This window comes from Chenopodium quinoa, unplaced genomic scaffold (assembly GCF_001683475.1).
Source record: "Chenopodium quinoa cultivar QQ74 unplaced genomic scaffold, ASM168347v1, whole genome shotgun sequence".
In the NCBI taxonomy this organism is placed as follows: Eukaryota; Viridiplantae; Streptophyta; class Magnoliopsida; order Caryophyllales; family Amaranthaceae; genus Chenopodium; species Chenopodium quinoa.
The window spans coordinates 251,328-395,506 of record NW_018744348.1 but is presented as its reverse complement, the minus strand read 5'-3'; the positions used below and the strand labels follow the sequence as shown (position 1 = coordinate 395,506).

At 34.3% G+C, this 144,179-nt stretch overlaps 14 protein-coding genes and 1 pseudogene across 19 annotated transcripts; 6 read left to right on the top strand and 9 right to left on the bottom strand.

Moving 5' to 3' along the window:
• Positions 1–681: 681 nt before the first annotated feature.
• Positions 682–5,594, bottom strand: LOC110696286. Its single transcript, XM_021873570.1, has 2 exons — positions 5,070–5,594; positions 682–1,372 (listed from the first exon to the last, which is right to left on the bottom strand). The coding sequence occupies exons 1-2, from the start codon at positions 5,235–5,237 to the stop codon at positions 821–823; spliced, it is 720 nt and encodes a 239-aa protein (XP_021729262.1). The 5' UTR covers positions 5,238–5,594; the 3' UTR covers positions 682–820.
• Positions 5,595–32,977: 27,383 nt separating this feature from the next.
• Positions 32,978–33,926, top strand: LOC110696343 (probable cyclin-dependent serine/threonine-protein kinase DDB_G0292550). The gene has a single exon (XM_021873634.1). It carries the CDS (start codon positions 32,978–32,980, stop codon positions 33,737–33,739), a length of 762 nt encoding a protein of 253 aa, XP_021729326.1. The 3' UTR covers positions 33,740–33,926.
• LOC110696285 (protein EMBRYO SAC DEVELOPMENT ARREST 3, chloroplastic-like) lies at positions 33,838–43,093 on the bottom strand. Of its 3 annotated transcripts, none has more exons than XM_021873568.1 (6): positions 42,925–43,093; positions 39,065–39,199; positions 35,884–35,962; positions 35,225–35,470; positions 34,590–34,660; positions 33,838–34,054 (listed from the first exon to the last, which is right to left on the bottom strand). In XM_021873568.1, the coding sequence occupies exons 1-4, from the start codon at positions 43,066–43,068 to the stop codon at positions 35,442–35,444; spliced, it is 387 nt and encodes a 128-aa protein (XP_021729260.1). In that variant the 5' UTR covers positions 43,069–43,093; the 3' UTR covers positions 33,838–34,054; positions 34,590–34,660; positions 35,225–35,441. The 3 variants fall into 3 exon arrangements, with proteins under 3 accessions (XP_021729260.1, XP_021729259.1, XP_021729261.1); XM_021873567.1 differs by having other exon boundaries at positions 35,225–35,313; XM_021873569.1 differs by lacking the exons at positions 33,838–34,054; positions 34,590–34,660; positions 35,225–35,470; positions 35,884–35,962 and adding an exon at positions 37,408–37,892.
• Positions 43,094–43,345: 252 nt separating this feature from the next.
• On the top strand, positions 43,346–44,731 carry LOC110696284 (glycosyltransferase family protein 64 C3-like). The gene has a single exon (XM_021873566.1). The coding sequence runs from the start codon at positions 43,550–43,552 to the stop codon at positions 44,591–44,593; it is 1,044 nt and encodes a 347-aa protein (XP_021729258.1). The 5' UTR covers positions 43,346–43,549; the 3' UTR covers positions 44,594–44,731.
• Positions 44,732–45,194: 463 nt separating this feature from the next.
• LOC110696342 (pre-mRNA-splicing factor CWC21-like) lies at positions 45,195–45,560 on the bottom strand. Its single transcript, XM_021873633.1, has one exon. It carries the CDS (start codon positions 45,558–45,560, stop codon positions 45,195–45,197), a length of 366 nt encoding a protein of 121 aa, XP_021729325.1.
• Positions 45,561–62,030: 16,470 nt separating this feature from the next.
• Positions 62,031–64,835, bottom strand: LOC110696325 (F-box protein At4g22280-like). 2 transcript variants are annotated; one of them, XM_021873619.1, is made up of 4 exons: positions 64,559–64,835; positions 63,083–64,076; positions 62,640–62,669; positions 62,031–62,555 (listed from the first exon to the last, which is right to left on the bottom strand). In XM_021873619.1, the coding sequence occupies exons 2-4, from the start codon at positions 64,037–64,039 to the stop codon at positions 62,295–62,297; spliced, it is 1,248 nt and encodes a 415-aa protein (XP_021729311.1). In that variant the 5' UTR covers positions 64,040–64,076; positions 64,559–64,835; the 3' UTR covers positions 62,031–62,294. The 2 variants fall into 2 exon arrangements, with proteins under 2 accessions (XP_021729311.1, XP_021729312.1); XM_021873620.1 differs by lacking the exon at positions 64,559–64,835 and having other exon boundaries at positions 63,083–64,309.
• Positions 64,836–65,232: 397 nt separating this feature from the next.
• LOC110696283 (pheromone-processing carboxypeptidase KEX1-like) lies at positions 65,233–73,454 on the top strand. 2 transcript variants are annotated; one of them, XR_002506265.1, is made up of 4 exons: positions 65,233–65,427; positions 65,560–65,708; positions 71,051–72,519; positions 73,226–73,454. XR_002506265.1 is itself a non-coding variant. In XM_021873565.1 (3 exons), exons 1-3 carry the CDS (start codon positions 65,330–65,332, stop codon positions 71,158–71,160), a joined length of 357 nt encoding a protein of 118 aa, XP_021729257.1. In that variant the 5' UTR covers positions 65,233–65,329; the 3' UTR covers positions 71,161–72,747. The 2 variants fall into 2 exon arrangements, 1 of the variants encoding a protein (XP_021729257.1); XM_021873565.1 differs by lacking the exon at positions 73,226–73,454 and having other exon boundaries at positions 71,051–72,747.
• A 7,195-nt stretch (positions 73,455–80,649) lies between these two features.
• LOC110696282 (L-arabinokinase-like) lies at positions 80,650–99,379 on the top strand. Its single transcript, XM_021873564.1, has 29 exons — positions 80,650–81,150; positions 81,586–81,693; positions 82,912–82,980; positions 83,618–83,701; positions 83,864–83,940; positions 84,389–84,455; positions 85,363–85,420; positions 85,508–85,575; positions 85,658–85,720; positions 87,366–87,419; positions 87,568–87,670; positions 87,758–87,867; positions 87,963–88,082; positions 89,583–89,639; positions 89,821–90,002; positions 90,115–90,274; positions 90,671–90,754; positions 91,626–91,751; positions 92,183–92,313; positions 92,393–92,474; positions 93,751–93,838; positions 94,538–94,581; positions 94,685–94,780; positions 94,866–94,942; positions 95,825–96,022; positions 96,553–96,718; positions 98,041–98,112; positions 98,541–98,744; positions 99,040–99,379. Exons 1-29 carry the CDS (start codon positions 81,043–81,045, stop codon positions 99,154–99,156), a joined length of 2,973 nt encoding a protein of 990 aa, XP_021729256.1. The 5' UTR covers positions 80,650–81,042; the 3' UTR covers positions 99,157–99,379.
• An 889-nt stretch (positions 99,380–100,268) lies between these two features.
• LOC110696341 (pectinesterase inhibitor 11-like) lies at positions 100,269–100,853 on the top strand. The gene has a single exon (XM_021873632.1). It carries the CDS (start codon positions 100,269–100,271, stop codon positions 100,851–100,853), a length of 585 nt encoding a protein of 194 aa, XP_021729324.1.
• A 470-nt stretch (positions 100,854–101,323) lies between these two features.
• On the bottom strand, positions 101,324–105,420 carry LOC110696324 (GDSL esterase/lipase At1g33811-like). Its single transcript, XM_021873618.1, has 5 exons — positions 104,934–105,420; positions 104,499–104,629; positions 103,341–103,589; positions 102,311–102,572; positions 101,324–101,779 (listed from the first exon to the last, which is right to left on the bottom strand). Exons 1-5 carry the CDS (start codon positions 105,202–105,204, stop codon positions 101,550–101,552), a joined length of 1,143 nt encoding a protein of 380 aa, XP_021729310.1. The 5' UTR covers positions 105,205–105,420; the 3' UTR covers positions 101,324–101,549.
• Positions 105,421–107,437: 2,017 nt separating this feature from the next.
• On the bottom strand, positions 107,438–111,727 carry LOC110696281 (AIG2-like protein D). Its single transcript, XM_021873563.1, has 5 exons — positions 111,466–111,727; positions 110,982–111,054; positions 110,796–110,888; positions 110,226–110,309; positions 107,438–107,955 (listed from the first exon to the last, which is right to left on the bottom strand). The coding sequence occupies exons 1-5, from the start codon at positions 111,603–111,605 to the stop codon at positions 107,809–107,811; spliced, it is 537 nt and encodes a 178-aa protein (XP_021729255.1). The 5' UTR covers positions 111,606–111,727; the 3' UTR covers positions 107,438–107,808.
• A 3,799-nt stretch (positions 111,728–115,526) lies between these two features.
• LOC110696280 (F-box/kelch-repeat protein At3g23880-like) lies at positions 115,527–118,290 on the bottom strand. Of its 2 annotated transcripts, none has more exons than XM_021873562.1 (2): positions 116,670–118,290; positions 115,527–115,920 (listed from the first exon to the last, which is right to left on the bottom strand). In XM_021873562.1, exon 1 carries the CDS (start codon positions 117,880–117,882, stop codon positions 116,677–116,679), a length of 1,206 nt encoding a protein of 401 aa, XP_021729254.1. In that variant the 5' UTR covers positions 117,883–118,290; the 3' UTR covers positions 115,527–115,920; positions 116,670–116,676. The 2 variants fall into 2 exon arrangements, with proteins under 2 accessions (XP_021729254.1, XP_021729253.1); XM_021873561.1 differs by having other exon boundaries at positions 115,527–115,869.
• Positions 118,291–119,454: 1,164 nt separating this feature from the next.
• Positions 119,455–121,756, bottom strand: LOC110696340 (annotated as a pseudogene).
• A 10,098-nt stretch (positions 121,757–131,854) lies between these two features.
• On the bottom strand, positions 131,855–138,927 carry LOC110696279 (proteasome subunit beta type-6-like). The gene is made up of 8 exons (XM_021873560.1): positions 138,638–138,927; positions 138,377–138,453; positions 136,509–136,564; positions 135,032–135,104; positions 133,964–134,075; positions 133,209–133,282; positions 132,336–132,410; positions 131,855–132,209 (listed from the first exon to the last, which is right to left on the bottom strand). Exons 1-8 carry the CDS (start codon positions 138,741–138,743, stop codon positions 132,072–132,074), a joined length of 711 nt encoding a protein of 236 aa, XP_021729252.1. The 5' UTR covers positions 138,744–138,927; the 3' UTR covers positions 131,855–132,071.
• Positions 138,928–141,249: 2,322 nt separating this feature from the next.
• LOC110696339 (ethylene-responsive transcription factor CRF4-like) lies at positions 141,250–141,684 on the top strand. The gene has a single exon (XM_021873631.1). The coding sequence runs from the start codon at positions 141,250–141,252 to the stop codon at positions 141,682–141,684; it is 435 nt and encodes a 144-aa protein (XP_021729323.1).
• The last annotated feature ends 2,495 nt before the right edge of the window (positions 141,685–144,179 follow it).

The following is a 144,179-nucleotide window of genomic DNA, read 5'->3' as shown; positions in this document are numbered from 1 at the left end:
CTCTCTTAGCCAAACCATTAAAATTTAAAAAAAAGATGTTTTCAAAATTTCCGTCAAACTTAAAACTTTTACATTAACCAATTATTTCCACATCTATTACTTTTCATTGTTCAAGCTTTTCCTAAATAAAGAATTTCATTGTACTATTTCCTTTTGTTCATGTTTCATTATCATTGTAATTTGTAAATATATACCATGTTGTATGATTGAATCTATTTTAAAGTGTAAGAATATTCATTTTATTTGGAAAGAACACAAATGGCCTTCAATAATATGATTGCTAGATACTCTATTATATTCAATAATTCACTCATTAATAATTGTAATTTATTAGACATAATATTACATGCATTATGGATGATTATTAACAGATTTAAATCTAATAATTATGTAGCTAAGTAGTGTTATTAGAAAATTTATCGTCATGACATATATATTATGTACACTACTCATGATAATTAATGTGCTACAAAGTACTTGCACGATTGATATTTAGGTATTACTTATCAAACTTGTAAAAAAAAAAAAAAAAAAGTATTACTTATCAAAGTTCTTGTCAACAACTTATATACCTCTTTAAAATAACATAATTGCACAGCGTACTGTAAGCTAAGCTTTCACTAAAAAAAGCAATAAAATTCATGAGCACTTTCAAATTTTCTTGGAGATAAATACTCATAATTCAATATAAATAACCTAGCTTGTCTTTTATAGGTACAATCACATCGATCAAAAGTACAAAGAGATAAAACAAACTTTATCAAATATTATCAATCTCATTTCATATATTTCGCAATTAATTAACATAGAATCAAATTATTCAAACAGACAAGAAATCCTCACGAGTCATCTCATGATCTCCTTTGCCCAAATCATCATCAAACTCAAAAACAATATCTAGATTGTAAAATATAGGAACTAAGGCAACCGAACAAAGAAAAACTAGGACAGGCCCAAAAATCCAAAGCAAAAGTGGTAGGGCAGCATAAAAAAGCCTATTTCCAACAATGTTTAACACAAACCCTTTCTCCAATAATTCACACACATAACTTGGTGGAATTTTAGCAGCTATTAGGTCATGTTGAGGCGTATTAATCAAGAAATTAACTTGATTAATGAACCTAATTGATAATGAGTGGCACATAAATGAGAACAAGAAGATGAGGAGCAAGGTCACATATTTGAGAGCCATCATGAACTCGCCGTGTGCACCATACACGGTGTCGTTTAACGGCTTCTTGATGCTGTATGTGCTACTTAAGATGGCTGCTAAGCCTGAGCAAAGGAGGATGGAAGTGGTGGCCATTAGGGTTGATCCCATGATTGTGTTCCTTATTGTTTGGACGGCTAGGATGTTCTTCTTTTCATTGTCCTGCATGCAAACGTGTACACCATCAATTTTCATTTTCATGAATGATTGCATATCTTATATAAATAGAGAATAGGGCATACACATTAGACACCACACATGTCCATAAAAAAGAAATTATTATAAAAAAGAAATAACTTCGATAGTGTGTGGAATAAGGTTATATGGCCTTACGTAATGACTACACCAAATTTAACTATAAGTGTGTGGAATAAAGTTATATCTTATAACCCCGTACATGAATAATTACTTCGATAGTGTGGAATAATATCGCTATTACATTATCATGTAGCATTTTATAATGTAATTGCAGATGTATTTATCAATCTTGACGCAATACATACAATAAGTCAATAACTAACATTTTCTTAATATATATGCATGTCAGTAAAAGAAGACAATCTTATGAAACTAATATAAAATAGAGTGATTCCAAAAACAATGGCCTAGTGCTACAACCATTTCAAGGATTTTCAACAATTAAATAAATAATAATACCTTTTTTTAAGGGAAAATAACAACACCTTATATATGCTTCAATAAATCGACAACAAACCCAAACTTTGTTAAAGAGATTACGCACATAAGGCCATAAAATCTATTAAATCAACGTGAAATTGGAAAGAGACAATGTAACAATTACGTGACGTGAATGTTGAACCTTTGATAAGTGAAGATAATGTTGGTAGTTTTTATTAAATATATTATTAACCAATTAGTATGAGAAGATGTGAGCATGTAATATAAAGTAATAACATATTTGCATTATAATTGGACGAGTCATAATTCACTTTATTTTGTTGAGCCATTTACCTATGTTATAAAAGTTTATGTCACAGGCATTATTATGAAACATTTATTGGGTTACATTGGAAGAAAAATACGCGAAGGTTAAAGGTTAATTAGGACAATTACTTAATTGTATGATTTTTGGTTGTAACAAAGCTTATTTTTATTGATTATTGAGTGAATATAGAGTAATACGCATCTAATATATATACAATATTACATTGGAATGGAAGTACATGTTTGTGAAGATATAACTTTTTCTCAATTTTTAAGGACCATTATTATGTATTGAGTACCTAAGAATATAGTGGCCTAAATTTTGTAAAAACTTTTAAATTATCCAATGCTAAATACGAAGTAATTAGTAATTAAGTAATTATAGAAATGCTGAAAGAAGATATGTAACTTGAAGATGTCTAGCAATGCGTAAGCCATCGTACGCTTTAAAAATGTAGCAAGCGTCAAAGCACGAAAGTAAATTTACAAATTAAACTCATCATTGTCATAGTACACTTTGCTAAAATAGTTTGTAAATGACCTTAATCAATCAGAAAGTTTGAGTTCACTTATTTGATTGATTGATGAACAAGTATAATTATTTGTAACCCTTTTTTTTTTTTTTTTGAAAACAATTATTTGTAACCTTAGCTCCAATCTCGAATTGAAATTAAATTGACATTACTTCTTTTCTTAAAAGTATCCCATAATATAAATCTTTATTAAAATTGAGCAATTTAGATTAATTGATTAAGTACACGTGTCAAGGCCAATCAGGTCGTCTTACAAGTTTAGAATAAGACAACGGATGGCAAGCCTAAGGTATATATGAACCAATTTTTTTTCTCTTTTACCCTCATTTATCTTCTCAAATCGCCACCACCACAACACTACCACCCATGATTTCCACATCCTTAGACCACTATAACATGGAAAGAGAGAAGGGGACAAAAGAGAATTATCATAGTTATTTAAATTCTGATTTAAATCTTATAATCAATCATATGATTTTACAATTTATGTATGTCCATACGATTTGAGTTTTAATTATAACTTTATTACAAGTTTAAAAGATGCTTACGAAATCATTTATAAACATATATTGTCAATTATTGATTGCTTGATGGGTAAACAACTACTTCCTAATTTTAAGAAGTTTTTAGCTTATAATTTTTATGTTTAATTAAATTTGGATATGACGTTTTAATTATAAATGTCCTTATAATCGTAATTTTATGATTCGATTTAGAATCATACCTCTATCGATTTAAAATAGAATCTCAATTTTGATAACTTTAACGAGGATTACTAGTTAATGCATTGATGGTATTGTGGGTTAAGTGGGGCATATGGTGGAATAACAAGTGATCGAGACAAGATAGGGTATATCCTTAATTTAAAAATTAAACATATTATATTAAGAAAAAAAAAATCTCGAAGAAAATAGATACAAGTGATTGATTACCTAAGTTTACCTAAGCACAAACTAAAATTATGATTATCTATTTGTAACTACACTAATTTCATTCTTTCTATGTATTCTAAGTATTTAACCATATTTAGCAATGTAGAAAATTTTATTAAATTTATTAAAACACCTTTACACTTGTATAACACTTTGTATTATTGTATAAGTTGTTAAACATCCTTAAATGGCGCGCCAAAATGCGTGCAAACAACTACTAGCTAACTATAAACCGTTATCATCATCACCACCTCACAACGACAGTAGGTATTAGCCGTCTTAATGTTTCATATTGCATGCTTTTTTTCTTTCTTTTTTTTTTCTTAATATATAAATATTATTATAGTAAGTATATAGTTGTAACACTCGTGTACATGCACTATTAGTTTATTATTCATTCTATTTATGAAATATGTTTTTCGTGTACGCATGATAATATCATTTTCATAGGTAAATATCACATTTTATTTACCAAGTTTTCACGAGATTAGTTTTGTTGTTCTTAAATGTCTTTTCTTTTCCTCATGTATAATCATCATACACATGGAACTTGTGTTTGTGATGATGTCTAGTTGTTATATTAGGCAAGGTAATATAAGTTCAAACGATACGTAACCAAACAAGAAATGAAAACTTGTTACACAAGGATGGAGATGCATTGCCTTAGAATTAGTGTGCTACAAAAAAAATATACTTCATACATGAGATGTTCTCGTTTTTATTTTTAGTTACTACAGAACTATAATACTGTCAAAAAAAAAGTCAAGATAAGATATAGTAACACCTCATACGGAGTCATTATTACTGTATATATTTCATAAAAAGTTGATGAAATAGCTTATTTTAGTAATTAAATTATTTTAAATAATGATAACACCAAATCATACGTGTTAAATTATTAGGAAAAAAAAGTTTCGAATATAGGTCTTCATCATAGTTAATATAATTAATTAACCAATTTAAAAGAGTGCAATGGAGTTCAAATTCACCCAGAGTTAGTTAACTCTTCTAATGATATGCTTCTTAAACGAAAAAAAAAGGCTAACTAATTGGTCAAGAATATAATTTAATTAATTAAGTACAAATGAAAAAATTTATACACACTTTAGTAACCACTCACACATAGGCTTTAATCTTTCTTTCCATGATTACTTCTTTTTTATGTTGATTAATTAATTTATAGATCAACTTCTACACAATTTAAATTTTTTTCGCCCAAGTAATCCAACCCAAGGTTAGTTAGCTTACTTAACCATCTAGAAATTTATGAAAATTTAACATGAAATCTTTATCATTTTCACCAAGCACAACAAAAACTTCAATTGAATGTAATAAATTTAGCATTAATATATATAGTTATCTACTCATTAAAAATCACTTCCAACCAAATCGGATGTCTATTTAAATATAGATCATCCAATGAGTCACGGATGTAGAATTATAACTTACCTTCATAATGGCTGCAACCCAATATCTTCTTGCATGAGAATTAGTGCCCATGATGGTAGAGAGGGGCTGAGTTCGAACCTTATTCCATATCCATATATGATATATAGTCAAAACCAAGAAACTCAAAGGCACCAATAGCAAATCCAAATAACATTTTCTCCATTCCATCTCTCTTCAATATGATAATTATTTGCCCTCTCTTTTATTTATTGTAATATAGTTTATAAACAAGAATGTTTGAAATGCTTTTTATTTTATTTCTACTACTTAGTTAAGTTTATAAGTAGAGGAATATATATAGTGTGTATATACTGGTGGAATGAAATGTACGTGGACGTGTTTGAATAAGATGTGCAATTTGCAAAAACATGATGAAAAAGACTAAAACATATAATTAAAGTTGAGTACAAAGAAATAAACAAACCACTTAAAAAAAAAAAAAATAAATAAAGGTGTGACGGGCTTTATATCCTTTACCTACTAAATAAGCAACATGATAAATCAATTATGTGGAACTTGTCTCATTCTCCCACTTTGTTAGGTCGACCATATTATATTTCACAAGTAGCTAATAGTATTGCTCATAAATTTTAATGGATATATGTACATTATGCATGCATGCCAATTTTGAAATAGCATACATAATATTATGAATAAATAATTAAGAGCTTATACTTAGTACAAAATTGGAAAAATTAACCGTAACAACACTAACTATACATAAGGTGCATACAACAACTAAATAACGAACACGAACACATTTGATTTGGCGTTAAAAATACAAAAAATCATTGATTAAGAGAAGATAGAAAGGATAGGAATGATCACTACTTTTAAAAGATGGAATAAACTAATAAGTTAAGGGAGTATTTGGAAACCTCTTTTGTGTTAAATTGTTTTAATTAATATTTACATTTTCTTTTGTTTTAACACTTATGGCACGTTTGTAAGGTGGTCATAAGCGAGGTAATGACAATGAATTTGTTTGTAAAATTATAAGAAAAATCAAGGTCAATGCCCATAGTAATGCTAGCTAGCTCATTCCAAATTGACCGATTTTCTTTAAAATTTTCTTTCCAACCTAATACCTTTTCCTAGGTGGTAATAAATATGGTAATGAAAAACATGAAGAAGACACATGCTTGAGGATGAAATTGCATTGCTATGGGGATTACAATGTTAATTTCTATTCTAATTTACATGCATTTGAATTTCATTTTCATTACCTTTATTTATTACCAGCTATTAAAAGAGCCATTAGTACTATATTCTACTACCTCCATTAAATGTTATGTGCAACCTTGGGGTATTATTTGTGAGATATAAAATATTCTAAATTTGCACATAACATATAACGGAGGCAATATTTAGGATGGACCGTGACATGCATTTTATGCTCCTGTGTTTTTTTTTTATTAATCGCACCATTAAGTATGGGCACAATTTTTAAGAAAAAGAGTATGTGAAACAAACAAATGAGAGAGAGAAAATGTGGGTAACAATAGTTGTTATTACATGTGAATAAGGATAGATAATTAAGGTATTACCGTCCAGATGTACCATCTATCCAACCCAAAAACTTCCTTTTAACGAAATGCGAATAACCCAACAAATTTAATTTGAGATTTCGAATGTGAATTATTGTAATCCATTTAACTAGAATTTGTTCTTGAGTTATTCGAATCTGAATATGTTTCATTAGAGTACAAAAATTATATTCTCAATTTCATGCTATACTTATTTTCTCTTTTTGGATTGCGCAATCAATTAGAAATTGATGTTATTCTTGTAATAAAAAGTCATCATATAATGTATCTCTCTCAAATTCGCGTGCAGCTTCATTAATAAGATGTTTGGATGATCGATTAGATGTAATTTGTGCTACTCTATATAGATAATGTCCCACTTAAGATTGATGATATTCTTATAGTGTATTTAACGTTGGAAAATTCTTAGAGCACTACTATAAAAAGTTGTGCAAACATTATGAACGTGGATTTAATATATATTGCAAATCCAATCCACCCGATTCTTATCAATCCGATTTGGTCGTTATTTTGATTCGATCCGAAAATCCGAATTAAAATACATTGCAAATGTTTAAGGTCTAAAGTGATTATTAAAATAAAAATGCAATTGTAAATTTGTACATTATTAGTACAATAAACAATCATTATTTGTAAAAGTATGGTTTCATATTTCGGTTAATTCGGTTTTTTGGATTCAAATAAGGTCAATTCGATCCGAAAATCCACAAATCCGAATTTTTAAAAAAAATCAATCTGATCCGATCCAAATTAAAGTTTGGATCCAATTCGAATTAATAATTTGATTTGAATTGGATTGAATTTCAATTTTTATTTGACTAATAAACACCTCTAGAGACTATCAACTCGAGTATGATATATTGATATGTCACAAGTTTCAAATACTATGCCTTCATACATTAGTTTCTCGTCTTCTAGCTATATAATTGAAATAAAATAATACACTAAGATTTTTGACGAGCACTAAGATTTTTTACGAGCCCAAGCCAGCTACAAACATCTCTAAGCACACTCAATTTTTAGGGGGTACGGTGTTTGGTTTATCAAGTTGGAATGAATTGGTATGAAATCTCATACTAGAGAGGTATGAATGTTAAAATTCATACTGTTTTGGGGTTTTCTGATGTCCTGCGGGAGAGCTACAATTCCGAGACTGGAACCGGACGCCTGTACCTGCAAAATAACGGAGACTCCTGAGAGCTCCGCCTCCAACGGTCAAGTTAGTACCTGATTAAGGAGTAATTAATACAGAAATTAAAGTAATAAGGTCTCTCTAGGTGAGAGTATTTAATGTAGGTAATCTGCTTTGCTAGCGAGATCAGCCGGTTATTAGTGTGTTCCGTAATGTTTCTCCTCCGTTCCGTTAATTATTCGGTCCCTCGATTAATGAGGATTAATCGAGTATTTATAGCCTTGGGAAGCGTGCAACTCTCTAGGTTTAAGGTAAACCTAGGGCCGATCGGGCTTCTAGACTGAAATGGGCCTTGATGGCCGGTTGTCCCATTTGGCATGGGTGGACACGTGGCGTGTCTTAAGTGGTCCGTGGAGGACGCGTGGCGGAACCTGGTTGGTCCACTTGTCAAACGGCGCTTGGTGGATAAAAATCCCCTAATCATTTGCCCCTCACAGGTGGCACGCGACTGGTCACGTGTCGCCTGTGACAGGTGTCGCACGGTGACAGGCGACGGCCCGTTACAGGTGTCACCTTGCAGACGGCCGGGAGATCCTCCCGCCCAAATTTGAATTCGGAAGCGACCCTTCGCCTTCTCATTTTGCCTATAAAAGGAAGTGCTGACTTCGGTCATTTTCACATTTGAGAATTTTTGCGAGAACATTCGAACCCCTGAACTTGATCTGACATTTTCGGACTTTTTCTGCCTACCGCCTGTTCTGACAAACCGACTGACCCGAACTTTCAGGACTTCATCAACTGTCATCCGTTCAGGTAACTCAGTTCTCTTACTCTTAATTTTCTTTTTATTTTTTGAAATGGCACCATGGAAGCACACGACACGCCCTAAGTTAGTGATCAGCCGGTCACCGGGGACGGCTGAATCTAGGACTAGGAGTGCCGCCTGCCCTTTTCTGGACCCATCTTTGCCCTTTATACAAAGTCCGACTGAATCTGTGTCTATGCAGAACGTGATGGCCAGAACAAAAAAGACTGCTAGAATATCAAACTCAGACGGCTCCTCCCAAAGGGTACTCCTTAGCGAAACATCTGACCAGGCGCCAGATGTGGAACGAGGCGACTGTCAAGCTGACAGTTCTGAGAGAGGGACCAAGGTGTTCCCTTCTCATCTAACCGTGGACATGTCTAATTTACCTTCTGCTCCTTCTAAGGGAGAGGAGGCGGGCCCCTCTAGGAGAGGGGAGGCGTCGTTCTCTTCGGACTCGTCAGGGGACGAGTCCGATTCCAGCTCTTCTGACCATAGTTCTTCTGACCATAGTTCTTCTGACTCAGAAGAAAAACATAACCGCCTACAAGAGGCGAGAAGTTCCCATGCAGTGGAGAAGGGGGATAATTGGGCAGAGCCGTCCGCCTCTTACAGAGAGGAAAACACCCCCTACTACTGCAGGGTGCCCCGGGGCCGGATCGCAACCATGCGAGACAACGTGGCGAGCTTTATTGCTAACCACAAAATGGGCCCGGAGTATTTACTGTTTGTGCCGGATCCAGAAGATACTGTCGTCTGGCCGGCTGGTACCAGCTATGGTGACGGCTGTTTTGGCTGCTATGTGGCGGCCATCAAAGCTGGTCTGCGCTTCCCATTACATCCGGCTGTTCAGCGGATTTTAGATGGGTATGATCTGGGGTTATGGCAGTTAGCCCCCAACTCTTGGGTAAACGTACTCGGCTATGTGGCCGGGTGCGAACTGAACGGGGTGGAGCCAAGTTTTGAGGCTTTCGCCCACATGAACTATCTCAGCCGGACCCCTAAGTCGGGAGGTACCGGCTGGTATCAACTAACAAGCCACAGGGGTTACCTCATGACGAGAGGTAAGGCAAACAAATGGAAGGATTGGCGGAACACCTTCCTTATTATCGAGAGTTCAGACACGGAGCTGAACAAACGTTTTAACAAGTGGAACAGAGATCCGCCTCTTCTTGCAGGCGGCCGCAGCATGCCGCCTGTTCCCCCAAAGGCTAAAAGAGAGATCCTAGACAAAGGACTCTTCAAAGTAGAGACTAGGGTGAACTCTACTTCAGGGGTACGAGAGCAAGTACCCCTACACTGCGTCCCGAGCTTCAAGTGGCTCTATGATGAGTACTTCTTGGCCGCCTGTGGCCTCGGCAGTCGGTGCTCTAGAGGTAGCCGGCCTGACGAATACTCTGTTTTCTCACGCCTTGTTTACTTGGGATTTTTACTAACTTTGCTGTTTATTTCTTTCAGCCGACGCCATGAGTAAAATAACAGCATCTAAGACTGCGGCGGCCATGCTGCGGGTTTCGCTAATGAAGCAGTCGTACGCCGACTCCCCCAGCAAGGAGGCACCCTTGGTAAGCTTTGAAAACTCTTCCCCTTTAAGTTGTATTATGCATATACTAACTCTTTTTGTTTTCAGTCTGGCACTCCAAGGGCTTCTTCCTCGCAACAGCCGGACCCCAAGGCCCGGAGAACGACTGTTGCAAGCTCTCCTGGGTCTTCCAGGAAAACAGTGGCGGCTGAGAAGCAGCCGGCCACTTCTTCAAAAACCCAGGCGGGGCCGCCTAGATGTATGGACACTTGCTTGTAAAAACTCACTCTTGCTTCCTTCTTGATTAGGTCTAACTTGTTTTTCCTTCTGCTTAATGCAGCCGGCCCCCAGGGACTTGACTTGGTTGAGGTAGCCAAGTCAATGGTTAAAGTAGTTCCTCCCTCTGACAGGGAGGCGGTCAAGGGTGCCGGCACCCTTGACCTCGATGGAATTTCGGGGATCCTAGCTGAGGTATACCCTTTTGAAGTTCCAGGACGCCTGTTAACCCTTATGATTGGAAACTGACGCCTGTTTTTCTTTGTACTTAGGCCCTGCTCCGAGTCAACAGCCTTCGCAAGCCGATTGATCGGAAAAACAAAGAGGTAAAGGCCGCAAAGGCTATGGCCGCCTCCAGCTGTGATAAAGCAATGTTTCAAATTGCCCAAAATGAAGTACTGACCATTGATCTTCTTTATTATCAGGCGCAGGCGACCGCCGCTGTTCGGGCTCAGCTAGAGGCGGCCCAAAAGAAGGTTGACGAGCTGGAGGGGACCGTCACCAAATTTAAAGCCGAGCTGAAACCCCTTCGCCAGAAAATGCACTCTTACGAAGCCATGGAGAAATCTTTGGCTAACGTAAAAGAACGCCTGGTGAACCAGGAGAAGAGTCTTACCCAAGAGCTCTCGGACAAGGCCGAGCAAGAAAAACAAGAGCTCGTCCGGGAGATGGTGGAAGACTCCGCCCAAATCCAACGCATGACCTGGGAACGACTGTTCCCCAGTGCCGACTTTGCCTCATGGGAAAGAACGTACCGCCAGTGTTCGGAAATATATAATCAACAGATCCTGGCGGCTGCTGAAGAAGAGGCGATGGACGTTGCGTTGGAGGAGGAAGAGCCTGTTGTGGCGCTTGTGCCACTTGGGGGAAAGGCATCAAAAGATGATGCAGCGAAGGCCGAGTCCAGCAAGAAGAGTGCTGACCAGGCGGCTGCTGCTGATACTGAACTGCCCCCTTCTTAAGCTTTAAGTATATTTTTTCTTTTCACGGCCTGCGTGCCGTTTGCTTTGTAATTACCCGGCCAGGGGGCCGGGGTTTTGAATATTCTGCTGGTCTTTTATGGCCGGCTCATTTTAATCAAATTTTTTGTTTTTGTTCAAATTTGTCTAAGTATTTGAAATTTGCTCACTAGACAGACTGTTGTGTATGGCCGAACGTTAAGACAGGTACAAATAGTAAGTATGCCGCCTATGCCCCTGGACGACTGGTTGTCTGTTTCCAGGATAGATGATCAGTCGGCCATTTAATCAATCGGTATTCGAACTCTTTATTCAATTTGACCAAGTAAATAGAATTACCAAGTAGCCAAGGAATTTAAGTAGGAAAACAAGCGGCGGGTACCGGTTGTTTCCCTTTATTGCCAATGTTGGCCTCTAATTTGTTATTTGTTAACCTAGCAAGAGTATTGGTTGAGAGCCTTTGTTTATTAAAAACAAGTGGACGACTCGTACCTTTTAGGCTCAGTACTAAGTTTGAGTGACTATTAAGTTAACATAGGAGTTACTTAGTCTTCGTCACAATCTTGATTGAGTAGTAAAGGTATCAGGCGGCGTAGGCCGGCTAGACCCCTTGATTTACCAATGTTTGTTGGCTATTTACTCAATAGGTTATCCAGTAGGAATAGGGGTTCGAGTGCCCTTGTTTGTATAAAACAGGCGGACGACTCAAACTTTTTAGGTTCCATACCAAATTTGAAGGAGTGACTATGAGTTAACTTTGGAGTTACTCAGTCGCCGTCACTTTTGTTTGAGAAGTAGAGGTACCAGGCGGCGTAGGCCGGCTAGACCCCTTGATTCGCCAATGTTTGTTGGCTATTAACTCAATAGGTACCCCCTGCATTTATCCCAAGTAATACAGGCGGTCATCTGACTCAGATGTCAACTGCTACCACTGGTTTGGTTAGTGATAGAGTTATCCTTGTCTCAAAAACGGCTACGTGGTTGCCCTTTGGGACAGTCGTATAGGTGCCGTGTAATTAGTTTATAGAACAATGTTCCACCCAAAAGGGAGCTGCTCTCTGCGACGAATTTCATCCGAATGGATGCCGCCGGACGCCTGCTATAATGTTGGGACAGGTCGGATTAGTTTTTAAAAGTTAGATCAGTTGACTAGGCGCCTGGTCTGATCATTCGGCCAGTGGCCTTGGTACGTTTTTGGTGAACGTATGTGCTAAGTAAAAGAAGGGTAGCCGCCTGTTAGTTACAGGATCGGCCAGGCCCTAAACTTTTTAGCTAAGTATTGTGAGTAAAATACTCGAGGGAGAGTAGCCGACTGTAATGGAACAGACGGCATGCCCCTGTAAAGATAAAGAGTGAAACTCAATGGAGAGTAGCCGACTGTAAAGGTACAGACGGCATGCCCCTCGTAATACAAAATTGAATAGTAAGTGCCAACTTTATTAAGTAGCTCTTTACTTTACATCATTCAAAAGAAATATTTCTTAAGGTTATCTACATTCCAAGTTCGAGGCAACGGTTGTCCGTCTGGTGTTTCCAGACGGTAGGTACCGTCCCTGACTTCCGCATAGATTCGGTAGGGTCCTTCCCAGTTGGGAGTTAGTTTGCCAGACTCGTTAGCCCTACCAACTGCTTCCATTTTTCTAAGTACAAAGTCCCCTACTTTGAGTGGACGCCTGTGCACTTTTTTGTTGTATGATCTAGTCATTCTCAGGCGGTAGATTTCATGGCGCAAAACAGCATTGCCCCTCTTTTCAGGAAGTGAGTCTAATGCCAGGCGCATAGCTTCCCAGTTTGCCTCTTCGTCATATAGCATTACTCGAAGAGTCGGCTCGTAGTGTTCTATTGGAAGAACAGCTTCTGCACCATAAGTTAGGAGGAATGGAGTTTCTCCAGTCGCCCCTTTTTCAGTCGTCCTAATGGCCCAAAGAACATGTGGTAGTTCATCTGCCCATAGGCCGCCTGCTCGTTCAATTTTTTTCTTGAGACCGTCTGAGATGATTTTATTAAAGGCTTCTACCTGGCCGTTTGCTTGTGGACGGCCGACAGATGCAAAGTAATGTCCAATTCCTTGGTCTCCCAACCAGCTTTTGAGAACAGGCGTCTCAAATTGGGGACCATTATCAAAGACCATAGACATGGGAACCCCGAACCGAGTGATGACGTTTTTCCAAATGAATGAAATTACATCTTTCGTCTTGATTCCCTTTACAGCCTCCGCCTCTACCCATTTAGTGAAGTAGTCAACGGCAACAAGTATATACCTTCTGCCGCCAGTAGCAGGCGTATATGGACCCAGAATGTCCATGCCCCACTTAGCAAACGGTAGTGGGCTGTGAATGGTAGTGAGGTCAGTAGCCGGACGGTGAATTAATTTGCCAAACCTTTGGCACTTGTCACATTTTTTTCACCATCTCCATTGCATCTGCTTCCAAAGTAGGCCAAAAGTAGCCCTGCCGCCTTGCCCTTTGAGCAAGCATCCTACCACCTATATGGGAAGCACAGAAACCAGAGTGAAGATCATCTAGTATCTCTCGTCCCTTTTCAGGAGTAACACACTTTAAGAAGGGTTGAAGGTGCCCCCTCTTGTGCAGTTCCCCCTGTATCATTTCAAAACAGGAGGCTCGTTTTTTCAGTGATGCCGCCTGTTGAGGATCATCCGGCAGTGTACCGTTTGTCAGATATGCCCTGATTGAATCCATCCAGGTTGAGCTTCTGTCTAGAATTCCAATAGGATTTTCCTCGATGCTTCTCTTCTCCATTACTTCCCAAAACACAGTTCGAGGAGTATCGGAGGAGGCGGATGATGCTAATTTCGAGAGTGCATCTGCCTGGTTGTTTTCTGATCTCGGTACTTGGATCAGATGGAAATCCTCAAGGGAGCCGACTGCTTGTCGGACCGCCTGTAAATATTTGATCATGGCCGGATGTGTTGCTTCGTATTCGCCATTGTACTGACTCACTATCAGTTGTGAATCAGAACAGGCGTCTATTTTCCTTGCCCCGGCCGCCTTACACATGCGGATCCCGGCTAGTAAAGCTTCATATTCTGCCTCATTGTTTGAAGCCTGGAAACTGAAGCGTAGAGCATACTCGAACCTGTCGCCCTCTGGAGATTGACATACGACGCCTGCTCCACAACCGTTTGAAGTAGAGCTTCCGTCCACATATACCTTCCAGACTTGGTCTGGAACTTGAGAGTCAGGAGGACGAGTCATCTCTACAATAAAGTCAGCAAAGGCTTGCCCCTTCACTGCTTTTCTAGGCTCGAAAGTAACTTCGAGACTCTGCATTTCTATGGCCCATTTGATCATTCGTCCGGAGGACTCCATGGTGGTAAGGGGCCGTTTGATCGGTTGGTCGGTATACACGACGACTGCATGTGCCAGAAAGTAGGGCTTCAATTTTTTAACAGCCATGAAGAGTGCAAGACCAAATTTCTCCACTAGAGGATACCTCAACTCGGCATTTTTCAGTACGTGACTGACAAAGTAGACCGGAAGTTGACAGCCGTCCCTTTCAGCAAGGAGCACCGCGCTTAACGCATGATCAGAGACGGCCAGGTACATGTAGAGATTTTCTTTGGGCAAAGGGCTGACCAGCCTTGGCAAGGAATGCAAGTGAACCTTTAATTTCTGGAAGGCGGCCTCAGCATCCGGCCCCCATTCAAACCTTGCCTTTTTCTTAATTGCCTGGAAAAAGTATAGGCATTTGTCGCCTGATCGGCTTAGAAATCTTCCCAAGGCCGCCAGACAACCTGTTAACTTCTGAACCTCTCGGACGGTACGAGGCGACTGCATGTCAATGACCGCCTGTACCTTCTCAGGGTTCGCCTCTATTCCTCTCTGGTTGATAAGGAATCCGAGAAATTTCCCAGACTCAACTCCAAATACACATTTCTTGGGATTGAGCATGACATCAAATTTCTCCACTAGAGGATACCTCAACTCGGCATTTTTCAGTACGTGACTGACAAAGTAGACCGGAAGTTGACAGCCGTCCCTTTCAGCAAGGAGCACCGCGCTTAACGCATGATCAGAGACGGCCAGGTACATGTAGAGATTTTCTTTGGGCAAAGGGCTGACCAGCCTTGGCAAGGAATGCAAGTGAACCTTTAATTTCTGGAAGGCGGCCTCAGCATCCGGCCCCCATTCAAACCTTGCCTTTTTCTTAATTGCCTGGAAAAGTATAGGCATTTGTCGCCTGATCGGCTTAGAAATCTTCCCAAGGCCGCCAGACAACCTGTTAACTTCTGAACCTCTCGGACGGTACGAGGCGACTGCATGTCAATGACCGCCTGTACCTTCTCAGGGTTCGCCTCTATTCCTCTCTGGTTGATAAGGAATCCGAGAAATTTCCCAGACTCAACTCCAAATACACATTTCTTGGGATTGAGCATGACATGGTGCCGCCTGAGTGTGGCGAAAGTTTCTCGGAGGTCCGTCAGATGATCTTTCTGAAGTTTAGTCTTAACAATCATATCATCAATGTATGCCTCGACGTTTCTCCCAATCTGATCAAAGAACACTGTGTTTATCATTCGTTGGAATGTAGCCGGGGCATTCTTAAGACCAAACGGCATGACCGTATAACAGTATAATCCCTGATCAGTGACGAAGGCCGTCTTCTCCTGATCTTTCTTCCACAAAGGAATTTGATGAAAACCAGAATAGGCGTCCATAAAACTCATCAAGGCATGGCCGGCTGTTGAGTCGACCAGGTTATCAATTTTGGGCAGAGGGTAACTGTCTTTGGGGCACGCCTTGTTCAAGTCTGTGTAGTCTACACACATTCGCCAGGTGCCATTCGGCTTTTTAACAAGTACCACATTTGCAACCCAATCTGGGAAGTAACATTGCCGAATGAACCCTGCATCAAGTAATTTTTTGACTTCGGCGGCGGCCGCCTGACCTCTTTCTTCACCATGGTTCCGCTTCTTTTGCCGTACCGGCTTCTTTTTCGGATCCACAGCGAGTTTGTGTACTGCCAGATCAGGACTAATGCCTGGCATTTCATGGACTTCAAATGCAAAGATGTCCTTGTATTCTTTCAACAGGTTGTGAAAGTCATCACCAAGGTTTCTCAGAGCAGTAGTCCCAACTTTGACTGTTCGGTCAGGGCGGGAGTCGTCTAATATCAGGTCCGTATGCTCACCAGCCGGCTGAGGGCGGAACTCATCCGGCCGGTCCTCTGCCAATGATTGCTATTTTCTTGCCTTTCTGGCGGACTCTGTCTGGGACGCCTTTCTTTTTCTGTCGCCTGTTTCTTGAACAGGCGCACTTTCCTTGACATTGTCAAGGTCTGTTTTTTCTCCACTTGACCCAGTGGCCTTAGCAGTGGGTTTGACATCCGAGAGATAGCACTCTCGGGCCATCCTCTGATCTCCCCTTAGGGAGCCGACTGTTCCATTGTCCCTTTCAAACTTAAGCAGCATAAGTGACGGGATTATAACAGCCTTGGCACTATTCAGGGTTGGGCGACCCAGAATCATGTTGTAGGCAGAGAGTTCCTTTACAACTAGGAATCGGACTACCATGTGTCGTCCTTCCCCTTTTTCGCCCAGGCGGACGGGTAGATCAACTCGTCCCAGTGGGTGGACGACTCCTCCTCCAAACCCTATTAAAGGGTGGGAGGCCGGATGTATGCAGTCCGTCTGATATTTCAGTTTTGACAGACATTTGCTGCTGATGAGATCTGAAGAGCTCCCAGTATCTATGAGGATTCGACCAACTCTCTGGTTGGCCACTTTACATTCAATAACGAGAGGGTCGTCATGCGGCCCCCTTATTCCTCCTAGATCCTCTTCAGTGATGACAATCTCAGGAAATGTATATTTGGACGGTCGTTCTTGGTGAACGGAATTTACATCTAACCGCCTTATATTATCTTTGTTGCCCCTAATAGTGGGGCCGCCTCCTGAGAAGCCGCCTGCAATGGTGTAGACGACTGCATCATCTGTATCGGAACTGTCGGCCTGTTGATTCTTTTTGGCCGACTGCTTTTTTGAGGAAGTATTCCCCGTAGATTTCTTGACATAAGTGTCAAGATCACCTTGATCAGCCAAGCGGTCTAGGTACCGCATGAGACTAATGCAGTCGTTGGTGTGATGACCAATGTCATCATGATAAGCACAGATTTTGTCTTGGTTCCGGTTGCTCGCAGAACCCTTCATGGGGAGCGGTTTCTCAATTGAGAGCCGTCCCTTTATTTCTTTTAGGATAAACTGGTTATCCTTGTTAAACACATACTTTGGGGAGTATGGTTTGAATTCCTTTTTCTTCTTGGCCGGCTGTTTAGAGGAATCAGCCGCCCAGACCCCTTTTCTTTTTTCATCTTTGTTGGACGACTGTTTCTGTCGTCCCTCTCTATTGTCGAACCTCTTCCCGTCCGACTGTTTCATTGTACACAGATCAGTCGCCTGTATATAGGCTTCTGCTTCAATCAAGGCCTCTTGAAGAGTCGCCACCCTTTTTCGAACTAAATCAAATTTGAAGGTAGACCCGTCTTTGAGACCTCTAAAAAAGTCAGTATAAGCTACCTCATCCGGTAACCCTTGAATCTGTATTCTCATCAGGTTGAACCGCCTGATGTAGGAACGAAGCCCCTCCTTTTCACCCTGCTGAATTGTTCCCAAATCAAGGGTCGTTTTCTTCGCAGGGATGTTCATTGCAAAGTTGGAGGCAAATAAGTAAGCAAGCGTCCTGAAACTGTTTACACAACCAGTCGGCAGGTTGCCGAACCATTGCTGTGCAATTCCCTTGAGAGTTGCTGGGAAACACTTGCACCAAGTGGGATCATCCAACCCTTGAAGGTACATCAGGTTGGTGAATGCCATCAGATGGTCTTCCGGGTTAGTAGTGCCATCATAGGCGCCTACTAAAACATTTTTTACTTTGGCCGGCTGAGCGGCTTCAGTAATTTCCTTGGAGAAGGCCGACGGCTGTTCACCAAGTCTAAGCAGCCGTAGCTGCCAGTCCATAGGTTGGACGTTTTTTGCTGCAGGTCCACCAAATGGAGGTGGCTGCATAAAATATTGTTGTTGCGGCACAAATGGCAAATTTGGTACCGCCTGCGCACTATGAAAGCCAGACTGTCGGGAGGTGCCGCCTGACTGACTCTCATGGTACGACTGAGTTGGCCTCATCGAGGCATTTCGCAAACTGTCCTGAAAATTTGAAGTAGAAGCCGACTCTGATAATCGGTCACTCTTCTTCTGCTCTAGCAGGTGCCGAGCATCTGTGAACGTTTGCTTTGACCCATCCGCCTGAATATGACGAACCGGTTTCCTATTTCCCGTAGGATAACGGAGTTTTGTGAAATCAAGAGCAGACGGCTCCCGCTTCTTAGATTTAGGATGGGGAGTCGCCTCTCGCCCTTGAACTGGCTTCCTCTTCAGTGAAGTGGAAGGTTTTTTGGCCGCCTGCTCTTTGACTGAAGCAGGCGGTTTTTTGTTGATCAACTCTTGGATCTCTCCCTTGAATCCCCTCATGAAGGTCATGAGTTCGTTCCTTGTGATGGGAGCAGACCCATCAGTCGGCTGTTGCCGAGCAAGCGGTGCGCCTGCTGGCTCGCTTCCTGTTTGAAGATACTCCCGTTCCCTTATTTCAGTATGACGGGTACGGCGGGCCCTTAGGGTCCCGTCTGGAGCTGTATGAGTTTCAACTTCAAATTCACTTTCGGTATCATGGTCCGACTGAACTTGAGGGTCGTCTAGGGGACGCCTCTCTTCTGGGGTCGGTACAGACTTGGATGCCATCTCTGAAGTACTCTCCCCACAGACGGCGCCAAATGTTTTGGGGTTTTCTGATGTCCTGCGGGAGAGCTACAATTCCGAGACTGGAACCGGACGCCTGTACCTGCAAAATAACGGAGACTCCTGAGAGCTCCGCCTCCAACGGTCAAGTTAGTACCTGATTAAGGAGTAATTAATACAGAAATTAAAGTAATAAGGTCTCTCTAGGTGAGAGTATTTAATGTAGGTAATCTGCTTTGCTAGCGAGATCAGCCGGTTATTAGTGTGTTCCGTAATGTTTCTCCTCCGTTCCGTTAATTATTCGGTCCCTCGATTAATGAGGATTAATCGAGTATTTATAGCCTTGGGAAGCGTGCAACTCTCTAGGTTTAAGGTAAACCTAGGGCCGATCGGGCTTCTAGACTGAAATGGGCCTTGATGGCCGGTTGTCCCATTTGGCATGGGTGGACACGTGGCGTGTCTTAAGTGGTCCGTGGAGGACGCGTGGCGGAACCTGGTTGGTCCACTTGTCAAACGGCGCTTGGTGGATAAAAATCCCCTAATCACATACTTGTCTAAAATTATTTGGTTTTATTGTTGAAATGGGTTCTATATTTCTACATTCATTAATAAATTGGATTGTAATGTAAATCTTAGGGAGAGGGGTACGGTGAGTATGAATAAAATTCCATTACAAAAAACCTCAACCAAACAAAAAATTAAATAAAATAGATTTTAATTCCATTCCAATCCATTCTAAATAATCCAACCAAACAACCCTTTTAGGGCCTGTTCTCATTAACTGAACTCGGCTGAACTGAACTGAACTAAACTGAACTGAACTGAATTGAACTGGATTGAGCTGAACTGAACTGAAATGAAATGAATATTTTATAAGAGAAGGAAATTAAAAGCTGAACTGAACTGAGCTGAAATGAAGTGAACTGAATTTCAACGTAAGAGGACAAACCCCTAATTGCACGGATTATTTAGGGATACCTTGTAAATGGATCGCAATTATTTAGTCCCAAGTCCACGGAAGTGATCGGCATACCTTTTAGCTAGTTTAGTTAGATGCTATCATGCTATAGCTATACTAAATTATAGCCTTTATAGTGTAGCATTTTACTTAGGCACGCAAATGTAGGCATGTAGCATACATAATACGGTGGCATGTAGGATTTGGCCATGCATGGGGCGCTCTATTATTTAAAAACTAGGTTATTAGTTACCTGTGATATACGGTTTTAATAATAAAAATTTACTTGTATGTGTAACATAAATATTTTAAGCAAAATATATAATAAATTGTGATTCCTCTCATTAGATTTAGATTAATTGAACTAAAATTAAGGATAAGATGTTAAATTGAACTAAAATATTTTAAGATGTTTTAAAGCTGTAATAAAGTTTCTAAAATGTTAGCATTTTTTTATTTTTTTTTTTTTTTTTTTTTTTTTTTTTTTGTGTGTGTGTGTGTGTGTGTGAGAGAGAGAGAGAGAGAGAGGATAATAAGAATGTGAAACTATGAAAGAGACCACCCGTCAAATATTTTTACTCCATATGAATATAAATTGTGTATTTAGTCAATTTAGTCTTAAAAGCTTTTAAACATGTACTCCTATGCTATAATTAATCAATCATTTCAAAACGTTAGGTTTACCTTAAAAAGACCAAAAAAAAATAAATTGATGTCAATAATAGTTTTCAAGGGAAAACTTTTTATAAGAACCTGCCATATAAATAGTTATAATGCAGCGGTAATTACTTTAGTATTATCTATAAATTTCATGTAATAATCGGTATAGGTCATGGTTAAACCCTGACCTAGCTAAGGGTATGTAGAGTCAAATTGAGCTTGGTCCACAACCATCTTTAGTTATAAGTTGATATACACTTAGCTAGATGAATCCCGTACGATGCACAATTTGTATGTAAAAACAATTTTTTTTTTTTTTTTTTTTTTGTGTGTTTATATGATAAAATTTGTTATTTGCTTTCAAAGATATACCGACCGTTGGTAGACTTGGTACTGATCCTCTAGTGTTGTTTGGAATTTTCATTCATATCCTTCTCACCGTAAGGCCTGTCCCATTCCTTATCCCTCAAGTCTATTTGTTGTACATAATTATATATTTAGGTAAAATTTCTAATCCCAAATATAATATTTTATATTCATTAATTTAAACTTTAAAATCTCATTCGCCAATTTTGACTCCTGCAATGCACGGTTCGTTAGTATTTTTTAAAACAAATATTTTTTGTATGTACTTCCTCCGTTTTTTTTTTTAAATTTTTTCATAGTTACAACAATTTGACTTTTTACACTATTAATGTATTTCACTTTGGCTAGCTTTGACGGTTTGTACTTAAGTAAAAATATAGTCATGTGGGCTTCTGTTAGATTCATCTCGATTTATACAATTTTAATGTCAAATATTTATAATTTTACATATTAGTAATTAAAGATATATATTAACGATTAAAAATATGCACCGGCAAGCGTGAAAAGAGTAGTTTTAACATTTGTTATTTTATTATTATTCCTTATATGTAGAATATTATTTATTTATTTTTTTAAATATATATATATATATAGATAAAATTCCTAATGTCAAAATACTAGTTTATACAACATATTTAATTAATATAACCTTTAAATTTCATTCGTAAATTTTACTTATATGACATTTGAATAATATAATCCTAATATGGTTATAACTTAAAAGCTTCCGTACTATTTGATCTTTGTAATTTATAAAAATGAGACCATCAACGACAAGCTTTATAAAGCATCAACAATATTGTTTTATGTATACCTCAAAGTTTGCAAGTAGTGGTAATCTAATAACTATTTATAGTCCAAAATAATTTAAATTTGAAACCTAGTTATAATGTGCTAGTCGGTTAAGTAGTTATTATTATCTTCACCAAAGTCCACCACTAGTTGTAGTAATTGGATACTCATCGCTGCGTAAATGGGTAATGAGGTGGAATATATAACAGTTTTTGTATAATCATTTGTAATAATGGATTATATTATCATCCATAAAAAGAAATTGTGTGTATGTAGCTACCACTTGAGTATTGAATTGAAAGTGTGAGCAAACTTATTGAATAGCCCCTTTAACAACATTTAAGACCTAGCTATTAAGAAAAACATGTGATGAATATAAATTTATTTTGGAAAATGCAACTTGTATGCATGTAGTACAGTAGTCGTAACAGTTCGTTTGGTTGGTGGTATACAAAAAATGAGTATAATAGGCATAAATTTAGAAAAAAAAAATGATATATACATCCCTTAGAGCACATATGCACGCAAACTTTCAGATTATAGAAGCTAGAAGGGTTCTAACATCATCTAGGGCAACTACTTATAGTTTCATGCAAAAAATCTGCAATTCTAATTTCTTGTTTTGCATGATTTTAATGCTGTGTCATATCGAACTTCATCGTCACCAACATCTATATCATGGGTGATTGTAAACATACTTTACTATGTGCCTCTAGTATTTTAATCTAATCATTCCTTCCTTCTTCCTACCAAATATATATATAATAAAATAAAATAAATGGAAAATTTTTAAATTACCACCCAAAAATGTAACCATTTTCAAATTAACCACCCGTTTAATTTTTTATTTTAAATTACCACCCCCTAAATTAAATAAATGCTCAGATTACCACCTATTTCAAAAATCCGGTGGATTTTCCGTCTGTGGACCCGATCTAACGTTTATTTGACCCTTTTGACTGATTTTTTTCCCCGATTTTTCTCTTTAAAAACGCTCTCTTAAGTTCAATTCACATTTTCCTCTTTGAAATTTGTTAGAATTTGGTGAAGGAAATGTGAATTAAAGTTTAGAGAGCATTTTTAAAGTGAAAAATTGGGGAAAAAATCAGGCAAAAGGGTCAAACTTAGTGTTAGGTGGGGCCTACTGGATTTTGTAAATGGGTGGTAATCTGAGCATTTATTTAATTTAAGGGGTGGTAATTTAAAATAAAAAATTAAACGGGTGGTTAGTTTGAAAATGGGTACATTTTTGGGTGGTAATTTAAAAATTAACCTAAAATAAAATTATTTGAGGTAAAAATTGTACTCGTAATGGATATGAATCCATAAGATAACATTTAATACTTGTACTAACAATAGAATATACGACGACATTTGATGTTATGCACTGAATGCCAACCAATTTAGTTAAATTATTAGGAAATATTATAAACTAACTAGCATAGTGCCCGTGCGATGCACGGTTTATAAATCAAACTATTAAACCCGTAGGAAAAATAAAAATAAAAACAAAGGTAATTCATCTACTATTAAAGGACTTGGTTACTAATTGTCAATAAAAAAAATTAAAGGAACATTATTTGAATAGTATTTTATGTTATTTGAATTTCTTTTAATTTTTTATAATGTTATTTTATCAATTGAAAAAATAATTGAAGAATACTCCACATAGCTATATAAGAAGTGGACTAATTTATTTATATCTCCCGTTGAGAAAAAACTAAAATTTTCTTATCATACCATCCGCATCAATAGCTACAATCAATCTAATGTATACATGTTTTATTTACCCGTCGCACTCATTAAATCTATAGACACAATAATAACCTTATATTTGACCTACCAGAACATATATTTTTCTAAGTTAAGCATTGTGCCAAAAACTATATATTATATAATAGTCATATATATAACCAACAGCTGATTAAATATAGTATACAACACAAATACTTCGTATATATATAGGTATGGATGCGGATAATTTTATATAAATAAAATATACGGAGTATATATTACTAAGATTTATCCCTACGTTAATTATAAAATGGTTAACAAAACTCTTATAATAGTGCATGGACATTTATATATCTAAAAATGTTCTTTTTACATATATTTTCCCCCATTTAATTTTAAAAACCTTAAAATTGTCTCTTGAATTCGCTAAATTGATTTAAAAGGTTATGTTTATTTCAATATTTAAAGCCATTTACTATTTTCATTTCCTTCAGTTTTAATTTTTCTATTTAGAATTTATTAGACTATTAGGTTTCAAGGTCGAAGTCAATATCTTTTTACCGTACAATCACTTAATCAAAGTCGCTCAACTAAAGTTTTGGACATTGCATAGCTACACAACATCCAACACATTTAATGATTACATGCAAATAATTTTAATAAAACTACGCATTCGATATAAGTTATTAAACAATTTAACTATATATACATTTTGATAGGTTTATATCTTTCATATTAACAAAAAATTACAAATGTTATTATTATATTTTAAAAAAAAATAGACTTTGGAGTTTTGTATAAGATAGATAAAGGATAAGTTAATTCCCGTCATATATGCATTGAGTTTTGGGTGTTCTATCCGGTTCACCCTTTGGACTAATCCAGATTTGAGGATCTGTTCTAGGCTATTAGGTTTCATTCCCCTTCCAATTGTTATTGCAGGGGAGCGAACACAGGTCCTCCCTACCAAGCGTAGTCTCAATCACCACTACACCAACAACCAAACACTTAGTATGGAGGACACGTGTTATAAAATATTATATTATATACATATACTTTTTTATAAATAAAAAAATTATATTATATACACATACTATTATAGTTAAAAGTATTATTATATATAAAACAACATAAATTATTGCACATGATTGTTGTATATCTAGTATAGTACATGAGCAATGCACGATTTTTAAATCAAAATGTTAGTTGTTCTAAAAAAAATCATAAGTAATAGCATTTTTAATACGAATATTACAATTTAAAACACGAATAATAGTTATAATACATTTTATATCTATCCCTTTTTCGTCAAATGTCTAATTCAATTTAACTTTTATTCTTCTTGTGTTGATTGGTTTTTGGTTCATTTTTTTTATGCAAGAAAAACAAAAAGGTCATTGTAAAAGACATTTTATAGAAATTGAAAGGCCGATTAAAATTAAATTTATGTTCAAGATTATGTATTTTTTTTCCAAGACAACATTTCGGCTCAACATTCAGTATTTGTCAAGGACTACAACAAACGATAAAAGTAATTTTTACACTATTTTGTATCTTTATCAAAAAATTTTGTATTCATCCGATTACTTGAATTGAATTTAGGATAACTTGTAGACTATTTTGGGTAACTTTTATCAATAAAGCATAAATAACTATCATTCTTTACAGGGTAGCTTTTATAATAGGTGCACCATATTTTATTGTACATCTGATTTTTTTAAAAATGTTTGTATTGATTTCATAATTGACGTCAAACTAAATTCTATCGATTTTATTTAATTTTCATAAAAAAAACAATATTAGCCTTTCAAAATACGAAATATTTGTTTCCTTAATTATGTCACTTTAATCATATTGCTTCAAATTAGTTATTATTCTTTAACTTGACTATAAATAAAGATTGGAAAGACTTTATGGATTATTTGTAGTATTGGAAAGCATATATTTATTATAAAAAAATTAAATCAATATTTATGTTAGGAAATCATGAAAATCTTATGCATGTATAGAAACTTGATTTTATTGTTTGAAGTTTAACAAAAAATAACTATGCTTGAATATGTAAACAGTAATTTTATAGATGTATTTAATACTTAAGATAATCCAATGAGAGAGTGACATTTGTCATCCTCACATTGAGACGCTTATCTTTTAGTATAACATATAGATATAGATGTATTTAATACTTAAAATAAGCCAATGAGAGAGTGACATTTGTCATCCTCACATTGAGGCGCTTATCTTTTAGTATAATATATAGATAGATTAATATTTAGAATTCAAATTCCGCATATATTGTTTGCCTTTGTAACTCTCTCAGCTCTACTCCAGATAAAAAATTATCTACACCGGCCATGATATATAATTGAAGTAATCACAAGCCTTAGCCTGTTGCTATGCCTTGCAATGGGCTTCAAATGCAGGCATTCAATCGCTTCTTCTGTTTACAGATTCTTATAATCTGGTCACTCTTCTGCGAGGCGATGGACGAGGAGATATCCGGTATTTATGGATGGTGCAGCAGATTCAACTTTTAGGGTGTACTTTTCAACACTGTAGTATTTACATTAGATAGGGAGCGTATTCACAGGGCGCACCAAATTGCAGGAGAGGCTGCCATCCATTTCATTTGCTTTAGCAATAATATGTATTAGTTTTCTTTCCTTTTATCCTTTGTAAAAAAAAAAAAAGGAAATGAGAAAATTTTATTTATTTTTAATTAAAACGGAAAGGAAAAGAAAGTCAAATCAAATGGAAAGGAATGAGGAAATAAGAAAATGACAAGGCAAAGCACCTATGTGTGGGTTGTTACTTGTTAGTGTTCCAAATTTAAGGAGGTTGCGTTAATGGGGATAGCTGTCTCTTCTTTAGTGGAGTACACTTATAACTCATCTCTAGATTGCCTTACCAATACACTAACATATACTCTATATTATACCATTGTTTTTATACTTATTATAAATTAAATTGAATAATTTATGTGTATTAAGTTAAGCCATGCAATATAATACTTGAATTCAATTATTAATTACATTTAATTTGTTTTAAAGGGTAAGTTAGTTGACAAGATAGAAGCTACTATGACATTTCGAGTTTTTAAGTCCCATAATAAGCATTACTCCTTTTGTTTTGGGAGAGTTGTTTTTTAGGAAACAACTAGTTTTAGAATGTATATATTCTTGTTACACTTTCCTTAGTTGGATATATTGATAATAAACATTTGCTCATTTGTTTTCTAATGATTACAAATGGGAAAGTTGGAAAAAAAAAATTACTACATATAAAGTTGATGTGATGAGGATAGAGGATAAGAGAAAACAAATTCATCAATTATGTCAATAGATAGACATTATGTATTTCTATTTAGTGCAACTCTCAAATTCTCCGTAGTTGCAATGGAGAAGAAAGTACGAATATTAATCATGTAAACTTATGCGTAGTAGATTGTTTTTTTTTTTTAAAAAAAAAAAAAAAATTTAAGCTTATTTGAACGTATATGAACTTATCTAGCTACATACTTTTATAAATCTATTTGTTAACATCTCGTCGATATAGTCTTTCCAAAAAAAAAAAAAAAAAAAAAAAAAAACCCTGAGAATGACCTGGTCTGATTATAACCTGCAAATTATTGACTTGAACCGAACCCGACTCAAACCCGAGAATGACCCTAACTCGTTTTAACCCGCGAAAACTCAAAGTAGAGCCGACATATTATTCACCCAACCCGAATGTAACCCGACATGTTATTGACTCGACCTAAATCGACTCAAACCCGATCCATTTACCCGAATTAACAACTCTATATATAAGGTCTAACACGTCTACATGAGTATTATTATTTATGATACTATACCGAAGCAAGCTAGACATACATGGAGTCAATTAACTCCACTTAGGATATGTTCTCTTCAGTTTAATTTTAGTTCAGTTCAGCTCCAATTAGTTCAGTTCAGTACAGCTCAATTCAGTAAATCAAAATATTTCTTTAATCATGAAGATTTTGGTTTTTTTCATTATAATACTTAAGCTTTTGGGTTTTTTTTTCTTTATAAAATTAATTATTTGTAAATTGCACCCACTAAATGTAATTTTTGAACCCGCCACAGGCGACCACACTGCCATATCACCACCTAACTAATACCCAATTTTTTTTAGTAGGCCATCTAAAGTAAAATTTAGCAAGCAAACAAGAGTCAAGGGTTGTTTTAAGCTTTCAACAAATTGGCTCATCGTTAATAATTTATAGTGTAGATAAGCCAATTAAAAAGCATGGGAAACAGTTATGACCATATATATTTATCTGGGTCTAACTTTAATTGGTTTTTGGGTGCATAGGTCCATTTTGATTGGTGGACACCACATCTGACCAATTTATATTGTTGTTTCAAGTGACCTAATTAATAAGTACTCGTATGACATTAAACACTTAGAATTTTCAGGTGCTTACTATTTTAGGGAGCCACCTAAGCCCATCAAAGGTATACTTTTAACTTAGTGCTTAAATTCTTAATGACACTCACAATTGAACAAGAGTTTTAAATGAGACATCTCCACAAGTCACAAGTTAGTGAAGTGGATGTCACACATCATATAGTGTAAATTTATATTAAACGTAGCTCAATATAGTAGCTCGTTATACATGATATGGAGTAATAAATTGTAAAATTATACAAGTAATAACATTAATATAGCTTAGTTTATAATTCATGTAGGATCTAGTGTGTTTGGACTGAAGGGAATGGAGGGAAGGAAAATAGAGGAATGGAGTATTTTCCATTTGGATAACAATTGAAGAGGGAATGGTATTGGAGCAAAAAAAGCAAAAAAAAAAAAAAAAAAAAAAAAAAAGACGGATTAAATTATAAGAAATTAATTTCTCCTACAATAAAGAGATTTGGAAGAAAAACTCATCATCACTTCCTTCCATCCCTCCCCACCCTTGACCCTCCTCCCCTTCCTTTATCCTAACATACTATCAATACATACATAAAAATTAAAAAAAATTAGTTCAATACTATGATTAATACTCATGCAATAAACAACCTATGACAGGCTATTTTTTAATTTATTAATGATAATGATATATGACCTTTAGGTTTTGTTTGGTTCATATGATTTAATCTGAGAATATTGTATTTTGTATCAACTTATTTATTTTATTTAAATTTTACTAATCTTATTTTTTTTTTTTTTTCTGGAATTATTTAGTTTAAACTTATTTTATGGAAAATTACTTTTTCTAAAACAATACTTCATATAATATAAGTTAAATAAAGATGAAACAAACACACCTTTAAGAATAATGAATACTCCTTATAAAAAAGCAACAATTATTAGGCAAAGAAGTGAAGAACATAGATTTAATGCTCATGTAGGATATGGGCCGAAGGCATTATAGACGCACATAAATTGTCAGTGGGCTAATATTAAACAAGCTGCTCTTTTGTGGGCTTGAATTTGATAATAGACGCACATAAAGAGCGACTTATGGCCTGTTGCATACTTAGTTTTTTTTTTTTTTTTTTTTTTTTTTTTTTTTTTTTTTTTTTTTTTTTTTTTTTTTTTTTTTTTTTGGGAAACCATACACTTGCATGTAGTTTGATAATATGAAATTATAGTTTTACTTAAATTTAGTGGAAGATAAATTATATTTTTCGAGGGAATAAATGATTCCTTAATTTTTAGAGCTTATTAAATTGATATTCAAAACTATTGTGAGTTCTTATTTTTTTTTTTTTTAAAATAAAAATAAATTATTGTTAGTTCTCCATGTGGATTTTTAACTAGTTTAGTTCTTAAAATTTATTATTAAAAATATGATTTGTTTGTGTGAAACTGGAAATTAAACACAAATTATCAAAAAAATAGCAATTTACATTCCAACCAAAATAATATTTATCAAATGCACATAGCTACAAAGCCAACTCATCATCATCATCATTTTTTTCTTCTTTTATATGAACGCGTTAATCTCATAAGTGGAGTCAGCTATATAAACTAACATGAGGTCTTCCCACGAGGTCACTCATCTTTGTTCTACTCTTAATCCTTGTGGCTTATGTTAAGCAAGGGCACAAAGTTTTACTGACCCTAACTCACCTGCTGTAACCCTCCTAAAAAGCTAAGGCATGCAATAAATGTAAAATAGTGGAATAACTAGAATAAATTATGTCAATTAGTAATAATCTGTAGTATTTCAACAAACATATTTTTTTTTTTTTTGAGACTTCCCTGTTGATTTGGCTTAACCCTTTTTTAAAAAAATAAAAAAAAATAAAAAACACCATTTGGCTTAACTTATTGTTTTGCTAAAGTTGTTAGTTTGATACTAGAGTAATGTACGTAAGTATGGAGTAGTAATTGATTTGCAAGTGGATCTTTACATATTGTGTATCACTCAAATCAATATCTAGAATACTTTTACACATGCATCATAACAAATATCTTTAATCTTATTAAAGTTTTAGTTATTACAAAACATAAAGTACTTTATAGAAAATAATCTTAAACAATGAACACTTGTTTGTATATATTACTACTCCGTATTATACAAGTATATAATTAAAAACCATACATAGTACGGAGTAGTTTAGAATAATAGTCAAGTTAGTATACATGTATACAATGATACAAAAGTTTTAAACAAATAAAAGAAGAGAGAGAGAAATTTAACAAGAAAGCATAAAAAGGCAAGCAGTAGAAGAAGCAATCACACACTAGAAAAAGAGATTTATTTATAATACAAAAATGAAACCTTGAAAGCAAGCATCCATTGTTTGACTAAAGACTTAGATCAGAGATTTCTTTATCAACTAAGTAAATTTACATGTTGCATTTAAAATAAACTTTTCCATCATACAATTAAGCAACTGTATGTGTGTGCAGTGGTGATCCCTTGGATACAATTATCAAATTAAGGTTTGGTACTTTGCATTGCTCTTATTGGTTCTTGTGCTTTTGCTCATCAATTTTTTATTTATTTTTTTGACATTTGCTTAAAAACATTATAGAGTAATTAAAAAATGTTTGATTTATCCTTATATCAAATTTGAGTTATTTTGTAAGTCTAAATTCAAAAAAATTAAAAATAAACAATGAGAGTCGCATTTTTATTACATATATACGAGAAGTTGAGAACTATTTTTCATGTCTCATGAAAATCAGTAATCCAGTACATATTAGACTCTGACTAATCTAGATCCAAGTTGGGTCAGATCCCTATTGGGAGGAGAAAACTCTCCCAACAAGTGACACGTTCCCAAGTCTCGAACCAGAGAGTCGGAGACCTTGATTAAGCTAACACAACTCCCTTATTGGCTAAACTAAGCACTACTTGGTACTAATAATATTAGCACATTGCACATTACCTTCTCATTAAAGTTGATTCTTTTTTAGACATAGATGCATGTGTTAAATCATATATATGGGAAGTAATTATTACAAATACAATATTTTAGTATACTTGCATTAAAATGAAAATGGTATTAATTCCATGAATTAGTCAAACAAAAACTCTGGCACAATTATGCAGCTGCTCGATTGGTTAATTACTTTTTAAGAGAAACAAACAACAAACAATGATATAATTCATCATGTAAATATAATTGGTTGCTTGAAATATGAAACCATGTTCTAAAATTTTTAGTCCGTACAATATTTATCTATGGATCGAGTCCATCGAGATACCAAAGATTAAAAAGGAAAAGGAAAAGTTAGTTAATCAAAGCCAAGTGGCAATAAAATTTTGAGTCAAACTTGAACGTACAATGGGGTAGTACCTCAGTTCACATGGAGATTGACAGTTTAGTCGGTTAATCACTAGGATTCATAATGATTAAGCAACCCAATAAACTTTTTTTTATTTTATTTTATTTTATTTTTATATTCAATTACTTTAAAATCAATGCTCTTGTAGAAAATTAATCTTATATTCCTATTACTACTGTACTCCATATGCCTTTTATTATATTCTTTATTACGTGAGGTATATTGTACAATGAGAACCACAAAAAATGAGATAATATGTAAATAGTATGTTCTTTCTTTATTGTTTGGATTAATTGCGTAGAAAAGAAAAGGTTGTATCTTTTGGTGTACAAAGGTTTTCTAAAGATATAGTAGTGCATTGACACATATATACGAGGGGGGAGTGTACGTTATAAAAGACAATTTTATTTTCCATAAAATAAATAAAACGAAAGTATGAAGATCAATAAAATAAGAAGTAAGAAGATTTAAAATGTAACATAGGAAGTTGGAAGTATGAATATTTATAAAACTTCCTCAGTAGGTGGGAAATAATTGTTCATTATCTTCATTTTTCCTCATAGTGCAACCAACTAACCAATAATGATCTACACCAAAATGTAACAACCATTTCTATGACTCAAGCCACCTAAAAAACCTTCCAATTATTCATATCACAAAAGTCAAATCTCAATTATCAACAACAAATCATTAACAGAAAATGCAATTTTCATTTCATCAATTTTATTGGTAGATGAAGATCATATAATAGATGTGTTAATGTGTGTGTTGGTGTAAAACTTTGACACATCACCCAAAAATCCCATAAAAATCACCTCAATAAGTTATCATACTAATTGACTCATTGTATATCAATCATTGGTAAGGCATAAATATCTTCTTTACATGCCTATCAACTAACGTTAGCTCCTATGATTCCAATAATACGTTTCGAATAATATGAATATGCATCAATTTTAATCCTTTATGTTGTTGACCACATTCACATAGATTTAACCTTGAATCGATAATGAATGAATCATAATTTCACAACAATTATCATTTACTCATCAAGTGTAGGACATCAACAGTAAAAGGTATCACTTGAATCACTCATTAATAAAAAAATGACATAAGATCGGATAAAGGCTGAATACAGGGAAGAGGAGACAATTTAAACTCAAGACAAAGTAGGTTTTCTTTCCATTGTTCGGGCCTAGTCTCGGGCCATCATGCCCAACAAGAGGGACTTGATTAACTCCTAGAATCACTCCATTTTCATCAATGATACAAACAGTAACCCATGTGACTTTGTAAGCTTGAAAATAGGAATAGAATGTGAGGGGGGATAAAGAGTAAAAAATGGGGCTTTGAGAGTGAACTTAAGACTTGTGATTAAACATCAAGATTACGAAAACCAATAAAGGCCAGCTTCTTGATATAAAGAATTGCTGATCTAAACTGTCCTTTATCTTCAACCAAGAACAAATAGTACAATAATTAGCATTAAAATACTGTCAGAAGAATTAATTTTTCAGTGACAGTATCCTCTATAAATAGCCTATTTTTGAACTTTGGATTAGCAACTTTCATAAACACCAAAAATAGTAAGCATTTTTCACAGAGATAGCTTGTCTTCTTCTAAATTTAAAAAACCTAAAATGGACTCATCAAAACCATCCAACAGAATAAGTGACATTGTGAGGCTCAAGCAGAAGCTTAAGAAATGGAGGATACAAGCACATGAGGCTAAGGTCAATGGTGGCAACACCGACGACAACGATGGTAGCAACAACAGCAGCAACAATGCTAAAAAGGGTTCCTTAAATAGGAGCAATAGCAAAGGCAATACCTTTATAAAGAGGAGGACGCTCTCTTTCACGGACTTAGCAGCCAACAACGGGATGTCAAGCAAAGGCTTCCTGCCCCTTGATGATACTAAGGCCAATATCAGCAACTCCGGCAGCAACAGCAGCAGCAGCAGCAGTACTAAAAAGGGTTCATTGACTAGGAGCAACAGCATCAAAGGCATCAATTTCCTGAAAAGGACTCTCTCTTTCACCGACCTCTCAGCCAACAATGGGGTGCCAAGCAACAATGCTGTCCCCAAAGGTTTCTTGGCTGTTCAAGTCGGTGAGGAGATGAAGCGCTTTGTCATCCCGACAAAGTACTTGAGTCACCAAGCATTTAGCGTCCTGCTGAAAGAAGCTGAGGAGGAGTTTGGTTACCAGAAGGAAGGTGTTCTGAGGATTCCCTGTGAAGTAGAAGTGTTCGAGAACATCTTGAAGGCGGTTGAGGAAAAAAACAGCTCACAGGCTAAACAAGGCCTTAAGTTCAGCAGAAATGATGGGATTGTATGTGGTTCATCAGATAGTCAGAGCCTCTCACAAGCTCAACATCCCCCAACCCCAATGTGCAGATAATATACATCAATCTAATTCCTTTCTCCCCCTTTTTTTATACCTCATTAGAAGCAGGAAGAAAGTTGATATATAGAAAATGTGAGAGAAAGCATGCTGACTAATAGCATCATGTCCGAAGCTCATGTAATTTGACGAGTTTAAATACCATTGTAATTTGACTTCCGAGTTATCGGCTATAGTAACCGAAGTCACCATATCTTATACGTTTGTTATCCTCCAGAGTTCAAATTACCTTTGTATTCTTGTTTTGCTCCAGAAATACAATTGAATATGAAATGTTGGGAAAAATTTTCTCCACTGTATAAACATTTCAGCCTACCAAAGTAACAAGAAATGGGTTATTAAATCAAAAGAAGTATAACATATTAAACTACAAGTTCTTAAAAATGGATTCCCAACAGCCAATACCAACAGCAACAATGAGGTCAATGATGGAAAAAACTGTTTACCATGTAAAATAACAACTCAAGCTAGATTGCTAACATGTTTCTTATCTAGAAAGTATTACCTCATAAAAACTATCACAAAAGGTAGGTTTTTTTTTTAATCTTCTTCTTTCTTCTTACCTTAAATCAATCTTTTTGTACTTACTTTGAGGACATTTGTTCAAATTACTATGTGTAAGATAATAAACATGTTAGTTAACTCAACACATATAAGCTGTATGCCTGTATGTATATTGTATAATCATATAGTAGCAATCCCTTTCACAATGCACTAAGACAACCTCAATCGACTGCAAAACCAAAGCACACAGAATAGAGCCATCCATCATGCTATATTATCAGAAGCATGAAGCAAGAGTCACAAAATAATAACAGTCCAACAATATAATTCATCACTAACGTACCAGAACAAGGTCCTATTCACGATAGTCTTTAGATAAAACTTGATCTGAAGCCACTCTGACCAGTGACCACCCTGTTGACAATTGTAAATTCAGTTACTATGCTAATTTCATTAACAGGGAAGACTTTCTATGCTAAGGAAACAATAAGGTGCCTAATAGTGAAAGTCTGGTAATGTTGGTATTTAAAATTTTAGACATCAATATCTCAGAAGATTTTGATCTGTTCAAAGGAAGCCACTAAGACAACAGACTCAGAATTCCATCTACAGTCTGAGCCACTGAGATACTACATCCAAAAAATTTAGTAACTCATCTATTTATCATATACAAATTTAACGTATTTAGACAAAATTGATTCCACAAAGAGTTATATTCTAGAGAAAAGCTCCAATTAATTGTCAATGATAAGGAATGAGCCTAAATGGCTTGCAAATTAACCAAGTCCTGCTCGAGAATGTAATGAATCAAGCATAACTAAGCCCGGTCCCAAAGGCTTCAACATGCTTCAAACATTGCTTACTATTCTAATTTTCACATAAATATTGACCCATGGGGCCATGGTACGGTTTTTTCTTTTTTTTTGGACAAGTGCTAGGAGCAATTTAAAGTGACTCGAGATTTAGGAGGAGTGTTACCAAATGTGTGGAGCCAAATCAAGCTACCCAACTCCTTAGAAGCCAATAGCTTTGATGCAAGCATGAATTGTCATTAGATAGATTCACCTCTGGTACATAATACAACATCAGAATTTAGCAACTTCTTGGAAATTGAAGACCGTACATAGTTTATTCAAATCACAGCAATATATTCTGAAAGAAAGAGATATGCTAACAGTTTCACCTGTATAGGGTTCTAAAGAAGATATGATCTAGCACTAGCATCTGTTACAGTTGTCCAAACTATGATTAGTTAACAGCTATTAGGATCTCCCTTTTTAACAAAAAAAACTACCGTACAACAGGACCAAAAAATCAGGCATAGAAGCAAACTATACAAACATGAAGGAATCGTATCCAATGCGGATCTAACAAGTAGGACAATACTATAATAGCATATTGCATTCTACAAGTTCCCATAAACCAGTGTAAACAGAGCAACTATAGCATGTTCTCTTTATTGATTCACATGTGCTGGCAAAATATAGAAAAAATGTAAACAAATATGCAAGGCTATAAGCTTCTGTTTGACTTCAGATCTATGAAATGATAAATATATTCATCTGCTTTCGTGCAGAATAATTAACATTATTGTCCAATCAAAACTAAGCAACAGAGCACATGGTAAGTAATTTTACCTTTGGTCCATGTGAAGTCTTTAGTTGACATGAAGAGGCATAAGCATGTAGAGTCGTGCAGACTTTCCAAAACAAGTCCCTGAAGAGTGTACCATGCAACATCCAATGATATAAAGATGAGAATACAAAGAAATGGAAGATACTTAGAATAAAACAAACAGTAGAATTATAAGTATATTCCTTGATAACATATTTTTTTTTGTCTTCATAGTGGCCAAGTGATGTCTGCTAGCTTATCTGTTATGTCCAGGCTCCAGGGAGTTGTGCTAGAGACCTGTCTTAGAATACCATCTGCTTTTATCAACATAGTTTTTCTCTTCTTCACCTAAAACATACAAAAAGACTACTCCACTATGTTCCATAAACAATCTCATCATCGCAGTGCTATAGACATGCAGATGAACTAAGCATAATTTCTAGAATCAATGTCATACACTATATATATACACATAAATCTGCATCAAAAACGTATTTAGATATAACTGGAGGGAGGAACAGACTACTAAATTTATCACCCATGGTGTTCATACTCCTATAAATTCCTTAACAACATGAAGGATAACAATTGTCAATCCAGAAAGGATTTGTTGTAAGAGTTTCACCAACTGGTTCTGCAATTGTGGTCTTTAGCATAAAGATGGTAAATCAAGAAACACAAAATGACTCTTTAAAGCCTAAATTACAAACTAACACATCAATTTTCGTTAGAAAGAAGCTACACAGATCAAACATGTGAGTGAGGTTGAGTATTCTACATGTCCAAGCAGTCCAACAAACAACGCTTCTAACAAAAAGAACAGATCCCATCATACTATATGAATTAATTTTTCTAATAACTACCGCATAAATTGCACAGCTGCTCAGGACAGAGGCTTTCCTAAGTTTCCTGTAACAAGTTCAAATTTACTAGGAATATGATTGACTGTACTAAACTACACAAAGTAAGTACCTGAGCAAAAAATTATGTTCCTTGTCAATGTATAATTCACTGAGTAAGCCCTTATGCCGCAACTTATTCAATGGCACAGATGCACAGTCCTAACAGGACCTTTATTCCATAACTCATTTTTTTCATCTTAATGGAATTCCCAAATTAGTTACTGAGTTTCTAATATCACTAAAAAGACTTTGCCTGACCATTGCTGTGATCAATTTCAGTCACAATACTCAATACCTTGTCATCAAAGATAATAAAAATACTCCCCACTGATGGACTAACAAAGCTAGCACAAGTAAAACACAGTAAGTTTCGACTGGATTGATTTATCTGTATGCTTTTGTCCACTAAGGCATCCATAATAAGCTGAAATACCAAACGCTGGAAACATATTTATTCAGCCATTACCTTATGCTTTTGGGTTGTTCCAAGTGTGCTGACATTGTTACTTCTTTGTTGAGCCATGACTTGTTTTCTTATCATTACATTCCACTAATTTCAGTTATCTTTCACAACACGGAAAGGTAAAATTGTCTCCTCTAAAACGATTAATGAAAGACAACTTAAAACAAAAGAACAGTAAGCAATACCAAAAGAAAACAGTATGTTGTTCTCACTCTTCTCAGACAAACTTATCACAGTGATTGATTGTCAATGAAAAATAAACATGGTGCTTCTGTACAAATTAATGCGTATACAACAAAAAAATCCACAACAACAACAAAACAATGGGTGTGGCAAGTCCCTAAAGGACCATAGACCAAAGAAAAAAGTGAGAGCAGCTAATTCTGAAATGAGATACTATTTATATTCTGCATTGCTGGTCAAAAGGGAAAAATAGGAGGAGAGTAAACAGAACATATTTTTCTGGCCCCCTTCCTCCTCTCCAACCCAAAAATTATAAAGTAAGATTTATACTGCCTTAAGATTGTCATCAGCCTTTGTCCCATCAAGTACAAGCTAGTTTTTCATAAGAGTTCGATCCTCAAAATGAAAGCTGCTCACCATCACTCTGATCTGGGAATGTAACACATTTGAAGACTTTACACTTCGCGCACAATATGTATCCAGTCTGCAGATAAAATTTGATCGAACAGTCAAATGGCAATCCCCAAAAAATATTACCAAGTACACCATATATTCAAGCTATAAAATGTATACTAGGCAACACAACAGCTATGGCACCCTTCACCAGGACGTATTTCACATCAAAAATTACTATTTACGTTGCAGTCAGACTGCCTCTGAAGAATTAAAAGACAGTCATCATCTTAATTCCTAAGTGGGAAATAGAGTCTAAGGGAGGAAGAAGACAAAAACAAGTTAATCTGAACAATGTATGATAGTTAATTGAAATCATGGCCTTGGGATACTCTCAGCCAAAAGGAGGAAAGTATTGAGGAAAAAATCCCCTAAGCACTCTACATCTTCTCGTAACAATTCAAGAATAACTCAATACCAACATACTGCTTTCTTCTTTACTAAGACCACTTCCTTTCAATGAGTGTTCCTGAACTACCCTCCTACCTCCTTACACCACCTTAACCTGCCCCTACTCAATCCCTCTGCCTGTCACCTCCATGGTATATTGGAGAGGAAAAGAAATATAGATCACTGTATTTTTTTTTTTTAGCATAAAGATGAAGAGGAAAGCAAAGCAGATTTAATTTTGTATCTGAATCAATACAACTTGGGAGTCCATCTAGAGGGAAGAAACTACTTCCTTCCCTTCCCCAATCCAGCCTAAATATTACCTAAATAGGAACTAGTTCCATCACTCTCCCTACTCTTCCTTGCCTTCCATGTCTCATCTCCCTGCTCTTCCTTACCTTCCCTTTCTCATCCTCCAAACTGAGCATAGAAAAACAGACCAAAAGTAAGGCATCAAATTAAAAATAAACAGTATAATTTTGTAAGAGAATTTTTACCTACTTATAAACTGAGTTGACCTCTAAAGATACCGTGAGAAAAGTGGTAGATACAAAGAGGTGGGGGAGGGAGTGATGACTGATGTTATATTGTTTGATGGGCAATTTTGCAGCTGATACTTTGCTTTGAGGTCAGCATGTAAGATATTGGGCAATCCTCCACTAATGGCATCACTATAGTCTCCATTTTACTTTCTCATATACTTCGTATGAGATACTAATCAATAGCTAGACATCATGGATTATGTATGCTGTAAGCAGCTAAAAACATCTCGAGTTTTTCCAACGTGGTGATATAAAAATATAAATCACTTACCGCTTTACATGATGGACATCGACGATAGATCTTATTTGTTTGAGACTTCACATTAGTTTTTTGTCCATTGCAGAAATCACAAAGTAGCCATCCTGTTCCGTTGCAAGGTTCACACAAAATTCCTACCTTTGATTCCTAAACAGTTGAAGTTAGGTTAATAATAAGGATCAGTTCAGCAACATTTAAACTAGAAGGTAGGACTTAAAGAACAATGTGGCAGTATAGAGAAAAACAAATTAATCAAAGAGACAACAGGTACACAGCTCAACAGAGACAACCTGCTTCCTTATAATGTAACAAAGTGCAGTAACTAGAATGTTTACATTCTGTTGTTATTACAGATGTTGAATGAGAGTATGAGACCAATAGGTTTTGGTCCTTATCTCAATTTTATTTATTTATTTATTTTTATCTATTGTAGATAAGATGAGAGTTCCGTAGAGTGATCACTCTTCCTTTGGCATCAATAATTTGGAGTAAAATGATTTGTTATCTTATAAAGTAGATAATAAACTTTGACAAACAGCACTGATATAAGCCTACAATAGTTTCATCATCAAAGAACCTCTAATATTTTTCTAAATGAGTAAATTTAAAAACCCACTTTGAAGCCATATAACAGATATAGTCATTTAGAGTACAGTACAACACAGAGCAGATAGTAGTTCAATGATTTCTGAATAAAAAGTCAAATTTCATTCACAAAGATGGCACACAGAAGGGTCTGAGATTTACCCATCTTTTTAAAGCATATGCTTGTCCTCCACCCAATCCAGTCCTACTCCTATAGAAACAAGGTTCAAATTTCGAAATAAAAGAAGCTTGTCAATAAAAATTCATCATAGAATTTTTTTATCTTTTTTTTTTTAGGAAATTTAACAACAATAAACCAACCTTTGCCCCATTCTCTCAAAATGGACTAACCTTTAAATCTGCCCGTATTAGACACAAGTTTAACATTTTTCTCCCAAAATGAACTCATATGACCACTAACTTGTACAACCGGTCATTGTTTTTAATTATATTATTTTTTTAATTAAAAAACTTTAATTATCTTTTTCAAATTAAAAAAAAAAATACATTTAAAAAAAAAAACAGTTACCCCTCACCCCACTGCCAACCACCCCCTCCTCCACCTCTCCTCCCTTTCCAGCCACCACACCCCTCCCTCTTCACCTCCCATTTTTGAACAACTCCTCCCACTACATTTTCCGACCACATCCTACTCCCCATGAAACCCCTAAACCGGAAAAAAGTGAGAAATTGATGTAGAAAGATAGAAGAATTGGAATATTGAGAAATTAAGGGAAAATGGGATGATTTCGGAGGAGAGGTGCAGTGGTGGTTATGGGTGAGTGTGGGGTAGCTTCGCGGTGTGGACGCGAGTTGGGTGGGGTGGAATTTGGATCTTGGTGGTTGTGGTGAGAGGATGGTTATGGCAGGTTTTGGGTATGCGTTTTTGGATGGTTTTGGAGGGTTGGTTGGTGGTTGGGATGGAGTTTTGACTGTATTCGGTGGGTTGGTATGGGTGTTTTCGGTGGGTTGGATATGGTGGTTTCGATGTTTTTGGTGGGTTGGTATGGTGGTTTGGTTGGTAGATATGGTCGTATGGTGATTTCGGTGGTTTTGGTTGTTGGCATGGTGGTTACATAGGTGGTGTTGTAGTGGATGGAAGTGGTGGTGGTGGCGAAGGTTAAGGTGTAGGTGGCCGCTGATAGGGGAGAGGCTGACTGTGGTGGAAGGGTGATTTTTTTTTATTTTTTTTTTTGTAAAAATTATCAAAATTAAAAAAAAAAAAACTCGACTAACAATTTAATGACAAGTGGAATTTTACCTGGTATACATGTAAGGTAACCTGATTGGTTCATTTTGGGAGAAAAATGTTAAACTTGTGTCTAATATGGGCAGATTTAAAGGTTAGTCCAATATTGGAGAACCGCCCAAAGGATTGTCTATTTATGTTAAATTTTCCTTTTTTTTAAACCCTAGTAAGCAAGAGTAATCTACTTCCTCCGTTATTTGCATCATATGGCAGTTGCAATTTAGATAGGTAAATGTAATTAACAAAAAATAAGGGCATGTGTTTAATATTAATCCAACCCAAATTAAAAAAAAAAAAAAAACATCAATTACAACCACCTATCACCAGCACCACCACCGCCTTGCACCATACCACCACCACCTAGCACCACCCCCGATTTCGCCCACCTACAACCCCGAAACCCACAATGTAACCCACGAACCCAGAACTGCCATCCACAACCCCAAAACCACCACCTACAACCCCGAAAATTCGAACCACCAACCCACGAACCTAGAAAATTCAAACCACCAACCAAATCAACCCACGAACCCAGAAAATTCGAACCACCAACCCACTAACCCAGAAAATTCGAACCACCAACCAAACAACCCAGAACCACCACCCACAACCCCGAAACCCACAACCCACGAACCCAAATCCACCACCCACAAGTCCACAACCCCGAAACCCACAACCCACGAACCCCCAATCCCAAAATCCACAACCCACAAACTTGAACCCAAACCCATAACCCCAAAATCCGAAACCCACAACTCTCTATCATCAATTAAAGCTTTAATTGGTCAAATTTAACCATCAAAAATCCAGATCTAGAGTTTTCATGGTTAAATTTAACCATAAAACCTTCAAATACGTGCTTCACCGCAATGACAAAACAACAAGAAGAGGAAGAGAGAGAAAACGGAGGCGGCCGCAACAAAAGGGACATCGGCAGCAACTTCCGGAGACGGTGGTGTACTGAGGTGAATTTTTGGGTGATGAACAAAGAATGGAGATTGGTGGTGGACTAGTGGTGGTTCCCAATCAAGATGAGAAAGAACCTTTTTTTTTACAAAAGATGAGAATGAATTTAGATGGGAGAGTAATGATTTTGGGGAAATAATTAAGTTAGTTAATGTTAGGGTTTAAATTATTAAGTTATAATCAGTAGTTTAATTAGGGTATTTAAGAAAAAAAGTAAGGGTAATATTGTAAAATCACACAAAAAAATTTACCATAAAAGAAAAGAAACAAGTTTGTTGCAAGTAATGTGTTACGGCTAAAAATAGTAATGGTTGCGAGTAAAAAGTTACGGAGGGAGTACATCACTTTCCTCTTTAGTTAATGAATTCTCTCTCTCAGTTCGCGTGGGCCCTATTTTTTCTCTCTCTACCTTCCCTGAGTTATGCTGCTAAAAAAACTTAGTAAGGACTTTATTGATACAGTAAATCCAAAACAAACCAGGCTACCAGCCAACAATTCGTTTGCAATACAAAGAATCAAACCAGAATTTATCCTTTTCTGTGATCTTAGGACCTATAACACTATTCACCACCATTTATAGTTTGCTTTACAAGTTTATCAATTCTAGAAATTTTTTGATTCCACATTGCATCATTTCTGGCTCTCCAAAGATGATAAAAAAAAAGGCAATAAAAGAAGATGAACTCAAGTATGCATAAGGCCACAGAAACCCATTCTTTAGGCCCCTAACAATTTACACATTAATCCTATCTTATATAAAATTCAACAGTATAAGTACAATATTCATTCTATTTAAACAAGCCCTCAAAATTAAATCTACTTTAATCCTTTACGAATATTTCAAGCCGCTCACTCACACCACTACCACCACCCAACAATGTTGTGTCAAGCAATGAGCACTGTACTTACAAAATTTAAACAAAATTAGAAATAATACATTAATCCTAATTTCAAAAGATCTCATAAGCAACCAAAGCAAATTTCACATGCTTAACCATAATTCTTGGTGTAACATGTATAGTTACGATGCTTCAATTAGATAAAGTTAGAGAGAGAAAGAAGAGAGATATACCTGTTGTTCCACTTCCTGAACAGCTGAGCAAAACACTGGCTTTAATCCCACCACCCTCTTTATAGATGAATTTGAAGATGATGGAATTTTTGGCAAGAAATTGAACTTCACAGTTGGCAAAAGAGCTGCCATTGTTACTCCCATCAATTCCTTCAAAAACAACCAATTACCAACCAATACTAACTGCTAACGTTCACATAAAACCCCTGCCAAAAATCACCCTTCATCTTCACCATATTCACAACATTGCCACTCCGATCCCACCACACAAAACTCACGAAAAGTCTAGAAATATTATTCACATCCTAGATGAATCAATCCCACACACATAAACAATAAAGTTCACCATTATTCGCTCACCACATAGCCACTCCGAACCCACAATTTCCCACCACACAAATTGTTCCGAGACTGATCAATTTCACACACATAAACACTAAACCGTCACTCCAAACCCACAATTTCTCAACCACGAATTATTAAATTTATTAGAAGCCGAGAAATTTTAGGTTAATATCCGAGATTAGTCCATCTCACATACACGAACAATAAACCGCTGACTCAAGACCTCTACGGATCTAACTCAAAACTCATCTCATATCATTTTCAACTCTTCTCCTCTCCCATGGAAGTTCGAAGAAGATACATTTTCTCTCTCCTCAAATTCATCATCATTCTTCATCTTCCACCCTCAACTCTCTCTCATCGTTCTCTCTCCTTAAACCTTAACCCATTGTGCGATCGAAAAACCCTACCAAATCCCCAATCACTACGATCCGATCAACTAACGGTCCTCATAAACGGATATTCAGAGCTCCGAATCTCACTCCTGAGTACGATCGCCGGAGTTTACGCAGCGTCTCCGGTGATCGCCGCCGTCGTCGTACTTTGGGGGAATCCATCGACGCCGGCGGAAACCCTAGATTCTCTCTCCTCGAATTTCTCTCTCCTCTACTCTGCGGGTGCACCTGTTACTGTGGTCCGTCAAAAATCCAACAGTTTAAATTCGAGGTTTCTTCCACGCCGTTGGATTAGGACACGTGGCGTGCTTATATGTGACGATGATGTTGAGGTGGACCCCAAATCGATTGAGTTTGCGTTCAAGGTTTGGCAGGTGAATCAGGACCGTTTGATTGGATTGTTTGCGAGATCGCACAGTTTGGATTTAAGGAGAAAGGAATGGATCTACACCGTTCATCAAGATCGATACTCGATCGTGTTGACTAAGTTTTTGATGTTGAATGTTGACTTTTTGTATTTGTATAGTTGTGGGAGGGAGGGGTTGGAGGGAAAGTTTAGGAAGTTGAGGGGTGTGGTTGATAAAATGTGTAATTGTGAGGACATTTTGATGAATTTTATGGTTGCCGATGTGACAGAGCAGGGCCCGCTCCTTGTGGGGGCCGAGCGAGTTAGAGATTGGGGGGATGCGAGAAACGAGGTGGTTATTAAGAAACGAGAGAAAGAGGTCGGTGTTGGATTGAGCGGCGTGAAGAGAGGTCTTGGAAAACATCGAAAGAGAAGAGGAGAGTGTATAAGAGAATTTCATAAGGTTTTAGGTAGAATGTCATTGAGGTATAGTTATGGAACCGTGGTTAGCCCGATTAACGAGCAAGGGTTGTGTGAGAAAGGAGGAAAGTTAGTTCCTTGTGACCAACAAATTTTTGAATGAAATTAAACTATGTGTGATCTATGTACTTATGTGTTGTGACAGTTTTACCTACTAATGTACTAAACATTAGGATAGTTCCTAGACGTGTAACTTTAAAAAATTCTTATAAAATCAATATGAGTAAATAGTTGTATTAAACAGTTTTGCATTAATTTTAATACCAAAACACAAATCCGTTGTGGCTTTTGGAAAATCTAAAACTAAAAATTAACACGTGAAACACACCAAACTCCTTAAAATAACTGTGTCTTAAGAGGCAAATATGCAGTGTCATAGGGATACAGTAATAATGTCTGAACTCTGAAGCAAAGTGGAACTCTCTTTTAGAAAGGAAGAAATGTTTGAATGTTTTCCATGAATGCCAACAATCAAGATTTTCTACTTATATGTCTATAATGTACAGTTGAATATTTCGCAATTTTAAACTCTACATCTATGTCCTCTATCAATTAAACATGTACAATTGTACACAATACAAAACAAGATCTTGGATGCCCTATGTTAACCTCACATTCTAACAAGCAATACAAAAGTCACAAAAAATTCATGTTACCCACCATAATCATGATAGATCACACCTATACAAAAACAACTCAGTGAATTACTTCTTATCAGAAACAATAAAGCCACCGCCATAACCATCCTCAGCCATAGCAGAAGCCTCAGCTTCTAGCTTATGTCGAAAATCCTCACACTTGTCAACAATATCAGCATCATTGTAGCCTTGTTCACTTAGCTTGTCCTCCAAGATCACAACCTTAAGCTCAATTTGGCGCTTTTGATCATGCTCCAAGATCTCTTTATTCGCCTTCTTGCCAATACAACCCATACCCTGATCAGGGCCAAACCTCAAGTTTCTATCCACAACCACTTTCGACGTCTTCCCCCTAATCAAAAACTTGCTGGTTTGAACATAGCCATTTGTTCCAGAACCCCTTGGCGTCTGTAACCCAATCCCGTTGTACATCTTGAATTTCTTGATTCAAACAAACTACTGCAACGTCTGCAACAATCAAAACAATCCAAAACTTTAGTATAATCAATAACAATTAAATTCAATTAGGAACCAAATTTAGTTCATTTATCAAATTAGGGTCACAAATTTAGGGCAATTTCATAGTTCCATCCCAACAATGAATAGTTCTATAGCACATTAGCAACCAAATTAAAGTCAATTCAATCATCAAATTAGGGTCATAAATTTAAGGCAATTTCATAGTTCCATCCCAAGATTAAAGAGTTTTGCAACACATTATCACATTAGGGTCAAAAATACAGGGCAATTTCACAATTTCATCCCAACACTAAAGAATTCTGCAACACATTAGCAACCAAAGTTGATTCAATTCATACTTTCATCCAAATTAAAGACAAATATGATTCAATTATCAAATAAAGATGATGATTAATTTACTTTTCCGTAACTTAACTAATTATAACCAACAATTAATTAATGGAGTTTCGAAGAACTCTAACTTGAACATTGTAGACACCCATTTGTGTCTCCCCAAAACCAAACCCAGTGATGAGTACCTTTCACGTCGAATCATAATCGAATGAAGTGAAAGTGTGGAAAGTTTAGTGTTGCGGATAGTTTTAATTTCTTTTCTCTTCTCTCTGTTTTTGAAAACTTATTTTAAGAAAACAGTCAATCCAGTTTGGTTGGTCCATGATATGGGTACAATAATAGTGTAGTTGGATGAGGCTTGACAAGAGCTTTCCAACGATATATTATAAGCCCAATTCCAATGAATATTGAGGAAGTTATGGCCAATTTACCAAACTGGGCCCGGTTTGAGCCTTATATGCGGCCCAATGATCTAGGGGAGGGCCTAATATGATTTATCATTCCTAATGCAATTAGGAATGGTTTTAGTCTTCTAGATTCTTCTAGAAGGTTCTTTTCATTCCTAATTCAATTAGCATTGATAAATTGACTTTTGTTGACTTTTCAGAGTTTTAATTAAAATCAAAAAGCATTTTCGAGGAAAAGATATGATTTTATCCCCCAATACGGCAAACTTATCTGATTTTCAAAAACGCGTCAAAAACAGGTCTGGCGCCTGGTGCTAGCCATTGGCGCCTGGCGCCAATTAGCTGGTGCTGGCGCCAGCTCTGTTTTGCGTGCGCCAAGTGCTCTGTTTTGATATTTTATCTTTTTGACTGATTTTCTCTATAAATAACGTATTAAAAACTCCGTTTTCATTCACCAATTCTCACGAATTCACCTACAATCAGTTTTCATTCGCAATCATTAATTCTCTAATTCTCTCTTTAATCATTCTCCAATTCTCATCAAGTTTTCTTCTTTAATTCATTATTTCATCTTTCTTTTTCTAAACTTTGTTTTTACATACAAAATTCCGCATTCATTAGATCTAGAAACACCTAACCATATTCGAAGTTTCCTTCGCCCTAGACGTGAAAGGTTTAATTTCTGAGGGTTTGGTCCCAAATTTCTATTTCAATTATTTAATTTAATTATTTTGATTGTTACTTTCCTTGAAGTTACTAACGTGTGTATTTTGTTATTAGAAAGAGGTACGAGGCATCAAAGTAAGTGCTTTAATTGATTTATTGATATTATGATGTAGAAATCATGTTTACATTGTTCTTATAATATTCCTAGTATCATGTCTAGGGTAATTTTAATATTAAATATGATTCCTGCGATGCTTCCTATGTTCTTCCTAATATTTATGATTGTTAGTATCATGTTAGGGTTAAAGATTTGATTTTTATTGCTTAGTGACATGCTAGGGTTTGTTATTAATTTTGTTAGTATCATTCCTAGGATCTTGCTATTATTATGCTTTAATATTAACATGAACATGATTATGATTATAATTGTTATAATCATTATGAACATTATTATTATTATTATGATTATTATTATTGTCATTATAATTATTATTCATGATATTTATTATTATTATGTTGCTTGATGCTTATTTATTATTTATTGCTTGATCACACCTTTTATGCATGTTTAAAGGGTTTAGGGTTAATCCTACTGATTGCATGTTAGTCAGAAAGCGCACATGAATACGATCAGAATAAAGTAGAGGCCTATTATTAGGGCAGGTTCAATCTCTTTTAGGTTGGATTTGTACCTTCATCCCCGAACCCTTATTTGGTTCTAGACCTTATGGAGTTGACGATCTCTTGGATCATTAAGGGGTGTAACCTTCACCCTGTGAATGGTTTACAAGTTCCTAAAACTTGTTGGCGACTCTTTTGCTCTATCTTCTTCCCTTTTGGACGCCACCGTACTTTAGTGTATGATCACAGTGGGGTTCAAGCTAGGGGTTTAACGCTTGAAAATATTCCCTACAAACATACTAACAATTCAATAAACTATAAACCCTAGATTGTGAAATTAATTAATGGTTCGTATTCGATAATTAGAAAAAGAAACAACATGTTAGCTTAAAAGCTGCTTCAATGGAAGACAGAATTATCACTGGAGAAAGTCGATTGAACTTCAACGGAAATTGAAGGAGAGAGAAAGAAACAAAACTAATCCGTATACAAGTATTAAAGTTTTTTTAAGAAAGAAAAAGATTTGTTCCTTTATATAGGAAGATATTACGGCTTGAGGCGCAAGGTAGAACTGTAGAAGATGGATTGAGTTTGCCTTTAAAAAAAACCGATTGAATTTGGTTTATTCACTTTTTTTAAAAACATTATTCACTTATTCCTACATAGGTTTGGTTACTACTTTATTTTAAAAAAATATTAATTTTACAATTTGTTATATACACTTGGGTGTACTATACACTCAGAGCCATTTGCTCATTTAATCATCAAATGAGCAAATAATATTTTTATTTAATTGCTGATTGAATGAGCAAGACCTCGGGTGTACGGTATACCCGTGTGTACATAATAGGCTCTCCGGGAAATTCTGACTTTTACCACCTCCAAAAAGCGACTTATTTGCTTTTACCACCTACATAATTTAAAGTTTTATTTTACCACCACTTAAAAAAATAAGATTGGCTTTTCCCACCAAAACTTAACTCTAGTGAGAAAAAGGGATGCGAGGCCCACTTATTTTCTCCCTCTAAATTAAATGTCAATCCCCCCCCCCCCCCGCACAAATTTTAATATGGACCATGGTGCATATTAAAATATGTACACCACCATTAATAAGAGGCCACATATTTTACAATTTGTCAACACAATATCAACATCATTTTCTCTCTCCTCTCACACTTTCCTCATTTCTGATTTCTCTCTCCTCTTTCTTCTCTTTAAACTAATTTTCTCTCTCTTAAATTCATTCATAATTTTTTTTTGATTTAATTTCTTCATCACCATGGTTGTTCACCATAGATTGAAATCCTTCATCTCTTCCTCTTACAATTCCTAAATTTTTATTTCTCACTCCTATATATTTTTTTCCCTAAATTCATTCATTATTTTGTTTTTGATTTAACTCCTTCATCACCATTGTTAATCACTATACATTAATTAAAAAGTTTGTTTTCTTCAACCATCAATTTGAAGCTTTGTTAATGGAGTTTTTCCAATGAAGTGAAGTTAAAAATGGCGGATTTGACGAGGAAGAGGTGGTTAAGACGATGGAGATGATTATTTTTTGATGAGATTCCTTTATCTAAATCACTATGGCTAGGTTTGAGTTTCGAAATCTGTAGCTTTCATATTTTTTTGATTTTTTATTGATATTTGTGTATTCTATTATGAACAATTCTGTTTTTGGTTATATTTTGGAATTTTGAACATTTTTAGTTAAAAATATGAACATAGGACACGTTTTGTAACACCCCCAATAATTCTCTCTTAAAACCTGTAAATACCCTGAAAAAAAATCCAAGAGAATTACTCGCGTGCTACCGCCACGTGTTCAAATGTTAAGGCTATATCAGAAATTAGCAGCGGAAAAACTAACTCAGTTATAAATAAGTTTCAAAACCAATAACCAAAACCAAATTAAATCATACAACTTGGAACCATTAAGGCCCTTATTCAAAACCCCACAAAAGTAATAAATAAATAAAACCATAGTTTAAATAAATTCAAACTTATGAAAAGAAATAAACTGCGAATAATAACCAACTCTCTACTCAAAATCCCATAACCCTGATGCAAATGTTGCGTATGTAAGAACCCGTGGTTAATCTGCTCCCCAATATTACAAATGCAAAAATTGGATCATTACAGGGTCATTGAAAGGCGAAGGCCATGACCAAAGAAAAGCACACACAAAAGCACGCAATCAGCAAAGCTGAGTACATACAAGCTGCGAAATAAATTAAGAAATACCTATCTTGCTACTAATAATAAACAAGCATAAGCATCATTAAATTATAGACTCAACACATAACTCAACTATCAAATTTATTAAGACTTCACTAGTTGATATTAACTAACTCATTTATTTATTTCATTGGATTACGCAATAGACAAGGTTGTCCAACCCATGCTCCATTTGGAACATCAATAAAAGAAAAACCCCATGCCTCCTTTCAGAAACATCAATAAACATCCAACGACCACGGGCGCGACTCCGTGAACGTAGTTAGCATGAGATCTCACCTAACTCCTAGTTTTAAAAAAAAATAATATTTGAAATAGGAGACTCGTAGATCAGACGACCTCGATAAAAGTACACGGCTAATACCCCGTGTACCCCAACCCCTGATTGTCATTACTCCAGAAGTGCACCAATCCAGAGTTTTATTGCTCATTCATCTTTCACTTTACGTGATTTACAAGTTTAGACTTAGTGATGACTCATATGCATAACAATACAAACATTCCAAACACAATTCGATCAAACAAGGCAAGTTTCCAATTTCAATTCTTGATTAATTAGTGACAAACAACATTTATTATTTATTCCTTTACTACCTCGGTGTATAAACACCTTGAGTGCATAAGGCACCCCAAAAACCTTAACCTCGTCTTATAAGACTTAAATTCTTCCTTTACTCATCCTGCTTGCATAATCATGAATGAGTAATAAATTAATCATTACACCAATCATATAACTTTGCCTCTAAGCGCACCTTGCATAATTAGAGCACAAATAATACTTGGAATATAAAATAGTGCACATCATATGAAATTCACAATGTATAACCAAACAATCTAACTCATTCATCCCTATACATGATACTAAGTTCTCGATCCGTCCTTAAACATGCACCTACAAGCAAGGTTTCGTAACTTGTACGTACCTTGAGCAAACGAATTGGTATGCCACTTTACTAATTAGAAATCACCTTCAATAAACTCCTCTTCTAAACCAAATAATAACATCTCAATCAATACCCAATCTATCAAATTTACAGCAATACTAACTTACTTTAAAACCTTCAAAATCCAAATCAAACAACACTTTAAAACCTTCCCTTTAGTTAAAATTAAAGACTTATATAAAGTTCTTTAAATTTTATTCATAAAAACCTTAAAATACACTCTTATACATGAAATTACAGCAAGTTTAAAGTTTAGTAAAAATCTTAAAATTATTTAAAATCCCTAATAATCTCCCTTTTTAATGGGTGGTTAAACCCTCTTTATAAAACATCAAAAGTAGTACTTAGAAACTATTTCCAGCACTTAAAACTTCATTAAAAACATATATTTATGCTTAATTAAATTTAAACATAATTAATTTTATTAATCAAACTCATGGATAATATTTTAAGTATAAAAAACTTTGTTAAATTAAAAAAAACTGCCCGAAAATCATATTTAGAAGCTGAATTTGGCCACGAAAGAGTGGTGCACACTATCAAGGCAGTGATTCTTTCTTAAAACGTTGTTTCCACATGGAAAACACTACTTTTTTTTTTATCAAAATCGGATGACTTCAAAACCTGACCGGGATTAAAACGGGATTAATATTAACGAACGTAAATCTAAAAATTAAAACACGAATTTAAGTGTTTAAAATAATCTGGAATTAAGTTAAACTAATTAGTAGTTATAATCACCAAAATTTCAAAACATTTTTATTTTTGGTAAATATGAAGAATTTTATTACCAAAAAGAGAAGTTACAACTTACAGAAGCTAAGAAGTAACAAACACCAAACCCCACAAGACCTGAAAAAAACAGGCCAACCAACCACCAACAGTTCAAGCCCAATCTCCTGCCACCTTCTAGGAAGGGTTCAAGAGAAAGAGACAAGAACAACCTGAGCTCAAGCTTCCAGCCACCTTCTAGGAAGGGTTCTAGAAACCACGCCCAAGAACACAAAACAAACACACACCTGCAAACAAGAAACATCAACCCAGCAACTGTAAAAAGAAAACCCCCACCTAGACTCAGCTGCAAAAGCAACAGGACTAGACAAAAGAGGGGATACAACAACTCAAGGAATACAACAAAGCAAAGCACCAGAAAACAACACAAATTTCAAAAGCTGACTAAAACCAGCAGTAGCAGCAGACAAAAAACAGCAGCAAGAGACCAGAAAACAGCAACATCAGATCATAACAGCAGCACCAGCAACTGACAGCTTGCAGCACCAGACCAGGCTGCCAGAACTAGCTGCAGACCCAGAGCAGCTTCAAGCCACCAACTGCCACCTAGACAACCTGCAGCAGACTTGAAACAGCAGAACAAAACTGCAACAGCAAGAGAACAACAACAGCAACATAACAGCAACAAAACAGCAACAGCAACCCAAAACAGCAAACCAGCTGCCAGAAGACAAACCACCAGCTGCCACCTAAGAAAACCAGGCTGCTGAAGACTGCAGACAACACAACAAACAGAAATCTGACCAGAAACCATCTGCCACCCAAAACAGAACAACACCAGTAACTAGCAGACTAGAAACCAAACTGCTATAACCAGAAAATCAGTGAAGCAAAAGCAGCTTCCTGTCTGCTCCATTACATCTAATAGCAACATGAAATATAATGTCTTTAAAAACAGTTTCTGCAGGTTTACAGTCACCCGTAAACATCAAACTATTCCATTGCAACCATATATTGTAGATAGCCTCAGCAAAACACATAGAGTATACTCTACCCTTGCTGCTAGACTTCCTGCAATTCTTAACTATCCATTGTTGTTCAATGTGAGAAAAGGTTAAACTGATTTTTTCACATCAAGAAGCTTCAAAATCTATTCCCAAATAGCCTTAGAGTAAGGACAACAAAAGAACAAATGAGAGACAGTTTCACAAGAGTTCTGGCAGAAAAAGCAAAAGGATCACAACTTGTATTCCACTTAACAATTCTGTCCTTAGTGGCAAGTTTATCAAGTAGAGCTAACCAAGTAATGAAAATACTCTTAGGAGCGGCTTGGTTATTGCAAACAATTCTTCAAAACATCATTACTATAAAAGCCCTATATCAATTGTTCATAAAAACCCTAAAATCATGATTTTCAATAATTAAAAACCCTAGGTTATAAAATTTACAAAATCTGAAAATTATGTCATTATAAAATCTGAAATTATAAAGTTTAATCATCAAAATACAACTTGATACTAATTAAATTACTTTCAAACAATAAAATCAAAATCCATAAATCAACAATTATAATTACACAAATTAATAAAAACAAAGGAGAAAATAAGACTAAACTTTTTGTGTGGGAAAATTTTGGGGATTAATGGGGTATTTATAGGAGAGAATTGTAGGGTAAATAGGAAGATTGGGCCTCATAAAAATAATGGGTCAATTAAATAAACAAATGGGTTAGGCTTGTTTGATTGGACATAAATTGTAGAATAAAGGTGCATAAAATAATTTGTTCAAATAATTTTCGACCCATATTAATAATTTGAAACTTTTGAAATTAAATTATGAAAAATAACAAATAAATATTATAAATAAAATAAATTTTCATTTATAAAATATTTAAAAATACGGGAGATTACACGTTTCCTATAAATATATATTTTTACAAACATTTATTTTTGGATTTATGAACATCTTAATTATAATTTTGAACAAGTGATACATTATTTATGAACTTTTTATGAGATTTATGTATTTTGTAATCATTTTTTTTAAAAAAAAAAATTGGCATTCTGTACTTTATAAGGAAAGTCCAGCAGTATCTTTAGGTGCAGATGCTTTTTAAGGGTGTTTAGTGGTTTGTGGTTGGGTTCAGAACTTTTTGTAGGGAGTTCAGAGGTTTTTGTAGAGTGTTCAGTGGGTTTTTGGTTGGGGTTCAGAGCTGAGGTTTTTGTAGGGTGTTCAGTGGTTTGTGGTTGGGGTTTAGAAGTTTTTGTAGGGGGTTCAGAGGTTTTTGTAGGGTGTTCGGTGATTTGTGGTTGGGGTTAAGAAGTTTATGTAGGGGGGTTCAAAAGTTTTTGTAGGGTGTTCAATGGTTTGTGGTTGGGGTTCAGAAATTTTTGTAGGGGGTTCAGAGGTTTTTGTAGGGTGTTCAGTGATTTGTGGTTGGGGTTAAGAAGTTTTTATAGGGTGGTCAGAGGTTTTTGTAGGGTGTTTAGTGGTTTATGGTTGGTGGTCAGAAGTTTTTGTAGGGGATTCAGAGGTTTTTATAGGGAGTTCATTGGTTTGTGATTAGGAATTAGAAGTTTTGTAAGGGGTTTAGAGGTTTTTGTATGGTGTTTAGTGGTTTGTGGTTGAGATTCAAAATTTTTTGTAAGGGGTTCAAAAGTTTTTGTAGGGGGTTCAATGATTTGTAGTTGGGGTTCAGAAGTTTTTGTAAGGGGTTCAGAGGTTTTTTTAGGTTCAGAGGTTTTTGTACGGTGTTCAGTGGTTTGTAATTGGGGTTCAAAAGTTTATATAAGGGGTTCAGAGGTTTTTGAGGTTTTTATGTTATCAGAAGGTTTTTTGGGGCTTTTTTTGTTGCTTCTAGTGTTTTATAAGAAGTTTTAAGGGGCTTTTCTTTTGCTTCTTGTGTTTGATCTGAAGTTTCAGCCTTTTAGGTTGCTAATTTAATTTTGATTTTGATCTTCATCCTCTTCAGTAGGAGTAGATAATTTAATTTTGATTTTCCACAAAAAAAAATAAAAAATAATTTAAGAAAAAAATCAATAAGACAATTATACAGTAGAATATTGTTTCAATTTTATAATTTGTTCATTTTTTGAGTGATGTTTTCGTGTGTTTTTCGCCTTTCACCATGGTGGATTGCAGTTTTAGAAAGAGAAAATTGGTGAGAGAAGACATAAAATACAAAAAGAAATAATTGAAGAAGATTGTTAATTTATGAGAGGAGAGAGAAAATTGGTGAGAGGAGACATAAAATACAAAAAAGAAATAATTGAAGTTTTTTAATTTATGAGAGGAGAGAGAAATTTTTTAAAATGAAATAAAGATAAATATGGCGGATAGAAAGGAGAACAATTAGTTTTTTTAAAAAAATTGAACTCCATGTGGCCTTTTTTCATCTGGGCTTTCTCTATTGGGCATAAATTGGGCCTGGTGCACCTATTTCTAGGTGCACCATGGTGCACATAATACTAATTGCCCCCCTCTCTTTCTCCCTTTTCTCACCTTCCCTATTCAATTGCTTTCAATTTCTCACCTTCCTCCCATTAAATTTTCTGGAATTTTCATCTCTCTCCTCTCATTTTTCTTCTTTCTCTCTATAAAAGTGAAACCCTAATTCCCACGTCTAGTAGAAAAATGCATTTTGGCACCGGCTCTAATCTCCCCTAAGACATCGGTTTTGAACCATTGATCATTTGAGGGATGCCAAAACTGGTTATTTTTTCCACTGGTGGAAATAGTGCAAAATAGCACCGGTTAACCGATGCCCATATTTGATTATTAGTACCTGTTAACCGGTGCCCATAATGTCCCTTTTTTTTCACTTGAATTTTTCTCCACGACCACCGAACCCACCCACCAGACCCAATTGCACCAAACCCACCTACCAGACCCACCACCTTAATCCACCAAACCCACCTACACCGAACCCACCTACCAAACCCACCACCTAAACCCACCTAACCAGAACACACCACCACCTTAATCAGCCTAACCCTAACCCACCCAACTACCTCATACCTATCATCTAAACCCACCTAATCCGAACCCACCCACCTTAAACCACCCAACTAACACAGATCAATCACCTAAACCCACTCAAATAAAATCCAGAACTACCACCCTAACCCTACATATTCCGACCAACTACCCACCAAAAACTATCCACCACAACCGCCCAAAACCACAACCACCATCCAAAACCACAAACCCTCGAATTCCACCAAAACCCCCTGAATTCCACCAAAAACCACGAACCCCCGAATTCCACCAAAAACCACAAACCTCTGAATTCCACCAAAACCACCCCCACAACTAAAACCACCACAAACCTCCGAATTCCCTAAAAATCTCAAAAAACAAAATAAAAGAAAGAAAAAAGAGAACTTACCTCGAATTCCACCACCCCCCCCCCCCCGAAATTTGCATGAATTAGGGTTTTAAAGGTCAAATTCGACCATGAAAGAAAACTCTAGATCTAGAGTTTTCATGGTCTAATTTGACCTGAAAACCTTTGGTTTCATCACAAGGAAAGAGAAAGTGCGAAAGAGGTGTTGTTGTTGATGTCGGTCTTGGTGGTGGTGTTTGTTGCGGCGATGGTTAGTGGTGACGATGGTTAATGGTCGAAAGAGGGGAAAGAAGAGGAGAGAAGGAGAAGATGAAAGAGAAGAAGAACATTTGTGAATGAAGAAGAAAATGAGAAGAGATCAGAAACGAGAGGGGAGAGAGAGAAGAGAGGAAGATGATGGAGGGGGGAGAAACGACGAGATCATAGGAGGAGAGAGGACATAGAAGAGGAAAAGGCTAGGGTTTTGGAGATAAAAGGTGGTTTATATATGAAGAAGAAAATGTTGATTTTTTTTTTATAAGAATTCCCACCGGTTCAAACCAGTGGGATTTCCCTAATTTGGCACAATTTGGTTTAAACCGGTGCCATTTCTATTAGTGTAAATCCTGCCCCTTTTTTCCCAATGGTGTTTAAAAACCAATGGCCTTTACTCGGTGCCAAATTGCTATTTTCTACTAGTGCACCTTCATCCTTTACTTTCTTTTGCATATAGGTAGTTGAAGAGGAGGTGACATGTACATTTATGGAAGACATTTCCTTCTGGAATTCACAACCAACAACATCAATGTTAATTCTAATTGAACACAATTATCATTCACTCCCTAAGCCTAATTATATTAACCAATTACAATTTTAAAAAATCCCAAAATTTTTACTAACATGAACCCTAATTTTTAAATTTGAAATTGGAGCTCAATTCATAAATCATATCAACAATTCCAACGATACATAACAATTGGAGCATAATCACAACAGAAATTGCAAAAATATACCTAATAGTTCATGGTATTTGCGAATTAAGTGAAATGCGTACCTTCTTCCATAGGACCATAGGTATGATTTTCAAACTGCAACAATAACATTTAGCCACTATTATTGGTTGTGTAAATTTTACTATGGATTCATGGAGAGTTGCTGCATTGTTTGAATGTAATAGCTAGTAGGCATTAAAACTACGAGTCAAGTACGTTTAATTGGCTCCCTTTTGACACTATATGAATTGGTAGTTGCAACTAGAGGTGTCAATTCGGATAACCGGATGGAGTTTGGGTCGGGTCTATTCGGGTCGGGTCTGTTCGGGTCGGATATGTTCGGATCAAAATTATCCCTTTAACTCGGATCGGGTCAAATTCGGTTCAGGTCAAATTCGGGTCATGGTCTATCGAGTCCGGGTCGGATACGGGTCGGGTCAACTTCAGATCGATTCACTTTTGGTTCGGATATATTTGGATCGGGTTTAAAACGGGTTTAGCCGGGTAACTTCGATCGGGTCGGATGAATTTGGGTCGGGTTGATTTCGGTTCGGATGATTTCGGTTCGGTCAATTTCGGTTCAATTCCTTTTTGTGTTTGGCTGGATTTTGGTCGAGTTGACCAAATTCATATCCAAATAAGGTTATTTTTAAACTAGAGATATTGTTTAGTTTTTACCTTATTATTGGGTCAATATGATTATTAATTACGAAGCACGAAGTTTTAGTTTTCTCATTTGATCAAGTTATGTGTAATTTTTATCTTTGAGGAAAATTAAGATTGAATAATTATCAATGACTTATCATACCTATATAAGTGAGAAGTGAGACCGAGCTAGTGATATATTGACGAATAATAGTTACATATGGTGATATATACAAAAAAGTATGTCATTTTTTTTAGGTTATTACAAGTTTATAACTCTTCATCAATTGTACAATCATATGAGGCTATGAGTTCTATACTATTAGTTTAGTTTATTACTGATTCAATTTTTTAAAGATATTTGTTAGAGTTGTTAGAATTACTTTATTACTAATTCAATTTGTATATTAAAACCTTGACATTATACATATTGATAGTTAATTGTTACTATGTAAATTCTTTTTATTTAAGCATAAATTATTGCATATGTGTGTAGTGAGTATATAACCGTGCGATGTACAACGCCTATAATTCTACAATAATGCACAATTGTACTCCGCACTTTTAACCAATAATATAACAGAATGGGAGGAAATTGTACTCTGCACTTTTAACCAATATAAAAGAATTATTAGTTCATATAATATAACAGAATGGGAGGAAATTCATTGAATGGGAGGAAATTCATTAAAAATGCCAATAGGCTTTAGGCAGCATTTAACTAGAGCTTTACAAGCAAATCAATTAACTCCCGCTTAATGTTTAGGTTTATCAGATCTTGTGGCATTTATTAAAGCTTAGAAAGTAAATTAATATAATTGATATGTACATGAAGTAAACTTAAGACTCCGGATTATTTCTTTGTAGTCAAAAAGTTAACTTATTAATAATTAGTAAGTATATAGTATAAGAAATTGAATAAAAAAGTAAATAATTAATTATGATCGGGTTAAATTCGGATCGGGTAAAAATAAAATCGAGTTAAAATCGGATCGGGTTAATATCAGTTCGGGTCAAAACAGATCGGATTAGATCGGTTATTTTTCGGGTCAATTTTGGATCGAGTTGAGCTCGGGTCGGGTCAAATCGGTTCGGTTTGAGTTCAGGTCAGGTCAAATCGGATTCGGGTTGAGTTCAGGTCGGATCAAATCGGTGCCGGGTTAAGTTCAGATCGGGTCAAGTTCGGATTCGGATTGAGTTCAATTTGGTTTCAGATCGGGTTTGGGTCTTGAATTTCTCGGATCAAATCGGATCGGTTACAGTTCGAAACGGATAATTTTTTTCGGGCCGGTTTGGTTTTGACACCTCTAGTTGCAACTTTACCAATATGGTCAGTATATGTCACATTGAGTATGATTTTATGCATGTTTTGCTTTAATGTTGTTGCCTATTTTGAGTTTCTTATATTGAGGATGGAAACTGGTTTTCTTGGAGGCAGTTGTGGACTTGTGGTTCCTTCCCTGCTTTCCTTCTAAGAAACTAAGATACTTAAAATTTTCATTTGCGTGAAGAGGGTTTAAAGGGATGCATTAAATACCCCATGATTATGCTCTGATGTTTAGCACATTTAACTCAATAATATCTAATCTTGTTGAAGAGTTACCATATATAAAAGAAAAGGTGATATTTTATAGGAAAAATACACTTTAATAATTCCAACTATGGGCGATTTACCTACAATAATCCCAACTATCGATTATTCTACAATAATCCTAACTATTAGGTTAGTTTTTCTCCAGCAGTCCCAAAAACCTGTTACCTGCTAAGAGGGTAAATTTTTTTTTATTTTTTAAATGCCACATGTCATCACATGATTGGCTTATTTTAAAAAAATTAAAAAAAAAACAAAAGAAAAAAAAAAGCAAAAATCGAATCAGCCAACCGCCGCCGTTCCCAGCCACCCACCGCCAATCGGAACCGGCCGACCACCTCCCTAACCTCCTGAAAATGGCCGGTCGGCCCTCCCTACCCTCGAAACACACACTCCCGATCGACCCCAACCCCCTAAAACCACTCTCCTCCCTTCCAACCCCTTCGCCGAAAAATCGATTCAAACAAAAAAAAATCAACCACTCCTCCCTTCCTACACCCTCGAAACTTCCCATGGGGGCGAATTCGAGGGTTGGGGAAAGAAGGAGGGTCGTTTTTAATGGTGGTAAGGTTGTTTTCGAGGGTTTCAGTGGTTTGGGAGTGGAAGTTTTTAAAGGTCGAATTCGGTGGTTTAGGGGTGATTATGGGTTGGCGAAGGTGGATTTTATGGTTGGGAAGGGTCGTTCGGTCATTTTCGAGGGTTAGGGGAGACAGCCGGCCATTTTCCGAGGGGCTAGGTGTTGGCCCTAGTGATTTGCGGTGGCACAAAGGTATTTTGGTGCGATTTGGGGCCGCTACTAGTGGTTTCATGGCCAAGGGTTAGGTGTTTTGGCCGGTTTCGGGGGTGCGGCTGGTCGCGGGAGTCGTTTCCGGCTTGGGTGGCTGGAGAAGGGGGTATTTTAGGGTTGCGGCAGGAGGTGGAGGTGGTGGTTAAGGGCTGGAATGGTGGCTGCTAGAATTTTATTTTTTTTTATTTAAAAGAACCACTCACACGCTGACACGTGTCGAACAACCTACAATAATAGGTTATTGACTTTTGTTGACCGGTTTGGGACTGTTGGAGGAAAACTAACCTAATAGTTGGAATTATTGTAGAATAATCGATAGTTGGGATTATTGTAGGTAAATCGCTCATAGTTGAAATTATTACAAATATAAATACCTATTTTATATATGTGCTCAATAATATCCGATCTCGTTCAAGAGTAACCATCTATAAAAGAAAAGGTGATATTTTGTATGTGCTTAAAAATGGTTAGATATGTATGCTTTTATATACGTAGTATGTATATATGTTTGATGACAAGCAGGGAACATGAACACGCATTGTTCTCAAAGTCATGTGGGATTTGGAGAATCATATAGTTGAATTTCTTAAACTTATTCTAGTCCATTAGCTCAATTGGTCAAACCCTGTATAATTTCATTGGCACAAAATATATAGCATCGAATCCCACATAGTATAGTTTTGTTTTTTTTTTTCTTTTTTTTTTGACGAGATACATAGTTTTCTAAAGAAATGTAAAAGGTGCATTAAATATTATACCATATAATAAAGATATACTAGCACCATTAAGAGCAAGTTTAGCCCTAAGACTTGGATGTGACATCATTTTTGGTGGTCCCCATTGAAAATGATGTTATCAAATTCTTATTAAGACTCACTTAGACTTACACAAATTTATCACTTTAGCCCTAAGACTTGAATTTTTGACATATTATATGTAGAAAAGTATAAAAATAAAAAAAGGGATAATAAAAATAAAAGTGAGGTGGGTGAAATGGGTCCCAATCTCAAGTGTTAAGTTGAGTCTTGAAACTTCAAGACTCAACTTGAGACTTGCTTGAGATTTTTGAAGAAAAATGGGAAAAGTTTTAAGTGTAAATCTTAAGACTCAAAATGATGATGTCACCCTAAGTCTTAAGGCTAAACTTGCTCTAAGAGTTTCAGAAAACATATACTTTAATGATGTTAGACCATTTCCAATGGTGAGTCTAAAGTGAGTATTTTTAGGAGAAACAGAGTAATTTTTACATCATATAGTAGTATAAATTTAACAACTCCAAAATAAAGTTGCTAAGTTTAGATACTCAATTTTGAGTCTCTTTTGACAAAAAATATGGATCCCTTGTCAATATTCTACCTATAACAATAGATCATAGTGAATGACACAGTAGCTAGTTAGCTATATGAGGGTTGTTAAACGTCGCTTCCCTTTTACTAGGCATTACTCACATTTTTTTTAATTTTCCATTTTTACCCCTATCAAATAAATAGCCACGAGGCCCACGACTCACTCCACGACACTCACAACTCTCATACTTTACTCTCATACTCTCATTTTATCTCTCTAAAAAAAATTAAATAAAATCATGAAAAAAACCACAACATTGATCACAACAACAATAAAAAGTACTAATACTAATTACTCAATTAATCACAAAATTAATAATAATAATAATAATAATAATAATAATAATAATAAAGGAAAATGATATACATAACCTTAGGGCTACATATAAGCATTAAATTTACACTTGAAAATTGTAAATAGTTAAGAAATCATGAAAATATAAACACTAAATAGTTAAGATTACAATAATAAATATGATTAATTAATCAATCAAAAAAAAAAAACTACATACATGATACATCCGCCCAAAATATTTGGATCTACCTAGGTGATTCCTAATTTTTAAGTGGATCCACCTAGGGGATCCTAATTTTTTAGGCGGATGTTTTATTTCAATTTTTTTTTAAAAAAGTACGACAACTTACAGAATCCTCTGATGAAACTTCCAGTGTCCGAACGTTGTTGTCATCCATCGTCCTAAACCCGTCGCTAATGCTTAATAATTTTTTTTAAAAAAAAAACTCGGATTTTTGGTGGTAGATCAAATGTGGTGGGTTGAGGTCGAATGTGGTAGTGTCGGGAACTCGGGATTTCTTTTAGCACGTGGTAGTAAGTAGAGGGGTCGGGAATGATATTATATCATTATACACTACAACTTAAACAAAGGGCAATATCGTCCTTCCATGTCAAAAAGGGAGCATTAGTATGTTAAATGGGAGCGACGTTTAGCACTTCACCCCCCTTACGGAGGTGACTACATAAATACAAGTAGCTATCGTGAAAGATCCAGACTCAACTAAAAATCAAGCGTCAACTCTTTGATAAAGAATTACATAGTTAGAGTATAACTAATTTAGCAGTGGGAGGTAGCCACTTATTAAACTTTTGAGCTTTCATTCTATATTCTTCAACACTGTCATAAAGAGCACAAGGTTTCTTAACAACAACAAGCTGCTCAAGCAATGGAGAAATACTGAGCAAATGCTGACCAAGTTCCATTTCCAAGTAACCTCCACTAAATTTCAGCATCTCAATCAACTTGAGGCTTCGATGACGTTCTTTCCCAATAATGTTAAGTAAGTTTTTGTGACTATCATCCTACACAAATACAAATTCAGTTTAGCACACAATAGTAATTGAAACACAAATGTATATTTAGCACCAAGAATATTGATAGATCACCTTATCAAGATACACCTCCACCCTGTTCAGCTACCAAAATTACATAACAGAATTAGTATGAATATATACAACTATAATAAAAGGAGTTATACAGATGAAGCAATACACCAAATCTTGCTTAGAAAATAATTATGGAAACCAACATTACAACCACAGTTCAAGTTCAGCAAACTGCATCGACATTTCAAGCCCCAACCTTCAATTATTCAACACGACATGACAAGGCGACTTATACTACCTCCGTTTCATATTAGTTATAACTTTGGAGCACTAATTGTGAGATATAAAATATTCCGAAGTTGCAACTAATATGAAATGGAAGATGTACATGAAATTCGAAAGAGTGATCAAGGAAGTGTAGGTGTGAACCCTACTCAGATCACTTTTCTGAACATGAGATTGATAATCTTAACCAAGAATCACAAGGAATGCTTTAATTTTACCTTAATTGAAAATTTCTGCAGGGATGGAGCAGCATTTATCAGCATGATTAGCCAAACGTAAGGGTGAGAACTCCACCGATCTGGTACCACTTCAACTATTAACTGCTCAAGCATTGCGAGTTTAGGAAATTCCAGCAGGTAATCTACAGAGTTTTTTGCTGTGCAAGAATTGATATCCAGCTTAAGCCTCTTGAGTTGAGAGATGTAATTGATAAAAAGCCCCCCACCGTTTCTTATGAAGCTTCGGGAGTATGAAGAGCCTATAGAAAGTTGAGATAAAAGGGGAACATAATCTAGTTCAAGGCATCCCTCAAAACCACTACTGTATCGCAAATGTATCAGATTTGGTGATGAGATCTGAATCCTTTGATAGTAACAATTCACTAACTCCAGGCTCTTCAACTTAGAGGATTGTGTTTGTGTGTTGACTCTAATCTTATGCATAAAACGTGATCCCCACACAGCTAATCGCTCAAGAGATGGACTATTTGACATCATACAGTGAATAACCTCCCTCGAAACATTTATACACTTAAAGCAAACATCTCTAAGGTTATGTATTCCAGAATACTTGTGTATAGCTGGAAAAGTGTAATTTTTGCAACTAGTCCGTGATGAAAAGTCCAGATGAAGGCGAGTAACCTTGTTTGTAAGCGCAATTTGAACCCACCTATTGATGGCTTGATAACTACTACCAGTATCGGAATTGAAACTGAAACGAATAGTTAGTTCATCGAATGTTGGCTTAACGACTTCCAAAAAACGACTTATTCCCTTTGCTAGGATGGGTTGTCTTAAACTTAGTCTAGAATCATAATCATGAGTAGCAGGATATGAAAAGATCAATTTGGAGCCAATGCTTTCAGTCCACAAGTTGCGCCATCTACGGGAAAGGGCACTTGTTGAGACGGCTTCTCTCAAAGACAATCGAGACAATATATGACACAATAATATCATTGCTCAACCGGCTGAAATTGTCGACTACACTCGAACACTACACATAAAATCAATCAATCAATCAATAACTATATACTAACAGACACATCAGTCACCAGTAATGACACGTGTTTATAAAACAAGTTCCCCTTTCGCAATGGTACTGGTTGCCATGTTCCTGGGGCTGTCTTATTATTAGTCTTACGCTTAGCTAATTCCGCGGCTAATTGACTTAATTCTGATCTCTTACGCTTAGCAGGCATTAGCGCAGTTTTTTTGTTTTTGGTTTATTCAAACAAAAATCTGCTACCAATCAAAATAGAATAACATTATTTGCAATTCACGATTTCAAATCAATCCAACGGATGATTTAATTAATTGATCAATTAATGTAAGATGCAAATAGTTGAGATTTAGCAAATTTCATCTTAAGCGAGCAATAATAATCAATTCTAAACAATTCATCTCAGCAATAACAAAATTAAAACGTGCATTTACACTTTTGAATCCAAAAATAAAATAAATTTTGCTCAACTTTACCTCTGAAAGTTTGTTCTGGTATTATTTGTTCACTGCTTCTGAAAGTTTTGCTGAATATAATTTATTTAGGGAGGACAGATAAAGATAGTGGATTTCTTAATTCCAACACTTACAGAGTTACAGGATTAGGATTTTATATGCTCAGCCCATTTTATTGGATTTTTATTTTCTGAAAATTCTTATGTGGACTGGTCTACATTAACTATTAATGTGAACCCAAAGCCCATGCCAAACGGCCCAAACCTATTAGCAATTCAGTTCTTATCCAACCCTACTCAGCCCCAATCCGAGGAAAAAATCAGCTCTGAATTCGAGAAAAAAGTAATTCGAGTCTAAATCCGTTAAAATAATCTGACTCCAAGTTGGAGGAGGATCGAAGTTGGATTTTACAAAAAATCCAAGAACAAAAATCCGATTTCAAGATAATTTGTTCCGTAATCTGACTCCAATTTCGACTTATATATAACTTAGTTTAAATTTTTTTGGGGTTACGTGTAATTTTATACTTTATACCTTGTTTGGATAAAAGGAAATAGAGGGAAGAGAAAAGGAGGGAGACATGTATATATATATATATATATATATATATATATATATATATATATATAAAAAAAAAAAAAAAAAAAAAAAATAATATATATATATATATATATATATCAGAAAAATCCGAAATCCGATTTACAATATCATTATTGTAAATCGGCTTGTTTGGACTCCACGTGCCGCTCTACTCCCCTCTCTTTCTCTCTCTATAATGCTATAATATCTGCAATGGCAACCAACAAAGGAAAGAACGTCTTGATTAATCTTTCATCATCATCTTCTTCTGACGATAATGCCGATGATTCTGATTCTGCTCCATCTTCTAGGTATAGCAATTCTCATTTGTTTTTTTTTAATGATAAATTATTTGCTGAATTTGAAGATATTTGTGAAATTTATTGAATTTGATTGATTTTTGCTGAAAATTTGGAAGAATGAAAAGTTTGAATTTGATTTAGTGGAGATGAATGTGAGTTGATTGACGATGACGATGATTACGAGATTGAAGATGATGAATCTGAGGAAGATGACTGTATAAAAGATGACTGCTATGGAAATGAAGATGATGATCATTCTCTCTCTAATCGAGTCATTCACTTTCTTCAAGGTTTTTAGTACTATTCTTTTTTGCTATTGTTTTAAAATTAGTTGTTTATCTTGTTTCTTCGTTGTTGTTTATCTTGAAAAAAAAAGGGTGGTCACTTTTGTAAAAGAGAAAAGGTCACTTTTATATGAAAAAGTTCACTTTTCGTAAAATGTTCGATATACAATAAAATTATTGTAAACCGAGGGCATACAAAAGTTTTTAACATATATTAGACTTGATTAAAATGTATTGAAGCTTTTAAAATCTGAATTGAACTTATTGAATTAGCTTGAAACCTTTTTCTTATTTGAATTTTCTAATCTTATCTAAAATTATTTGCCTACAAATTATTTAGTTTTTAAAGTGAAGAGAACACGACTTAAACATTTGTAAGATCGAGTAACATTTATAATCTAACCTAAAATGAAAAAATGGCCAATTGATTAAGGGATATGTGTGTTGTGTACTTTAATCCACTAAGCAAGTGTATCACAAAGAAAATGCAATAATTAAGAGTATAATTTAAGTATGACTAATTGACTATCCTTGTCGTTTATATCAAATTAAGATAGATCATTATTGTTATATCATTAAAGGAATGTAGATAACTAGATATCCATTACTTCATATACAAATCATATCTCAGGTCACATTCATGGAATTAACCTGCAACAATTTTATTTGGGTTTTTCTACATTATAACCCTCCAATTTTCCGTTTTCTACTATGTGCCCTCCCTTTTTGAGAAATCTACACTGTAACCTTAAAATACATTTAGTTTCTATACCGTAACCTTGCCGTTAACAAATTCGGTTACTCGGGCCTACTCACCATTTTATAATATATTTTTTTCAATTTGCGTGTTGAAAATGCTTCCGTTGAAGGTTTTGGGGGTATTTTGGTTCTAAAGGGACCAAATTGAGTTCAAATTTAGCAAAATAATAACACAAATGCGTCATTTTGCATATTAAAAAATGTTTCGATTTGCGTATTTACGTATTTAATATGCAAAACAAGACATTTGTGTCATTTTTTGTGAAATCTCACCTCAATTTGGACTCTCTAGGGCCAAAATACCCCCTAAAATCTGTAACGAAACCAATTCTAACACGCAAATCGATAAAAAAATATAACTAACGGAATTTGTTAACGGCAAGATAACGACAAGGTTACCGTATAGAAATGAAATGTATTTAAAGGTTACAGTGTAGATTTCTCAAAAAGAGGGGGCATATCGTAGAAAACGGAAAGGTGAAGGGTTATAATGTAGAAAAATCTATTTTATTTTAAATTACGGTTTTTCTTTGGATATACCCAAAATACAATCTATTTTTTTAAATCCAATAAATTTCTTTCAAAGAATACCATACAAATGAGAGGTGAAGGTTGAAAAGTGAATTATTAATGAATTATATATCATCATTTTGTAAAATACATTAAATTTTTGTCCATAATATGGATGACTTTTTGTATGGTAATGATATATTGATATGAACCTTACTCCACAAGCACACAATCTATTTTGATTATCGGGATTTATGGTTGTGTTAATTGGAATTAACGCTAGAAATTGAATAAATACAACCAAAGAGAAAGTTAAAATGTAAGATACTTAAAGATCACAAATCTCAATCGGGAAACAATTGACAGTCTTTTGTGTGTTGCTTATTTAATGAGTCCCATTAATTCATTTCAGGGTTTCGATAAACAAAAATTACTTAAATTTGCACGATTATTAGATCAAGAATTTTTTTTTAGAAGTGACGTTTCTTGGTCATTACATTATTGATATGCGCTTTATGAAGGAATTGTGTGATTAGAGCGGAATTGGTGTCCCTTTCTACTAATCTAATAGAGGTTGGGAAGCATGTTATATATCTATTGGTGTTTTTGCTATTGAAATTAGCACTAAAACTACCAGTTGCAACAAAAACATTATTGAAAGAGTTTTTCCTTCCACGGAATATGTCAAGAACAAACTTCATAACTGAATGGCTGATCACTAGTTAAATCATTGTTTGGTAACATTTATAGAAGTTAAAATGTTTGCTATAGGGTTGATATTCAAGATATTTTGCAATCTATGCTATACTAAAATAATCCCAGATAGGACACTTGGCATAATTTTGTGAAAAACTTCATCTCCAAATTGCTATTTATATTTTTTTTAAAAAAGAACAAAAATACTTTTAGTTAATTTTTATTATATACATTTAGCATAAGAATTTTAATACTAGACATTAAATGAAATCAAATAAAAAAAAAGGTGTTATATAGGTCATTTGTTTTAATTGACTATCATTAATACTAAATCAGTTTTATGAATCGGTGCATTGCACGGGATTAAAATTAGTATTTTTAGAAAATTAAATTGTGACGTGTCAATAATGTTAGATTTATAATCAAAAAATAATATTTAAAATAATGGTTTTAAAAAAACCCTAATATATAAAATATTTATTTAACTAAATTAGTACTTGTGTGTTGTACGAATGTGATAAGTTATTTTTTTCATATTCTTTTTTTTTTAATAAAGATTGATTCATAGAAAATTAAAAAGTCATAGGTCATCAGATTTAAATTTAGGGTCTGTTCACATTTATTGAACTGAGCTGAACTGAACTTAACTAAACTGAAATAATTGGAGCTTAACTGAATTGAACTGATTAGAGCTGAAGTGAACTGAACTGAATATTTTATGAGATAGAGAAATTAGGAGTTGAACTGAATCGAACTGAATGGAACCGAATTGAACTGAATTGATTAGAGCTAAGCTGAGCTGAACTGAACTGAAATGAACTGAACTAAATTGAAATTAAGTAAATGTGAACAGACCCTTAATAAATACATGACAATTGAATCAAATAAAAGCTTCCATTCAACAGAACTACGATCATTGTTGCAAATCGTACCTTCTTCATACCCTCTTTTATATCGCTGTGATTTACAACCTTTTTCGACAAGAGGGTCTATCGATCTGTTGTATTTGTAATGAAAATTTTCGTCTGATTCATCTAATTGTAATCGAAGGATTAACTTATTTTTCAATACCGCACAAATCTTTAACCATGAAACAACTTGTACCATACTATACTCAAAAAACACAAACAAAACTAGAAGAAAGCCATCATAGGGACACTTTTTACATATTTCTTGTATATCTTTTGTTGTTGATAACTTTTTTAACATGACTTGTCTCACTTTATATATATATATATATATATATATATATATATATATATATATATATATATATATATATATGAAAAAAAACATGTACATTATTCTTTCTTTCTTTTATTAAAATAGTTATTATTTAATTCTACGTCATAAGATATATTTACTATGTTTTTGAAAATATATTAAAATGATGGTAAAACAAATTATTTAAAATCGCATTATCAAATGAGCTTATTTGTATAATAAAGACATAAAGTGAAAAGGGGATTTAGGGTGATAAATTTTACTTTCCCAAAGTGTATCCCTCTCATTTATTTTATTTTTTTAAAAAGAAAACTACCATTTTTTTTTTTGAAAAAAAAAATAACTACCATATTTGTTAAAAAAAAAAATAATAATCCAGCTTTTCTTTTAAAATTTTTTCTTTGAGGGAATTCAAATTTTATATTTAGCCTACATGAAATCATCAACATTCTTTACAATAACATATTTTTTTTATCAACAATTTTTAAAAGCGCTAATAATTATTTATATATAAGAAGATAATATGTGGAAAAAAAAGAAGAGAGAATCGAGCTTGATAGATTACTTAATTATATTGCACACGCACGCATTACGTTTAGAGTGGACGCGCAACAATATTGATGTAAAGTCAAGTTTTGGATTTTTAGTTTCATACTTATATATTTGGTCTAGTTAGTTTCTAGCAAGTAAAATAAAAAGGCCTAAATATAAATTAAGAATAAAAAATTGATGACATTATAGGTAAATTTAGAGGGAAAAATTTAATTGAGAGCTTGACACATAAAACATTTTAGAAATTGATGACATGAGTATGTTTTGTTTTAGCAATAATTAATAAATTACTAGATTCATATACTGAACTTTTATAATTTTTATTTCACAAACTACTGGTTGCGGACTTTCATGCGGCAGTGGCATCCTTACTATCCTTCCACCACCTGCAAAATCCCCTTACTTCATCCTTCCACCACCTATAAAACCAAAATAATAATACTAAGAAAAAACGAAATCCAAAATCGAAACAAATCATAAATCAAAACAAATAAATAATCGAAAAAAGCAAAAAAAAAAACAAAAAAAAAACTTACAATTATATATTACAAATTGTATATCATTTCAAAGTGGGTGTTGTGCAGAATATAAGAAACTTCAAGCCAACGCAACATCCTTACAAAATCAATTTCTTCTACTCAACTATGGTCAATTATTGTGAGTACAACTTGCATATATCCCTACATGCATTTAATTTTACATCATTTGAATGACATACTATCAAGAAATTTAGATGCTTCCTTCTTAATAGGTATGTTTCATTTCTAAAAGTTACTCTTTTCATTCATCCTCCAAGATTTTTGTAATTGACTACAAAAGGAATTCATATAACATATATTATTGGAAATATCGATGCTTATGAGGCTCTTGAAAACACTACAATAGAAAAAAGCAGGGTTAAAAGCTTATGGTGGAATTAAATGATGTTAGATTAGTATTTTTACATAGTATAAACATACCTCAGTGATCGTATTACAAAATTGTATAATAAATAGGATTTTTTGACTTTTACCACCAAAAAAAACAAAAAAAAAAAATTTTTACCACCAAAACTTCTAAAACTTTTATTTTACCGCCAAATAAAAAATTAAAAGTTGTTTTTTACCACCTGTCATCAAAAACCTAATGGAATTTTCTATATTCTTTAATTTTCGTGTCAAACACAGGCTCTTTAGGGGTTTTAGGGGGCACTTTAGCCCTATAGATCCAATTTGAAGTCAGAATTGACAAAAAATGATCGGAATTATCTCGTTTTGCGTGTTTAAAAAACCTCGATTTGAGTGAACACACAAAACGAGACATTTTCGATCATTTTTTTTGTCAATTTTGACCTCAAATTGGACCCGTAGAACCAAAGTGCCCCCCTAAACCTATGAAAAACATCTTTTGCGCACAAAATTCGAAGGAATTTTTTTTAAACTGTTAGATTTACATTTTCTTGACGTTTGGTGGTAAAAAACAATTTATATACTACCTCTGTTTCATATTATTTGCAACGGTTAGACATTTCTCCTCTTTACTTTATGTCAAATCGTGACAAATATATAAAATAATGATTTTAATTTCATTTTTGATTATCTAACATACTCTAATTTTATACATTGTAGGACAAGTTACTTTGTCAAACTCACTATTTTCCACAAGACTATTCCTTGATGAAGACATTGGTAAGGTTGTATCATTCAAGAACAAGTTGTCATCAATTCAAAGTTCATAATTTTCATTTATGTAACTATTGCAATTAATTTTATTTTTTTGCTACTCATACCAAATTATTAGGAAAAATTTCCCGCAATAATCCGACCTTTTGGCCGTCCGCTGAAAATAATCCCATCTATGGATTATTTTTAAATAATCCCACCTTTATACCCACCCCGCTATAAATGATCCCATTTTACTTGGAACCGGTTGAGCAGGTAAATTTTTTTTTTTTTAAGTAGAATTTACACGTGTCACTTATTGATTAGTCTAAAAAATAAATAAAAAAAAGTAAAAAAAATCACCACCACCCCCTAAGCAACACCAATTCAGCCACCACCACCCAACCTAAACCCTAGAACCGCACCCACATATGAAACCACCGCGACGGAGGAAGGAGAGAGAGAGATAGGCCGGAATCGCGTGAAGGAGACTAGGGGAGAGAGGCTGGAATCGGGATGGACAAAGGGAGGAACGGGACCGGAATTTGGATGGGGATGGGGAGAGGGACTGGGATCGGGACGGGGGAACAGGTTTTCGAGGGTGGTTGGTGGTTTCAGGGTAAGGGGACCACGAGTCGGCGGTTTAGGGGGAGGGAGAGGGTGGACAGATCGAGTTGTTGGTGGCCGACGGCGCTGACGCTGGAGTTGGGGGCTGGTGATTTCGCGACGGAGGTTGGTGCTGTGACTGCTGTCGTGAGGGAAGGAGACGGTGGTTATGTGATGGAGGGAGGCGGGGTGTTCAGGGGAGGGGTTTCAAGGCAACGCCGGCGCCAGGGTCGGGGGTCTGGGTGACCGGTGCTACGGGATGAGGTGACGGGGAAGGCTTGGGCTGGCGGTGGTTTTTGATTATTTTTTTTTTTGACAAGTTACATGACCGGTTGGGACCATTTATAGCGGAGTGGGTATAAAAGTGGGATTATTTAAAAATAATCCATAGGTGGGATTATTTTTAGCGGATAGCTAAAAGGTCGGATTATTGCGGGCATTTTTTCCTACTTTTGCTACTCATACCAAATTATTATGGGACCTATTTTATCAGGTTAGTGTAAAATGCTTTTGCTGTCATGTGATCCGACCTGTCAATAACAAGTTCAGTTTCTATAACACAAGAGTTTCTCCAGCGACATGAACGAAAATCTGTGGATGATTTACGTGAGATTGACAAGGCAACTTATTGCATAATTCTAGCAACCATTAATTGCATTGAGTTGGAACATGGATGGTATTATTTAGCGTGCAAGAAATGCAATAAAAAGGTCAAAGAAGATGATGCTACTAAGTACTAACCAAGGTGACCAAGATACTAAAACCAAAGGCACTAAGTTCTTGTGCAAGAAATGTGATAAATTGATCCATGGTGATAAAGTCATACCAAGGTAGATATAGCATAAGTTCCCATTATATAATTTTAATCCAATTGATTTCACTGTAACTCTTTTATATTTGATATTATATAAGTTAAAGTTTCAAGTTCTAGTAATTGGTGAAAGTAGGAGTGCATCGTTTCTCATGTTTGATCGAGAAGTTGTGTCGATTGTGCACAAACCAGCTTACACTTTAAAGTTGTCAATGACAAAAGTAAAAGAGGGAAACTACGTACATATTTGTTTGATGCTTTATTGTCTATTGCTAATTAAATACTTAAATACATTTTAGACCGACGATTTTCGAAAGAGCTTGATAATCTTGTGGGGAAAGAGATTTTTGTTTAAGGTCGAGGTGTCAGATTATAATATCAAGCTAGCAAAATTGGCCCGTGTACACTATTACTAAAATGATCGATAATGAAAATTTAATACAAAATTATTTAAGTAGATCTTTTGGTTCAAACAAGGTATACAACGTAAGTTAAAGTGTTAAACAGTCACAATGCATTTATTTATTGTCTAACAACATTACTTACAATTGTTAAACAAGATCTCAATTCAGATATTACCTGACCTCCATTTACAACGACAAATTAAAGACAACCTATGAAGCTGAAAAGATTTTTCACTTATTTAACTACGTGGTTAAAATTGTTATTTTAAAATATAATAATGATACTCTTTATGTTGAATATTTTTCTTTACGTTTTTGCAGGAAGCAATTTCATGCATGGGAGACAACTATCAACGTTTCGAGTTATCACCCTTAAGTTCTTCCAAAAAACATTTGTTGGAAGTTGATTCAATTATCCCACGAGAAGAAATGTCTGCTACCAAAAAGAAGAAGTTTGAAGTTAAGATAAAAAAGGATTAGGAGTGGTAATAAAATCATTTAAACAATTAGTACTCTGTTTTATGATTTTTACTTTTATCATTTGCGTTTATTCGTGGGTTATGTTTAATTTGATTTCAATTTTTCTATATAACTTAGAAATTTTCTATATTTTTAATTATAATTATTATGCTTACTAATTATGTGCTGCAATCAATTGCCAAAATAAATACAAGTAACACTTATATGAATCAAATGATGTTGTGATCAACATAAATATTTTACTTAATTGATAATAAATTGTCTTTTAAAAATCAATCAATCAATCATCAATCAATAACTATATACTAAAAGACACACCAGTAATGACACGTGTCATCTCATGGTGTATCTTTAGTTTTTTTTTTTTGAACAAATTTATTTAAGAATCAAATCCTTTACATATATAAAGTATAATAGAAGATTTGATGCGTCTTTCCAAAAAAAACATTGACAGCTATGACTTAAATTAAGCAAAGAATAAAATAAAAAATAACATTCTTATCATATTTGTGACGGATGGAGTATTTGTTTAGGAAAGACATACATTATATATGTACGTATTATATATGTATGTCGTACATAGTACACACTACATTTATTACAATAAGATTATATATTTTCTTAATAGAAGCTAAGCTACAAGCTTCAACAATGAAATGCCCATATCAAATCAACTAATGAAACTTTTAATATTTCTTTGAATTATTTATGATGACTAGAATATTAATCAATTAATACTATACTATAATTAACTATGAATACTTCAATAAAACTTTCCAAGACCGGCACATGTTGATTATTTATAAGACCGGCACATGTTGATTATTATTAGTAAGATTTTTTTTTTTGCCAAATTTTGTTGTTCCATTCAATTGATATGAATATAACATACGAAAGTTTTTTTTTTTTTTTTTTTTTTTTTTTTTTTTTTTTTTTTTTAATATAGTGTTAATTTTAAAAATAGTTATTGGAAATTACAATATAGTGTTAGTTTTAAAAATAGTTATTGGAAATTACAATATAGTGTTAATTTTAAAAATATTAATTGAAAATTACCGTGCAGGACACGAGAGCTAACCTAGTATCCTATATGTTGAACAAGATAATGCAAAATCTTTTAATTCATATAATATTACTGTATATTGATTATAAAATTTACTATCATATACACTATACACTATAAACTATATAATAATGCATACTACTAATCTACTACCATTGTTGGTCTATAAATACGGAAACTATCAAAGTGCATAAGATAACTAATATCGATCCATTCTAAAAATAAGCTATAACCTATGAATACGGAAACTATCAGGACTTTTTATTTTGAAATCCAAAATTGATTTTCTTTTAGCCTCAACTAAATTAGGCACGTGCAATGTACAATTTTAAAAAATTATTAAATTTAAATAAATTGTTTCTATTCTTATTTTCCCGTACATACTTAAGGCCTGTTCTGAATTATTGAACTGAACTGAATTAGGATATTAGGAATTGAACTGAAGTGAAATTAAGTTGAAGAGAACAAGTCCTTATAAGTTAGATCATAATAACATATCTTTCATCATAAATTACTAAGTAACAAAATATAAAAATGAAAGTCAATCTAATGTAATCAAACTATATGCATACTTATAAATTAGTTCATTTTTTAATAACAAACATCCATGTTATTCGTATGTGACTTCTTTATAAATTGTATTCATGTTGTAATCATAAAGTGTAAATAAAAAAAGGAAAATGTTATATATAACCCTTATATAAGCATTAAAAATACTCTTGAAAATTGTATAAATTTAGAAAATCATGACAAAAACACACTAGTTCACTAGTAGAATAAACTTAATGGGCAGCCACAAATGGCAAGCGGTTATTGAATTCCTCTTGCCAAAATGTAAATGGCAAGCGATTTTGGATGAACCGCTTGTCAAAAGGCCAATGGCAAGCGGTTTTGGATGAACCGCTCACCAAAATGTAAATGGCAAGCGGTTTGAGTATTGAACCGCTTACCATTTGGTAAAAAAAAACCCTAGAAAAGTAAAACCCACTCACGCGACCTCATCTTCTCTCTCCTCCGTCCCCTTTCCCCTCATTTTCACGCTCTCTCTCCTCTCTATCCCCTCATTTTTTCTCTCTCCTCTATCTCCCCTCCATCACGCCTCAGTTCTCTCTCCTCCATATCCTTCTCTTTCTTCTCTTATCTCCTTTCTCAACCTCCCTTCTTTCCTTTCTCACGCTTCATCACAACGAAGAGCGACGAACACCGAGTACCCAGCGACGAGAATGAAGAAAACGTTTGGGTTCAGTTTTTCGGCTCGGCATTAGGGTTCAGATCGCTGCTTCTCAAGTCATATCTCACTTGATTTTTCGGTATTTCATTAAATTTTTAGCTAATTTTTGAGTTTTTGCATATATTATGTTTGTGTATAATTTAAGATTTGAACCCGGCATGTTTGTGTATAATTTTCGAGTTTTTAGCTTTAAAATTTTGTTGTTTATAATTTAAGATCTGAACCAGGTATGTTTGTGTATAATTTTTGAGTTTTTAGCTTTAAAATTTTGTTGTTTATAATTTAAGATCTGATTTTTTTTTTTTTTTACACAAAAGATCTGAAATTAAGTTAATTATTGTTGTTTATTTTTTCAATTTATTGTTTGGCATATAAGGTGAATCGGGATAGGGTGGTGGTGGTGATACGGGTTAAGGTGGTTGGTGGTGGCAGCTGGTGGCGCACGTGACAGGGTAAAGTCGTATTCCCTAATCAAAAGTAATTCCTAAATCCTCTAACTAATGTAGATAGGGAAGTAGGGTCGAATCCACAGAGAAACGAGTCTTTCTATTCCTAATTAATTAATATAATCTAGATTATAAAGTAACCAAATTATAATGATCGAATGAAACTAAACTACGAAGATTAAGAATAAGGAGAAAACAATATATAAAAGGATTTAGGGCATAGGTTCACCAATAAATAATATTCCAGGGTAAAACATAATAATCAATCATCAATGCATACATTAATCAGATCATAAAGGGCTTTCGCTACGTATTACAATCACACAATTAATTTACCGGTATTAAATCTCATCTTTCGAATCTCGACTCAACCATTTATAAATTAACCTGCCTATTGAAACTAGACCTAAACATCAATTCTCATCTGTCGAATCTCGAATCAATATTGTTAAACTCATGCATAAAAGATCTGCGCAAATCTAGTCACAGAGCATTAAATCAATCAATAGGTAATTAATCTAGCATTGACAATTAACAACAATAAATTACCCTGCATATTATTTATGGATCCCCACAAACCCTAGAAATAAAACTACTCACACATAATTAAATCTAAACTAATCAAAGCAATAAAACAAGACATGATCAAAGGAATAACATAAATAACTAAGATTAAGAGAAGAGAAATTGTTACCAAATAAATCTGGAATTAAGAGTGAAGTTAAGAACAAAGTATAAGAGAGAGAAACTAATCTAAAAGCTAAGTAAAGAGAGAAAATCTAAGAAAATTATTAAGAAAGAGTAAAAAGAAGGTATATGAAGGTACTAAACTCGTTTTACGGAGAAATATTTATACTCCGTAAGAATCCTAAACTAAAACAAACTTAAACGACGCTAATCGTTTCCTAACAATAACACGCGCCCGATCTAGCGAGGCACATCCCGATCGGGCGCGCCTTTTTCCTCCAAGTATGAATCTCGCGCCCGGCCGGGCGCGAGTTCGAGCGCCAGCCTTGCTTCCCTCGCCCGTCCGGGCGCGCCTTCGAGCGCCAGCCTCTTTGGCCGGGCGACTCTCTTGGGCCACTATTTGGACTACGATTGGGCTCCAATTCTTCGGGCCAATCTGGATTTCCTCTTCGAGTCTTGAATACTTGGTCCAAATGCCCCGCTATCATATATACCGAGCCCTTAATCACCGGCTTGATGACTCTAACCGGCCCTGGGGCTATAGAAACTGGTCGTGCTTCTCCAATGCTCGTAACTGCTCTATAATATATCGGGGAAATGTTCCAAAAGTGCAAATCCCTGCAAAAGTCAACCAAATCTACGAAAACACTAGAAAACACCAATTAGTAATAAAAGTGGCTCTAAAGAGCCGAAAACACTACTAATTATGACCAAGGGACGGGGGTAAAATACTATATAAAATAGACACATCAGCATGCGGCTAGTGGCGCGTGCGGCTGGTGGTGTGCACGGCTGGTGAACAAGAGCAGCATCCATTTTAATACTTGTATTTTTCTTTTATGAAAATAATAAAAATATTATTTTTTTTTGCGTATATTATGTTTGTGTTTCAATTTAATTGAAAAAACCAAAAAAATAATTTTTTTTATACCCATAATGGGCAGCGGTTTGACGCCAAAACCGCTGCCCTTTCACTACAAATTGCAAGCGTTTATGAACCGCTTGCCATTTAAAAGGCTAATGGCAAGCCCCCCAATGGCATGCGGTCCAAAACCGTTTCCCATTAGGAGGTTTGAACTGCTTGCCATTACGTTTATTCTACTAGTGGTTACATTGATTTACGCGTGTTTTTGTCAAGAGTGTTTTTAATGCTTATATATAGCCATAAGGGCTATGTATAACATTACCAATAAAAAAAAAAATTGATTTGAATAATCCAACCATTATACCCCATTCTTTTTTAATAGGACAAATCGATCACCAACTTACAATAGCAAGTTACCTTTGCCACGTGTTGTGTTGGGATTGGTTTTTTTTTTTTTTTAAATTTTTTTTTTTTAAAACTTTTAATTTTTAATTTTCTCCTTTCCCTTTCTTCCCCCCCCTTCTCCATGAATCCAGTCGACCCTTCCTCTCCGGCGACCTCTTCCCTTTATTTTCCCTTTCTCCTCTCCTCTCCTCTCCTTTTCTTTTTCTATTATTTCCCTTGTATAGATTGATAGCTAAACTAATTTTGGTTTTGTTTGGTAGAAGTGAGTTCACCCATTAATTCCGGCAACAAAAACTCCAAACTCGCAAAAATCCATGAAATTTCTCACCCACAATACAATCGTTGTGCGTCCGCTATCGAACCCATGCCTGAAATCTTTAAATTAAATCGGATTGGAGCTCATTAAAGAATGTATTGATATTAGTGTTGTTGTTGTAATTGGTGGCTGCTTGCGGTGGTTTAGAGGTGGCTTCTTGTGACAAGTTGCAGCTACCGTTGGTTGTGGCGGAGTAGGTGGCCATGGGGAGGTGGGCAGCGCTGGGGGAAGGCCGAAAGGAGCCTAAGGAGGAGATATCAATTTTTTTTTTAGGTTCATCAGATAAGTGGTCATCTTGGTGACTTGGCATAATAAAAAAGAATGGGGTATAAAGCTTAAATTATTGTACAATAATCAAAAGGTTGAATTATTAAAAATGAATTAGCCTTCTGGCCCGTGCAATGCACGGCTTATTCTTAGAAAATTTCATTGAGAGATGAGCGAGGAAATACCAATAAATAATTATAAGTGTAATATGTAACTAAAACCATAATTAAAGAAATAAAAATTTTGAGACTTTAATTTGAAATGAGACTTAATAAGAAGATGGAGGGACTAAAATCAAAGAGAGAAAATAAAAAAGGTTGAATTTAAGAGGAGAGATGAAGATGAAGTGTTTAATGAAAGAGTTAAGAAAAAAACTGTATAATTAAAAATAAAAAATGTAAAACAACATGTGGCACATTGAGTTGAAGAAGAAGATAGGAAAGTGTAATAGAATGATGACATATGTCTTTTTTGGTTTGAATTTTTAAATACTAAGTATAGAATACTAAGTATAGATTGGTTAAAGACTGGATTATTACTTGTAGAATTCTCTCTTTTAATTGTGATGATAAGTGTGAATAAAAAAAAAGAAATGATTATCCAAAGTGATTGACTTCTAAGACTCCCTCCTATTTAGTAGATGCACCTATAGGCTATAACAATAATAATGAAAGTCAAAGAGTACTGAAATACAAAAGTAACAAAACAAACAAAGACGCTAAGCTACATTATGCCAAAATACTAAAGAGACACTTGCGAGCAAACTATAATGAAAAAAATAAAAAATAATAATGAAAGTAATAATATAAGAGTAAATAATAAAAGTAATGATATATACTATAGTGCTACTTTTATTTAAGGATGATGGACTACGGTTTTTTTTTTTTTTTTTTTTTTTTTTTTTTTTTTAAATTTTTTAAATTTCATATAATAAGTTATAATCAACTAGAAAAATTATACGAACATGTCTAAAACTTTTCAATCTGATTACAAAATTAAAATTATAAATTATTTTTGTACAAGGTACATAATTCTTATTTATATTTATCAATCTGATTTGAACTTATTGAATCAACTTGAAACTTATTGGATTTTATTGAAACTAATTGAAACTTATTTAAATAATCTAATCTTATCTAAACTTATTAGCTTAGACTAGAGAACACAACTTAGTCTATAACTAGATAACACGACTTAAACATTTCTACAATAGGCAACATTTATAATCAACTTAAAATGAAAAAATGGACAATTGAGTAAGTGACTTGTGTATTGCGTACTTTATCCAATAAGCAAGTGTATCACAAAGCAAAAGCAATAATTAAGAGTAGTAGTATGACTAATTGTCTATCCTTATCATCTACGTAGTATATCTGTAACAAATTAAGATAGAGTATTATTGTTACATCATAAAACTATTAATATGGATAATTGGATATACATTACTTCACCATATATATAAACACAATCTTTTAAAAAAATCAGGTGTACAATAATTATTGTACATTCCTTTTAAATCTCTCTTAAAGTGATCAAAAGTTACCCCTAAAATGAATAAAAGTTACCCTAATATGTATAAAAGTAATCCAATACAAATAAAAATAATCTACGTTTTATTGGTAAATAATCACATTTTAAATGACTAAAATTCAATTATTAGTGATTGAAAGTAATTTTATCACCCTTATAAAACTTTTCTTGTTCGATTTATAAAAAAAATCATATTATGTTCAAAGTTACCCATAAAAAGGCAAAAAGTTACCATAAATTGACTTAAAGTTACCCCTATACTGCTCAATGTACACTAATATAAGTATAAACCGGATGTATACAAAAGTTTTTGATATATAAATCATATCTCATGTCACATTCACATTCATGATAATTAACATGCAACAATAATTTTTTTTTTATTTTTTTATCCAACTTTTCAAGTAATGTAATTGACACATATAAAATACTGTGTTAATTCTTCTTCAAAACATTTTACCGGTACAAGTAATTTTTAATTTACGGTTTGTTTCGGATAAACTCAAAAATTAGAGTGATAAAATAGAGTAACAAAAAAAAAAAAATTCAGTGTTAATCTTTTTTTCAACAAAATTCCAAAAAAAATTCACCTATAAATTGAAAAAATCACGTGCTACCTCTTTTTATAACTCCAACAAATTTTTCCAATTCTGTTTTAGAAAATGATTTTCAATTGATTTCAATTATTTATTTTAAAAATCCCTAATTTTTTATTTATCAAATTGATTGATGATATTCCGATTACTTAATTGAATTCAAAATTCTATTTAATCATATGAAAAATTTGTCGAAGCTGCAAAAAAAAAATTGTGCGAAATTGAAGAATTGATTGAATACGAGAGAGAAAAATGAGGATTGAGAATGAAGGAGAAGATGTATCCGCTCCGCCAAAGCATCTTGTGTTTGCTTATTATGTTACTGGTCATGGATTTGGCCATGCCACTCGTGTTGTTGAGGTAATTTTAACTTTTTAATTGGTTGATTTTGTGCTACATTGTTCTGGGTTTGATTTGTTTTTGTTCATTATTCATCATGATCATGTTAGCGTCCGTCCTTCTCCCGCTATGATGGGGTAAAAGGATGTGATAGAAAATACACTTCGTCCGAATTTTTGTCATTACGTGATCTATTAAGTTTAGAAGAATTTCAAAAATTTGGGTGAATTTTGTGTGATGTTTTCCTATAAAGTGGTTTGTTTTTTTGGGATAAAGTGATGTGTTGATAGGATGTATTGTATTGTAGTAGGAGTATTGTACTCTCTCACTTTGAAGTGCTGCATTTTGACCAAACACGCATACTAAGACACGACTTTGGTCAATTTTTCTAATTATCTGTTACTTAAAATTGTTACTTGTATATTATACTTTCTGAATCTAATCTTTATTCTGCAGGTTGCTAGACATTTGATTCTTGCCGGGCATGACGTGCACTTGGTTTCGGCAGCACCAGACTTCGTTTACACTACAGAAATCCAGTCACCTCGTCTTCACATTCGTAAAGTATATATCTTTACCTTTTCCTGGTTAAAGTAGTGGTTGTATAGTTTACTAGAAATCATTTCAAGTATGTTGTGTAGGCACAATGAGTAGCCTTTTTAAATCAACTTATAGAACTCCAATAAGTTTTTTAAAATCATCCATTTTCTAAACACTAAAAATAGATGATTTTGTGGTCAATCCATCTAGTTCTCCTAAAAGGGTATAATCTCATCAATCACCTCTTTGCAAAACAAGATTTAAATTAACTGTATGGTAATTTAACAATTACTTTAGAAGGGAGGGAGTATTAGAATTCGTATACATATTTTATGCTTGTCGAAAGGACAATTTTTAATTTTTTTTTTTTAAATTAAAGCAAGCACATAGAATGTGTATGTAGCCGTATTACTAGAGTTTACACTTTGTTTGATAGCAAGAAGAAAAGAAAGAAAGGGGGAGGGAAAGAGGAGGAAGGGGAAAGGGGAGCTCTATTTTCCCTCCAATTCTTTCTCCAATTTGGAGGAATTATACTTATTAAAGTGAGGAAAGATGAATTCCTTCCTTCCTGTCCTTCCCCTTCTTTCTCCCAATTCTTTACCCAAACAAGAGAAATTGTCCTCCACCTTTTCATTTCCTAATATCCAAACAGAGTGAAAGCATTGATATACTCCCTCTGTTCTTAAATACTCGCAATAGTTTGACTAGCACATGGCCACACGGGTTAATGCACAAGTTTGGCTTTAAATACATACAATTAAATATGAATAAAAGTTATAGTAATATATTATTTGAAAATATATACCGAGGCTAATTCAACAACATATTACACACTAAGGATCGATAACAATTGATTTTTATATAAGTAAAAATTTAGTATACTATTCAAGTTAATATATGAATAGTATCAAAGTCAAACCGTTGCGAGTATTTAGGAACGGAGGGAGCATTATCAGGCTTGACTGAGACTAAGCTGATGTGTTTTCCTACAAGGGAGTGTTTAAAGTTCTGCAGAATACAAGGAGCAGGGGAGCATGGTACATTTTTGGAGCATTCCAGAAACACCTACTCTCCTGTTTGCTGCTGGATCTAACTTGTTTTCTATGTATAACATCAGTATACACTAGACAAGAGGACAATCTGTAATACTCTTAAGAGATATACCTTTGTTAATTTTAGCTGTTTAACTTTTACACTCTAGATTTTCATTTTTTATTTATAGAGATCTATTTTGATTTACAGGTGCTCTTGGACTGTGGAGCTGTTCAGGCAGATGCCTTGACAGTTGATCGTCTAGCCTCTCTGGAAAAGGTAGCATGCAAACTTGTGAATTATGTGATTGCTTAGAGAACATCTGAGACTTGGCAGTAATTGTTTGACTAACAGAAAAGCAGAATAAACTCCTAATAGAATATAGTGCCAGCTAGGAAACTGTATTGTGTACTCTTCAGGGGGGAGTATAATTAGTTTGTATGGAGTTTTTTCTGCTATTATGTTTCATTTGGTAGGTGATATGGTTTAATAAATAACGTTGGTTATAATAGAATCTTATGTATCTTTGTAAAAAAAGGCTCATGCCTATGTCTATGTTATTGCAAATCTATCCTAAGGAATCCCCTGGCCCGAAGTGCATGTTCTTGCTCTTTATCTTACCAGTCAATACCACATCTAGAGGTGAATTTGATTGGTGGTTGAATATTTTTCATAGAAAAACATTTATAGTTACCAAGAAACATCATTACGAACATTGTCGTAAGACTTTCCTTGCACAATCACTTTTAAACTCATAGTAATTACCTCCATCTATTAATGTCTACATGGGATGTTGAAGTTATATTGTTCATAGGATATTATTAACACTTTATTTTACTAGTGTATTTTATTTTTCTTTGCTAATGGACATGAATAATGGATTACTAATCATGTTTCTGTTTGGTTTACTTTTTAGTATCATGAGACAGCTGTTGTTCCCCGGAATTCCATATTAAAGACTGAAGTTGAGTGGCTGAATTCAATCAAGGCAGATTTAGTGGTAAAAATTCTTTGCTCCTCTTTGATCTATTGGGTCTCCAAAGACCTTTATTACCTGCTCTTTTCTAATTGCTATTTTAATGAAGGGAAAGGTTTTCCTTTGCATAATTTTCTGTCACAATTGTAATATATAATGGCATATAACTACTTTGTCGTTGATCAGGTTTCAGATGTTGTTCCAGTCGCATGTCGTGCTGCTGCAGATGCTGGAATTCGTTGTGTCTGTGTCACCAATTTTAGGTACAGAGGTCCTTATAGTGCTCTACTATAATGTTGGTTGGGTTTCTTTTCAGTGTTAATATATCATTGCTTACATTCGTGGACCTGTTTTAGCTGAGATGATCAAATTACTTGCGATTTAAGTTGTTTGAGTGAGTAAACTGGTGCTTGGATATCTTCTAATTAGCAATTCTACTTTTTGTAGATGTCATGTTGCTCTCTTACTATGTGCTTGATTAATTTTTATTTTTTATTTTTTTTAAATGCTGTAGTTGTCAGTTGCCTTATACAACTGTAAACTTCCATAGGCATGGTATTTGAAATGTTTTGGAGACCTTTTTTATTCAAAAAGTATTTCTTTGAAGCACATAATTTGATGCCAAATTTTGCTGAATAATTATTATTAAAAAAAAATAAAATATTTTATCTATTTTTTTAAAAAAAATTTCTAACATGTTTCTTTTTGCAGTTGGGATTTTATATATGCAGATTATGTTTTGGCTGCTGGACATCATCACCGTTCCATAGTTTGGCAGGTATATTGAAATTCTTGATTATCACCCTTTGCACAATTGCTATTATCTTATAGCTTGGTTTTGCTCTAATTATTCTTTGCCATCATTGACATACATAAATGTTCCATTAGTTTTTTGAGAGGACCTCCTGTTCTAATTAGATGTAATTATTGTTCTTTTCACGACATTCAATCTTTCTTGGAATTAACGTCTCTTAATCTAACAAAATTCCTCTGTGTGAACATTGTCACAACTCACAAGTATAAGGAATAACACGAGATCAGAATCCAGTTGGAAAATATAATAGATTCTCCATACACTTGTAATTTTATGGAAATGATAGCAAGACAAGGAATTATATTACTTTAATTCACTACCGATTAAACAGTTGTGTATTTGGCTATTTCACATGATCTTCTACAGTATATTATGTCCCTGTATGAAGTCCGTCAGTGGGAAGAATAGAAAATTCATTCAACCCCTTTGTCGATTATTCATTTATTCTACATTTAATCTTCATGCATGAAACCAAAATTGATTAGATAAGTTCCTATGTGATAAAATTATGCCAAAATGATGCTTGTGCTCTGTATTCTCAATGACTTGTTGCTTGAGGTGAAGCTGATGCCTAGGTTGTAATTTTTAAATATGGCTGAGTAGTACATGCTTACATCTCATTACCTTATTGCTATAATACATGGAGAAACTATTGGCTATGTTTGGTATGCAGCTTTAAACATTTATAAGCTAGCTGAAAAGTTCCTAGAATCTAGCTAGCTTGTCATTTTTTTTATCTAATGAAACCCTGACTGGCAAAAGGTACAATGGCTCCCTAGAGAAGTTGGAGACTTGAGTTTCTTGTTGAATGTTGCTAATAACCTGGCTTTCTCACCGAGTCAGCCTAACTTAAGATCCTAAAATCATGCAGATCGCAGAGGACTATTCTCATTCAGAGTTCCTGATTCGTCTTCCAGGATATTGTCCAAGTATGTCACGACTCATGTACAATCATATATATGATTCAAATTGTTCTCTTAAATATTGAAATTGTAACATTATTTCTGTTTTGGCAGTGCCTGCTTTTCGTGATGTTATTGATGTACCTCTGGTTGTTAGGAGGTTACACAGATCTCGCAAGGAGGTCTGTTTCTGATTCTATCATATCTCTCTAATTTCAAATGCTATTTATTTTTTTTAATGCAGCTGCGTTCTCTTTTGTGTAGGTGAGAAAAGAGCTTGGAATTGAGGATGATGTGAAGTTGCTGATCCTTAATTTTGGTGGGCAGGTGAGTAAGAAAATTATTGAGGCTCATGTGACTTTTAATGAGTTACCTATATCTTTCAGATTAGTTTATTAGAAGTGAATATACAATAATGATGCAGACAGGATATCATCTGATAACAAAAGAAAACATGATTAAGTAAGCTTGCAATTCCATCGCAGCTACCAGAGACTATAATTATGTGTCCCTTTTCTGGATGTCTTAGTGATTACTTTCTTGGTCTTTATCAGGAGTTTATTAGAGAGCAAACTAACATTATGTGACCTTCTTTAAGCCACATTCCTATGATGGTTAGCTTCATATGGCTGTTTGGGGCTATTTGTTTTCTCTATTCCCATGATTATATCAGTTCAATAAAATTTATTTTTCAAGAAATAATGTGTGACAAAATTTACGTGGACTTACAAAGTCTAGCAATGACGATTCTAATTAAGGCCCCTATTAATTTTTAGAGAAAAATTTATAGGTTTCGCAGTCCAGTACTTGCTGAAGCATATAGATCTTTTCTGTTATAATAATTTACAAGGCATTAAGGTTGCTAAATTTGAGTCAGTCTACCTTTTTTTGCTGTTATGTGGATAGTGGGTCAATTAGTTGCAAGAGGACGATACAATCTATATGGCAACTGATTGTAGTTGTTTTACTTTTTGTTGTGGGATGTGCCCATGCTCACAGTGTTTTCCTGTCTTGTTAGTCTTTGGTGTACTCAAGGTCAGAGCTGTGCAGTTCAATCCCCTTTTTAGGTCTCTCTGTGACTCTGTCTTGTTCAAAATAAAACATAGACATCTTATCTTAAGAAGCATCCTCCTAACAACCACTTTGTCTGACCTTCGTGGCGAAAGTTGTTCAGAAAACACACTATTCATTTTTACTGCATTTGTCTACTTCTTCTCAACTAAGTGACTGGTTGGAGTTTGCCTATAGGATAAAATGATTTACATAGGTTAAAGGTGAGAAGGGCCTTCACGAGTTGGAATTTGCTAGGTATAATTGAAACACAGAGTCACCTATAAACATTCTTCTTTTTATTCTCTTAATTCTATTTCATCTAATTTTTGTCTAATGAGATACTAATTTACCCTTCCAAATTCTATAAAACTTTTCTATGTTCTGTGCATGTGAATAGAAGAGTTATATTCTGTTATCTCTGCTAGATTTATCCATTAATATATTTTTGATAGTAGCTTCTGATTGACTTAATCTTTTCGAATATGTTTAAATGGATCAAAAAAGACAGCTATATACTTCCTTTGTTCTCTTTTAGTTGCAACATTGGGCATTTCACGCTCACTAGTTCATATCTTATACCATTAATATCTGTTATTATATTTTAGTAAAAGTAATCAAAAGCTAATGTTTTGAAACAATATTTCATGACCAATTTATTTAGATCCTACATGACTATATCACAAAAGATGGTCAAAGGAATGTGTGTGAATAGTGAAAAAATTGCGATTAATAGAGAGCGGAGAGTATATTTTTTGAAAGAAAAGTTGCTATCTTTATGTATATTTCAGATAAGATAATTTTGGAAAGGGTTCTTGTGGCATAACTTATTTGAGTAAGATAGGTTATAATGTTATATCTACCTCTTCAGTTTTTTATTTGAGTATTACTTTTATCATTGTCATTTATTTGCTTATGGCAGCCATCAGGCTTGAAACTGACGGAAGATCATTTACCTCCTGGATGGAAATGCCTGGTATGAAATATGTTATGTTGCATTTTTCTTTCTCAAGTTAAACTGAAATTTTCTTTTTTGGAACTTCTTTAGTTATTTGATCTTTGTCTTTCTATCACTATTTTATCTATTTATCTATTGTATCAATGTCATTTGTACTCCACTATAGGTCTGTGGAGCCTCTGATAAGGATGAACTTCCACCAGGCTTCATAAAGCTAGCAAGAGATGCATACACACCTGATTTAATAGCAGCTTCTGACTGCATGCTTGGTGGGCACAAAATTTGATAGCATATGAAAAACTACTTCGTACTTTATTTTGGAATTCAAGTATAATTTTCATCTTTTTGTATTTCAGGAAAAATTGGATATGGGACAGCAAGTGAAGCCTTGGCATACAAATTACCCTTTGTCTTTGTACGCAGAGATTATTTTAACGAGGAACCCTTCTTGAGACATCTGTTAGAGGTGCTTGTTTTTATAATTCCTACTCATTCTTAGGGTACAGTTCCTTTCAATTATTCTCCTCTACACTGTTATATTGTACCAATTGTGGGATGCAGTTCTATCAATGTGGAGTTGAGATGATACGAAGAGATTTACTGACTGGACACTGGAAGCCCTACATTGATCGTGCTATGAGCTTGAAGCCATGTTATGCTGGTGGTGTAAATGGTGGAGAGGTATAACCATAACCATTATATATTTTTTCGTTTGCTTGCGTGTGGGTGTATGCAGTGGTTGTGAATGATTTAGGATTTATAAGTTGGTGGGGACACAGCTAATTGTCAATTCAATAGTCACATTTTATCTTTTTTATTAGTTTTTTTTTTAAAAAAAATATTGGGGAGACCCTTACTAGATCCGCCTGTGGTTGTTAAAGCTTTGTGATCTACATATCTCCTGTTCAAGTAGGTACCTTGAGTGGTTAGCTGTTTTTCCTGCCATATCTGCTTGTTTCCTAATTTGAGGTACTCAAGTCTATTATTGAAAGATAACTAGGCTATATGGGCCTTCAATATAACAAGCCATGGGAATAACACCCTATGGATAGCTAACTATACTACAAGAAGCATGCAGGCCCTAAACTTATCTCATTGCCTGTCTTATTGACTAAATAAGCACCTAATCTTGTTGAATATGGGTTATCCATAATATTTAAGCCTTGGTGTCAGAACTTATTTAATTGCTAACACCTCCTCTGCAGCGGAATAATTGGAATTACACCAAACAGAAAATGGGGAAGCTCCTAACACATGCGAGAAAAAATTATTAGAATTGAGAATACAATTCCTCTGCACCGGGCATGGATTTCATAAAATCAGTGAGGAAAATATGAAGATTTTTTCTACTAAACTTTACATTTTATTTCAATCGTTAATAGTAAAACTTTCATTGATGAAAACCCACCAACATTTACCATGTTTATCATCTCAAGACAGCGGAGTCTCTAAGACACCAACACTAAATTCTTCTTCCAATATACTAACGAGAACACTTCTGCAAAGCCTCTTCAACATTGTTATAACCAAGAATCAACCTTAAAAACCTGCTTTGCTGGTTTATTGCATCCTTATGAAAAATCTTCCTGCCTTGCTTTGTTTATATATATTTCAAACCTTATGAATTCATTTAGTCAATATTGATGTAGTTCCTTGAATGCAATTTACTATCTATTAGCACGGTTCTACTGACATTTTGGAACAGGTATTACCAAGGAAATTCATGTACTCCCTCTGTCTTGGATTTAGTTGCACTGCTTTCCTTATAAAGTCTTCTTACATTACTTGCAACATTTGTATAATTCAAAAGGATCCACTTAAAGTACGTTAAAACTCTCTTTCGCATTCCTCAAAAAGCAATGGCCCACTTCATACTAATTATATACCAACTAGCTCATTATAAAATAAGAAGCCAATTGTTCTGCATAAAATCTTACGCTGGTCCAACTAAATCTGCACAGAGGGAGTATCTGTATTGGTCATCCCGTCATCCATTTTATTTAAGTGCCCATTTCTCAAGGTTTCCTAAATAGATGGAAAATTTACTGACGGGTAATAGGAAACTGTTTTGTGTTTAATAAAGGGTCCTTTATTTGTGATGATCTTAATTACAAATACTTGTGTCTTTTGTGTCACTATGAAATTGATTTAAGGCATGACATCACAACTACTGGATTGCAGGTAGCTGCCCGGATTTTGCAAGATGCTGCTGTTGGAAAGTACTATGTCTCAGATAAAGTGAGTGGAAGTACCTTGAAGCCACTAATTTGTGTGACTCTGTCACCAGACAATACACACTAAGGTGGCAGGGTCTACGATAGGGCTTGCCCTGCTCTCCAATTGCTAATCAGTTTTCCAGAAAACTCTGTGTCATCTTCTTTTATTCTGATTTTTGTGTCACTTTTGGATGTGAATATAGCTGAGTGGTGCTAGAAGATTACGCGATGCAATTGTTCTTGGTTACCAGCTTCAAAGAATGCCAGGTAGAGATCCTGATCTCTGTGTTCCTGAATGGTATGCCAATGCTCAAAATGAAATGGGTCGTCGTTCTGGTTCTCCAAAACTTGGTGCTGATGGAGCGTTGGAGAATTTTGATAGCTTGTGAGCTTCTACTATTTTTTTTTTCTTTTTTTTTAAAATTTACGACTACATGTTTATTCATATAGACTTCATTGATGTGTTACACTTATGTTTTCTGTGTTTTGTTTTTTAGATACACAGAAAGCTTTGAAATTCTTCACGGTGATCTTCGTGATCTTCATGATACGAAGAGTTTCTTGAATAGTTTAGCAGATCTTGCTAAAGATTTTGAGAAGGATGTGAAGCATCATGCCCGGGAGTACAAAGCTGCAACAGCATTCTTTAATTGGGAGGTTGGTTTCTTTTAGCTTAAGAGCCACTTCTGCAATCATATTGTTGCGTTGTTTAGCTATGGAATGCCAAGTATTTGTATGCAAATCCTAATTGTTTTTGGGCATGAATGTCTCTAATAATTGCTCATTTTGAATGCAAATTATTGATTCTCATTCTAGTATGCAAATTAAACAATCAGTTGCCCTATTAAGTTTTATTATTGCTGTGTTCTAGGCAATTTACGATTATTTAATATTTTGCTATTTGGTAGATAAGCTGAATTTTTGAATTTTGCTTTATAGATAACTGTTGATATAAGTTCTTCCTCCCTTATTTAGGAAAAGTTAACAGTTTTTTTTTTTTTTTTTTTTTTTTTTTTTTTTTTTTTTGTGGGAATTTGTTTGTCTGGCTTACAGGAAGAAATATTCGTGGCTAGAGCACCTGGAAGGCTGGATGTAATGGGAGGTATTGCTGACTATTCAGGAAGCCTTGTTTTGCAGGTAATTCATTTCAGTCTTTGATAGCAGTTTCTATCTATTGTAAGTTTATTAGACAATGTGTTTTGAAATCTGTCATTTATTCTTTTTAGCTTTTGATTAGCACCAGGATGCCAAATTCTCTTCCCACTTGTTCTATCTGTTTGAACATTTATCCTTCTAATATGCCACGAAAAGGATTCTGTGTGTTTTTATATATTTTACATATAACTAATTACCACAGATCTACTCACTTTGATCCAACCAGCTCACTAACTTTCACAATTCCTGCAAGTAAAAATCCAGTTAGAAAAAAATTTAGTTAAAACGTCTTTCACTGTGTACCATCACCTATATTCTTATATTCGTATTATTTTAAGATAGTAAATGTTGCATCGATATTGCAGAATGACTTTTTTTGCCCTAAGCAATTGGGGATTAAATTCCTTTTGATACTAAACACATGGAACATTCAATCCTCTGTGTGCATCTGAAAACAAATTTGGGATTTTGGAAGAAATCCTTGAACCTGAGAAATGTTGGGATCTTTTGTGATTGGGTGTCTACTGATGGAGTTGTTAACTTCTAATTTATGTTTCAAAGTTGCAGAAATGCTGAATGTCACAGCATTCTAATTTTTCTTGGCCGCTCTACGGTTGTGGGGGCTATATAATGTACAGAATTATTAATTATATATTTACTACTAAAGTTCTCTATGTTGAAAATGTTATTGTTCTCTTGTTAGTATTTTGGGTATGGCTGTGAAATCATTTTCTTGGAAGTATGCTGGATATGTTTTTGGAATTAGACGCTGGCAGATGGTGTCTTATTTTATGAAGCCTTACTGATGCTTTAGCTGATTTTTTGTCATCTCTTTTTCTATATTTACTTGCAGATGCCTATAAAAGAAGCATGCCATGTTGCATTGCAAAAAAACCACCCTAATAAACACAAGCTATGGAAGCATGCGCAGGCTCGGCAGCAAGATAAAGGACAGGGACCAACACCTGTCCTTCAAATTGTAAGTAGCAAGCATTTTTATTTGATGTAAGTTTGTTTCCTAGATATTCATGTACTCATGTGGCATGGTTTTGAATCTCGGATGTTGTCTCAAACGGTTGCAACTTTTGCGGGAAATACGGATGATTTTGACTGTTATCTCGGTCACGGTAAGATCAAAATCTTTTTTCATGCGGCCATGATGCTGTGTGGAGCTGAGATTTAATACCATGTCACATTGTAAAGTTTATCAAAGTAAATGTTAATAATCTCTGTAGCTCTTGATTGGTAACTTGACTTCAATAATTCTGGTTCTATTACTCTTGATTGGTTATTTGATTTCATTTATTCAGATATTGTATTAAAATAATTCAGTAGGCTGAATATTTACCGTTATCCTAAAGATGGACGACATTCTAAATATCCTCTTTTTTTTTTTTTTTCTCACCACAGGTATCTTTTGGAGCAGAGCTGAGCAATCGTGGTCCAACTTTTGACATGGATTTGTCTGACTTTATGGAAGGAGACAAGCCAATCTCATATGAGAAGGCACAGCAGTACTTCTCCCGAGACCCTTCACAGAAGTCAGTTAAAATTGTCCACTTGCCAAATTTATGTCCCCTCTTATTAAATTCAATAGCTAAAATTTGTGATTTAATGTAGGTGGGCAGCTTATGTGGCAGGAACAATTCTGGTTTTGATGACTGAGTTGGGCGTACGATTTGAGAATAGTATCAGTATGCTGGTACAGCTTTCTTCTTTAAGTGATCATATTGAACTTTGTTGCTGTATACTTGATTTGCTGGAATAGGTTGTGTGTATCATGTGAAATTATGATCATAAATAGTTGAGAATACTGTTTACTTTGGAGGATATACAATATAAAAAGTTCACCATCACATAGAATGTGAAAATCATATGCATTTTCATTGAGAGCAGATTGGGAAGTCAGAAATGCCTATACTGACTGTGTAACTCACTTTCTAAATAGCAACAAGAAATTGGTTGCTTGATGGTCACTGGTCCTGAGATTTCTTTTCAAGTGGGGCTTGTTTTGACCAATATACTAATAGCTTCAGTGTACCATTCCCTATAATCTTATATAGATATTATAATTGATAATAAACGTTGCATTGATATTGTAGAATGATATTCTTTTGACCAAAATCAATTGGGTACTTCATATTGCTTTGGTCGTAGGGAATTTTTTTTATTTCAATTAGGGCTTTTTTTTTACCATGAACAATCACACTGTCTCTTTTCGGAATTCATTACAATTTACAAATTGACATAGGCCAACAAATGCGTATTAGGACCATTAGAAGTTAAATCCATGAAGATAGGGATGCAGAATCTTCAAGCCCACAAGCATGTGTCTTATATTTAGATCCTAATTGGTGTACAAAATCTTCTATAAATTAATTTAACAACTTTCCGAGTTCTATAATTTATAATTTTGAACAAATGAGTAATTTTTTTACCTTTTCCTCCTTTTTATTTTGAAAAGTATGAATGACCGAGTATTGGACTTGAGTCCTTCTGACCCTAGGAGACCTTGCTTAGGGAGGGGTTACATGGATTACTATGATTTATTACAGGGTATTGTACTTGAGTTGCACATTGTTTATGGGGGGGGGGGTAATGTAGGGCTTTTATTGGTTTATGGGCTCTCCTTCCCCTTAAAATTAGCTTTAGGTTGTGTAATCACATAAACCCGGACTTAGTCATCCATAATCCCCCACATTTTCATGGGAACATGGGCTAGGAAAATCCCAACACAAAGCCTATCATATTATTGTGTTAACAATCCATATTAAGCTGTCATATGTGGGATTTGTGTGGAGCCTATATAGGTTTATGAACTCTCCTTTCCTTATATTTGAGCTAGCTTTTGGGATGGGCTCCCCCATATATTTGTATCATGAGTTTAGGGCGTTGTTGCTTTTATTACTCTTGCTTGGTTTGAATTTTTTTCATGTGCGAAAAATCTAATTGGACTTATATTTGGAGTGAACTTACAGGTTTCTTCTGCTGTTCCCGAAGGTAAAGGTGTTTCATCATCTGCCTCTGTGGAGGTTGCTAGCATGTCAGCTGTTGCAGCTGCTCATGGTAATGAATTACTTGCTTACTAGTATTTGTACTTTTACTTAAACATTGGTATTTAAAATAGATTCCAATTTACGCTGAACTCATGTTGGTTTGAATTGTTCCTTACCATATGGAACTATGTGATGCTTTTGTGGCATGTTTGTGTTTTCCAAATTACCCAAGGTGCTTGAAAAAAATTCCTTCTTGGGTTTCCCAATATGTTTGCTTTGTTTCATTTGCAAGTCTATAACCTTTTAGCTTTTCACAAGCTTCAGCTGTAAATTAGTATTTGAAAGTACGTTTTATGCTGATATTACCATTTCTTATACTTGATGAAATTCATAACATTGCTATGGGATAGACAAAGCACTTATTAATGTGTTTGATATGGATTTTGGAACAATGGTATGCTCCATTGATGCTCTCTCAATCTGTATTAGGATTGAAACCTGTATATGGATTTGATAGGTTTCACCATTTCACCTTTTCTTAGCTTTATAATATATATAACTGTCAATATTTCTTGCTCATAATCATAAATAATCCTTATCATACACGGCTGAACTCCAAATGTCAACCATCCTTTTGGGATCAAGGCTTTGGTTTTGTTGTATTTGTGTAATATTGCCAAATACAGAGTATTTGTTATTATCTGTTTTCTTTGGTTTTTGTGTTTTAGAAATAATGAAGATTAATTCTGTTTACTTGTGAAAATTGCAGGGTTAGATATATCTCCAAGAGACCTTGCATTGCTCTGCCAAAAGGTTCTGCTACATTTAAGCTGTGAATGCCTTGAGATCCTGTAGTAAATATATCTTGGATTCCTAATGCCACCTTATTCTGATAGCCGCTTCTGATCTATTTTAGGTTGAGAATTGTGTTGTTGGAGCCCCATGTGGTGTGATGGATCAGATGGCTTCGGCATGTGGTGAAGCAAATAAACTTTTAGCAATGGTTTGCCAGGTAACTTATGCTCAAGTTACGGCTTAAATAGTTCAGTCTACATTCTTCCGACATGTTGGTATGACTGCTACTTTCAACTGTGCAGCCTGCTGAGGTCTTAGGATTGGTGGAAATCCCAAACCATATACGTTTCTGGGGTATTGATTCAGGAATACGACACAGGTAAGGACTCCTTATAAGCCTTGGATACACTCTTGTGCTTTTTAAGTTGAATTGACATACTAGAGCTAAACAAAGATGCCACTTTGAATGTTTATGAGATGGTGAAGCTAACCTTGAAAGAGGAATGAAATGGATACAACTGACTAATGTTTTAATAGGCTGTCCTGATTCCTAGCTGAATTGAATACACACTGTTCGGGTTCATTTTTGTTTCTTTTGGTCCTTGATATCTTAATTTTTTGCTTTTGATTTATGAACTAATTGAGATTCAGATATAGGAAGGTGTAAAGTATACTTTTCTGAGTTATAAAATTTTGGATATTCTTAATATTTGGCAAGCACTATAAAGGTCAATTTTACATTGGAATGTACCTGCTGTTTTTATTGTGTTTGGGCAATGGGTCCTTCAAATCTCAAGTATCACATGAACATCTCTATCCCATGTCTTACCTTATCAAATGAAAAGTAATTAGGAAACATGTTTTGTATTGCATTGTTATGATTGTGTGAAGCATGTGCAGAAGTGCATTCAGGTGGATGGATGACCCATTCCTCTTATTATAATATCATATCTGTTGATGAAGCTTGAGAAAAGTTGGCGACTAATTATGTTTTCACATTCTTTTGTTGTTCTCTCTATAATGAAAGATCCACTACCTATATCTTTTTCTTTGGTATCAAGAATAATTGAAATTTGTAAATCTTTTATTTTAGAACTACAGTTGGAAGAATCTTTAAGGCTGACAGATTGTGTGAAATGCCTTAACACCTTGCAAAAAATACTAAACCTTCTTAAAATGAACACTCCAGTATATGATTTGTATTCCATATTACTCTGAAGCATAATAAAGATCATTATTTAAACACCTATCTGCCTTACAGTGTTGGAGGTGCGGACTATGGATCAGTGAGAGTAGGTGCATTCATGGGGCGGGAGATGATAAAGTCTTCAGCATCTGATACATTATCTAATTCACAATCAATCAATGATGTGGCAAACTCAAGTGATGATGCCAATGGCTCTGAATTAATTGGAACTGAAGCTAATTTGGAGTATCTATGCAATCTAACGCCTCATAGGTAGGTCTTCTTGTGTTCCTGTCACGTGTTTGTTAGAAATGGAATATATTATGACAATTGTAGGTTCTTTGATATGCACCAACCTTTTCTCCATATGCATGCTTGCTTTCACTTGACCTACAAATTTCAAATTATGCACATACGCACGTGTATGCATTCATTAATGCGCCTCCCTCAGCTCTTGGAACATCTTGGGTGATATATGCTTTTGTAGCGCCACACTTTCTCGACTTATTAAAAGAAGATATTAAGAGTGGGATTAAACTATCAAGTCATAAACACTAGCATTAGCTTCTTTTCATCATATTTGTTCACTCATTCTACCTCTAGTTCCCAATTCTAGTGTGTTCTATGCTCAGAGTCATTTGATGTCTTTTCAAATAACGATATGCACGAGTTGGAGAGCTTTATTGTATTTTTTTCTGTACTGGTCACCTCTAGCAGGTCTCTTATTGCTTCCCATAAGACCAAAATTATACCACTGTGTTGATTGAAAATCCTGCTTAATTGATCATCTTTATTTTTAACAGATATGAAGCTGCTTATGCTAATGTCCTCCCTGAGAGTGTAGATGGGGAAACCTTTCTTGAAAGATATGGAAACCACAATGATCCTGTTACTGTAATTGATTCAAAGAGCTCTTACGCTGTCAGAGCAGCTGCAAGGCACCCTATTTATGAAAATTTCCGAGTGAAGGTTTGTATTTAACATTGATATTGCCTTTTCTCTTTGCTCGGTGAGGCCTTTTCTTTCCTTTGAACAGTCCTTGGATGAAGTGATCAATGATTTTCCTCCTTATGTTTGTTCTTTGCAACTGCAAATAATTACCCATAGGCTATGCTCTCTTCGCGTAAAGTGAGGTGTTTTTTGTTTGAGTTTTTTTAAAGGCTAGTGTGGTCTAAGTTTGATCTGTTCTCCTGACTTGACTGAGTTTTTACTGTATTTGTACACTAATGTATATTTATCAAGGGAGTTATTGTTACATTCGCCTAAACGTGTATTATTCAAGAGTCTAATTTTCATTATTTTTATCAATACAAAATTTAAAATGTTAGGCAATAGTCAAACAAAATAAGATCTGGTTTGATTTATATAGGAATAAGTAATAATTTCCTGTAATAAGGATAATTGAATATAGCCTTAGCTTAAAAGCCTTGATGTGTAGGTGGAAAAAATATGTTTTTAACTGTCACTGTTAAAGTTTGTACATAGAGAAATAGCTCTAGAATTGTTGTCAAGATGTTGATTTATTCATCTCCAATCTAGTGTTGGACCTAGGAATTTGTGCTTATGGGTTTAGAGTTTAACATTTGATAATATTGTTAATTGATATCAAATTCATTCGTGATTTGTCTTATTCCCAATACGTACTTAATTCCCAATTACAACCATAATTTGGTGGTGTCATTCATGCAAATTTGAAACTACAGTTATTTGATTAACTACAATTGTTAAGTAAAAGATTACAATGAATAGTCTCATTTAAAAAAAAACCATAAGAACGGATTTAGGTAGTGACAAATTCGGGATTTTTAAAAATGAGGTACAAACATGTACATAATTGGTTTTTCCTTGGGAAAAAAATTTAAAAGGTTCGTCAAAATTAGTCAATCAAGTTTAAATAAAATAATAGTAAACTTTTGTACTATGGAGAAATATAAAATTAAATGGAACTAAAAAGTTCGGGCGAGGGTTTGATCCTGCGCCCAATTGTGATATGCAAGTATTGCACGTGAGTCTGAAACCACTGAACCATTGCCATTATTAAGACTAAACTATGCGAGCAATTTGTTGTTATTTGTTTTTTAAGACTACAGATTTTTCTAACCCTTATTGAATCTGCCACTGCACTTGTCCCCAAGAGGCAATGTTGCCTCAATTATCTTAAAGATGCTATTAAAGTTTTTGTTAAATTGCTTAAATAAGCTGTATCATGTATATTATATTTGCCTAGTACTGTTATGTCATCTTCTTGTTTCATGCTGACGCTAAACTCTTCTCTCACTCATTGACATTAGGCCTTCAAGGCACTCCTGACATCCGCACCCTCTGATGACCAGTTGACTGCTTTGGGGGAGCTGATTTATCAGGTAATAGTCAACTGCTCACTATTAGTTATCATAACCTTCTTTTGTAGCAAGTAATTGTTAGGAAGCACAAATTTGGCAACGTAAAAATGCATTCTTAGAGTAATATCCTGACTTATACTATCATCATATAAGCAACAATAAGAACAAATAACACTTTTTTCAGAACTTGTTTCTGAACCCTCAAATCTGCTCTGACTGTCTGATAATTATGAGTACTCTCACGACATTTTTGCAAGGAGCTCTTTCTCAAGTGTATACTATCCCCCTTTATAATGATTAATTAACATCCAAATTAATTCTACTAGTATTAGGAAACAATTTTGCTAGAACTTTGTTTAAGAAACACACACTATTAAGATTAGGTAAAAACAAAGCTTTACTTAATTACACTTTACCTCTGCCTTGTCTGACCGCAAACTCATTTGCAGTGTCACTACAGCTACAATGCCTGTGGTTTGGGCTCGGATGGTACAGATAGGATTGTAGAATTGGTGCAGCAAATGCAGCATAGCAGATCATCTGGATCAGAGGATCCAGCACTCTATGGGGCAAAGATAACCGGTGGTGGCTCTGGAGGAACCGTATGTGTAATTGGAAGGAACTCCATGAGGAGTAGCCAAGAAATACTCGAGGTAAACTCAATTTGAAAAATTGACTAGAATGCAACCGCTCCATCTCCCCCGCCCCAAGCCATATCCCAATAATCCCTTACCTCTTTTTGTTATCCATTTTTATGTACTCGATATCGTTGCTTTGAACTTAATCTCTTTTGTCCCACACAAATTTATAAGAATTAGCTTGTGACAGATTCAGAGTAGGGACAAGCCTTATAACCCCCTGTACAAACCAGGCATCTTAGAAACAAGTTCTTTATATTTCGACTTTCTGTAGCTGTTCTAATTGAACATCAACTCGTTTCTGTTGCAGATTCAGCAGAGATACAAAAAAGCAACTGGATATATGCCATTTTTATTTGAAGGTTCATCACCAGGTGCAGGGATGTTTGGCTATTTAAAAGTCCGCTGTCGTCGATCTTTGAAATAATATTAGCAACAACTTCTTACATAGTATTTCCTTTCTTGATTATTTGGTTGTTATCTCTCATATGTGGAATTGCATAAAAGGGATACTTAATAAGTTGTAGGATTCTAAATTTAGGTTCAAACAAAAACCTTATTGTTCTTCGATTAGAAAACATTGTCTGATTAAACATTATTTGCACATTGCACCACTTCATTGGAATCTATATTATTTCTTCAACTCTTCATTTTGTTTCATATACCTATTTTAAGCACGAGAGTAGGCATCATGAATGTTAGGATGTAACATGTAAGGTAACATTTACTATTTGCATAACAATTAAGCCAACAAGAAAGAGTGCAAGGATAAGGATAACGTAACAAATGTATAAGTTGTGGTGGGCCAAATGATAGTCGATCTTTAAAATATCATTTGGCAACAAAAGTGAACAATATTATGAAATAGAAAGTGTTAACATTAGTATGAATTGCAAAGTGTCAATATCTTTGTGAAATGTGAGAGTGAGAGATAACTCAAATGGTTAGAGCTCCCCTCCCGGTCCCAGTGAAACTTTAGGAAACATATATTTTTTTTGTTGTGGTACAAAGGTTTTTTTTTTAAAGCTTGCAATGAGGAAATTAGAATATGTAGACCTAATATTCATTAACATATTACCAGACCACCCTCAACCAACTAATTTTCATTAAAATACAAGCTTAAAGTCCTAATCTACCCTAATCAGCTAATAATAACAACTGAAAATTAACAATTAGGCATTGTCCATAGAATTGAGAGGTTTAAGCCCCCTTAACCTCTTCCCTTAATCTAAAGTAAACAAAACTCTATTATGTACTTCGTATGAATTTTAGCAAGTTTCAAATCCTTCTTCTACTAGAATGCATCCTACTCCTGTCATAACAATCTTCTAATTAATTCAAAATTTTATCCATATTAGATGATCCTCAAAATCTACTAATATTCCTTTTATCTTATCATATTGAAAAAAAAAACTTTTTTCTACCTCGATATGAATTCGACCTGAAGTCAAACACCCAACAAACACACTATATATATGGGTTCATACAAACTACTTTTCCATCAACCAAACTAGAACAAACACAACCAAAAAAAAAACAATGGCTCGTTTTCTTCTTGTTCTCTTAGCAATAACTTTCATTCTCTCAATTTCTTCATACTTTTGCGTTGCAACAGACACTCCTGCTACATCCTTCATCCAAAAAACCTGCAACGAAACAACTTACACAACCCGTTGCTTAAACACCCTCCTACCCAACGCAGACCGCATCAACGGCAACACCAAAAAGGCCACACGCCTCGCCATCATGGCCACCGTAACTGAGGTTCAATCCACCTCAAACGACATTCAACACTACGCTGATCTACTACCCCGAAGATGGACTCACGAAGTCGAGTCCCTCGAAAACTGTCACACTGATATTGCTGATTCAGTCGTTGGGTTGTACACTGCATTGGAGGAAACTAATCACTTGGGTGGTGGCTCGAAGGATGATAAGGAGTCAAGGAGGCTAAACATGGAGAACAGTGTCAAATCTGTGGTTAATGCTATTGATGATTGCGCGAATCATCTTCAAAAATCGAAAGGTGGGTTGATTGTGGTTAGAAGAGTTGAAGAGATTTTGCAACCTCTTAACGAACTTGCTACTAATGCTGTTAACCTCGTTCATCACATGGAGTTTTAATTTAAGTCTAATATTACGTACGTTTAAATGTACTCCCTCTGTTTCTTAAAATTCTTTATGTTATCCGACTTTGGTGCTTAAAGAAACGGAGGTAGTAATCAATTAGTTAATTTAATTACCTTTGTTTTTTATTTTTTGTTTTTTTTTTTAATTTTTTTTTTATATATGTAGTTTTAATTTGATTGTTTTACTACAATAGATTGCAAAAGAATATAATATAATTGTTTATGTTTTCCCTTTACTATAAATGGTTGTACCTTTTTTATTTATAATTTTGTTGCATGTATAATTTGGTTGCATTATATTGCTTGTCCAATGATAAAATACAATACAATATTTCAATATTTGTCATCTTTAATTACATATTAGCTAATTTTAATTTTAAGAAAATCATTGAAACGAATTAAACAAATTCGTTCTCATATAATAAAATTTTGTTTTTTTCCTCATTAGACAAAGTTTTCAAACTTTGGCCTCAAAAAGTTTAGTAATTAAAATTTGTGAGTATTTGTTAGTTGCAACTAGCTATTGCCCCTATTATCAAGGGTTATATTGTATCCTAGCCTTATAATAATTACCATGATAGCAAAGTATAATTTAAGATGTTAAGCATAAATTATCTACTATCCTTGAATTGTTATCTTAATTAGGTGTACAAAATAATGTATCCTACATATACAAAACCTTAATATATAATTAGAGCATTGCTAGCTGCTTAATGTCAATAGGGTATGCATACGAATGCGAGTCGTCGTTGTAAGCCTTCTTAGCAAGTATGATGTGAACCAATTCAGATGGATGAAAGGCATCCCAATACAAGTACTTCTTGCGATCTGCACAAGGAGTCTGGAATGGAAGGCATGTAATCTCGCCGCCATTCGAGTAATTCCCTACTCCACAACATCCTACATCTATCACATCAAACCCTGAAAATAAAAACATACACCATATTAATATGTTTTATACTATATCACTTTTTCTTAATGAGATTCAAATCCGTAACCTTTGTGTCACACTAGCTCTGATACCATGTTTATAGACCAACTCAACTAAAAGCTTAAGCTGATGGTTGAGGCTCAGAAATATGTTTTATACTCTATCAGTGAAATATGAAACAAGCTAAGTTTAAGATGATAGTTAAGGCCTAAGAGTGTGTTTTATACTCTATCACTCCCCCTCACATGAGAGCTCGTCGTGCTTGAAGTGTGGATGTAACATAGGCCAAGGAAGGGTGGATGAGATCCGAACCCATAACCTTGTATCACGCTGGCTCTTAGTGAACCACCTCAACTACACAAAAGTTTAAGCTAATGGTTGAGGTCTAGGAATATGTTTTATACTATATCAGTAACCTTGAGGTCATTACGTTAAATCCTCCCAACTGCTTGGGAGTGAGGTCCTTTACCAAAAAAACCGTGAAGGTTGAGGTCAGATTACGTAAGAAAAAGAATATATACCGTAAAATTGCCTGTTAGATTCGAATTCAGTGCATTCTCCAAAATAATCCAAGTAGACAGATTTGGCTCCAGGCAAACGACCATTGTTAAAAGTATCAACCAGGTTTCTAAGGCCGATATTGAAGAAGTTGACAAGATTATTTTGATCTTCATTACAAGGTCTTTCTCCTGTCACGTTATCCTTCAATCTATTGATAGGAATGCACCCCATTTTCCCAATTCCTGGTAATACCATCTTCCTAACTCCAAGATTGTACAAAGCCTGCATGTAATATATATTTTGATATCAATTGATTAATATATATGTTGAGCAAAACAAGTTATATGCATAATGAATGCAAAACTAAGGGTTTGTTTGGCATCAATTTTGGTTTTCAGTTTCTTGTTTTTTTGAAAACCAAAAACCAAAAAAAGAAACAAGAAAAAAGTGTTTCCACTTTTCTGTTGTCAGTTTTCAAAATTATCATAATTTTAATAATTTTATATAGTTTTTTATTCATTATGAGACTCATATCATATACTTATAGAAAACAAAAAACCAAAAAACAGAAAACCACAGTAATGCCAAACGAAAGTTAGTAATTAATACTTATGCAGTTTTTTTTTTTTTTTTTTTTTTTTTTTTTTTTTTTTTTTTTTTGACGCAAAATACTTGTGCAGTTATGCTAACTATATAAGTTGATAGAATAAGATCAATCTACGTTGTTTTCGTCTTATTTTGGAAACTTGTTGCTTATTCTTACTAGCTCCCAATTTAATTACTTGCACTAGCTATTTGCCTATATGTGATGCTCACTATTATTTCACTCGCATAAAATCTTGTGCAAATAGTAATGGGACAAGTAAATTGAGACGGATAGAGTATTAAAATCACACCAGGTCTTACTTATATCATATTTTACTAGATGATCATGGTCGAGTTTAGAGTTCGGCTTAGATCTAAAAATTCAACCTAGGGTCGGTCATATATATTCTTGTCAAAAATAAGTCGGACCAGTATAAAGTTATGGATAATAGAAATTAAACAAACCGTAAGTTGACGCTCGTAATCTTGAAGAAGGGATCTAGCAAACTGAGGTGGTGTGAAAAGAGCAGAAGTAGGATATTGCCAAGGCAATAAATAATTGTTGAGGTAGTCATTGTTTCCCATTCCAGAATAAATGATACATTTGCTTAGATAATCTTGTACGGCTTTCTCATCTCTTCTAAAATGCTCCCTTATTTGTTCAATCACCTTTTCGAAGTTCCTTATTTGTCCATTCATTGGTACATTAATTCCCTGCATATATAAGAATTGAATAAACCTTTCTAATTTGTAATTAAATTTATATAATTAAAATGCATGATGTTTAAGCTAATCTAGCTAAGCTAGAACTGAGTTCTAATGATTAGTCCAATGCTAATCAAATCCAATTGAGACTAGCTACATGCCTACATGTATTTAAGTTCAGCAAAAATAATTTCAGTTCAGTAAAAATAAAGTGAAGTAAATGGGGCCTTAGCCATGTTCATTTCACCTTTAAAAAATAATATTCAGCAAAAATAATTTCAGTTCAGCAAAAATAAGTTCAGTTCATTAAAAATAAGCACAGTTCAGTAAAAATAATTACAGTTCAGTAAAAATAAGTAACTTTAAAGAAGAATTATTACAGAAATTCAGTAAAAATAATTTCACTTCAGCAAAAATTAAGTAAAGTGTAATAATTATTATTAGTATTTACTAAATTGGATTAGTAAGAATTAGTTTTAGTAAGTATAAGTTTTTATTAAAGTTTTAATCAATAAAAATTAGTTTATTTAATAAAATTAAACTTTTGTAAAGATCATGTGAATTAAACATGACCTATAATTAACTTTTAATAATGTTTGATCTTTTTAATAATTAAATTATTAAATGAGGTTACTGAAATAAAATTATACTCTAAGAAATAATTTATGAATATTGAATTCTACAGATTACAAACACTTTTAACTTATTAAAACTGAAATTTTCTTTCAAAAAAAAAATAAATAAATAAAACTGAGAATTTTAGTGAAACTATAAACTGAGAATTTTAGTGAAACTATGTTTTTTTTTTTTTTTAAAAAAAAAATGTTAAAAGTATGAGCCTAATTTTAGAGAAAATAACATGCAAAAAAAAAAAATGATCAAAGATGTAATTTGCAAACAAAATAGAAAATTTTGTACCAGATAATTGCCAGTCTCATCTCTAATCCCAGCTGCTCCTGATGCAAAATTAGCTCCCTTAAGGAAGTCACCAACATAACTTGATGATCCTGAAAATGGAGGAATGTAATCCACAAATCCTAGAATTTCAGCTGTAACACCACCCGATTAATAAATACATAGTTAGTTACAAAATGTTATTAATAAAAAAAATATCAAATAAACATATGATAAAAAAGTACTTATTTGTCATGAAAACAACATTCCTTTTAAGACCATTTTTCTATACATCATACACATCTAATTTGGTGCTCATAAAACGTACTAAACATCGTCTAAACCACAAAACTTCAAATTTAAAAACAAACTTCAGTACAAAATAAGAGAGAATCCAACTCGCTGTTTTAAAATAAAATAACATAGTACATGCAAATTGAGAGAGTCCATTCCGCTTACCCAAAACATCAACAAAAGTTCGACCATTGGTAAAACGACCGGTAGGCCCTAGAGGGAAATCGATACCATAAGGCCAAAAATTAGATTTCACAATAGTGAAAATATTATTGTTGTTACCATTATCAACCAAAGAATCCCCAAATACAAAGATACAAGGTACATCCACTTCCATGTCTACTTGTATTGATGAGTTCCATGCCTTAGCCGTAAAACACAGCATAATTAATGTGATAACACCAGAAAAACAACTTCTTTTGTAACAAACCCTCATTTCTATAATTTTATATCAACCTTTTTTTTTTAATTTCTTGAGAAAACATACCACATTTATCTAACATATATATAGTTGGTGGTGTCATGGAAATCATGCATGTATGTTTTCTACGGTTTTATAAGCTAATAAGGTAAGGAAAACCCGCACTACTCAACTTCCTAGCAAAGAATAGATAAGGCTACGTTTAGTTGACCATATTTTAACGCCATTGTTTTATTTAATTTGTGTGTATGAGTTTAAATAAATTTAAGCCAGATTATTTCATATTTATCAAAAAAAAAAAAAAAAAAGGTTAGACTGTCAAAAATAATAAAGTTAAATAGATCTATAATATATTGAAAAAAGGTTTCAAAATATATATATTGAAAAAAATTCTATAAAATAATTAAAAAGAGAAAATTACTTGGAATTTGTTATGAATGCATGACCAGTTGTATTATTAGAGACTAATTCTTCAAACGGCCAAATCAGGAATAAAACTAAAAGGGTGAGTCCAATACTAAATTGATGCATTTTTCATGGAAAAGATGCATGCACAACAAATTCCAAGTAATTTTCCATGAAAAGTGCATCAATTTAGCAATGGACTCACCCTTTTAGCTTTATTCCCTGATTTGGTTGTTTGAAGAACTAGTGTCTAATACAATTGGTGACTTGGTGTCACACACATCATAGCTCAAATTATTATTATAGCTTTAGATACAAGACATTGTCTCTATATCTGGACGCGTACAAGGATATGTATTCACGAATTGAAACATACCATGGTTTATCGAGAGTTAATTTCCACATTTCCGTTTGTATTGTCCTTGTAGCTCATTTGTCAGGTTGCATCTCAAAAAATTAATAAATTAATAATTACAAATTTGGACCAAGCTAGCGATTACATTGTCCCTTTTTCCCTCAAATTTTAAAAACTCAATTCCTGATTTTTTCTCCATTTACTTAAACCCTTTTTTCCTCTTGTATACCTCTGGAAGCAACTAATCGAAACGCATATAAACGAAACATATAAAGGTAGGAGAAGGTAGACATTAAGGCAGTGTTTGGTTTGATGTAAAAGGTTTTCATGGAAAATGAGTTTTCATTTTTTTTCCCATTTTCCTTTGTTTGGTTTGTTAAGGGGTGGAAAACAATTTTTCCAAGGGTGGAAAATTCCATCCTTTATGATGGAAAACATTTTCCTTCCCAAAACCAATAGGTGGTTCCTACAGGCGCCTGTACGGTGCAACGTACAGTCGTTTTGTAGGAAAGAACATGATATATAAAAGTAATGAACATATAATTATAGTGAAAAGAACATACTATTAAAATGTAATGAACATATACCTAAAGTAAAAATAACATACTATTAAAATGTAATGAACATATATTTAGAGTGAAAAGAACATACTTGCACCAAAAAAATAAATAAAAAGAACATATGTTTATGTTCATTGATCAGTCAGTGTAATGTACTTTATTTGCAACATAATGATCATTGCTTAATGTGAAATGTTTATTAAATTTTGTCTTCAAATTAGGGTGGTTATATATAGATAAAATTTATTACATAATATTATCATGTTCTTTATTAACACTGCAGATGTTCTTTAGATATGAAAAAAATATATAAAATTGGATGTTCGTTACAAAATAATTATATGTTCTTTACAAAATAACTGTATGCTCTTTACAAAATAGTTACATGTTCTTTTTGCATTTTTTGGCTGTACCAAAAAAGGTATAGCCGCCTGCACCTTAAAATTTTCATCCCAAAACAAGGGAAGCCACATTTTCCTCTCTCTTCCTTACCTCCTTTTTTTTTTTACTTCCCTCTCATTCATCCTTACATTTCCACTCTTATTTTTTATTTTTCTTGGACTTTTCTTGTATGCAACCAAACAAAGGAAAACTAATTTGCAATTGTGTTTTTCCTTGAAAATATGTTTTCCATGAAAACTAATTTTCCATTGAAAATGTTTTACATTAAACCAAACGGGGCCTAATAGGTAAAAGCAAATTGTTGATAACGTACAGAAATTGCTACTACAGAGTAGAAATCGCTTTTGTTAACTTTTTTTTTTTTTTTGGTGTTCCACCCGGTTCACCCTTTGCTTTTGTTAACATTTGAATAGCAACAAGGATGTAAGCATGGTCAGCCTTCCTAATGATCTTATGTAGAAGATACTGTTAAAATTGCCTATATTGTATTGTCTGACATAAGTCAAGACAGAATAAAGGAAGCATGGTAAAATAGCAACTACAAAATATAGCCAGCTTAGAAGCTCTATTAGATAGAATGACCTGCCTAATAAGGAATATCTGCAGTCTGATTGGCATTGCTATAATATATATGATCATGAGCTCATTTGCTACAATTAACCAAATTCCATCAATGCCAAGTAAATGTTACACCATTGAATAAGTTCCAGCAGTTTCATGTTCAATTAGAAACCATAGCTCTACCATTCTGTGATGGAATTCTGACGATAAATGACAAGAACTGGAGAGCTGATGGCAGTACAAGAGGATCATGAAGATAATTACTGTACAGAGCAGCAATACTAAGAGAAGATGGCGAAGCTGTGAAGCAGAACACAGGCTTGAACCAATGGCAGATCAGGGCATGGATGATTTCCCGCCATCAACGGATTGGTAAAAGGAATTATATGTCTCCACTCTTGATTTTGATTCAGGAAGCTCAAGTTCTTCCACGAATTCCTTAGTCATCTCGATAAAATCCTTCATATGAGCAGATTTCCATTTCTGAAAATGTGCAAGGGGAACGAAAATTAGAGACATCCTAAACCTTTTAAAAGAACATACCATCGTCTAAGAATTGAAAGTTTAAGAAAATCATACAGTAAATAACTCCATCTTTGAGCAAAAGTGCACACTAATAAAATTATTCCATTAACAACATGCCAAGATAAGAATACATGCATTGGGAATTCTGCAGAGTTCACAGGGAAACTTCACTTGTGAAGCATATTGTGCTGATTAGACCATAGCCTAGAAGAGAATTAGACAGGCTAAGATGACATCTGAAAGTTCTAGATGTCTGATGTTAGACCAAACAAGATGATTTTGGACATCCTACATCAGGGCTAATGGTGAATGTTGTCTTTATTTCATTTTTTATTTCTAAAGCGGATCAAGTTGTCAATAATTATCCTTTCTAATCAGCTCCCAAGACCTCCCAACCCAAAGATTTACACCATACAACCAATTGTACCAAGGTACAACCATGGATACTTTTATTTGCCTGTGTGTTCACAAGGTACAAGCACACACTATGGTACAAGCACATACCAGATTGTACCTTGTAAATTGCCCTCTCACAGTAATCTCACCCCATTAATAACGTAATATTCTGATATAATCCAAAGAGTAAGGTAGGCTATGTTGATCAAATAAATCAGAATAGAAGCATGAGGCTCTTGAACTTTCTCTCTCTCCCCTTTTCGCAAGAATATTCCTTACAGGTTATCTAAATTTCTAACATCACTATGCAAGTACCCATGACATTGCACAAGTCAAGGTGTCGAACCATCGAAAAGAGCTCAATATTTTTGAGAAAAGAGAAGAATGAACACAAGAAGTAGTTCACCATCATAGATTTCAAAAATGACACATTTAATTGAATACACACTACTTTCTGCGAACACCATGAGACATTTGGAAGTTATCCTACAAAGAGAGGCTTAATAGTTATGGATTTCGAGTATATATGGATAGGGTTAATAATTATTATACAACAGTTGTAACATGGATTTTGCTCATATATGTTTCAAGATGTAATTCACTGACCAATGATTCTAATCATCCAATCCAATTGGTGAATCAACCAAGGTAACCCAAACAAGCCTTATTGGTAGTATATTACTGATCATTGAAAAGTGTCCTGCTAAGGTGTAAACATTGTTATAGTGTTAGGATTAATTTACAGAACTACAGTAATTGTGGTTCAACGCTGAATATGGAAGGACTAGGATAATAATTTTGGGCCTGGAATCATTTTCTGAGAGCAAAATGGTCAGGATTTTTCCCTTGCATGACCCCCACCCCCAACAACCTTTACCAGAAGGAACAAGAAAGAGTGAAAGGAACTCTTGATAAAACAGTTAAGCAAGAAAGGACCACCAATTAGGCTCCAACTACAGGAACATAGGGATTCGCATAATACATCAAACACTCAAATCCTTGGTAAGGCAGAAGCAATGATGTTAATAAATAATTACCAGCACAACAGCATGGTTCAATTTCATGTAAAATGGATGACACAATCCATGTTATACATAGTATACATCTAAACTTACTGCAGCAGCAGATATGGGCAATAGAGCATGGATCTCCACGATTTGCCAACAAGTTCATTGGATACTACAACCAGTGGATATTCTAAGATCAAACTACTTGTAATCAACTTTTAGTCATATTATGGAAAGCAACTCTCCAGGCCAGAAAGCGAGGCATAAGTTTGTTCTCTTGTAAACTTACAATACCCACTTACATTAAAATAACTCATTTTCATATGCTTATACTGAAGCCAGGAAGACATCAAGTAGAACAAAACAATGCTAGACCTCGGTATGTTTTACCATACCAGAGAACAATATTGTAGACCAGATTGTACTACATTTAAATATGCATCTGCATATGCGATAAGTGAAGTTAGTAAGATTGTGTTGCTTTGAAGTAGATCAAATTGCTTAGATTCCTTTAAGGATCACTTTTTAAGAGTTCTACAAATTATACGATGTATCAGATAACACAATACAGATAAGCTATAAATTCCAGAGTCCTGAGCTTAACCCACAAGAATACATTTCACCAACAAAAACAGGTATACAGGTATAACACAGCTCCCCACCCCCCACCCACACACACATATACAAACATGCATACATCTACACTGACGGAAAGAAAAAATTGAAAAATGTAGAACTGTACCTCTTGAATAACAAGGGTGAATTATAACTACAGAGTAATAGATAAATGAATAACAGACGTGAAAAAAAGGGGGGGGGGGATACCTCAAAATCCCAATCTCCATACAGGTCTGGATCGTTTTTATTATTCCATACATATGCATATGTCTGCAACTTCCCCAAGTTGTCCTACAAACAAACATTCAGTCACACATGTAAGATTGTCAAATTATACACACATAGCAACACAGTTATAATAAATTCAATATTTCAGATGATATTACAAGTTTTGAAACATTACGCATATGTCCAAGTTAAACAGTTGAACTAACAAAAATGAACTAACTTTTACATATCAGCAATCAAAGTATCTAGCAATTTATCATTTGGAAATCGGTGCAGCTCAGCTGATAACAAGAAGATATTTAAGTTTTTAGGGCACTAAGGGCAGTAAACGATCAGGAGAATTGTGATCGGAACTTCTCTTTAAAAATTCTCATATAAAGTCTTTTCATGTAAGATCAAATGATGAATTAATTTCTTAGAAGATGTATCAACAGATACAAAATTCTAGTTTCCATCATACACCCATCAAACAATCTAGACGTAACAATGTAGCATCATAAGCATTTCAAAACTCAAGATCCATATGAAAGAAGAAGAATAAGAATTTACCACAAGAGTGACTTCTACTGTATCTCTAACATACTCAATATCCTCAAATATATCCAGAATATCCAACTCAAGGTTTGTGACGCCCTTCAAAACCTGTAGCAACATCATTACCAGGAATAAGTACATAAGAAATGCAAATTACACCCGAATATAGGATAGACACCTTGAAAAAAAACAAAAGCATACCCTGCCAAGCACTTTCTTGTTCTCAACAGGCAAAATTGCTGGATAAACTCGACCTTTGATGCTAAATCGCTGACTGCACAAAAGTCATGCAAGCATTTACCAAAAAAAAAACCCAGAAAAACAAGATACAATCAACAAAGTATAGTAACAGACAAGATTACACATGAAATAACATTTCTTTTAATCCAATTTCCATTTAATCACAAATTAAACCTATCCAATTCAGCAATCTTACATACTTGTAAAAAATTAGGAGTCAATTTCCAATCTTTAATCACAAATCCATCAAGAGACATTCAATTACAGTCCACAAAAATAAAATTAAGCAAATACCCATATCACAAAATGTAAAAACAAGTAAACCCATTTGATCAAATCATCAAAACATGCAATTAAACCATAAATAAGAATACAATTGAAAGCATAAAACATGCAATTAAGAATAAGCAATGGAATAATTAAAGGGGAAGAGAGAGAGACTGACAAATCAGGGAGGGTAGCAGGAGTAGAGGAAGGGACACGATTGAGTAAGACTTGAACGACTTCATCAGCCAAAAGACTACCATAAACGAAAACATTGTGGTATCCTTGAGAAGTCCCTCCTGTAGTCATGCTCATCGCCATCTTCTCCCTCAAATTGGGAGGTTCAGTTTTGAGCACAACAACGAATTGGGAGGAAATGGAGGATGTTCTTCTGTGTTGTACTGCGTATTTGTTGTTGCCAAATGTCAAATGTCGGGTGCTTTAAAGATTCTAGGATGACCAAAGTAAAGTGAACAGATTACAATGGGTGACTCAAGACCCTCCCCACAATACTCTCTCAACTATTTTGAGCTAGCTCACTATTGTAAAAGGTGAGTCATGGGTGAGGCTCCCCCTCTTTCAAGTCACTAACTGCTCGGCACATGAGCCAAGTAATATACAAGAAGATGACATGTGGAAAAATTTTGCATTTTTCATTTAATTTTTTTACCCATAATTAATAATTCGTACTCTGTATCAAATAATTTTTTTAAAATTGTAGTGAGCTAACTCACCATTGTAAAAAAAAAAAAAATAGTAACTCAAGTAAGTGAGATATGATATGGAAGAATTAAAATTGGAGAGAGAAATTGTGAGCTACTCCACCAATGTGAATGCTCTTAGGTTTTTGTTGTTACACTTCTCTTTTCACGCGATATTCCACTTACTTGAGTCACTATTTGTTATGCATGCCGGATCTAATAAAATTTTTACAAGACTATAATTAGGAATGGCAACGGATCGGATTAGGACGAAAAATCTGATCCGACTCGTAATTTTCGGTTCCGAATCCGGTCCATTAATACGGACCTCCGAAATGATCCTTTTTTTTTTTTTTTTGTAATGTCATATACCTATAATTGCTTGTATTATCATACCAATTAAAAGATAAACCTAACATATTTTAATTATAAACTAAGGGTCTGTTCTCATTGACTAAACTCAACTGAACTGAACTGAACTGAATTGGCTGAACTGAACTAAACTGAACTGAGTTGAGCTGAACTGAAATGAATATTTTATTAGAGAAGGAAATTAGGAGTTGAGTTGAACTAAGCTGAACTGAACTGAACTAAACTGAGCTGAATAGAATAGAACTGAACTGAACTGAATTGAATTTCAACGTAAGAAAATAGGTCATAAGTTACATAACAAAATTTTGCTACAAAACAAGCAAATAATTGTCCCAAGTTATAGAGCATATGCTTATACTCTCGGATTTGGACTGGGATCGGACTCCGTCGGACTTTGCATAGGGTCCAAGTCCAATCCACCTCCTATTTGGATTCAGATCTAATTTATCGGATTCGGATTCGGATTCGATCTAATTTTAAACGGATTCGAATCGAATTTTTTCCTTTGGATCGGATCGAATTCGAATTGAACTCGGATTATATTGCCATCCCTAACTATAATTCTAGTCAAAATAAATAATATAAAAGTCAAACTGTTGTAAGTATAAAAAACGAAATTATATAAAGCACAGAGTAACTAAATATTGTAATAAAAATTTAAAACATACTAAAAGAGCTCAAATCAAAACCTTATCAGTACTTCCGAACAAATGGAGGATATCAAATTATCAATACATCATGCCCTCTCACTTATTAAGCTTCTTAGGGTTTTAGGGTCTGTTCACATTTACTGAACTGAGCTGAACTGAACTGAATTGATTGGAGCTGAACTGAACTGAACTGATTGGAGCTGAACTGAACTGAACTGATTTGAGTTGAAATGACTATTTTATGAGAGAGGAAAATTAAGAGCTGAACTGAACTGATTGGAGCTGAACTGAACTGAATTGAACTGAATTGATTGGAGCTGAGCTGAACTGAACTGATTGGAGCTGAACTGAACTGAACTGATTTGAGCTGAAATGAATATTTTATGAGAGAGGAAAATTAAGAGCTGAACTGAACTGATTGGAGTTGAACTGAACTGAACTGATTAGAGCTGAACTGAACAAAAATGAACTGAAATTAAGTAAATGTGAACAGGCCCTTAGTTTGATAAGTTGGAATGCATTTAAAATCAAATGTGATACACTAAAGTAAATATTGGAATGGGAATATGGGATGGAAAACAAATATATTTGGAATCTAACATTAAAGTACAACATAATTCATAGTTAGTTTACCTTATTTAACTTTTTTTTTATTATTTTTTTATTAGGAAAGCACAAGTCATAATTGCATAATTTAAGATAAAAATTTCCTTACTTAGGGCATGTTCTTTTCCGTTGAAATTCAGTTCTTTATGTCTAATGATATTGCTCATGATATAAAGCCAAATTTCATTCTTTTAAGCTCTTATTACAAAAACAACAACAACAACAACAATAATAATAATAATAATCAATAAGTAATAAATAATAATAATCATCATCAATAAAAAATAATAATAATAATTGAAATAATAATTGAAATAATAATACTAATAATAATAATCAATAAATAATAATAATCATCATCAATAAATAATAATAATAATAATAATAATAATAATAATAATAATAATCATAATAATCAATAAATAATAATAATAATAATCATAATAATCAATAAATAATAATAACAATAATAATAATAATAATTAATATCAATAATTAATAATAATAATAATAATAGTAGTAATAATAATAATAATAATAATAATAATAATAATAATCGGTAGTTAAAAATCACTAATTAATAAGTTCAGTTCAGTTCAACTCAGTTCAGTCGGAACAGGCCCTTAGAGTCATGTCATCAATCCACAATCAATTAATTCCAAAAAAATAAAGTTATAAATGAAATATATTCAATATGGGTAGATTTTTTTGAAACGCCTAAAATAACACATGAGACTAACATTATGAAACGAATAGACTATTTCCTCCGTTTCTAATTACTTGACTAACATTCCTAAAATGGAAATGTCATAATACTTGAATGATTTACAAAAGTATAGCTTTTTAAAAACTTATTCACGATTTTGCGTTGGAATGAAACTTATTTACGAAAATACAGTCCACGTAGGCTCGGGAATACATTTAAGGCAAATTTTTCTTTAAGTAGCGGTTTGTCTTTAGTACTACACAAGTAAGGATACGGAGTAACAATTTCTAAAGGGTAAAACCGCATTAACCGCTACTTGAGGTAGCGGCTTTACTCTGGAAAAAAAAAAACCTTATCCGAGCTTACGTGGACAATTCCGATGCAAAAGTGTAAATAAGTTTTCAAGTAACCATACTTTGGTAAATCATCCTATTACTCGGCCCATACTATATTTGGTAAGCTTTGGTAGATAAATTTTCTATATTATTACCCTCATAAAGTGCACATGGAGACAACTTTTAGGGGTTAAGGTGAGTCATGTGCAACAAGAGCTACAAACTACAATTTCTCTCTCCTCTCCTAAAATATTGTGCCAAAAGGCTATGAGTCTAGTAAATAGAAACAGAGGAAGTATGTAATATCAATAATGTCTCTCTTTGAGGATTTATAAACCTCATATCTATTCGAACTATGCTTGAGATTGTCACGAGCCCAACAAAGCTAGGTTATAGAGAGTCAAGAGTTCTTCAAACATGTCATTCTCCTCCTAATTTTTAATACATCCGGTAAAGTTATCACCCAAAATAAGCCAACATTTTCTGTTTAGCCTCTGATCAAGTTGCTCTATAGCTCACTCCGGCATATAGAGAGCTGCTACTGCTAGTGACAACTTCTACTTCTGTAACTCCCATACAGATAATTTTAACTCTAGAAATTCTGGCGAATGGAAGCTCTTCGTGGCTACTGTTAGTACATCAATGATTTCGCAGTAATCCATGGAGGATCAGCCTCTAATGTCGAACATTGATTTTGCTGAAGAATGAAGATAGCTAAACTAAAACAAATATTGTATGACAGACAGAACTGGAGGAGTTGAAGCATAAGAATAAAAAATAAAAATAATCTGCTCAAAGGGATGATAAATTGCAGAAGAATCAGTACAAGCTACAGCACACAGAGGGATCAAACTGTATACCACTGGTGAGAGTGCATCAAAACAATTCTCATATATCGGAGTAAATAAGATTTTTTCCCCTTCTGACCTTCCGTAGGAAAGTATGTTGCAGCAAGATGCCGTTGCTTGATACAACCAATTTTTTTTTACAAAAACCGAAGGACCACATTAACTTAGTTTAGTATTAGTACAGAGAAGTAGTAGAGTTTCCTGGTATAGATAATCCAGGTGCACTCTCAGAAATTGGCAGAGTTTTCAGTCACTAGCAAAAGCTTTACTACAGACCGGAGGAGGGGTACTCAAATTACATGATTGATACATGGTATCCAGATTGCATCTTGCCTGCTTGGCCAAAATGTCTGCTACAATGTTTCTCCTTCAATATTCATAAATCAGGCTTATGTTAGGTTGCTGCTGCAGCTGATCACTGCAATAATTGACATAGGGAGTCGCTTGATACAACAATTTAGTAAATAATCACTTTTGATTGAAAATTTATTCATGATAGTTCACCTAGAGGTTAGATGATCTCCGGTTAAAACATGTCTCATTGTAATTTATTAGTATGCAGGCATAGAAATAGTAAAAAAGAAGTTTTACAAGAAATTTGAAGTTGAAAAATAAAAACATTTCCAGTCCTTTTTTCAGAACAAAAATCAAATTTTCAATATGAACTAGGCCAAAATCACTGTTAATTTGAATTTACAACTTCAGTTGTCTTACGAATGGAGCTTACATTGACATACGATATTTTTTTTTTCCTTCTCCTTGATGGCAAGAAATATAGATAAATCCGAAGACAAACAATTATTAGAAGAGGCAAATCGGAATTCAATGACTCTCTCTTCTTCTTTGTGAAATTCTGTCATACAAATACATAGTACAATACTTCGTATAATTTAACAGTCACCCTTCTACCTATGCAAATAAGTTTGAATTGTACGACAGTTCTCAAACACAGGCATATTATAATAACCACTATAACCCAATAAACTTATTGAAATGTATACACCATCAACAGAAGCCGAAAGTTTGCCACTTTTTTGTTCTACAATCCAGTGATTTAAAAAATAAAAATCTTCAACCGCAACAGCATTAGCATTGCATATAATTACCAAAACAGCAGCATTCAGATTTATAGAAATTGTACAGAGCAAACAAAGTATGAACACGTACCTGATGACTAGTCGGTGGTGTAAGGTAAAGTTAGGCTTGGAACATAACTAGCAATCCAAGAGTTCCCCAGTCTATCAAGTGTTGCAAGTTGGATGTACTTGACTGGATTTGAGCTTGGGTCAACAAGTCCAAGTGTTGCACTTCCCACCAAAATGAAAAACTTGCCAGACCTAGTGAATCCACTCAATGCAACAATGTCGATGTCTTGTGATCTGTCTCTGTCGAGTAGAATAGTTTCTACCATCCCGGGCCACTTAAATATATGTATTGCAGCGCCATTACCACCCATATAATCCACATACTTAGACAAACACCCTCCCATGACACACAAACAATAATCTTCGGAAATATGACCGGGATCCAAATTCAAGTCCATATAGTTGTGAAACACCTCATGACCTAAATCGAAAGAAACAATTTGTACATTGTGACTATTAATCTTAGCCGCGATCCAATACAGAGTTTCATTAACCAAAACTCCTCGCGTCAAGTGGAATGAATAAGGAAACCAACGAGAAATTCCATTACTACAGAATTCAAATCTTTCATCTGACATACTTTGCAGTGAAAAGATATCTTGATAAAGTTGATCAGCAATTCTTGTCCATTTATTGGATTTCAATGAGAAAACATGCACCCTAATCTCTAGAGTAGCACCCAATTCAGTAACCCTAATAACCTTATAATCATCAACATTAGAAACATACCCAAATCCCCACGAAACCCGATTAGGGTTAGACCAATCAATTACAAAATCATAGTCTATATATTTTCTAAATTTGCCAATAATAGGATTCCACAAAATGAAGAAACTACCAGATTCAGAAGCTAAACATACTAGTCCATTACATGTGCCAATCAAAACCAGGTTTTCATCAGAATCAACACCAAAATCAAACCCTAATTTCGCTATATTCTTGTTGATGTTAGTACTAAATTCATCTTCAACAGCATCATCATGAGAATAAAGATAATGGTTATCCCCATTTTTCATGAACAAGTATTGAATTGGGGAAGAAGGGTGAAAAGAGGGAGATGATTGAACGAAAGCAAGCGCAAATTGGGGAGAAGAGAGAGTAGAATACCATAATTTGGAAACTAGTTTGAACTGCATTAGGGTTTTGATGGGCAGCTTAGTGAGAATGTGGTAGAAAATAATATCGGGTGGGAGCTTGAGAAATTGCTCAGCCATGGCAGAATCTTCATCTTCCATTTCTGTAAACCTCAGCTGCACTGGTGGTGAAGTCGGAACAAGGGGTGGTGGAACAGCTCTCACTCAAGGGAATTTTTGCGATTGTACCCCTTTATTTGGGAGTATACAATTTTATTTTTTTTTTTGTTTTTTTTATGTTCTATCCTGTTCTAATCCGGATTCGGAGATCAGTTCTGGGTGGTTAGGTCATCTCCCGATTGTTATTGGGGGATACTCCCTCCGTTTTTTAATACTTGATTCACTTTTCTTTTTCAACCGTTTTTAAATACTTACTCTATTTCCTTTTATGGAAAGCTTTTACAATATTTAATTCACTTCTCACACTTAATGGACTCAACATAATACTCTCTCTCCTCCTATTCTTCCACTACTTTTACTTTTTACAATTTTTTTATTTTCTCAACTACCCCACTACCTTCATATTTTATTACTTTCTCCAATTTCTCCTAAAACTCCGCGCATGAAGAAATGGAGCAAGTATTTAAAAATAGAGGGAGTAGTAAATTAAATAAACGCGAAATTCCACGGGTGTGACATGAGTTCGACTCCTATAGTCCTCCTCTTATCATTTACTCCCTCCGTTTTTAAATATTTGCTCAATTTCTCCATGCGCGGAGTTTTAGGAGAAATTGGAGAAAAATAATAAAATATGGAGGTAGTGGGGTTGGTAGAAGAATAAAAATTAAAAAATTGCAAAAAGCAAAAGTATTGGAGAAATTGAAAGTGAGAGAATATGAAATGAATAAAATATGATATTTGTTGGGTCCACTAGGTGGTAGAAATGAATTAAATATTGTAAAAAATTTCCAAATAAGAAAATGGAGCAAAGTATTTAAAAACGGATGAAAAAGGAAAGTGGAGCAAGTATTTAAAAACGAAGCAAGAATAAAAGAAAAAAAAGTGCAATCCGTCAAAATACTACGTACTCTGACCCGTTGTATGAGTTGTATCTATTAGAAAATATACATTAAAATGCAATTAAACTTATTAAAAATTAAAAAGTATTTATTAAAAGATAAACAATCAAACTCATTATAAATTAAAAGCTATCTTTACATGGGTTAAAACTTAGTATAAAAATTATTACTATATACAATTACCCTCAAATTTAGGGTATTTCAATCTATAAATAAACTAAAACAACAACCGCTGACATCATTATTTTTTTCAAATTGTACACATGTCAAGTTGTGGTTGAAAATTTTCCCGCCTAAATTAATTGCTTATATCATATTTTTATTTTTATTTTTATTTTTACCTTAAATTATTACAATATTTTTTTTAAACAATTAATATATTATATTATATTCCATATATTATATTATGATGAATTTATGAGCTGAGTTACTATATGGTTTCAAAATATAATTACTCCCGGTTAAAGAGTACTTTGTATTGCATAATTTACTTAAATTTATATTCTTATTTCAAGATTAGTTAGATCTAAATAGCATTACTATTAATGGTTATATTTAATAATTTATCTCATACAAGGGACATATGTAGAATAAATATTTATTTCAAAGAATTTTTTATGTCGTGCATCGCACGAGGCTTATCTAGTAAGCTTAATAAAAGTCCACCTTATTGAACTCAAATAGCAATTCCAATTGACCTTGCTCTGGTTACATAACAATTAAATAAAATAAAATTGCTTTGGTTTCATAGTAAAAAATAAAATAAAATAAAATAAATAGTTTATGGACTTATAGGGTAGCTGGGTAGGGACTTTTTATCAATCTTTTGATGCTTTTTATTTGTTTCACATGAACAGAGGGAAGTAACAGGGTAGCCCACCCAGTGGCAAGATGGGATACTTATGGTTATTCAGAGTTTGTCTGTATGGATTCGTTCCCGCAAAGTCTTTTAATTTTAGCAGATTCTGATTTATAATAAAATGTCTTCCTAACGTTTCCTTAAAAAAATGTGCAAAAGAAACCGTACAAGCCAAAGCACGAATAGAATAAAGATCAATCTGTAAACCTGTATGCCTAAAATTGTAGAAATAGGAATAGGGGAAGGAAGCAATACGAGAACCTCCAAGCCTATCAAATCTTGCAAGTCGCGTGTACTTAACTGGTTTTGAGTTTGGGTCTACAAGTCCAAATGTTGAATTTCTCAGAACAAAGAAAAACTTGCCAGTCCTTGTGAATCCAACAATGTTTTCACAGAACTTTAAATTAAAGTTGCTGGAGAGACAAATAATTTCGATCATCCCAGGATACTTCAGCATACGTATTACAGAAACATCATTCCACAAATTTACCCCATATTTAGACAAACACCCTCCCATCACACATAAAAATCTATCTTCACACATAGAATTGGAATCAACACTAATGTTCAAAACAACACGAAACTCCTCACAAACTAAATCAAATGAAACTACTTGTATACCCCATTCATTAACCTTAGACACAATCCAACCTTAGACACAATCCAATATAGAGTCTCATTAACCAGAACTCCTTGCATCGAGTGGAATGAATAGGGTAATGTCGAACGCGGGTCGGGGCCGCACCCGCAAACCAAGAGAGAGAGTCCACTTCACAAGTCTAAGGAGGTTCCATCCCAAAACCATATGGCGATAGGAGGAGTAGCCCCTTAGCCTTATAAAGTGTTTAACTCTCTCTTTTTCAACCAATGTGGGACACTTACATGTGGTGGCACTTGAGAGGTTTATTCTTCAACACTCCCCCTCACATGTAAGGTCCCTTTTTAACTTTGTCTCATGTGATTTTTCGGGCTAAAGTGCTTCTTCACTCCCCCTCACACGGACCTACTCTTGGCCCAGTGAACTTTAGCCATTTAAGGTCGCATATCGTGGGCCTGACTCTGATACCATGTTAAACGTGGGTCTGGGCCGCACCCGCAAACCAAGAGAGAGAGTCCACTTCACAAGTCCAAGGAGGTTCCATTCCAAAACCATATGGCGATAGGAGGAGTAGCCCCTTAGCCTTATAAAGTGTTTAACTCTCTCTTTTTCAACCAATGTGGGACACTTACATGTGGTGGCACTTGAGAGGTTTATTCTTCAACACTCCCCCTCACATGTAAGGTCCCTTTTTAACTTTGTCTCATGTGATTTTTCGGGCTAAAGTGCTTCTTCAGGTAACGATCCAGAAACTCCATCAGTTACAACACTCCTCAATGAAAAGATATCTTGATAGAGTTCATCAGCAATTCTTGTCCACTTGTTGGATTTCAATGAGAAAACATGAACCCTAATCTCTAGGGTAGCACCCAATTAAATAATCCTAATAACCTTATAATCATCAACATTAGAAACATACCCAAATCCCCACGAAACCCGAAAAGGGATAGATAAATAGCCTTCAAGTTCATCATCAAAATACTTTCTAAATTTGCCAATAACAGGGTTCCATAAAACAAAGAAATTACCAAAACAAGAAGCTAAACATACTAATCCATTACATGTACCAATCAAATGAAGCTCTTCACCAGATTCAAGCTCTAGATCAAAATCAAACCCTAATTTCACTAAATTCTTGTTATTGTTAATATCAATCTCATCTACTTCAACATCATCATCATGAGAAAATATGTAATAATTTTTCCGATTTTGAATGAACAGGAATTGAATTGGGGAAGAAGGGTGAAAAGGGGGAGATAATTGAGAGTAAAACAGAGCAAATTGATGAGAAGAGAGAGTAGAATACCATTGTTTGGAAACAAGTTTGAATTGTATTAGGGATTTGATGGGAAGTTTTGGAAGAATATGGTGGCGAATTAGATCATCTGGAAGTTGTTTTTGTTGATGAAGAACTTGTTCACCAAATTCAACCATGGCAGTACCTGCATCATATTCCATTGTTCTAATTTTCACTCTCTGCAACAAAGATAGTAAATTGAAATATTATGGGAAAAATAGAAAAAATAATGGCACAAAAATATAGGAAAATTTGGTTTTGAGCAATTTACTTTAAATTGTGTAAAATAAATGAATAAATAAATTACTATAAATTATCTTAATTTTTTTTTAAGGGAAAAATTATCTTAACTATCTCATAAGCGTGTTAGGGTATTACAAGGTATATCAACATGTCATAATGTTATTGTTCGGATGCTTGAGTATCTTTTGAACTCCGCTTGGCTAGAGTAAGTATGAGGGCTCCGTCTTGAGGTCCGAGAGCTCGGTGTCCAAAACAAGGAAGGTTAGCTGCCCCGAGGGTGTAACCCGGGAAAGCCCTTCCAAAATGCTTAAGTCAACGAATGTACTTTCTAGAGAAAGAAAGTATAGAGAGAATACTTAAAAAAAGAAAGTAGAGAGAGAATTATGAAAAATTTCCCTTCATTAAGAGCATGAATATCAAAGAGGATATATGTCCTCTTGTATGGTACTTTTGCTGATTTGGAGTAATCCTCTTTGATGTTAGGTAGTATAAAGGATCATCAAGGGGAAGAGGATTCTCATTCATCCTCATCTGGTGAAGGATTATTCACCTCGTCCTTTGTGCCAAAGAGGATGGAGCAAATCAGCCAAAACCCACCGTTTGAGCAATTTTAATGGACAAACCACGACGTTTAGCTGATAAAAAAAAAAGAAATTGAAAACTTACTGACATATGACAGAAACTTCAAAGTAGCAAAAACAAGGGCAACGGCTAGAATTTCAATTTGGCCTCCAATTGCTTGACAAGTGTCAACCTTTTATTTGTTTATTTTTAACAAAATTTTACTACCTCAAAATATGTATAATGGTAATTAGTGAAAAACGGTAACTTATTTTAAAAAACTGATTTCACCAATGGCTTTACAGTGCGTTTCTAGTGCGGCTGGCCGCACGGTGCGGCAGGGTGCCCAATTAGTAACCCCTAAAGTAACCCCTCAAGTAACCCCCCAAGTAACCTCACTAAAGTAACCCCTCTAGTAACCCCCAAAGTAACCCTTCAAGTAACCCACAAAGTAACCCCACTTAAGTAACCCCCCTACTAATTCCCCAAGTAACCCCCAAAGTAACCCCTTAAGTAACCTCTAACCGGACCAAGTAACCCCTGATCGTACCAAGTAACCCCTAACCGGACCTAGTAACCCCCTTAGTAACCCCTGACCGGAACTAGTAACCCCTAACCAAGTAAGTAACCCCTAATCCTACACCACCTCAAAGCCTTAAACTTCACCACATCACCACCACCTCTCGTACTCACGACCCCACGCCACCAGCAACCACGGGCAGCAACCATGCTACCGCCAACTCTGATCCCCAAAACTACCCTAACCATCAGCAACCACCAACCTCGCCCACCAACCACCAGCAACCCACATTAACCACGCCCACCAATTGCGCCTACCAACCCACACAATGAACCACCAGCAACACACAACAACCCATACCCACTCCGATCCTAAAACCCACCCTAACCACCAGCAACTCCGATCCCAAAACCACCCACACCAACCACGCCCAGCAACCCACACCTGACCACCGTACCAGATCGACCACCTCACCCTCCTCACAACCCGCGCAACCAGATCGACCACCTCACTAGATCGAAAAATGGAGCTTCGAAATTTGGGGGAAATTTTAGGGTTTGGAGCTTCAAGCAATTCCTCATAATCTCACTTCAAATCTGCAATTCACCACAAACATGAAGACGACGGCGGAGATGAAGGTCGATTTGGTTGATTTCGCTGGCAAAGATGAAGCGAATACGACGGCGATGGAGGTCAGGTTCGTTTGAAGCTTTCGCCGGCAAAGGTGAAGACGAAGACGACAACGACGGAGGTCTGGTTAGTTTGGAGCTTCGAGGAGCTTCGGCGACAGCGAAGATGGTGACGGCAACGACGTTTTGAAGCTTGGAGGAGAGGATAGGAAAGAGAGAGGAGAGAGAAAATGAAAAAAAAAATATATGGCTGGCCGCACGGTACAGCCAATCGTATACGAAACTTTGTGATGGCTTTATTATTTTTTTCTCTATAAAATGAATCTAATTTTGGCCATTTTTTATGCACTTTAATTTTTTACCTTTTTCACTCCTTCCTCTTTTTCCTCTCTTTTTATAATCGGTAAGGAAAAAGGAGGATATTTACTTATTTGTCTTTAATTTCTTGTATTTGTTGTACTTTAGTGTATCAATTAGTGTTTTTATTCCTAATTCCATGTGTTATTGTATCAAAATATTGGTAAAGTATGGTAATTTTTATTATGTATGCTAATTACGGAATACTAATTATTATTATTATTATTATTAATGTTGATGTTATTATTATTATTAGATCTTATCAATAACAAACAATGAATAATAATATGGTGGGGTCATATTTATAGTATAAAATATATCATGAGGATACCCTTTGATGTGGGAAAAATAAATGGAAGAGGATGGAAGAGAGGAAAGAGATAGTGGAAAATGAAGTGGATGAAAGAGAGTGTGAGGTGTCAAAATAGGGTAAGGAGAGAGAATGAATGAGAGGATAAAACCATCCTCTCCAATATTCATGCTCTAATGAATGATGAGATATTTATAGATGTACTTTTCAGGTGTCAGTCTTGTACTTGAGTAGACAGATTAGGGGTAAGCCCGTACTTTGTTATGATTAATAATGGGCTGGACCATGGAGGGGTATTTTTGTCATTTCAGATGCATTGGGCTTAGGACATGTACTGGGCCCAAACATTTAGCCCCACGCGTGATGTGTGAACGAGATCACACAAAGTTTGGATATCACGCGGTATAAGCGTAATAAAAGCTGAGAGGTTGTCATGTGAGCCGAAATGACTTTTAGGCGTACCTGAGGGCTAAATCGAGCTCCAAGCATACCCGAGAGCTAAAAGGAGCCCCAAGCGACTTGCAAGGTACTAGTCCCAAGCAATGTCGTTAAGGATATTCTATCTACTTAAGCTAAGTTATCGTGAAATAGTTTGAGAGGTAAACATGATGACAGATGAAGATTTGCAGGTGGCTGAGATTATAGTATTATGAGAGGCAAGCCTTACGCCTATCTGAGAGCCTGACTTGTCTTGTTTTTCGGCTAAGGTTATCAATGAGAGTTAAGTGATGGTGATTAAATGTCCATACTCTTATAAGTGGGCATAATTTGTCATAAGCCAAAGACACTTGGGCTTGAGTAATTAAGTAATAAGACCATTTAGCTTTAAGATTTGATGTAGGCCAATACAGAAACAAACAAACCTCATGGCCTTCAGGTCGTAAGGTTAGTAACAAGAAGTGAACAACCAAATAAACAGTTAAGTTAGTCGTACCCCTTGAAACAAATTACTAAAATAACAGTACTCCGTATTTATATGAAGAGTAACAAAGCAAATTCATCAGCATCTCAATAGTTTCAGAATCACATAAAAGTATACGAGAGAAACTTAGCTAACATAGTCACACATATTACCATCTTAGCTAGATTTAAATCTTGATTTTTTTTTATCCACATTTATATATAAATACATATAGGTATTATACTGCAGAATAAACAAATAAATAAATAAAATAAAAAAATAAAAAAATAAACCAAAATAATTAAGTTAGTCTTGTCATTTTTTTTTTTTTGGAAAATAGTCTTGTCATTATATTCTAATATGCCCATAATTAAAAACATTAACATGTCATTTAATGCATAATAAAAATGAAATTATTCAAAGTGTCATCCGGGGCAAAGCCCGAGGCCACACACTAATTTTGAATGAAAAGTGAGGTTGGTTAGTAGCAAAATATTTCATATATTAGTCAAATAGGTGAGAATCACAGGAATCAAAGATTGAGTGATTCTTTGCCATCACAAACTAGCCGAGCAAGTGAGCAATACCATTAAGAATACAATACACAAATACATTAATTATTCTATTTACACTACATAATATGGGGAATTAAAAATTAAATAGCTAACCTGATCAGTATGCAACTTGATCAGAAATCACTATCATAGTCATCTTGTTTACCACATACAATCTTGTAAATTGCTTAACATCAGGATCTTGTTCTGTTTCTTTGAGTATTAAGCTGCTCGTACCATGTAGGTATTGTTAGGATTAAAGTTTGTGTTATTTGACTCGATTTCACTAGTGGATCTAATAATGTACACAGTACACATTACAGCTGCATATCAAATACTACCTCTGTTAATTTTTATTTGCAACTTTGGTATATTATTTGTGAGAATATAAAATAATCCAAAGTTGCACATAAAAATTAACGGAGGTAGTATATGATTTATTTTTTTTTCAGAAACAGTACGAAGCCTAGTGGTTCAGAAACGAAATGAACCCCATGGACCTTGTAGTCATAAGAATGATAACAGCATGCAACTAACTAGTTGGGTTAATTAGTCCTACCCATCGAATCAAAGTACTAGAATGACAGCATTAGTATGAAAAAATAACAAAGCGAATTCATCAGCATCTCAACTGTTTCATAATCACACAAGAGTGCATGTTGAAAACTTAGCAAACATTGTGACATAATCTAATACAATCTACCCGGAAAAGAAGAAAAAAGGAAAGATTGCAAGAACATTTGGATAGTAGTCAAGTAGTGTATTAATTAATTACTAGTAATACAAAAGTAAAACATTATAATTGTCTGATGAGATAATAATGGCTGGCTAGTAGCAACTTTGTCTTCAAAATATATAGTGAGTCAGGGTCCTTGATTTAGATATGGGTACAAGATTTCTGGACACCATTTCCTTCTTGAGAAAAACCAGAGCATCAATCTATTAAAAAATTAAACAAAAATAACGATAACATTAACAATAACGATAACAATAACAATAATAATAAAATAACAAAATTAAAAGAACAAAAAACATAAGAGCATCACTAACAATGTTGATTTATATGCAATATTCAACAAGTGATACAGAACCAGCCAACCTGGTGGTCAGGTAAGTAACAAGAAGTATATAAACAGTTGAGTTAGTCGTACCCTTGAAGCAAATTACTAGAATAGCAACATTACTATGAAGAGTAACAAAGCAAATACATCGGCATCTCAAATAGTTTCAGAATGACATAAAAGTACATGAGAGAAACTTAGCTAACGTAGTTTTATAATTTCAATTTAATCAAAAAAGAAATGCAATGAACTTTGAATAGTGTCATAAAACAATAGTATAAGTTTTTGGTGGGAGAAAAGCAGCAACTGTGCCTTGAGGAAACATGTACGAGTAGGTCAAAACTGCTGAGGCAGGGTCCTTTGACTGAGATATAAGCCTAAAAGTATCTGGAAATGAAATTTGTGACCGAAAAGAACAAGAAATGATTACATGAATTGGTAATTTGCAACTCTCTTCAAAGTACCATTATAATTTATAAACATATAGATATAAAACAATAGAAGATCACTTCTTAAGGGTTTATTAGCAGCAGCTTATTCAAGTCACCAGACAGTAAAATCAACCCGTCAGAAGAAGTCGTTTCATCAATGGAATAAGAAAACATCTTGAATGATAAGTGAGGTTGGTTGGTTAGTAGCATATCTAATAATGTAAACATTACACAACACAACTGCATATCCAATATGAGGTTTTTTTCAGAAACAGTGTGTGGTCTACTGGTTCAGAAACGAAACGAACCCCATGGGCCTTCAGGTTGTAAGAATGATAACAGCAAGCAAATAATGAGTTGGGTTAGTCTTACCCATTGAAGCAAATTACTACAATGATTGAATTCATTAGTGTGAAGAATTATAAAGTAAATTCATCAGCATCTCAACTGTTTCATAATCACACAAGAGTGCATGAGAAAAACTTTATGACATAATCTCATACAATATTACAATCTACCCGGAAAAGAAGAAAAATGAAAAGATTGCACCAACATTTCCGTCTTCAAAAATAGCGAGTCAGGTTCCTTGATAGAGATATAAGTACAAGATTCCTGGACACCATTTCCTTCATGAGAAAAACCAGAGCATCAATACATAAAAATTAAAAACAAGATTCTCAATTCACTCCCAAATATTATAATAAGAACATCACTTAAAATGGTGACAATGTTGTTAGTTTAATTAGTAGTATGTCACAAGGCTATATAATTAATCCATCTCAAGAACCCATTTCATCATAGATTCGTGATTTTGTAGGAGTTACAACAGCAATGCAATCCTTAAGTCTAGAAATACACTAATTATTTGATATATAAATGGAAGGAATGTGTTGAATGTGGGGCCAGTCCTCTCCGGTTGATTCTTGGCATCTTTCTTTCAGCCGTGCTAAACAATATCTGATTTGAAGTTGTCTAAGAGAGGTGAGTTTGGACATCCAATTCGGCATTGATTCCACTTTTTCGCAACACCAAATAATTGTCCAAGATTAGCCAAGTTATAATTGTCCCTTGCCCAACTTGGCATTGATATCCCTCCATACTAAAGGTCTTGAGATTAGAATGTGGCTGCAACTTTTCCATCACTGATTCTTCATACTCCTTTCTTCCATTCTTAGTGAAATTAAAGAACACTTCTTTCAGATGTTCCTTGTTCACCAGGCACCCATCTTCCTTTCCACCATTTATTTTATAACCTGTCTTCATATATCGAACCATGATCACAAGAATACCTTTCAGGTTACTTAGAGCTTTTAGATCTTCCAATCCTTCAAGTAAGCTGTTCTTACTTGAACTCATGTCTCCCAACACAAACTCATTAATAGTGTGGAGCCAACTCAGCTTACACATGCCCCTTGTTCTTCCAATCCCCATTCATGCTTTCCACTCTACAAATCTCCTTTCCCACAACTTGTTGAGCAAGATCATGCATTAAATCATGTATCTTACATGACCTAATATTACCATCTTCATCTTCGCTCACATCTTGGAAGAAACATCTCCGCAACAAGATTGAGAAATATTCCTCGCCAAGATCTTCTAGGCTCTGATGATCATCCAATGGGATGTAGCCATGTGCCATCCAAAGCCTTATCAATGTATCCTTCTTCATCACATAATCTTTGGGGAAAATTGCACAGTAGCTAAAGCAACTCTTTAATGGAGATTCAAGCTTATAGTAACTAAGCTTCAATATAGACATGATGCTATTTTGGCTTTCTTTAACTTTTGCTAATCCCATCTTCTGAATTGAAAGCCACTTTTGTTTATCCTGGCCATAGAGAAGACTTCCCACCACTCTAATTGCAAGAGGGACGTTAGCACATTCCTCTACAATATCTTCTCCAATTTTGACCAAGTCTTCAGGAAGGTCTAAGAGATGTGATCCAAATGCTACTTTTCTAAATAAACACCATGAATTTTCCTTCGACAAGCCTTGCAGATTCGTAAAAAGCTTCCTTGAGTTGTTCAATAAAGCGCTGATCTTGGTCAGACAACTCTTGCTTGGACTCATCAGCATCCTTAAGCACAGCTTTGATTCTTATGACTGTGTCACGAAGTTGATCGAGTTTAGCGATGGAGCAGATTTTTTTGACCTGATCACAATCCAGCGCTGCAAGGAAAGTTTCAGCAACAGAAAGGATTGTTCCAACGTCCATTTTTGATTTGATTGCAGAAATTTGTGTGAGAAAATGGTGAAAATGGGGTGATAACAAAGACCATTCAAGTATTGTACTCCGTATATCATTAATGATCCGTACGATAATTGGTGAAATAATAAAGTCACTCACCACCCATGTTGCCTTTTCATTTTCACACTAGTGATATTACTGATCAATGGTGACAGTTTTATCAGTATTCAGTAAGTTGTAATTTCTTTCAACTTTCACTTTTAATAGGTTCATAGAATTTTAGCCTACCCAATTGATGGCCAATTAACCAGATTGGTAAATAAAAAAAATCCTTAGCGACAATTTGGTAAAAAAACTTACTCCGGCGATAATTTGGTAAAAAAAACTAACCTTAAACGACAATTTGGTAAATAAAATAATCCCAGGCGACAATTAACCCAAAAAATACAAAAATTTCCGATAAATTACTTGCGAATGCTTAATATAGTTCGTTTTTCTTGTTATTTTACCAACCCTTTTTTACGGAAATAATAATTTGAAGAAAAAAACGTTAAGTATCAATTTTCACTTAAGTTTCATACCTCTTATTAATGAATTTTTTTTAAAAAGGGGTTGGAAATAAAAAGGGATGACATGTAAATTCAAAATTTTAAATGGAAAAAATAAATTTAAGAACACAAAAACAAATTAAAATAGGATTTTTAAAGAGTTTGTCGGGAAAAAATAGATTTTTTGGTCTAAATGTCGCCGGAGTTTATTATTTTTACCAAATTGTCGCATATTGTTAGTTTTTTTTTACCAAGTTGTACGTCGCCGGAGTAAGTTTTTTTACCAAATTATCGCTACAGGTCTATTTTATTTACCAATCTGGTCAATTGGCCCCCAATTGATATATGTGAAACAATAATGAATTAATTAATGATACATATTGATTTTATAAAAATATCAATTATAACAAAATGAACATATTATACAATTGGCAAATGCTAAAAAACGCCTCGGGGACGTTAAATAAGCTAGCTTAAAATAAAAAGATTAAATAAAAATAAACAATAATTACACCGATCGACGCGTGATTTTATCATGCATTCCCAAATTAATACTTCGTACAACTTTAAGTAGTGTTTAAAATGTTTATACAAAGCCCGGGAGACGTATATTAGCGAGATCTTATACAATATAACACTAAATATAATAGTTTGTATAAGAAAATTCTAATAATAAGTGAATCTTGCAAGAAATTACTGGAAAGTATCAATTAAAAAATGACGGGAGCAAACTTTCAATGGGATTTCAAGAACATATCTTTTCCACATCTCAATTATGTCCTCACTGACCCAGCGAGCAAACTTGTTGTTTTGCCCCATCAATTATTCAAGATTTCACACCACGTTTTGTAAGCATGTTTTATGAACCACATGCAATTGTACAAGGTAGACCAACCTTACTATAAATTATTTTGGTTCTTTCTGAAATTACTCATTGAATAGATGCATTTTCTTTTGTAATTTGTATAGTTTTTGGTATACTTTTGTAGGCATGTTTTAGAACTTTCAACCTACCCACCCCCATCCTCTAACCCGAAACCCCTCTCCTGACTACCGTGATTGGCCAACCACGTTAAGCCTCAAAACCGGCCAACCTCCTCAACCCCAACCCATAAAGACGGCTAGCCAGCCCACCCAAAACCTTTGAAACCTCCCCCTCCCTTCCCCCACTTCAAATCTAACACCCTTAGGTGATATCGAGGTGGGGAAGGAGAGGGGTTGTTTTCAAGGATTGGGGAAGGAAGTGGGTTGTTTTCCAAGGTGGGGAAAGGCAGGGGAAGGGAAGGAGGGCGGTTTTCGACATGGGGTAAGGGTGGTCGGTCGTATCCGCATGGGGAGGGGAGGGAAGTTTTTCCGGTAGGGCTAAAGTTGGGGTGGTCTGATGGAAGAAGGAGAGGGGGCTAGGGTTTTCTGATATTTTTTTTTAAGAAAACAAACTTTTTGTGTACTAATCAGTAATCACTGCTTGATGAGTGTCAAGTAACCTAATATAAAAGATTATTGACTAATTTAGGATAACTAGCAGAAAACACACTCTAAAGTTAAAACTATTCTAGAATAATAAAAAGTTGGGATTATTAAAACCAAAGTTTTCTAAAACCATGATGTTTGTGATATATAGAGTATTCCTTATTATCCATATTAACTTGGACATGGTTTATAAAATAATACCGAATATATGTTGAAGATTTAATATTATCTTTCTTCAAAAAAAAAAAAAAAAAAAAAAAAAAAAAAAAAAAAAAAAAAAACTAAAATATTATTAACTTGGACATGATGATTTATAAAATATTAGGGAGTATATTTAAAAGCTTTAATTTGATATGATCTTTCTTCAAAAAAAACATATCATATTTTCTAGTATGAATACCTTAAAGAAAAAGGAAAGAAAAGAAACTATATTGTTTATGTTTCTTACTCTGGTTTGATATGCATAGCCTAACCCCATGCCTAGTGGACGTAAAAAGTAAAAGTAATTCTTTAAAGAGGGAGAGACATTCATGCATATAAGAGCTTCCCATTTCCAAAACAAAGGGTTATACCCAAAAGCTAAGGCCACCAAATTGGATGAATGTTTGCTTCCAAACCCTTTGAACAAATCTAAAGCTGTTAGGGCTGAATACTACAAACACTGTTCTTTTGCGACTTCAAACTGTCAACCCAAACATTTAGGCATTCGAAATTTTAAGTTTGCATGAATGTTTAAAGCTAGGTCTATTCGGTGGTCATTGGCTCAGGGCTTGCAGCAGTTCCCCAAATATCCAACAAGGAATCTTGTGGCGCCAATTCTTCGTGCCACAGTGGAAGTTGGTCACCTGGGTAGAAATTTCTGGTCACTCCCTCTTCATTGATCTGAAACAATACAATCAGAGTTCAATTTCATTAGCATTGTGAATTTGTGATGAGATTACATGGGACACTGTACTCAACCAGCAGAAAATGAATGCAAGAGAGAGGAAAATAGGAAAGAGGTCTTACAATGACAGTTCGAACGACACCACCACTGGCACCATCTCGGGCAATGGCAAGGGAGACTGCTTTCTTCACTAGATCCTGAAATGATTGACAGAATTTATTAAGAAATAGCAAAATAGTTGGCTCTTCATAGTACAGCATATGCTAGCTACATCTCGGATTTAAAGGGGAAAGAACAGGGGAAATCATTTGATATGATGCAATTGATCAGTTTTTAACAAACTATTAAATAAGACAGTTTAATCGTCATAACAACCTTGTAGGTGTGTTGTCCAAGGGGAGAGAAATTGGGATAGAGTCACATGATTACCATGATTCACGAAAGTGGTCTTATGATGGTAAGACGACACAAATGTTTCTTTCCGTTTTTAGACTATATTAAGAATGAAAATATTGACAATTTCCAAGGAATAGATGAAGTATGCACATATACAACCAAAGCAATGAGATGCAAAATGGAGTTGGAATGAAGTAAGCAAAGCATTCTTACTCTCTTAGCCTTCTTGTTTAAACTTACATTGACTTATTCCAGACACTCAACTAAGGGTCTGTTTGTTTCATCTTATTTAAACTTACATTCACTTATTCTAGACAAAATAAGTTGAGATAAGTGCAACAAATATTATACCGGTACATATATAAGTTCTGATAAAATAATTTATTTATTTTTATCTCACAAAATAATTTCAGATAAGTTAAAATAACTTAAGACAAAATAGGCAGAAACAAACAGAGCATAAATTATCATCCAAGTATTATTCAAAGAACAGCACTACCAAGTACCAAGTATATCCAGATCAGTAAAAGGCCAAGCTCTAACTTGTTTCCTCAATGCAGGTAACACAGATATGAATGTAGCACAACAATTCAAAGTACCTCAGCTTCCTCCTTGGTCATTCCATCTTTCCATGCTTGATCAAGGAATCCATACAAATACGAGGAGCCAGATCCTGTAAGAGAATGCTTTAGCAAGTTAAGCATATGCATGACTATAGGGCAGCATAAAACTTATAAGAACATGGACATGTTTGACATGTTTTAAAACCTAACTTTCTCAGAACCTTCCTTGGGAAACTCGCCACTCAATTAAGGGAAATAAACCGAAGTTACAGCAAGGATAAACCTACATTAATCACATCATCATCCATCCCTTAGTAATTCAACTATACTAAAGCCATCCAACAAACACAATTTGAATATCCAAGACTTCCAACAAATCACAATGACACATCCTTCAGCATAGCAACTTCTGCTAACTAGATCTATTACTGTTCCAGTGTTCATGAAGAAACAATTGACTCTTATACACAGAAATCAAAATCTTATTGTAATCATCTTACTAGAATGGGGATGAGAGACAGATTCATGTGACCAAAATTTTGAATTATATCATAATGATCATGGCCACAATTATACACCCACAAATTCTTACACACAAAATTTGTCAATGCAAAAAACAGTTTAAACATTAATAAAAAAGAAATCCATGAACATGAATTACTAGTCTCAGGCAGCAGCAAATCAATCATTATGACAAGTGATACACCAACAAAAGTAATAATTAAGTATAAAAAAACTGGAAAAGTGTAAGCTCTGTCAAGCATGGAAGAGTTGGCTCAAAAAAGACATACCTCCAATGGAAAAAGGCTGTTCAATGATTGTTCCACCAAGTGGAATTCCAAATATTTTACCTCCTTCATATTTGTCCCATCCTCCAACAATCATGCCTGTTTGTAGCATGTCCTGTAGAAGTTCAAAAAACATTTTGTTTATTATGGAGCAACAGAGCAAGAGCAATCTAAAAAGTTTTGATGCATGATAAGACAAATGATAAATATTATGGACAGGAAACAAAAAAGTCACAAGCAGATAAAAGGCATAGTAACATCCATTGCCCGGGTTTAAATAGAAACAATCAGAAACAATATAGAATACTATGAAATTTGCATATAATCTAAGTTAAAAAAAGAGAGAAGAGGATGATATGAAAATATCCCCTATAATTTCATAATATATGTTCTTTCATACTTTACTGAAGATAAAGCAAAGAGCCTAGATACATAGTATGATAAACCTATTAGAGAAGAAGTTTCCTTTTCAGTTATGCACTTTATCCTTTTCCTTTCATAGGGTTTTTAAGAGATTTACACAAGAATAAAACTAGATAGAAAATAAAAAATTAAAACAAGGTGTACTTTCTGGTTATTGTAGCCAGCAGCTCAGGAATAAAAACCTACTTTCATCCGAATTAGAACCACCAATCCAGCATTTGGTAATATCTTCATGAATTTCTTATGTATACCGATATCCAATTTTAGTTGGTTAACGTTATAATTTATACATCACCAGCTGAAAATCCAAGTAATAGAAAAAATAAATTCCCTCTAAACTCCCCAATCGAGATCTGCCTTAACACACACACACACACATTAATTATCAGGTGAAAGAGAAAAGGGGGGGAAAGGAAAATGCATTCCAATATCATGCTCAAGGGAACTCAAAGTGTACAGTTTACACAAGGTTATCAGTCTTGTCACTACATAGACAAGATTGGCAGAGAAGCTCGATTTGATGACTCAAATAAAATTCAAAAAAGGTAGACTAAGAGTTGAAATGACCAGTCAGAGTATACTCAATACAAAGTATGACAATGCGAATAGGACACATGCAAATCATACAAACTATAAAATAAAAGAAACCTTATTTCCATATGATAATAGTCTGACAAGATTAGCAGCAACTTTGACAGTAGCAGGCTGTCCCAACTGTATCCTGTAATAGAGAATTTTAAGAAACATAAGATAAAAAGAAAGAAAGGAAAAGATGGGTGAAAGGACTCACATTAAATATTAATATTATGTTAAATCTGTGACAGTGTGACACCCACTTAATTTCATTATTACTTATCCATTAAGATAAACAATTTCGTTATTACTCTAATGGAAGTTCTAATCTACATCATGCAACAAGAGTTTTAATTACCCTTGATCCCCATCAAACAAAACGAGAAAAATTATATAGGAATTTAGGAAGATTAGGAGACATAACAGGAAAGTAGCAGACGCTCTTTATTGGCGGATTAATTGTTGCGTGAGTTGGAATTTGGTGAACCAAAGATACTACTCTTAAGGGCTTTAGGATACTATAATTATTGTTCATGTTATTTCCTTTCGTATTCCAGTTGAGCTAACAAAGCCAAAATTAACAATATTTAAGCAATGGATTATAAGAAGATCAAGAAAAATGCCTCTATAGATTAAAGGTAAGGGTGCATACATCAGATTTCCATCACCCCCACCCCACAAAAGTGGGAGCCTCACTTGAAAAACTAGGGATTATTTTACTATACAACAGAAAAATTGAAGCCTTAATCCCACAGGGTGATTATTTTATTTGCACATTACAGAGAGTATCAAATATGTGGCTCACTCTTCTGCAGTGCATAATATGGCCTTCATGTTTAGGTCCATGTGTCGAAAGACTCAAAAGTCAAAACCACGTAATCATTTGTTGTTGGGGGGGGGGGGGGTCTAAAACTTTCCTCAATAAGATGAGGTTATTTAGCTCAACTCTTCAATATCTCACCAATATCACTTGTATGAAACCAGTCATCACAAATAAAAGGTACCCTTATAGCACGAGAATGATTAACAGCACAGCACCGTAGGAATTTAATTTGATTCATAAAATAGATCCTTCCCTAAGCTAAAAACCTATGTTTAAAAATTTTAAAGCATTGCTTGCAATGATTGACAACAGTTGGAGTCACGGCAATTCTAAAATTCAGAATTGCAGATACTCAATTAGCAATGGGAAACGAGCAAGAGCCTTTGCATAAACATGATATATTTGCATAAAATGATATCTCCCGTTACAGAAGTGTCAGGAGCCTTGGGCATAGGCAGAAAAAGGAAACTGAAAGATCACTCGTCAAAAGCAAGAGAGATAATAGCACTTTCACTATGACAATAGGGAATGCAAATACTCCACTTCTAAAAGCATCCCACAAGTATAATATATTAACACCATCCACAAAGCTTAAAAATTATATTATTGGCATAATATGCTAGCCAATAGAAAAGGAAACCATTGATGAAGTTCAAAAATTCCTAATTACCAAGACCTCAATTACCACAAACAATAGCATAAAGCTAAAAGTTGAATTAGTAGCCTTACGTGTGCTGATGAAGAAAATATCTTACATAATCAGATACAATCTGGGAGTCTGCAGCCTGCAAATTGCCCATACTTACATCAGTGAATTAACACGTCAGCAACATCAATGCATCTTCTATCTACACTCATTGCTTTGGGATACATAATAGTAATACTAGACACTAGCTACAATTCATACAAACCAAGGAATAGCTAAGTTTGGAATTAAACACATATATTAGCACATAGTGAATGACATCCCCTTATTTTCTTTTCATATTTTTTTATAATTTATTACGGAACAGAGAAAATAACACAGTTCAAGTTCTCTACACATCAGGAGTACAAAAGCATTTAAAAGTTCATTCAGCTATAACTGAATAACCAACACACTCTCCAAAAGCTAAAACTCCAAGAGACTACACAGAAGGAAAACAATTCTCTGGTATCGCTGCTTATCTGTGACTGTGAGTACTAAAACATTCTTACTCCTTGGCTCCGTCATAGTTTAATAAAATACCTTCTAAGCGGAAACAGAAAAGAGAACTACTGCAGTAGTGCAATGCTAAAGCAGAAAGATGACACCATATAAAATCTACACCATAAACTATTATAACATATATTCACTCATTCTTTGAAGGGCTTAAAACTAAGCTTATACTCCAAAACAGGTTTCGAACACATACTTTTGGAACATCCACATTCCTTTTACTCACATGATATACGAAAATAAACTGTATTGGACATCCAAAACATGGAAGGAGAGGCCCCAACACCCTTACACCTTAATTACCCCTATATTTTTAAAACTAAACTGTATTGGATATCCAAAACTCATTTTGAACCAGCACCCACCAATATGAAAGCACCACCATTACACAAATGATATACTCCAAGAAATGACATCTGAGAAAATGTTCACAGTAGCCCCAAGAACACTACCTTTACCCTGCAGTCACTTACCCACCCCAGTCTAAACAATCAATAAATCAATCAAAGCCTTAATCCCATAAGTGGAGTTGGCTACATGAACCAAAAGTGATTATTCTACAGTCATCCACAAAAATCTTCCTCCCCACCCCCAGTCTAAACAAAATAAGAAAAATTGAACATCTTGATTAAGACACAAAAGTCTTTCTAACAAAAAAATCACACCCTCCACCATGTTTACATTACCATAGGAAATATCAGACAGCTAGCTGGCATAATAAAAAATAAACTGACTAAACATCCACAAAGTTAATACTCATCTTACTAATAGTCAACAACATTTCAACATTCACAAGATGATTTTGGAGACCATAACTACGCGTTTGGTATGAAGAAGCGGGAGGGAAAAAAAGAGTTACAATCTCAAATTTTGCCTGATCCGCCTTTCTACCAGCAATATAATATACAGGGAGTTTGAACGGCATAGTCAATTACTCAATAGTCATAAAACTGAAACAAAAGTTCAGTATCCACAAAAGCCAATACAAGAAAGCCACACAGCTTAAACAAACCTACCATACATACTCGAATATCAAACCATTTCCATTTAAAAGTAAGCGTATGATGTAATCTAAAATCATCCCACAAGTAAACAGCACATCCAATATTCCTGTTACCATGTACAGAACAATAAGCAACATACCCAAGAGCTTATAAGTCTTAACAAAAATCACATCGGATAAACAACAGTGCCACAAAACTTTCCCAGTAAATTCAGTCAATTGACGAACATTTATCCACTAGAACCCTAGAAATGTCCTCCAAATGTAAGCATTGCAAAGAATACAACTCCGATGTAGGGAAAAAGCATATGATACATTAAACAGAAAATATAAACAAGCTAATATTATATACAAGAATCAAAATTTAAACAAAAAGTTTAATTAAAATGGCATTACCGATCCAGAACGACAAACATAAACATTATCAGTAAGTTGAGTGATCTTGTCCGATGCACGATTCGCAACATAAACACCTGCAAAATACAGCAGAAAAAATCAAGCTCATAATTGATTTCGATAAAACCCTAGAATCAATAACCTCAAATTTTGTTACAACCCCAAATTCAAAATCAAATAAAACCCAATTAAATTGATGCAAAATGAAGATTTGGGCAAGTGATAAATCGTGAAAATAATCGCCGGAAACGTAGTAATTACCAGTGCTAGTACGAGAATCGGCGCCGAGAATAACACCGTCTTTGTAAGTGACACCAATAATGGTGGTTCCCATGGAATGAGGGGAGTTGAGACCGAGATCCTCCATTTTTGTTTAAGGTTGAAGAGGAGAGAAAAACAAAGATTGATTAGCAGTGAAATTTGCGAATTGTGAAGGGGGGTAGTGAGAAAGGAGGAGAGTACAGATAAAGATTGCAGAGAACACTGACTTATTGAGCAAGGCACAAACGTATGAAAAAGCAAATGTGAGTACTTTTTAACTTTACTTTTTTATTTCTTGGATTAGCAGTTAATTTGATTTTATATACTCCATAATAACTAACTAGGGGTGAGCAAAAATTCCGGGTATCCGAAATTGGATTCGGAACCGGTTAGGAACCAGCGGGTCCAGAATCGGAATTGGACCCGGTGGTTCCGATTCTGGGTAATAAATTAAGGACCCGATTATAACTAATTTCAATTCCAATTCTCAACTTTTTGGAACCGGAACCGGTTGGGTACCTGGTTATCTAATACTCCCTCCGTTTTTAATACTTGCTCCATTTCTCCATGCGCGGAGTTTTAGGAGAAATTGGAGATTGTAATAAAATATAGAGGTAGTGGGGTAGTTGAGAAAATAAAAAATTGTAAAAAGCAAAAGTAGTGGAAGAATGGGAGGAGAGAGAGTATTATGTTGGGTTCACTAAGTGTGAGAAATGAATTAAATATTATAAAAACTTTCCAATTAAAAACAGTCATAAAAGGAAAGTGGAGCAAGTATTTAAAAAAGGAGGGAGTATATGCTAAAATAAATAAATTTTAAATAATAAAAATATGTTGAATGTATTTAATTTGTAAATTAAAAATGTATTATTAATACATAACATAAATACAAATAGCTTAATGCATATATAAATATAAGTATTAAACGCTAAAAATGAACCTAACTAAAATAAGAATTATAATTTGTATTATATTTTAACAATTACATACATAAGTAGGTATCGGGTGGTTTCAATACCAATTCCTAAATTTTAGGACCCGGTTGAACCAATTCCAATTCCGGATTCGAATTTTAGGACCCGATTCCAACCAATTCCAAGTCCGGGTCAATTATTATTAGTATTATGTGCACCATGGTGCACCTAAAAATATGGATTGATCCATCCTATTCGGAATTATCTTTGGAAAGTTGGTTATTTCGGAAATTGGTTCTTTTGACAACTTATACTTGAATTTCTATTCAAGAATGGTTTATGGTTTGGATAAATTATGATATATTAAAGTTAAATCTCTTCGAAAGCATGTTTAATTAAGTAAATTGATCTTACATGTCTAGCATTTGTATGTACTTAGCATTTTGGCTAATACATATTTGTTTTGTTTTGGCTTAGCCCTAGTTATTATTTTGATAAGTAGATAGGTGATGGCGATCAGACAACGTGAACTATATGCTGCATTGAGAATGATGGGCGGTGATCACCTAGTATAATTTAGTAAACATAGTATTAGTGGTGTAGCTACTTTGAAAGTGTAACAAACTATTATTATTACTAATATTATTAATGAAAGACAAGTACTATTTTCCGTTGCAAAACTTTGTTAAGCCTTGCGTAATCACGTGGCGGTAATACTCCCAAGTTACTCCCTAAAGTTGGATTATTATTGTTAATATTAGAGAGTAATTTCGAGGTGTTACCACTTGAGCTATACCTCCCTCTCAATGTATATATATATATATATATATATATATATATATATATATATATATTATATATATATATATATATATATATATATATTATTGGTTTAAATAAGAGTATTATATTCAATATGATTGTATATTGTTGTCAAATATGATCGTAAATTATTTAGGTAAATTTCATTTGTTGAACCATGAAATATATTCCTAAGATTTTATAGGAAATAATATACTATTAAATTTTCTTCATTTAGGATTACGATAATGAGCGGGAAAAATTTCAATGAGATAGCAACATGTCTCAAGTTTGCTTCTACTTCCATCTGTTATATTATGGATATAGATTTAATCAATCCAAAAAGATACATCAAAGTCAAAATTAGAGCTGTACATGTAATGTACTCCGTAAAAGTCTAATTGCTCGTTTTTTAAAAAAACAATACACTTATAAAGATTGAACAAAATACACTACAAAATACGAAATTTGTGTTATAGCTCGGACAATATATTAAGCTCCCAAATTTTTATTAATAAAAAAATTTTAAAACAAACAAAAAAATCAGTGACACATAATAATAGGCACCCATATTTTACATTTTTTAATTAAAAATTCTTTGTAACATACTCCTTGAAACATGTCACGAGTAGCTAATTTAAAAAACTGTTGTCTTCTTAATTCCTCCCATTAAAGGCTCTCTTCTCCAGTCTTCTCCCCTCCACCTCATTTACTTCTTCTACTCAGTTCACTCTCTCCTCCTTTATCAAATTAAAAAATCAACTCCGACCTCCATTTTAATAAAACCCCAATTATCCAGGTTATTTGTATCTTCATACTCTGCTACTTACTCAATAACCCCATTCAATCTTCCTTTTTGCATTTCAAGTGAACAAATCTATAAAACATCCTAAAATAATGACATCGGCTAAATACTCTGAGCATCAAAGTGTCACTACAAAGCTTCTCCATTTATCTTCCCCATATCCTTCCCCTAAAATCCTCAATATTTCAGTACGAGATGACGATGCTACTAACTCTTCCGGTGACGAAGATGACAGACCCACTAGTCGAACCCGAGTTGTAAAGCACATTTTTGAGATCCGATTTCAAATAACCCGGACTGAAATCCCAACCCAGCCGGCGTTCCAAGTGCAAGATTACCCGCAACCCCAGACAAGAATAATGAGGCAATATGGTAAGCGGGTTCAGAACGAGAATACCCGGAAATACAGAGGATTCCGGCAACGTCCTTGGGGGAAATACGTAGCGGAGATTCGATATCCGGAGAAACGTTCAGCGGTTTGGCTCGGAACATTTGATACAGGCATACAACCGAAGAAGCTGCCATGATTTACGACAAAGCAGCTCTCCTAATACGTGGGCCCCACGCTCAGACCAACTTTTACCTACCAACGGTGCCGGTAAACGGCGTGCCGTCACTTTCTGGGGAGATTGAGAAGAAGGATGAGGTGGCACCGAGGCTGTGTTCGACGTCCTCGGTTCTACTATGTCATCAAGGAGGAGATGACGTGGAGGAGATAAAAAATATAAACATGGAAGATATTGGATGTGGGCCATAGCAAGTAGTAGTACTCCCACCCAAAATAACACTAGCAGTATTTTGTTGGTGACCGGAAACCGAAAGATCATGTTTTGAGTTTACCAACGCAGGAGTTGGAAATATCATGGTTTTTTAATTAATGGATTGTTTAGTTACGATGACGCGCCTAAAACCATACTTCTGATTATACGTCGTCTGAATATGGTCGTCTCAAGAATAAAACGGCGATTTTGATTTGGAGGGTCTAGATTATCCACTCTCAACCAATTGTGAAGTTGATGATTATCTATTGTGACTTTGTGAGTCTGCAAGCTACTCGAAGATTAATCAACGATTTTTGGGGCCTGATTTTCACCTATTATTTAAATTACTGTAAGTAATTGTAAGGGGAATTTGTTCAAATAAATCTCCCCATAGCTAATGTTAGCGGGTAATTAAGAAATTGTTTAATGTAATTATCTTAATTATCGAAGTATTTGTTTTTATTATTTTTAGTACTGATAGGCTAGTAGTATATTGGTGAAGGTTTTAATTTGTTATTAATGATCACCACCCTATCCTCTTAGCTTTTTTAAGTGTTCTTCAAGTTAAGCTAGTAGTACTTACTGTTTGTTCAAAACCTTTATATGCTTAATTAAGTGGTGAATATATTATCGAATTTGTGTTTGTACTTACGAAGACATTTTTATTTTTTTGGTGTTCATTTCTACATGTAAGTTGATGGAAAAATAAAAATCATGTTGTATAGCTTAATTTAGGTCTGTTCAGTATAGTTCAATTTAGGTCTGTTCAGTTCAATTCAGAATACATAAGTGCAGTTATGTTTAGTTCATTTTGGTCAGGTTCCCCTTAGTTAAGCTCCTAATTTCCTTCTCTTATGAAATATTCATTACAGTTCGGTTCATTTCAGTTCGTGTCAGTTAAGTTCATTATAGTTTAGTTCTGTTCAGTTCGGTTATGTTCAGCTAAGTTTAGCCAATGAGAAGATGCACTAAATGGTGTGATAAAAAGCTAACTACTGTACTTAAACGTTGAAAATCAATCTAGCTCAATACCGTTTATTTCAGCTTAATTAAGTACAATTCAGTTCAGTTCAGTTTAGTGCACTCCAATACAGTTCAATCCAATTCGGTTTATTTTCCTTTATGTTGCCAAGTTTAATTTCGCTGTTAGTATAATGTAATTGATTGGGATAATCCCTATTTTTATTTTTCAACATTACCATATTAATGACTTTTATATTACCAGATTTTTAGGTCATAAGCACTCATGTATCGCTTTGTGTTAATTTTTTATATTATCAATTACACAAACTCCGTAACTAGTTTATTCTTGCTATTTGTAGTTCCTAAAATTATAAGAATTACGAATAACGTTTTTTACTCAATTATCTAGTAAATTATTCGGATGAATGTCAACGTTGATACCAAATTAGGTTTCACCATTAATGAATACATATTGATACAAAAAATAACAGATATTCATTATATAAATAATAAAAATTAGTTGTTTACTAGTTAAATTCCTCAGAATGTCGTTACAGTGAACATCTAGCAACCTTGAATTTTTAATATTCTTTAACAACAAAAAAATAATAAGGTCTTCAAAAATTTATTTACATATATATACACTTTTATTTTATATATATATATACATACATACATATATATATACATACATACATACATACATACATACATACATACATACATACATACATACATACATACATATATATATATATATATATATATATATATATATATATATATATATATATATATATATATATATATATATATATATATATATATATATACGGGGAGGTTCCGCTAAAAACAGAGCTTATGGTGAAAACTAAAAACAAGCAATCTTAGCCATTCATTACTAGCACAAAAGATCAGACGGTTCTAAAGCCCTAAGATCATTCCAACCTTACATATAATCAATTCAACCGTTTTAAAGGTCTTTTTGTTTTTTTTTTTTTTTTTGACAAAATACAACTTTTTAAAGGTCACTACATGCTAAAATAAGGTAACTTTATCTAATTGACGATATTTACATAGAGTCACTATATATAAAAATAACATAACTATATACAAAAATAGGGTAGCTATATCAATTTTTACAATATTTACATTAAGGTCACTATATACAAAAATAGGGTAACTATTTCAATTTTGACCATATTTACATAGAGGTCACTATATGCAAAAATAGGGTAACTATAACAATTTTTACAACATTTACATTAAGGTCACTATATACAAAATTAAAGTAACTA

Bases quoted from the DNA above. Each gene is read 5' to 3' on its own strand.
- LOC110696284 (XM_021873566.1), top strand. From the start codon at position 43,550: ATGGAAGTTCGAAGAAGATACATTTTCTCTCTCCTCAAATTCATCATC.
- LOC110696324 (XM_021873618.1), bottom strand. From the start codon at position 105,204: ATGAGGGTTTGTTACAAAAGAAGTTGTTTTTCTGGTGTTATCACATTA. The intron at 102,573-103,340 runs GTTTGTTTAATT...TATTACATGCAG, and splicing joins ATTACGAGCGTCAACTTACG to GCTTTGTACAATCTTGGAGT. The intron at 101,780-102,310 runs GTATATATTCTT...TTTTATTTTCAG, and splicing joins ATCTAACAGGCAATTTTACG to GGTTTGATGTGATAGATGTA.
- LOC110696285 (XM_021873567.1), bottom strand. From the start codon at position 43,068: ATGGGAGTAACAATGGCAGCTCTTTTGCCAACTGTGAAGTTCAATTTC. The intron at 39,200-42,924 runs GTATATCTCTCT...TCAACTGTTTAG, and splicing joins TTCAGGAAGTGGAACAACAG to GAATCAAAGGTAGGAATTTT. The intron at 35,314-35,883 runs GTAAAATTACTT...ATTATGTACCAG, and splicing joins AGACTTCACATGGACCAAAG to AGGTGAATCTATCTAATGAC.
- LOC110696282 (XM_021873564.1), top strand. From the start codon at position 81,043: ATGAGGATTGAGAATGAAGGAGAAGATGTATCCGCTCCGCCAAAGCAT. The intron at 93,839-94,537 runs GTAATGAATTAC...TGAAAATTGCAG, and splicing joins AGCTGTTGCAGCTGCTCATG to GGTTAGATATATCTCCAAGA. The intron at 98,113-98,540 runs GTAATAGTCAAC...ACTCATTTGCAG, and splicing joins TGGGGGAGCTGATTTATCAG to TGTCACTACAGCTACAATGC.
- LOC110696283 (XM_021873565.1), top strand. From the start codon at position 65,330: ATGGCAACCAACAAAGGAAAGAACGTCTTGATTAATCTTTCATCATCA. The intron at 65,428-65,559 runs GTATAGCAATTC...AATTTGATTTAG, and splicing joins GATTCTGCTCCATCTTCTAG to TGGAGATGAATGTGAGTTGA. The intron at 65,709-71,050 runs GTTTTTAGTACT...TATACATTGTAG, and splicing joins AGTCATTCACTTTCTTCAAG to GACAAGTTACTTTGTCAAAC.
- LOC110696325 (XM_021873619.1), bottom strand. From the start codon at position 64,039: ATGATATTATTGTGTCATATATTGTCTCGATTGTCTTTGAGAGAAGCC. The intron at 62,670-63,082 runs GTAAAATTAAAG...TAATTTTGGTAG, and splicing joins TGCAGAAATTTTCAATTAAG to CTGAACAGGGTGGAGGTGTA. The intron at 62,556-62,639 runs GTGATCTATCAA...GTATTTGTGTAG, and splicing joins TGGAGGTGTATCTTGATAAG to GATGATAGTCACAAAAACTT.
- LOC110696286 (XM_021873570.1), bottom strand. From the start codon at position 5,237: ATGGAATGGAGAAAATGTTATTTGGATTTGCTATTGGTGCCTTTGAGT. The intron at 1,373-5,069 runs GTAAGTTATAAT...GTTTGCATGCAG, and splicing joins GGGTTGCAGCCATTATGAAG to GACAATGAAAAGAAGAACAT.
- LOC110696279 (XM_021873560.1), bottom strand. From the start codon at position 138,743: ATGGAGGATCTCGGTCTCAACTCCCCTCATTCCATGGGAACCACCATT. The intron at 138,454-138,637 runs GTAATTACTACG...TGTATTTTGCAG, and splicing joins CGATTCTCGTACTAGCACTG to GTGTTTATGTTGCGAATCGT. The intron at 133,283-133,963 runs GTATGTCTTTTT...ATTCTCTTACAG, and splicing joins ACAGCCTTTTTCCATTGGAG to GATCTGGCTCCTCGTATTTG.
- LOC110696343 (XM_021873634.1), top strand. From the start codon at position 32,978: ATGGACTCATCAAAACCATCCAACAGAATAAGTGACATTGTGAGGCTC.
- LOC110696280 (XM_021873562.1), bottom strand. From the start codon at position 117,882: ATGGAAGATGAAGATTCTGCCATGGCTGAGCAATTTCTCAAGCTCCCA.
- LOC110696342 (XM_021873633.1), bottom strand. From the start codon at position 45,560: ATGTACAACGGGATTGGGTTACAGACGCCAAGGGGTTCTGGAACAAAT.
- LOC110696339 (XM_021873631.1), top strand. From the start codon at position 141,250: ATGACATCGGCTAAATACTCTGAGCATCAAAGTGTCACTACAAAGCTT.
- LOC110696281 (XM_021873563.1), bottom strand. From the start codon at position 111,605: ATGGCGATGAGCATGACTACAGGAGGGACTTCTCAAGGATACCACAAT. The intron at 110,889-110,981 runs GTATGCTTTTGT...ATGTTGCTACAG, and splicing joins ACAAGAAAGTGCTTGGCAGG to GTTTTGAAGGGCGTCACAAA. The intron at 107,956-110,225 runs GTATCCCCCCCC...GCACATTTTCAG, and splicing joins ATGGAGATTGGGATTTTGAG to AAATGGAAATCTGCTCATAT.
- LOC110696341 (XM_021873632.1), top strand. From the start codon at position 100,269: ATGGCTCGTTTTCTTCTTGTTCTCTTAGCAATAACTTTCATTCTCTCA.